The 144,179-nt window shown below is 47.4% G+C and overlaps 3 protein-coding genes, 1 long non-coding RNA gene, 1 other non-coding gene and 1 pseudogene across 5 annotated transcripts; 4 read left to right on the forward strand and 2 right to left on the reverse strand.

Moving 5' to 3' along the window:
• The first annotated feature begins 336 nt into the window (after positions 1 to 336).
• LOC139233654 (pejvakin-like) lies at positions 337 to 37,722 on the forward strand. The gene is made up of 4 exons (XM_070864063.1): positions 337 to 476; positions 24,350 to 24,575; positions 33,579 to 33,768; positions 37,461 to 37,722. The coding sequence occupies exons 2-4, from the start codon at positions 24,362 to 24,364 to the stop codon at positions 37,636 to 37,638; spliced, it is 582 nt and encodes a 193-aa protein (XP_070720164.1). The 5' UTR covers positions 337 to 476; positions 24,350 to 24,361; the 3' UTR covers positions 37,639 to 37,722.
• A 2,224-nt stretch (positions 37,723 to 39,946) lies between these two features.
• On the forward strand, positions 39,947 to 40,181 carry LOC139234199 (U2 spliceosomal RNA; annotated as a pseudogene).
• Positions 40,182 to 40,310: 129 nt separating this feature from the next.
• On the forward strand, positions 40,311 to 40,508 carry LOC139234223 (U2 spliceosomal RNA). Its single transcript, XR_011588297.1, has one exon. It is a non-coding gene; the product is annotated as a U2 spliceosomal RNA (small nuclear RNA).
• A 416-nt stretch (positions 40,509 to 40,924) lies between these two features.
• On the forward strand, positions 40,925 to 61,137 carry LOC139233520 (uncharacterized). The gene is made up of 7 exons (XM_070863922.1): positions 40,925 to 40,978; positions 43,855 to 43,963; positions 45,129 to 45,167; positions 46,856 to 46,992; positions 54,193 to 54,391; positions 55,374 to 55,447; positions 60,524 to 61,137. The coding sequence occupies exons 1-7, from the start codon at positions 40,925 to 40,927 to the stop codon at positions 60,800 to 60,802; spliced, it is 891 nt and encodes a 296-aa protein (XP_070720023.1). The 3' UTR covers positions 60,803 to 61,137.
• Positions 61,138 to 113,574: 52,437 nt separating this feature from the next.
• On the reverse strand, positions 113,575 to 115,164 carry LOC139233655 (uncharacterized). The gene is made up of 2 exons (XM_070864064.1): positions 114,969 to 115,164; positions 113,575 to 114,844 (listed from the first exon to the last, which is right to left on the reverse strand). The coding sequence occupies exons 1-2, from the start codon at positions 115,081 to 115,083 to the stop codon at positions 114,045 to 114,047; spliced, it is 915 nt and encodes a 304-aa protein (XP_070720165.1). The 5' UTR covers positions 115,084 to 115,164; the 3' UTR covers positions 113,575 to 114,044.
• An 11,764-nt stretch (positions 115,165 to 126,928) lies between these two features.
• Positions 126,929 to 143,099, reverse strand: LOC139233657 (uncharacterized). The gene is made up of 4 exons (XR_011588194.1): positions 143,010 to 143,099; positions 132,952 to 133,177; positions 129,487 to 129,702; positions 126,929 to 127,550 (listed from the first exon to the last, which is right to left on the reverse strand). It is a non-coding gene; the product is annotated as an uncharacterized lncRNA (long non-coding RNA).
• Between the last annotated feature and the right edge of the window lie 1,080 nt (positions 143,100 to 144,179).

The raw sequence follows: 144,179 nt of genomic DNA on the forward strand, positions 1-144,179 counted from the left end.
AAAGAGACTAAGGTCACATCAGTTTAAGCTTACACTACTCAGTCTTGTGGAGTAATTCTAAACATAACCAGTAGATTGATTCAGGAATAATGAGCAGAACCCGATAGTGGGTGGAGAGCCAAACATGGAAGTGGTCAGAGAAGCTTTATCTGCGATTGACACATGGGAGTTGCGAGGCCATGAGAGATGGCAAAGTGGATTAAATTCTTGGTGTTATCACTGTTGTAATGTTGAAACATCTGTGAACTCTTGTGGAAGCAAATCATCCTCGCTCGAGGGACCGCCTATGAAGACACAGCAGCCAATTAGCACACAATGATTACATTTCAAGCAGGAACCCAACACACCTCCAACACACCCTGTTCTGCTTTTAACATCGGGGGCAGTCGGGGATGTTGGATAGTCATTGAAACCTATAAAGGAGGCTGTGTGACACTTGGTGGGTGAAAAGAGACCAGAACGGCCGGATCCTTCAGGTAAGCGCCTTTACAGCAGTGCTTCTCAAACGGGGGTCCGCGGAGATGTTCAATGGGTCCTGGAAACATTGTCCAATTATTGGTTGGAAACAATCTCTGAAAAATTGGAGCAGTGAGGATCGGGGAGAAGCGGGAGCAGAGTGTTCACGTTCGGCGTCCTTCCAATCTCGGGTCCCAACCGGCGGGCGATGTGTGAGTGACGGTAAGAAACAGGATGGTTCCCCGGGTTACAGGGGTCGTGCTCTGTTACTGAGTGAACTCCGCTCCATTCAGGGCACGGCTCTGACCGCCCGACAGTGCAGCTCTGATAACACAGGGAGGGACTTTAAAGTGTAACAGTAACGGTGTGTAAGTCAGCAGAGAGCGGGACCGAGCTGTGCAGGGTGGGGATTGGAGCCGCCTGTCCGTTTCATGTTCACTCACCAGCCCGATTTTACCGCCTGTCATCCTGCTCCAGGCTCCACAATCGTTTACCCTCAGTGCCATAGTTTCGGATCAATTTATGGCCTCGAGTTGCCAACTGAGCCGTCAGTGGGAAGCACTTTGGGAGCAGCCAGTGAAAGTGCTGTGGGCTGGCTGCATGTCCCTGTGTTCCCACAGTGTCGCTCACTGCACAACACAAACACACCGCCCAGAGTTTAGCTTTGTGCGATAAAGTGCAGTGGCTGATGGCGAATCGGCAGCCCGCTTTACATCTGTTCCGATTATCAATGAAAATCCCAATATTGTCCCAAAGGAAGCCGAACCGGGCGATCCCACATTCCCAGCAGGGACAGCACTGGAAGAGCGCCTGGGGATGGGAGCACCCTTCACGGGAACTCTCCAAACTTTGAACAGGGCTCCCGGCTGGGACTGTGTGTCACTCAACTTACCCCATCACATTCCCTGCTTGTGATCGGATGGCGCTGAGCTCTTTGAGTGCTTTCTCTGCTGCAATCCCTTTTGAAGAGTTCAGAAGTTAAAACTGAAGACACCGTCACAGGTTTTTCTTGATATATCGGTCTCCAGATCAACTGATCTGACCTCAAATAGTGCATTTTCACCATCAATATATCCACTTAAAAAAATTCAAAAGGTAAAATTTTGATAAATACAAAAGCAGATGCTGGAAATCTGACATAAAAAGGGAACATGCTGGAAATAACTCCGCAGGTCAGGCAGCATCTGCAGACAGAGTGAGCGTTTCAGGTCCATAACCTTTCATCAGAACTTTTGATCAACTTTAACTCACTTGTGTTGTTTTCTGGCTCTGTCATTATGTTTGAAGTGGAGGTAAAAACCACCCATGATCTGCAGATGATACAGAAATTGGCTGTGTGTTTAATAATGAAGAAGAAAGCTGTTGACTGCAGGAAGATATCAATGAACTGGTCAGGTGGGCAGAACAATGGCAAATGGAATTCAATCCAGAGAAGTGTGAGATAATGCAGTTGGGGAGGGCTAACAAGGCAAGGGAATACACACTATGTTATGTTTAGATTAACGCCACAAGACTGTATATCTTAAGCTCAAACTGTTGTGACCTCGGTCTCTTTATTGTAACTCCAGAGTGAGGAGGCAGCATGGTAGACTGCCTTTTCTACCTGCTTGCCCGGGGTGTACAGGTGACATAGAAACATAGAAACATAGAAAATAGGTGCAGGAGTAGGCCATTCGGCCCTTCCAGCCTGCACCGCCATTCAATGAGTTCATGGCTGAACATGCAACTTCAGTACCCCATTCCTGCTTTCTCACCATACCCCTTGATTCCCCTAGTAGTAAGGACCTCATCTAACTCCTTTTTGAATATATTTAGTGAATTGGCCTCAACAACTTTCTGTAGTCGAGAATTCCACAGGTTCACCACTCTCTGGGTGAACAATTCCTCCTCATCTCGGTCCTAAATGGCTTCCCCCTTATCCTTAGACTGTGTCCCCTGGTTCTGGACTTCCCCAACATTGGGAACATTCTTCCTGCATCTAACCTGTCTAACCGCGTCAGAATTTTAAACGTTTCTATGAGGTCCCCTCTCATTCTTCTGAACTCCAGTGAATACAAGCCCAGTTGATCCAGTCTTTCTTGATAGGTCAGTCCCGCCATCCCGGGAATCAGTCTGGTGAACCTTCGCTGCACTCCCTCAATAGCAAGAATGTCCTTCCTCAGGTTAGGAGACCAAAACTGTACACAATACTCCAGGTGTGGCCTCACCAAGGCCCTGTACAATTGTAGCAACACCTCCCTGACCCTTGGGTCTCCCATGGGTGCATCCCCTGCTGGCAAGTCTTACACATTGGTAATGTTTACATACATAACATTATTCCCCCCCCCCACCCAAAGTCTTATGCACAAGTTGTTTACAAGTTGATGTGATCTGGGGCTCTGTGTTCGCAGGTTGATTGCCTGAGTAGAAGTCCTGGCCTGGGTGAGTCGGTTGGATCTTGCTGCGCTGTGATGTGGCTGGTCTGATCGCACTGTCGGGCATGGTGGGTTCATCCTCGTGGTTGACCACGAGGTCGATTGCTGGTTGGGTGTGTGTAGGTGGCTCAATGATGATAATGTCCTCTTCAAACTGTTCCTGATTGTCAGTGAACCACAGTTTGGTCTGATCCAAGTGCTTTCTGCACATTTGTCCATTCAAAAGTTTGACAACAAATACTCTATTCCCCTTCTTGGCTAACACAGTGCCAGCAACCCATTTGGGACCATGACCATAATTAAGAACAAACACAGGGTCATAAACCTCAATGTCACGTGATACAGCCGCGCATTCGTGGTACATGTTATGCCAGTGACACCGGGTTTCTACGTGATCATTGAGATCCGGGTGGACTAAGAAGAGTCTGGTTTTGAGTGCTCTCTTCATTAGCAATTCTGCAGGGGGAACCCCAGTAAGCGAGTGGCGTCACGTGCGGTAGCTGAGCAGAATCCGAGATAACTGTGTCTGCAGGGAACCGTCTGTCACGCATTTCAAGCTCTGCTTGATGGTTTGGACTGCCTGTTCTGCTTGACCATTGGATGCGGGCTTAAACAGAACAGACCTGACATGCTTGATGCCATTGCGGGTCATGAACTCGTTGAATTCCGAGCTGATGAAACATGGTCCATTGTCACTAACAACAACGTCGGCCAAATCATGGGTGGTGAGCATTGCCCGGAGGCTTTCAATGGTGGCAGTGGATGTACATGACGACATTATTATACATTCAATCCATTTACAATAAGCGTCCACTGCTACTAGGAACATCTTTCCTAGAAAGGGACCAGCAAAGTCTACATGGACCCTTGACCACGGTTTGGAGGGCCATGACGACAGACTCAGTGGAGCATTCCTTGGTGCATTGCTCAACCATGAGCAAGTGTTGCATTGATGTATGCATGACTCCAATTCCGAGTCAATGCCGGGCCACCAAACGTGCGACCTGCCGATAACCTTCATCATGACTATGCCTGGGTGGGTACTGTGAAGGTCGTGTATAAATGTTTCCCTGTCTTTATTGAGCAAAATTACATGATTCCCCCATAGGGGGCAGTCCGAATGGATGGACATTTCGTCCTTGCGTTGGTGGAATGGCTTCATTTCATCTTGCATTTCCTCTGGGGCCACCAACCAGCTCCCATTGAGGATGCAGCTTTTTACTAGTGATAGCACTGGATCCTGGCTAGTCCAGGTCCTGATCTGGCAAGTCATGACGGGTGACCCCTTGCTCTCAAAAGCATCCATTACAAGGAGCAAGTCTGCAGGTTGCGCCATTTGCACCCCGGTGGTGGGCAATGGTAGTCGACAGAGGGCATCCTCACAGTTCTCAGTGCCAGTTCTGTGATGGATTATATAATCATACGCAGATAACGTTAGTGCCCATCTTTGCATGCGGGACAAAGCATTGGTGTTAATACCTTTGCTTTCTGAGAACAACGAAATGAGCGGCTTGTGGTTGGTTTCGAGCTCGAACCGGAGTCCAAATAGGTATTGGTGCATTTTCTTAACCTCGTTTACGCATGCTAATGCTTCTTTTTCAACCATACTGTAGGCTCTTTCAGTCTTAGATAAGCTTCTGGATGCATATGCAACCGGTTACAGTTTGCGTGACCCATTAGCTTGCTATAACACACAACCGACCCCATACGAAGATACATCACAGGCTAATACTAAATGTTTACACGATCATACAATACAAGTAACTTGTTAGAACATAGCAGGTTTATGGCCTTGTTAAAGGCTGTCTCTTGAGCTTTACCCCAAACCCAGTCATCACCCTTGCATAGTAATACATGCAATGGTTCCAGCAAAATGCTCAACCCCAGTAAAAAGTTCGCAAAATAGTTGAGGAGTCCCAGGAATGAACGCAGCTCCATCACATTCTGTGGTCTGGGTGCATTCTTGATGGCCTCCGTCTTAGAGTCCGTGGGTCTGATACCATCTGCCGCAATTTTTCTCCCCAAAAATTCGACCTCTGACGCCAGGAAAACACACTTGGAGCGTTTCAGCCTGAGTCGCACTCTGTCTAGTCGCTTTAGAATCTCTTCCAGTTTGTACAAGTGTTCGGTGGTGTCACTGTTGTGTATCTGTAAAGCATGCACTCCCATGTTTGCCACCATGGAGTGCATCCCCTGAAGTCCCAAGGGATCCCAGCATTCCTTGCGAGCACAGTATATAAGCCGGCACCGAAGGCCTGTTACTCACTTTGGAGTGTCTTAATAAAGACTGAAGTCACCGTTACTTTAACCTCCCTGTGTGCAGTCTCATCTGTGTTAGGAACACTGGCGACGAGTATACGAATCCAACGCAAAGATGCAGAAAACTGTGGGCATGCTGGAGAAGTTCTCGGAGGGTGAGGACCGGGAAGCCTATGACGAACGGCTAGACCAGTACTTTGTAGCCAATGAGCTGGATGGAGAAGGAAGCGCTGCAAAAAGGAGAGCGGTTCTCCTCACGGTCTGCGGGGCACCGACCTACTGCCTCATGAAGAATCTTCTGGCTCCGGTGAAACCCACAGATAATTCGTATGAGGAGCTGTGTATACTGGTTCGGGAGCATCTTAACCCGAGGGAGAGCGTGCTGATGGCGAGGTATCGCTTCAAAACGTACCAGCAATCTGAAGGTCAGGAAGTGGCGAGCTACTTTGCCGAGCTAAGGCGACTTGCAGGACAATGTGAGTTTGATAGCTACCTGGACCAAATACTCAGACTTTTTTATACTGGGCATTGGCCACGAGACCATCCTATGGAAACTTTTGACTAGAGAGACACCGACCCTCAGTAAGGCCATTTGCGATAGCACAGGCGTTTATGTCCTCCAGTGATAACACCAAACAAATCTCTCAGCACACAAACTGTGTTTGCGAGCAGAAATGTACAGGGCAGAAACGACGAGTCTGCAACTGCCAGCAGGCCTCAGGTGCCCCAGATGACTCAGAGTCTGCAACAAAGGATGAATGCAAGGCAATTCACACCTTGTTGGCGTTGTGGAGGCTTCCATTCAGTCTATTCATGCCGCTTCAAAGGGTATTGTTGCAAGAGCTGTGGAACAATGGGGCACCTCCAACGAGCTTGCAGATGAGCTGCCATCTCTGCAAACCTGATAACCACCACATGGCAGAGGAAGATCGGTCCATGGTGGATCAAAGCAATCTCGAGCCTCAGTGAGAGGAGGCAGATGCTGAAGTACACGGGGTGCACAAATTGTCGACGAAATGTCCACCTATAATGCTAAATGTAAAATTGAATGGCTTACCCGTAGCCATGGAACTGGACACTGGTGCTAGCCAATCCATTATGAGTAAAAAGATGTTTGAGAGACTGTGGTGCAACAAGGCATTCAGACCAGCCCTGAGCCCCATCCACACGAAACTGAGAATGTACACCAAAGAGCTTATCACTGTCCTGGGCAGCGCCATGGTCAAGGTCACCTACGAGGGCACGATGCACGAACTGCCACTCTGGATTGTCCTGGGCGATGGCCCCACACTGCTTGGAAGGAGCTGGCTTGGCAAAATCCGCTGGAACTGGGATGACATCCGAGCGCTATCACATGTCGATGAGGCCTCATATACCCAGGTTCTTAACAAATTTCCTTCCTTTTTTGAGCCAGGTATTGGAAACTTTTCCGGGGCGAAGGTGCGGATCCACTTGGTCCCAGAGGCACAACCCATTCACCACAAGGCGCGAGCGGTACCTCGCATGATGAGGGAGAGAGTGGAAATTGAGCTGCACAGGCTGCATCGCGAGGGCATCATCTCCCCAATGGAATTCAGCGAGTGGGCCAGCCTGATTGTTCCAGTACTCAAAAATGATGGCACAGTCAGGATTTGTGGCGATTATAAAGTAACTATTAATCGTTTCTCACTACAGGACCAATACCCGCTACCTAAGGCAGATGACCTATTTGCGACGCTGGCAGGAGGCAAGGCGTTACCAAGCTCGACCTGACTTCGGCCTACATGACGCAGGAGCTGGAGGAGTCTTCGAAGGACCTCACCTGCATCAACACGCACAAGGGACTATTCATCCAGAACAGATGCCTGTTTGGAATTCGGTCGGCTGCAGCGATCTTCCAGAGAAACATGGCGAACCAATTCAAGTCGGTACCATGCACAGTGGTTTTTCAGGACAACATATTGGTCACGGGTCGGGACAACATCGAGCACCTACAAAACCTGGAGGAGGTCTTCCAGTGACTGGATCGTGTAGGGCTGCGGCTGAAGTGGTCGAACTTGGCAACAGAAGTGGAGCTTTTGGGGAGAAAGATCGCGGTGGACAGCATTCGGCCCACAGACGCTAAGACAGAGGCTATCAGGAACGTGCCCAGGCCACAGAATGTCACGGAGCTGCGGTCGTTCCTGGGACTCCTCAACTATTTTGGCAACTTCCTACCGGGGTTAAGCACTCTCTTAGAGCTCCTTCATGTGTTATTGCGTAAAGGTAAGAACTGGGAAAAAACCAAGTGCTTTTGAGAAAGCCAGAAACATTTTATGCTCCAACAAGCTGCTTGTATTGTATAACCCGTGTAAAAGACTCATGCTAACATGTGATGCGTCGTCGTATGGAGTCGGGTGTGTATTACAGCAAGCTAAAGTTGCGGGGAAGTTGCAACCTATCGCCTATGCTTCCAGGAGCTTGTCTAAGGCCGAGAGGGCCTACAGCATGATTGAGAAAGAGGCATTAGCATGTGTGTTCGGGGTAAAGAAAATGCATCAGTACCTGTTTGGCCTCAAATTTGAGCTGGAAACCGATCACAAGCCCCTCATATCCCTGTTCGCTGAAAACAAGGGGATAAATACTAATGCCTCAGCCCGCATACAAAGGTGGGCACTCGTGCTATCAGTTTATAACTATAACATCCGTCATAGACCAGGCACTGAGAACTGTGCGGATGCTCTCAGTCGGCTATCATTGCCCACCACGGGGGTGGAAATGGCGCAGCCTGCAAACTTGTTGATGGTGGCGCAGCCCGCAGACTTGTTGATGGTCATGGAAGCATTTGAAAATGATAAATCATCTGTCACGGCCTGCCAGATTAGGACTTGGACCAGTCAAGATCCTCTGCTATCCCGAGTAAAAAACTGTGTACTGCATATGGGAGCTGGGCCAGCATCCCCATTGAAATGCAAGAGCTAGTCAAGCCATTCCAGCGGCGAAATGACGAGCTGTCCATTCAGGCAGACTGCCTGTTGTGGGGTAACCGCGTTGTGCTACCCAAAAAGGGCAGGGAGACGTTCATCTCGGATCTCCACAGCACACACCCGGGTATAGTAATGATGACAGCGATAGACAGATCCCACGTATGGTGGCCTGGTATCGACTCTGACTTAGAGTCCTGTGTGCGGCAATGCAGCGTGTGTTCTCAGTTGAACAACGTGCCCAGAGAGGCATCACTAAGTCTGTGGTCCTGGCCCTCCAGACCATGGTTGAGGATCCATGTCGACTATGCGGGCCCGTTTCTGGTGGTGGTGGATGCTTTTTCAAAATGGATTGAATGTGAAATAATGTCGGGAAGCACCACCACCGCCACCATTGAAAGCCTGAGGGCCATGTTTGCCACCCACGGTCTGCCTGACATACTGGTCAGTGACAATGGGCCATGTTTCACCAGTGTCAAATTTAAACAACATGACTGGCATGAGCTCCTTGGTGTAAGTGCGCAGCTTTGTATGAATCGGGCTTAGTTTTGGCCTTTGTGCCTTGTTGCCCCACAGTTTCTCAAAAGCCTTCTGGCTCATAATTGACTGACTCACCCCCGTGTCCAATTCCATGGAAACTGGAATGCCGCTTAATTTGACTTTCAACATTATCGGAGGGCTTTTGATGGAGGTGTGTACCCCATACACTTCCTCTTCAGCCTCGGGTTGAGTTACCTCTCTTACTCGTTCACCGTGATATACGCCGGATCGGTCATCTTCTGCCGACTCTGCCACGTGGTGAGTCGCAGCACATTTGCACATTCACTGGAGTTCCCCCTTGTTCCGCAGCCTTTGCACATGTAGTGCTTGAATTGACATTGATGGGCTCCATGATTATCCCTGCAGCGCCAACATGGTGTTAATGGATTCGCGTTCACGCCCCACGGCGGACTCTGAGTCATCCTAGGTCTGGCCTCTGCAGGCATGTAGGCCCTGCCATTTACAGTTCTGCCTGCTGAAGGCGTTATTTTATGCACAGTACTTGCCGGTGAGCTTCGATGTTGAGAAGATATCTGTTTAATCTTATCGTTCGTGGACATGAAAGCCTGGGCTATCGTGATGGTCTTGCTCAGATCTAGGGATTTGGCGAAGAATGAGCTCGTGGCCGATTTCAAGCACGATAAAGTCCCGCAACATTTCCCCCCGAAATCCAGCAAATGCACGTGGTCCCACAAGGCGTCTTAGGTTGGCGAGGTAGCTCACCGCGTTCTGGCCCTTGGAGCAGTGGTGCCTATAAAAGCAATACCTGGCCATTAAGATGCTCTCCTTCGGCTTGAGGTGTTCCAGAACCAGCGTACGTAAATCTGCATATGTCTTGTCCATTGGTTTCGTCGGTGCGAGCAGATTTTTGATGAGGCCATATATCGTGCACCCACAAACGGCCCTGCGCTTGACCGCGTTTCTGTCCGTATCCAGCTCGTTGGTGATCAAGCACTGGTCAAGACACTCGATGAAGGCTTCCCAATCATCACCCTCAACAAATCTCTCAAGAATACCAAAGGCAGCCACAACCGCGTGAAAGTTCGTAATATGTTCAGAATAACTCCACAAGACTGTATGCTGTAAGCTCAAACTGATGTGACCTTAGTCTGTTTAATCAAACTCCAGAGTGCCAAAGCAACATGGCATACAACCTTTTATACTTGCTTGCACGAGGTGTGCAGGTGACCTTTGGGTTTCCAGCAGGTGCGCCTCCTAGTGGCAAGTCTTACACTATAATAAAGTTTACATACATAACAGGCGCCCAGCGATTTTTCTGGCGGTGAAGGTCAGTTAAATGTTTCCCCAGTGCTGGGGCGCTGGCACCGACTACCAGCGGCAGAATATTTGGCGCAATACATTCTGGCGCTTGTGTACATTAAAAAGTAGTTTATGCGCCCTTTCTGGCCATAAGGCCACTTTCTCCAATAACATAGAAACATAGAAATATGGAAAATAGGTGCAGGAGTAGGCCATTCGGCCCTTCGAGCCTGCACCGCCATTCAATTAGTTCATGGCTGAACATTCAACTTCAGTACCCCATTCCTGCTTTCTCGCCATACCCCTTGATCCCCCTAATAGTAAGGACTACATCTAACTCCTTTTTGAATATATTTAGTGAATTGGCCTCAACAACTTTCTGTGGTAGAGAATTCCACAGGTTCACCACTCTCTGGGTGAAAAAGTTTCTCCTCATCTCGGTCCTAAATGGCTTACCCCTTATCCTTCGACTGTGACCCCTGGTTCTGGACTTCCCCAACATTGGGAACATTCTTCCTGCATCTAACCAGTCTAAACCCATCAGAATTTTAAACGTTTCTATGAGATCCCCTCTCATTCTTCTGAACTCCAGTGAATACAAGCCCAGTTGATCCAGTCTTTCTTGATATGTCAGTCCTGCCATCCCAGGAATCAGTCTGGTGAACCTTCGCTGCACTCCCTCAATAGCAAGAATGTCCTTCCTCAAGTTAGGAGACCAAAACTGTACACAATACTCCAAGTGTGGCCTCACCAAGGCCCTGTACAACTGTAGCAACACCTCCCTGCCCCTGTACTCAAATCCCCATGCCATTTGCTTTCTTAACCGCCTGCTACCTAATCTGTCACCATTCAGATAATAGTCTGTCTCTCTGTTTTTACCATCAGAGTGGATAACCTCACATTTATCCACATTATACTCCATCTGCCATGCATTTGCCCACTCACCTAACCTATCCAAGTCACTCTGCAGCCTCCTAGCATTCGCCTCGCAGCTCACACTGCCACCCAACTTAGTGTCATCCGCAAATTTGGAGATTCTACATTTAATCCCCTCGTCTAAATCATTAAAAAAATTTTTATTGAAACTGTGCACAGACACATACAACACCGTTGGAAAAAGCCTTACCTACACTTAACGAAATGGGTGCTGGCCCACTCCTATCCCAGCCAAAGGGCCTCCCTGGCTAATTTTTATCAACTGAATGCATTTTGAAAATAATTCCTTATCTGATCTCACTATGTGTTTAGAGTCTTGAACATCAATGGGTTGGAAAATTGGCTTTTGAAAGTGGATTGATCTGTTTCTGGTGGAGCATTCTATGTCCTAACAGTCCTCTGGGTTCTTTAGATGTCAGGTACTAGTTCCGTGACCAGTGGAGACATTTTTATTCCATTTAACTTATCAAAGCCCTTCTAAATTTGACTGTCTCTCCTACATCTCCTCTTAACCTTCCTTGTTCTAGTCAAAAGGCTGATGCCCATCTCTACATAGGATGGTGAGGTTATTTGTGCTCAGGAAAACAGATCAGTAAAATGAACAAGAGAGAGAGAGAATGAGGAAGAAGAGAGCAGATAAAATAAGAGAATTATGAGCTAGCATTTGAGCTTATCCAAAACTCTGCTGCTCATATCCGAACTCGCACCAAGTTCTATTCAGCCATTAGCTGACCTACTTGGATCTCGGTCCAGCAACGCTTCAATTTTAAAATTCTCATCCTTTTTTCAAATCCCTCCATGACCTCACCCCTCCCTATCACTGTAACCTTCTCCAGACATACAACCCTCTGTGATCTCTGTGCTCCAACTCTGGCCTACTGTGAATCCCTTATTTAATAAGAACATAAGAAATAAGAGCAGGAGTAGGCCATACGGCCCCTGCTCCACCATTCAATAAGATCATGGCTGATCTGATCATGGACTCAGCTCCACTTCCCTGCCCGCTCCCCATAACCCTGTATCCCCTTATCATTTAAGAAACTGTCTATTTCTGTCTTAACTTTATTCAATGTCCCAGCTTCCACAGCTCTCTGAGGCAGCGAATTCCATAGATTTACAACCCTCTGAGAGAAGAAATTTCTCCTCATCTCAGTTTTAAATGGGCGGCCCCTTATTCTAAGATCATGCCCTCTAGTTCTTGTCTCCCCCATCAGTGGAAACATCCTCTCTGCATCCACCTTGTCAAGCCCCCTCATAATCTTACACGTTTCGATAAGATCACCTCTCATTCTTCTGAATTCCAATGAGTAGAGGCCCAACCTACTCAACCTTTCATCATAAATCAACCCCCTCATCTCCGGAATCAACCTAATGAACCTTCTCTGAACTGCCTCTAAATTAAGGATATCCTTTAATCTGAAAGAAATTGCAGCTCATCCAGGAATGAATGTTGGACAAACAGCATGCCAGCACAGAGACAGTGGAGAGAGGTGTTGGCGAGATAGAGGTGGGTTTCATCAGTATACATGTGAAAGCTGACCCCGTGTTTGTGGAAGATGTCACCAAGGGGCAGCAGGTAGATGAAGAAGAGGGGGAAGCCATGGATGGATCCTTGGAGTTGAAGATGTAGGTATTGGAAGAAAAGCCGTTGCTGGAGATGTTCTAGCTACGATTGGATAGCTAAGAGCGGAATCAAACGAGGGCAGTCCAACTGAGATGGATATCAGAGGAGAGGCATTGGAGGAAAATGGTGTGGTCTACAAGGTCAAAGGTTGAGAAAGGGTAATACACAGTGACATTCACTGAAAATGTGGTTTGTGACTTTAGCTAGTGTTGTTTCGGTGCTGTGGGGTAAAGACCTAATTGAAATGGTGAGTGGCAGAATTTGTGAGGCAACGGCACATTCATGGACTTTGGAGATGAAAGGGAGGTTGGAGATGAGATGGTCGTTTGCAAGGAGAAGGTTTTGAGGGTGGCATTTATGAGGAGGGGGTGATGATGGCAGTTTTGAAAGGGAAGTGGATCATTAATATGTCAGCATGAAGACCAGGAAGGCTAGTTGGGTGGTTAGGAGTTAAGTGGGAATGGCGTAGAGTGAGCAGGAGGTAGGGCTCATAGAGGAGTGAGCATGGAGAGTGTTGTGTGTGGACACTGTGAGCTCAAAGTAAAGTGTGACCTTAGTCTTTTATTGCAGGCCTCCAGAGTGCCTCTCCAACCTGTGAAGGCTTCTTAAATACCTGTGCTCCCAAGGGATTATGGGATCCCTTGGGACTCTGGGGAATGAGCCCTCTGGTGGCTGTACAGAGTAAATACAAGTCCACATATATAACAACATTCCCCCCCAAAGTCAATAATGTAACTACTTACAATGTGAGTCGATCTGGGGCCCTTCTTGCCCTGGTTGATAATCTCGGTGTGAAAGCTGGTGTTGTTGAATCATTTGTTGGGCCCTCGCTGGGCCGCTGTGCAGCTGGCCTTGCTGGGATGCCTGGTGTGTTGGGCCCTGCAGGGCTGCTGTGGATGATGGGTTCTGCTTCGTGGTCAACGGTGGTGTCGGTTGCCACTGGTGTGTGTGTTGGGGGATCAAAAAAGGTAGGGTCCAAGATGGATTGCTCAGAGTAGTCCGTGAATCTGAGTTTGATTTGGTCCAAGTGTTTCCGGTGAATGAGTCCATTTGAAACACCCTGCTCCCCTCTTTGGCCACGACAGTGCCTGGAAGCCACTTGGGACCTTGTCCATAATTTAAAACAAATACAGGATCATTGACTTCAATCTCGCGTGACACATTTGCGCTATCATGGTATGCACTTTGTTGAAGCCGCCTGCTCTCTACCTGTTCATGTAGATCAGGGTGAACTAACGAGAGCCTTGTCTTAAGTGCTTTTTTCATGAGCAGTTCAGCAGGTGGGATCCCAGTGCGTGAGTGGGGTCTCGTGCGGTAGCTAAGCAGGACTCGGGATAGGCGAGTCTGAAGTGTGCCTTCAGTTACCCTCTTCAAGCCTTGCTTGATGGTTTGCACTGCTCTCTCTGCCTGACCATTGGACGCTGGTTTAAATGGGGCAGATGTGACATGTTTGATCCCGTTGCGGGTCATGAATTCTTTGAACTCAGCACTGGTAAAGCATGGCCCATTGTAGCTCACCAGGACATCGGGTAAACCGTGTGTGGCAAACACGGCCCGCAGGCTTTCAATGGTAGCAGCGGACATGCTAGCCGACATTAAATCACATTCAAACCACTTGGAGTATACGTCGACAACCACAAGGAACATTTTACCCAAGAATGGGCCTGCATAGTCGACGTGTACCCTAGACCACAGTTTGGAGCGCCAAGACCATAAACTTAGCGGCGCCTCCCTGGGTACAGTGATTAACTGCAAGCATTTATTACATCTGTGAACGCAGGACTCTAAGTCCGCATCGATAGCGGCCACCACACGTAGGATCTGGCTATCACTTTCATCATTACGATGCCTGGGTGGGTACTGCGGAGGTCATTGATGAAGGTGTCTCTGCCGTTTTTGGGGAGCACTACTCAATTGCCCCACAGAAGGCAGTCTGCCAGTATAGACATTTCATCTTTGCACCGCTGGAACGGCTTTATTTCTTTCTGCATTTCCACTGGGACACTGGACCAGCTCCCATGAAGCACACAGCTTTTGACTAGAGATAATAAGGGGTCTTGGCTTGTCCAGGTTTTGATCTGCGGGCAGTGACGGGTGATTGCTCACTCTCAGCTGCTTCCATAACCATGGCTAGATCTGCGGGCTGCACCATTTCCACCCCCGTGGTGGGCAATGGCAGCCTGCTGAGAGCATCGGTGCAGCTTTCTGTGCCTGGCCTGTGGCGGATGGCATAGTTGTATGCGGACAACCTGAGCGCCATCTCTGGATGCGGGCTGATGTGTTGGTATTCATCCCTTTACTCTCAGAAAACAGGAGTATAAGTGGCTTGTGGTCAGTTTCCAATTCGAATTTTAGCCCAAACAGGTATTGATGCATTTTCTTTACCCCATAGACACACGCTAACGCTTCCTTTTCAATCATGCTGTAGGCTTTCTCAGCCTTAGACAGACTCCTGGATGTATAAGGAATGGGTTGCAGTTTCCTGAAATCATTAGCTTGTTGCAATATACACCCAACGCCATATGACGACACATCACATGCTAGTACCAAACACTTACATGGATCATACAACACAAGCAATGGGTTTGACCATAACAATTTTCTCACTTTTACAAAGGCATTTTCTTGGCTTTTGCCCCAAACCCATTCGCCCCCTTTTCGTAGTAAGACATGTAATGGTTCTAGCAGGGTGCTGAGTCCCGGTAAGAAGTTACCAAAGTAGTTCAAGTGTCCCAGAAACGATCGCAGTTCTGTCACGTTCAGTGGCCTCGGTGCATTCTCAATTGCCTCAGTCTTCGCGTTGGTGGACCTGATGCCGTCCGCCGCAATCCTCCTTCCCAGGAACTCCACTTCAGGTGCCAGGAAAACGCACTTCGAGCGTTTTACTCTGAGCCCCACGCGATTAAGTCGACCAAGAACCTCCTCCAGGTTCTGCAGGTGCTCGACTGTGTTCCGACCTGTGACCAAGATGTCGTCCTGCAAGACCACGGTGTGCGGGACTGACTTCAGTAAACTTTCCATGTTTGTCTGGAATATCACCACTGCTGATCGGATTCCAAACGGGCATCTGTTATAAACAAAAAGACCTTTGTGCCTGTTGATGCAGGTGAGGGCCTTCGATGATTCCTCCAGTTCCTGCGTCATGTAGGCTGAAGTCAGATCCAGCTTCGTGAATGACATCACCTCCCCCCAAAGTCTATTGGGATCACAGGTTAAGTCTCTCTGGTGGTTTACGCTCCCTTGTAGAGCGCCTGAGTTGGGGCTCCAGTTGTTGGGCGCTGGCCTGAGTGTCTGCTATTTGCAGTGCCTCAGGCCTGTCTGGACTGCCCACAGTGACTGGGCTCTCCTCTACTTGGTTCCGGTGTTCGGCCACCTGTGGAGGAGTGAACTCTACATCGTGTTCTTCCTCTGCTTCTTCTATGGGGTTGCTGAACCTCTTTTTTGTTTGATCCACATGTTTGCGGCAGATTTGTCCATTGGTAAGTTTGACTACCAGAATCCTATTCCCCTCTTTGGCAATCACAGTGCCTGCAAGCCATTTGGGCCCTGCAGCGTAGTTGAGAACAAAGACCGGGTCATTTACATCAATACATCGCGCCTTCACATTACCATCATAGTCGTCAAATTGTGACTGGTGCCTGCTCTCAACCATTTCTTTCATGGTGGGGTGTATTAGGGATAACCTGGTTTTGAGCGTCCTTTTCATCAGCAGCTCTGCGGGTGGGACCCCTGTGAGCGAGTGTGGTCGGGATCTATTGGCCAACAGGAGGCGTGATAAGTGGCTTTGTAGGGAACCCCCTTGGATTCTGAGCATCCCCTGTTTGATTATCTGCACTGCTCGTTCCACCTGGCCGTTTGAGGCCAGCTTCAACGGTGCCGTTCTGACATGGTTGATACCATTTCCTGCCATGAAGTCCTGGAATTCAATGCTTATAAAGCAAGGGCCATTGTCGCTGACCAAGACGTCCGGTAGACCATGAGCGGCAAACATTGCCCGTAGACTTTCTACCATGGCAGAGGATGTGCTGGAATTTAAAATGGCTCACTCAATCCATTTGGAGTAGGTATCTACTACAACCAAAAACATTTTTTCCATGAAAGAACCTGCGCAGTCCACATGGATGCATGCTCATGGCTTGGCGGGTCAGGACCAGGGGCTAAGGGGGGCTTCCCTGGGCGCATTGCCCAACTGGGCACATGTGTTGCACCTGCGAACACAAAGTTCCACATCTGCATCTATCCCTGGCCAACAAACGTGTGACCTGGCAATTGCCTTCATCATGACAATGCCCGGGTGCTCTTTGTGGAGTTCTCTGATGAATATCGCTCTGCCCATCTGGGGCATGACTACTCGGTTTCCCCATAGTAAGCAATCGGCCTGAATCGAGAGTTCATCCTTGCGCCTGTGAAATGGTTTGAATTCCTCAGGGTATGCTCCGTACGTGGCTGCCCAGTCACCATTCAGGACACATTTCTTGACTAAGGACAGTAGCGGGTCTCTATTTGTCCAGACTTTGATCTGACGGGCTGTCACGGGTGAGCCTTCACTTTCGAAAGCTTCAACAGCCATGACCATCTCGGCAACATGCTCGGTTGCCCCCTTGGTGATGGCTAGGGGGAGCCTGCTGAGTGCATCGGCGCAGTTTTCAGTGCCCGGTCTGTGCCGAATTGTATAGTCATAGGCGGCTAACGTGAGTGCCCATCTCTGTATGCAGGCCGATGTATTTGCATTTATGGCCTTGTTGTCGGCCAAAAGGGACGTTAGGGATTTGTGATCTGTCTCCAGCTCAAATTTCCTGTCAAACAGGTACTGGTGCATTTTTATTACAGCATATACACATGCAAGCGCTTCCATTTCTACCATCCCGTAGTCCCGTTCTGCCTGGGACAGACTTCTGGAGTCATAAGCTACCGGCTGTAACTGACCCTTGACATTAATATGCTGCAACACACACCTGACACCATAGGACGAAGCGTCGCACGTTAAAACATGTTTCTTACATGGGTCATATAGCGTTAACAGATTGTTGGAGCATAACAAATTTCGTGCTCTATCAAAAGCCCTTTCCTGGCTGTCCCCCCAGACCCATTCGTGCCCTTTGCGTAGGAGCACGTGTAACACTTCTAACAGTGTGCTCAATTTGGGAAGAAAGTTACCAAAATAGTTCAGGAGCCCCAGGAACGAACGCAGCTCCATTGTGTTACAGGGTCTGGGTGCTCTCTGGATCGCTTCTGTTTTGGACGCGGTAGGTCTGATCCCGTCTGCTGCTACCCTCATCTCCAGGAATTCTACCTCTGGAGCTAGAAAGACACACTTCGCCTTTTTCAGTCGCAGATCTACCCGGTCCAGTCTGCGTAGCACCTCCTCCAGGTTGTGGAGGTGTTCTTCAGTATCACAACCCGTGATGAGTATGTCGTCTTGAAAAACCACCGTCCTTGGAATCGACTTGAGGAGGCTTTCCATATTGCGTTGAAAGATCGCGGCGGCCGAGTGAATCCCAAACGGACATCTGTTGTACTCAAACAACCCCTTGTGTGTCATGATGGTGGTCAGCTTCTTTGACTCACTCACCAGCTCCTGGGTCATGTAAGCTGAGGTGAGATCCAATTTTGAAAAAAGTTTGCCACCGGATAGCGTCGCAAAGAGGTCCTCCGCTCTCGGTAGCAGGTACTGGTCTTGGAGTGACACCCGATTGATGGTGGCCTTGTAATCACCACATATCCTGACCGACCCATCTGCCTTGAGCACCGGCACAATCGGGCTCGCCCAGTCACTGAATTCCACTGGCGAGATGATGCCTTCCCTCAGCAGACAGTCCATTTCGCCTTCTATATTTTCCCGCATCACATACGGCGCCGCGCTGGCCTTGTGGAGTCCAGGTTTATGTGAATCACTACCTTGGTCCCCGTGAAAGTGCCAATGGCGGGCTGAAATAGTGAGTCAAAGTTGTCGAGGACCTGTGAGCATGATATTCGCCCCACAGAAGAAATTGCATTGACATCGCCCCATTTCCAGTTCATGACAGCCAGCCAACTTCTCCCCAGCAGTGCAGGACCATACCCCAGGACAATCCAGAGTGGCAATCTGTTCTCCGAATCTTTGTGGGTCACGACTACCGTGGCGCTGCCTAGCACCGGAATGATCTCCTTTGTGTGTGTCCATAGCTGTGCGTCAGTCGGCAATAATTTTGGCCTCCTGGCCTTGGACACCCACAACTTGTCGAATTGTTTGATACTCATCAGGGACTGGCTGGCCCCTGTGTCTAGCTCCCTTGATACTGGGATGCCATTGAGGATCACTTTTATCATTATCGGTGGCGTCCTGATGTATGAACTGTGTATGTGCTCCACATGAACTCGCTGAACTTCAGCTTCCAGCGAGTGCCCCCAGTGTCCATTTGGCCTCATAGGGCTTACATCGTCCATGTCCTCCTCGTTACATCAACCTGGCCGCAGGCTTCCTGCACATACGCGCCAAGTGACTGCTGACGTTGCAGTTTCTGCAGGTATATTGCTGATACCTGCAAGCTCTGGCTGTGTGTTTGCCTCCACACCTCCAGCATGAACCGTTGTTTGAAACAAAAGGTCCATTACCAGTCGATTGTCTCTGACTGTTTGTATCTGTTCTTAAGCACACCATTAACAGGTATTGATGGCCCCATTACTGGCCGCATTGTCTCTTGCGATGGCGTGAATCGCCGTTCAGTCAGCCATTGTCTCTGTTGAGTTCCCCCTTTGGGTTCGACTACATGCTCGGGCATGTCCGATTGCCCCTGTCTGCCTGGAGAACTGTGTGCCGCGTTAACATTGTTGACTCCCTGCCATTTGCTGCATTTAAACCAAGATTTTTGTCAAACATCATTCTGGTCTCTTCCTCCCCTGAGATAAATGTCTGGGCCATCAAAGCCGCCGTTTCCAGGGTCAATTCTTTGGTCTCAATCAGTTTCCTGAAAACCCCAGCATGCCCGATGCCCTCAATAAAAAAGTCTTGCAGCATCTCTGCTCTGCATGCACCTGGGAACTTGCATAGGCTCGCCAGTCGCCGGAGGTCTGCCACGATGTCTGGAACGCTTTGCCCTTCTCGCCGCCGGTGCGTATAACACCGGTGTCTGGCCATGTGCATGATGCTCGCCGGTTTAAAGTGTTCCCTGATCAACTTACTGAGCTCTTCAAAAGTCTTGTCCACCGGCTTCTCTGGCGCTAGAAGGTCCTTCATCAGGGAGTACATCCTGGATCCACAAACCGTCAGGAGATGAGCCCTGCGTTTGTCGGCCGAATCCTGTCCCAGCCATTCCTTAGTGACGAAGCTTTGCTGTAGTCTCTCAATAAAATCGTCCCAATCATCACCAACACAGTACCTCTCGTCTGTGCTGCTCGTGGCCATGCTCACGTGGTTTAAATCCCAGTTTCTCGTCGCCAATAATATGTCCTTACTATACAGTACAAATGCACACGAGGCCCATACTTGAAAGAAGGTCACTCTGTTACCAGTAACCTTTATTAACCAGCACCGAAGTGAAGAAGGTGGGTGGGGCTTCCCCTTTTATACCTGAAAGATCAGGTTAGGAGTGTCTCCCACAAGTTCACCACCTAGTGGTCAATGTTCTGACAGTGTACAACTTAGGTCAGTTTATACATGGCTTACAATGACAGTTAAATACATGACAGTTACGATTCAAGAACAACCACTTTGTTCACAGTTCTTGTAGCAGCACTTGTGTGCTGAGAGATTTGCTTAGTATTGTCACTGGTGGCAATGAATGCCTGGGCTAACGCTATGGCCTTACTCAAGGTTGGGGTCTCTACAGTCAAAAGCTTGCGAAGTATGGTTTCGTGGGCAATGCCAAGTAAAAAAAGTCTTGAACATGTGCTCCAAATGTCCTTCAAATTCGCAATGCCCTGCAAGGCCTCTAAGCTCGGCGACATAACTCGCCACTTCCTGGCGTTCAGACCTTTTGTCGGGTTCAAATGCTCTCGGTCCAGTGTGCACAAATCGTCGTACGATTTCTCCGTGGGTTTCGCTGGAGTGAGCAGATTCTTCATGAGGCCATACGTTGGTGCCCCACAGACGGTGAGGAGGATCGCTCTACGTTTGGCAGTGCTCTCTTCCCCATCCATCTCGTTAGTCACGAAGTATTGGTCGAGTCGCTCCACAAAAGTTTCCCAATCATCTCCCTCTGAAAATTTCTCCAGGATGCCCACTGTTGTCTGCATCTTTGGGTTTGCTATCTGTATCTCGTCGCCAGTTGTTGTGTATGGAGAAAGGGTCAGACTGAACAATGTGAGTAAAGTGCAACCTTAGTCTTTTATTGCAGGTCTCCAGAATGCCTCTCCAACCTGTGATGGCTTCTTAAATACCTGTGCTCTCAAGGGATTATGGGATCCCTTGGGATTCCAGGGAATGAGCCCTCTGGTGGCTGTACAGAGTAAATACAAGTCAAAATATATAACAGAGAGGGCACAAGGAAAGATATCGGAAACTAGAGAGACACAAAGATGAACATTGAGGGATAAGGTGGAGGTTCTTCGGGGAAGTTTGTGTTGGTGGCCTCAGGGAAGGAGGAAAACAGAGGCGACTGAACAGTTGTTCTCCATCTCAGTGACAAAGAAATCCATTAGTTCCTATTTATTGGAGGTGAAAAAAAAGACTTGAGATTAAGAATAGATTATAGTCATTCAACATTTAAAAAAAAATTAAGTTTAACAAGTTGTTAGAAAATAAATTCTACACAATTTACTTAAAGCTCAAAGGGCCTGAAACATGAGATCAACATTACAGTACAATAAACTTATATTACATTACATCAGGCCAACATTACAGTACAATAAACTTATATTACATTACATCAGGCCAACATTACATGACATGAGAGGACCGCAACACAGACTGCATTTTATTCAACTTACCATCTTGTGTGAGTGTGTCAGCTCCAATGCCGGTGGTGGCACGGTTGCTATCTCCAACCAGGGACAGGGCACAGATCTCGATGTCAGTCAGAGGCTCCTGGGTTGTGGGTCCTCCCCTCCATGCGACACTGATCGGCTGCTATTGCAGATGTCTTCTTCTGCAGAAAGTAAAGTAAATCAAGATAAAAATCTTCAATCCATTTAACATTGCATACACACAGGGTCACACACACACACACACACAAAAAAAACACTACCTTGATCCTCTTGTCATTGCCTGAAAGCACAAATACATCTCCATAACCTTAAGATAAATAACATCATCCATGTGACACGTAACCTACATTTACACGGTACATGGCACATGGGGGATGCATAAATAAAATCATTACTTACTCCTGCTGCCCTCACCAGGTCATACCACCTCTTAGGGCACCTTTCCCCGGTGCGTACCATGGTACTTGTGGAGGACACAGCCTCCCGATCCCGTCCCATATCCTGTTGTACTCCTTTGGAGGGGAGAGGGGGCTTTCCACGATGAACCTTCATTAGCTCGGAGTACCTCTCTGTTATATGCACGAGAAGGGCAGGTAATTCCATCCGTCGTAGGCAGACGCCCTCAACCTCCTTTTCGATGATCCTGCGCTTTGGTTTTTTTTTACTTTTCCATATTTCTATTATGATTTTAGCTTTGTAAAATATGTCTTCTTATTCTTCTATAGAATTATTAGTTGTTAGGAATATTTTTTAACTCTGCAATGTGTTTTTAAAGTAACTGCCTGTCGACTAGCTTGCTGCTCCTTCTCACTCTCTCTCCCTCCTCTTCGAGTCACTGCGCATGTGCGGGTGACCCCTGACCCCCGAAATTGCGGGTAAAACGCTTCTATAAAAAAACGGGGGAAAAAAATAGCACATGCGCAGGTCAGTGTCGCACCGTCCATCGAAGAGAAAGTCGACCTGGATCGATTACTAGGTTACATACCGCCCGCTGCAGTCCACTGGCATACCGCCGACATAATGGCAAACTTTTTTCAACCAATTTTATCCTCTTCGATCTTGGCGGTATGCCGGTGGTTTGAAACGATGCAGCACTGACATACCGCCGAGAAATGGACGGTCCTTATGCATCGACCAATTTCGGTGCCCCTAGCCTTTTCAGGCCTTTATAACAACCTGTCTCTATTAAAAGCAGAAGTGTGTGTGTTTGAGGCATGTTGGTTTCCTGTTTGATATTTCTAGTTCACATGTTCTACTTGGCTGCTGTGTTTTCTTACATTACAACAGTGACTACACTTCAACAGTATTTCATTGGCTGTAAAGCGCTTTAGGACCAATGTTTCCCAGAAGCTGCGCGGCTGTGCAATGCTCCAGGGATCCCACGTAGATCCCTTTTATAACATCGGGCCATCCAGACAATGTTCCCTCTTTTTTTGGGTGACGCACGGCCGCTTTAAGCGGCTGCCGGGTCATTCAAAATATCGCACATGCTCAGCTCTTACGTTGAAGAGCCGGTTACACGGGATCCCGGGAGCACCGAAACATCCTGTACCGACACTCGCCCAATGACCTCCTTCCCACCGACCATTGACTTCCCCTCCTCACCGATCTCCCCCCTTACTGACCCCCCCATCACAGATCTCCCCCCCCTCCCCCCACGACCCCCCCAGTACCGATCTCCCCCGCCGCCGACACCCCATCACAGATCACCCCCCATCATCTATCTTCCCCCCCCCCCCCACTGACCCTACCCTTCGCCGATCTCCCCTCCCCCCACCGACACCCGCATCACCAATCTCCCCCCCACCGACCCCACCTCTCACAAATCTCCCCGCCCCACGAAGGCCCCATCACTGATTTCCCCACCGCATAAACCCCCCATCGCCAATCTCTACCCCCCCATTACCACCCCTCGATGAACCCCAACCCCCCCTCAATCCCGCTCCCCACCCCCATTGAACCAACAGCTCCTTTCCACAGCATTGCCTGCCCGACAGGCAGCCAAGCCGGTAAATCTGACGGGATTTCGGGCGGGGAGCCCGGGGGAAATCGCAGTGCCCGGGAAACAAAACTCAAGAAAAGAAAATATTACGGATGCTGGAGATGTGAAATAAAAACAGAAAATGCTGGAAACACTCGGCAGGTCAGGCAGCGTCTGTGGAGAGAGAAACAGAGTTAACGTTTCATCACTACTCGCGCCCGTTAACTCGTTTCTCTGTCCACAGATGCTGCCTGACAAAACTCAATGGCGTTCCGGGAAACCACACTTCTGGATTTCTGGGCCGAAACCCCGCCCAGTCAATATCGGGGCCATAAAGTTTGGAAAAGTTGTTCCCAATCCTGGTTCCAGCAGCACTGAACGTTGCCACCAGGTGGAATGTGTGCGCCTGTTTACAAAGCCCGCTGGAGATTCCTTTGGCAACAATGGAGAGCTGCGCCCAGTCACAGGGTGTCATTGGAAAACTCTCTCCCAACTCCAAACAATTAGAGTTCACTCACAGAAAACTCCCGCTATATCCAGTCACCGCGGCTCATTAAATCACTGGACAGGGATCTGGCGGGTCTGAAAACTCCCCATTACATTGAGAACACTCCTGCAATGTTAAGCTTTGTTCACCTCAGCTTTACACTCTGAATTGTTTAAACTTTGTACCGGGATTGAGATTCCACGGATACACAAGCTATGAACTTGTTTGTTCTATATGTTTTTTACATTAGAAGGGCATATCGCACACTGTCCAAGGCCAAAATATTAGGCATTGTTCTGGTCTCAGCCTCTCTGGCTGAGAGGAGGTGTGGCGTGGGTTACCTGGGATAACTTTCCCTCGACTCTCTCTATAATAGTGCCCTCTTCTGGTGTAAGATAATGAAAAGCAAATAGATTGGGCACTTAATGTCGTATTAACTGTTGTAGGATTGTTGCTCAATAGTAATGTGTCTCCATGTGTCGCTAACCCAGTCCATAGTCAGCTTCAATAAATAATGCTCAATTAATTTATATTTTATGTTTATAGATTTTCAGAATCATGTTCCGAGAAGCAACACAGAGCATTGTGGAAGAGATTGACTCTGATGGTCGCACACTGATCCCTCTATCAAGCCTCTATCATTCAGATTGCTGCAAACCCCTCCATCTCCTCACGAAAAAGAAGGGATTTTTGTTTTTCAAAAAAGACAAATATACCCCGACACCCTTCAGAGTGACTGACATATTGAAGGATGGCCCAGATTCAGATTTTGGTAATGTTGGCTGTTTATTTAAGTTTCAGTGCCTCAGTCTGAGGAATCTAGGTGCCCCCCCCAGTAATGCCGAGTTGTGGTGCACTGGGCTCCACACCATGATCACGCTGCAACTCGGGCTCTCTGTCTTTCCCACACAGTTTCAGATCAGCCATCGAGCCAATGTTGCATCGTCACTTCTCTGAATTATCACCATCATCATAGGCAGGCCCTCGGAATCGAGGAAGACTTGCTTCCACTCCTGAAGTGAGTTCTCTGGTGACTGTACAGTCCAATACGAGAGCCACAGACTCTGTCACAGGTGGGACAGATAGTCGTTGAGGGAAGGGGTGGGTGGGACTGGTTTGCCACACGCTCTTTCCGCTGCCTGCGCTTGATTTCTGCATGCTCTCGGCGACGAGATTCGAAATGCTCAGCGCCCTCTCGGATGCACATCCTCCACTTCGGGCGGTCTTGAGCCAGGGACTCCCAGGAGTCAGTGGGGATGTTGCACTTTATCAGGGAGGCTTTGAGGGTGTCCTTGTAGCGTTTCTGCTGCCCACCTTTGGCTCGTTTGCCATGAAGGAGCTCCGAGTAGAGCACTTGCTTTGGGAGTCTCGTGTCTGGCATGCGGACTATGTGGCCTGCCCAGCGGAGCTGATCGAGTGTGGTCAGTGCTTCAATGCTGGGTATGCTAGCCTGAGTGAGGACGCTGATGTTAGTGCACCTGTCCTCCCAGGGGATTTGTGGAATCTTGCGGAGACATTGTTGGTGATATTTCTCCAGCAACTTGAGGTGTCCACTGTACATGGTCCATGTCTCTGAGCCATACAGGAGGGCAGGTATTACTACAGCCCTGTAGACCATGAGCTTGGTGGCAGTTTCGAGGACCTGGTCTTCAAACACTCTTTTCCTCAGGCAACCGAAGGTGGTGGAGGTGGTGTTGGATCTCGTCGTGAATGCCTTCCCTTGATGATAGGAGGCTCCCGAGATATGAGAAGTGGTCCACGGTGTCCAGGGCCGCGCCGTGGATCTTGATGGCTGGGGAGCAGTGCTGTGCGGTGAGGACAGGCTGGTGCAGGACCTTTGTCTTACAGATGTTTAGCATAAGGCCCATGCTTTCATACGCCTCAGTAAATAGGTCGACTGTGTCCTGGAGTGCAGCCTCTGTATGTGTGCAGATGCAGATGTCACAATGGTATGGAATAGCCCTTCTGCGAGTCTCCCGACTGGGGAACTGTCCATAATACCGAATGGGCTAATGAGAGAGGAAACTTAAGTCCGCAATATTAAAGGAAGAATATTTTTCCTTTTATGAAGAATTTATATAATTTTGTGGAACCATCAATGTAAATTAATGTGGAGGGTGTGATTCTTCCTTGATTGGTCTATGCAAATGATGTTAAATCAAGTTAAACTCTCAGTTATTTTCTCTGACCTGTTGCTGTATTGTAATATGCCCGGATCTAAATATGAACATGATCTTCTCCATCTCAGCCTCCCTTTCCAGTCCTTGTGCCTGAGCATCCAAGACAATATCAATACACAAGTATTTTGCCCAAATTAAGTTGGAAATGTCATTCAGAGTTTCTGTGACTTACTGAACAAATCGGGAGTCATTTTGACTTTAGACGATAGTGAATATCACACGATATTGGCTCGGCCACCCGTTAAACATTGCTCCCGATTTTTCTTTCTATTGATTTTAATGGAAACAAAAATCACATAATGGGTGGGGGAGCTGAGTTTTACACCACAGCCTAAAGTTAAAATTACCTCCATCACACCTGTTTCCCTCCAATGTTCTCCCTCTATCTCTGCCCTCCTGAAGGTGATGACTCCACGCTGGGGGACAGTTCCACAGTTGCTGGAGCTCCCCAGTACCTCACCCAAGTGGCCATCTCCATGTGTGAGTAGACAGTGAGTGTTGGTAGGTCAGTGGACCATGGAGGCGTTCCCAGATAGGCCCAATCAGGTCATTGCCCAACACCCATATATGCATAATAGCAAGAGAGGGATAATGGCCCTGAAATCCTGGTCCTCTGCGGGCGCTCGTCAAAAATGGCTAAAAGGATCTGCACCTACCTTTTCCTGCTGCGCCCACCAGAGACCCCGGTCCTGAGGCCTCCTCTCCCTGTGCAGCGTTCACGTTGGGTCATCTGTAGGAGTCACGTGGGCCAGGACACCCAATCACGGTAAAGTATTTTTACATTCGTAGTAATAGGAGTTTCATAAGTCTGAAACTCCTATTACTATGAATGAGAAACACCCTCAAACACCCTAACACGACATAAAACATTAAAAAAAAACTTCACATATTTACACTGTAGAAATTAAAGTTGATATAAATGTTTTGAAAAAAAAATATTTGCCGATTAAAAAAAAAAGTTTTAATAATTTAAATTTTGTTTTTATATGTTTTTGTATGATTTAAAACTCTTATGCTGGTAAATGTAGGCTATGTGCCTGCTTTTGTAAGGCACAAGAGTTTTAAGGACATGAGCAGGGCAAGAGATGGGCAGTTCGCCCAATCCCTGCCGTGAGAATGTCCTTCTTCCCGAGGTGCGTGCGATCTGACAAGCCAAGAACTTGATAGGTCGGAAAAGCCGGTTCTCAGCGCCTGTGTATTGTGTGCCAAAAACCGGCTTTTGCAATACTTTCCCAGGTTCGTACACATTCCGTATGGATCCGGGGAGGAAGGCATTTCAAGGCCTATGCTTCGGTGGAATCAGTTTATTTTTCTGGATTGCGAAACTCAGAGTTTAGCGGCTACACCGTGCGTTTTAGCTTCTCCGGCAGGGCAAGTGCCGATGATGTTATCGCCGTGCACAGCACCCTGTTACCGCCTTGGAAGAGAAATTCAGCCGCGCCCCCTCACTTACCACCTGGCGCTGACAGCGACAGTGTCTGCTGTCGAATTGCAGTCGGGAGTCGGCTGGAGGAGCGCTATTTAAAGGCGCCGTCTTTACTAACAATTTTTGTCAGCTATTACTCTGCAGCTTGCTCACATGTAGACAGAGCGGCTGGTGGACAGATTGCAGCGATTTTCACTTCAAGGACTGTTCTGCCTCCTAATTATTCCTTTGTTTCATTGAGGGCAGAATTGAAATTACAATATTTATATTGTTTCATGGGGGATGTGTTAACAGTCGACCTCTAGCTTCGACATCACCATCCGAGGCTGCTTAGCTGGAGACAAAGGAGGAAGAACTGCAGGGACAACTGAGAGAGAAAGGCAGAGAGCAAGCCAAAGTGCAATGCAGGGAGCAGGACAGAGAGCAAGACAGGAAGAAAGGCAGCAAATGTGGCCAGAGGGAGAAGGCAACTATGGCACAACATTTCTACGCCAATAGATCCTTTCAGGGTATGATAGGAAACATCTCCAACATCTCCCAGTTTGCTGTCCATCGCTCCATCCGCGAGGTCACAGATGCTCTGGTCAGAAGGAGAAGGGACGACATTTCCTTCCCCATAACCAGAGAGAAACAGCACAAGCACGCATGTGACTTCATCAGTATAGCAGGCTTCCTGGGTGCAGGGTGCCATTGACTGCACCCTCATCATTTTGCGGGCACCGCATCAGAATCCTGAGGTATTCTGTAACCGCAAAGGCTACCCACTCATTCAATGTGCAGGTGGTTTGCGACCGCACATGCAGAATCTTCACCGTTAATGCCCGCTATCCTGCGGCAGACTGGTGTGCCAGAGATCTTCCAGCCAACAGACCAAGTTCGCGGCTGTCTGCTCGGAGACAAGGGCTATCCACTCTCCACCTGCTCACGACTCTCCTCCGCAACCCCAACACTCCTGTCTAGCTCTTGTACACTGAGAACCATGCCGCCAGCAGGAACATCATTGAGCAGACCAACTTTCTGTGGTAGAGAATTCCATTGGTTCACAATTCTCTGAGTGAAGAAGTTTCTCCTCATCTCGGTCCTAAATGGCTTACCCTTATCCTTAGACTGTGTCGCCTGGTTCTGGACTTCCCCAACATTGGGAACATTCTTCCTGCGTCTTACCTGTCCAATACATCAGAATTTTATGTTTTTATGAGATCCCCTCTCATTCTTCTAAATTCCAGTAAATATAAGCCTAGTCGATCCAGTTTTCTTCATATGTCAGTCGTGCCATCCCAGGAATCAGTCTGGTGAACCTTCGCTGCACTCCCTCAATAGCAAGAATGTCCTTCCTCAGATTAGGAGACCAACTGTACACAATATTCAAGGTGTGGCCTCACCAAGGCCCTGTAAAACTGCAGTAAGACCTCCCTGCTGCTATACTCAAATGCTCTCGCTATGAAGGCCAACATGCCGTTTGCCTTCATCACCGCCTGCTGTACCTGTATGCCAACTTGCAATGACTGATGTACCATGCCACCGAGGTCTCATTGCACCTCCCCTTTTCCTAATCTGTCACCATTCACATAATATCCTGCCTTCCTGTTTTTGCCACCAAAATGGATAACCTCACATTTATCTACAATATACTGCATCTGCCATGCATTTGCCCACTCACCTAACCTGTCCAAGTCACGCTGCAGCCTCTTAACCCAGAAACACAGAAATTTACAGGATAGAAGGAAGCCATTTCGGCCCATCGTGTCTGCGCCGGCCGACAAAGAGCTGCAGAGCAGCCCTAAAGGTTACATACAAACCCGTGAACAGTGACGGAAAGGAAAAGAGCACCCAGCCCAACCAGTCCGCCCCACACCACTGTAACACCCCTTATACTAAAAACATCTACACTTCATCCCAACCGGAGCCATGTGATCTCCTGGGAGAGGCAAAAACCAGACAAAAACCCAGGCCAATTTAGGGAGAATAAACCTGGCAAAATTCCTCTCCGACCCTTCCAGGCGATCAAAACTAGTCTAGGTCACCCTGGCTGCATTCTATTCTCTGCAGTACTTACCATTATATCTGCGCCGACCAACAAAAGGTCATCCAGTCTCATCCCAATTGCCAGCTCTAGGTCCGTAACCCTGCAGGTTACAGCACCTTAAGTGCCCATCCAACCATCCCTTAAAAGTGTTGAGGGGTTCTGCATCCACCACTCTTCCAGGTAGCGAGTTCTGGATCCCCACAAACCTCTGCGTAAAAAAGCCTCCCCTCAAATCCCCTCTAAACCTTCCACCAACCACCTTAAAACTATGCCCCGTCGTAATAGCCCTCTCCACCAATGGAAATAGACCATTACTATCCACTATGTCCAGGCCCCTCAATATTTTGTACACCTCGATGAGGTCTCCTCTCAACCTCCTCTGTTCCAATGAGAACAAACCCAGCCTATCCAATCTGTCCTCATAACTAAGGTTCTCCATTCCAGGCAGAATCCTAGTAAATCTCCTCTGCACCCTCTCTCGTGCAATCATGTGCTTCCTATAATACGGCGACCAGAACTGCACGCAGTACTCCAGCTGTGGCCTAACCAAAGTATTATACAATTTAAGCATAACCTCCCTGCTCTTATATTCTATGCCTTGGCCAATAAAGGCAAGCATTCCGTATGCCTTCTTTACCACCTTATCCACTTGGTCTGCTACTTTCAAGGATCTGTGGAAAAGCACTCCAAGGTCCCTTTGTTCATCTACACTATTCAGTGGCCTACCGCTTAATGTGTATACCCTTTCCTTATTAGCCCTCCTAAAGTGCATTACCTCACACTTCTCTGAAATAAATTCCATTTGCCACTGCTCTGCCCACCTGACCAGTAGATTGATATCCTCCTGCAGCCCATGACTTTCCTCTTCATTATCAGCCACACAGCCAATTTTAGTGAAGTCTGCAAACTTCTTAATCATACTCCCTGTATTCAAATCTAAATCGTTGATATATACCACAAAAAGCAAGGGACCCAGTACTGAGGCCTGGGTCCTTCCAGTCACAAAAACATCCATCAATCATTACCCTTTGCTTTCTACTTCCAAGCCAATTTTGGATCCAACTTGCCACTTTGCCCTGGATCCCATGGACTTTAACCTTTATGACCAGTCTACCATGCGGGACCTTATCAAAAGCCTTGATAAAGTCCATATATAATACATCGTATGCACTACCCTCATCGACCCTCTTGGCTACCTCCTCAAAAAATTCAATCAGGTTAGTCAAACACGATCGTCCCTTAACAAATCCCTAATTAATCCTTGCTTATCCAAATGCAGATTTATCCTGTTTTTCAGGATTTTTTTCCAATAATTTTTCCACCACTGACGTTATGCTGACAGGCCTGTAATTACTCGGCCTATTCCTTTTTCCCTTCTTAAACAAGCGTACTACATTAACAGTTCTCCAGTCCTCCGGCATCATGTCCACATCCAAAGAGGACTGGAAAATGATGGTCAAGGCCTCTGCTATTTCCTCTTTTACTTCGCTCAACAACCTGGGATGCACTTCATCCGGGCCTGGGGACTTATCTACTTTCAAAGCTGCTAAACCCCTTAATACTTCCTCTCTCACTATATTTATTTCATCCAGAATATCACACTCTTCCTCTATAGCAGTACCTGCATTACCTCTTTCCTTTGTGAAGACAGATGCAAAGTATTCGTTAAGAACCCTAACAACATCTTCCGCTTCCTCACAAAGATTACCCTCATGGTCTCTAATAGGGCCTACCCTTTCCTAAGTTACCCTCTTACTCTTAATATATTCATAGAACACCTTAGGGTTTTCCTTAATTTTACTGGCCAAGAATTTCCCGTGCTCCCTCTTAGCATTCCTAATATCCTTTTTAATTTTACCTCTTATCTTTCTATATTCCTCTAAAGATTCTAAAGTATTCAGCAATTGATACGTGATAAACGCGTCCCTTTTTTCCTTAATCCTCTCCTGTAAACTTAGAAACATGGAAACATAAAAAATAGGTGCAGGAGTAGGCCATTCGGCCCTTCGAGTCTGCACCACTATTCAATAAGATCATGGCTGATCATTCCCTCAGTACCCCTTTCCTGCTTTCTCTACATACTCCTTGATCCCCTTAGCCGTAAGGGCCATATCTAACTCCCTCTTGAATATGTCCAATGAACTGGCATCAACAACTCTCTGCGGCAGGGAATTCCATAGGTTAACAACTCTCTGAGTGAAGAAGTTTCTCCTCATCTCAGTCCTAAATGGCCAACCCTTATCCTAAGACTATGTCCCCTGGTTCTGGACTTCACCAACATCGGGAACATTTTTCCCGCATCTAACCTGTCCAGTCCCGTCAGAATCTTATACGTTTCTATGAGACCCCCTCTCATCTTTCTTAACTCTAGTGAATAAAGGCCCAGTTGATCCAATCTCTCCTCATATGACAGTCCAGCCATTCCTGGAATTAATCCACATTATACTGCATCTAGCATGCATTTGCCCACTCACCTAACCTGTCCAAGTCACCCTGCAGCTTCTTAGCGTCCCCCTCACAGTTCACACCACCACCAGTTTAGTGTCATCTGCAAACTTGGAGATATTACACTTAATTCCTTCATCTAAATCATTGATGTATATTATAAATAGCTGGGGTCCCAGCACTGAGCCCTGCGGCACTCCACTAGTCACTGCCTGCCATTCTGAAAAGGACCCGTTTATCCCGACTCTCTGCTTCCTGTCTGACAACCAGTTCTCTATCCACGACAGTACGTTACCCCCAATACCATGCGCTTTGATTTTGCACACCAATCTCTTGTGCGGGACCTTGTCAAAAGCCTTTTGAAAGTCCAAATACACCACATCCACTGGTTCTCCCTTGTCCACTCTGCTAGTTACATCCTCAAAAAATTCCAGAAGATTCATCAAGCATGATTTCCCTTTCATAAATCCATGCTGACTTGGACCGATCCTGTCACTGCTTTCCAAATGCGCTGCTATTTCATCCTTAATGATTGATTCCAACATTTTCCCCACTACTGATGTCAGGCTAACCGATCTATAATTACCCGTTTTTTTCTCTCGCTCCTTTTTTAAAAAGTGGTGTTACATTAGCTACCCTCCAGTCCATAGGAACGGACATCCAGGGGTCTCTAGAATTATTTTTCCCAGCTTTTTTCTTTAAGGGCACATGTTTGGCCTGGGCCATCCGGATCTCCTCCTTGAATGCCTCCCGCTGTTCCGACACTGATTTACCCACAAGTAGCTGTTTCCAGTCCACTATGGCCAAATCACTCCTTAACTTAGCAAAATTAGCTTTTCCCCAATTCAGAACTATTATTCCAGGCCTATTCTTGTCCTTATCCATAACCAACTTGAAGCTGACTGAATTATGGTCACTGGCACCCAAGTGCTCCCACACTATTACCCTTTCAACCTGCCCAGCTTCATTCCCCAAAACTAAATCCAAGACCGCCCCCTCTCGTGTTGGGCTCGCTACATACTGACTAAAAAAGTTCTCTTGAATGCATTTCAAGAATTCCACATCCTCTATACCCTCCACTGGTTCTCCCTTGTCCACTCTATTAGTTACATCCTCAAATAATTCTAGAAGATTTGTCAAGCATGATTTCCCTTTCATAAATCCATGCTGACTAAACCATGGCCCTCTCCTTTGAAGTGTGATTCACAATAGCCATTGCACAAAAGGTGTCTCAGTTGCTGAGCTGCTGTGAAGTTTTACTCAACGCGGAAAATGAGCAGCAGCAGTTTGAAATTACCGGCCCTTTAAGAGCTAGATTGAGCTGGACGCAAGGTTTGAAGGCAGATTGCTGAATGCAAGTCCGCTGAAATTGGGTAACTCTGTCAATAGCGCCCCTGCAGCGCCCAGCTGAGGCCATGAGCGCCTCACTTCCCACCCCCCCACTTCATGTCTGGGATGAAACCGGCCAATTTCCCTCAATTTTGCAAGCCATTTCGGCAGGTGCTAAATTTTCTACAAGTTAAAATTTATCGCCCCAAATGGGACGCTACTGAATTTCGTCCCCTCGCGTTGGTAGGCCAGTGGACCATGGAGGCATTCCCTGATAAGCCCAATCATGTATTTGCCCAACATTCATATATGTATAATAGCAAGAGAGAGATAAATAACATTTATGGTTAAATTATTTTATTTTTCTAGGATGGGAAAGCTCAGACATTAGCTGCTACATCAAGTCTTTCAGCGTCTCAGGCAATGCAACTGTCGATGCCAGTGTCGGTGTTGTTGAAGCAGAAGTAGAGACATTGAAAAATGCATCAAGTTCTGTATCTGTGGACATGAAAAAGCGAACAATCTCTGCAATGAGGCTGTTGGAGGCTTCCAAAACCAGGTATTTATGTCTCAACCCAAAGTAAGGTAACTGTCATATGCAGAAGAGGAGTATTTTGCACTGTGATATGGAGTTAGCCAGAGTATTGTAGCTCTAAGCTCTGCGGGGTATCAGAGAGGGATGTCTAATAGCAGACTCAGATAGTGTCAAATTTATCATCCATCTGCAAGATTATCATCGATTATCATCATCATCAACAGCTTTGCTGATTTCGGAGCGGTAATGGCGGGCCGGTAAAGTTTGCTCATGGGATCAGAATTGGGCATCTGGGCCCTGAGTGTGGGGCGCTGTGCTGCGGGAGGCGTTGTACACCTCTCTTCGGGCGTTAGCATGGGAACATCCCGAGCTAAAGAGTCGGACCGGGAGCGCTACAAGAGATGCCTCGGGAGAAAAATAAAAACCTGAAAAACCCCACAAAAACATTCCCAATACATAAGTCACACCACACAGCATAAATCACAAAAAAATTAAAATAAAAAACAAACACACTTACTTTAGGACTGCATTACATAGTTCTCTGCAGTCGGTATAGATTGGACCACCCGTATTTACAGGCGTTCACTGCGGGGCGCGCCGCGGGGCGGACGGGTCGGGTGGGCGACAAAAAGCACGGCAGTGTCGCAACCAGGGGCGTTGCACACCGGCGCAGCTCTTCCGGGCGGTGCTGCTCCGCGCCACCGCAAAACCCTCCGAAAACCCCGGCAGGGCACATATAGGTTAGACCGGGTAAGCTGTCAGGTTTCCTTCCCTACAGGGCATTAGCGAACCAATTGGGTTTCTACGACAATCCGGTAGTTTCATATCGTCATCTTTTTATTTGAAATTAAATCCCCAGCTGCAGTGGTGGAATGTGAACTCACGTCTCTGGATTTATTAGTCCAGCCCTCTGGATTACTAGTCCAGTAACATAACCACTCTGCTACAGTACCACCATGTGAGTTAATGTACTCAACATTGTCGTGAATATTCCATATATGTGCATGTTGGCCCAGAAATCCTGGTCAGCTGCTTCCCGCGGGCGATCGAGTAAAAAAATTTAAAAGAAATGCGCACTTACCTTATCCTGCTGCACCCACGCGAGTTCTCGGTCCTCAGGCCTCCACTGACTGCGCGTCACAGCGCGTCAGGACGTGAGCAGGCCTGGAGCTGTAGTCACATGTCTCTGGGCAGCCAATCAGCTAAAGTATGTTCTCATTCATAATAATGGGAACTCCGTAAGTTGGAATTCCCATTATTATGAATGAGAAACAGCCCTCAAAATACACAAAACCAATAATAAAAAAATAGAAAAATACACCACATATTTTTAATAATTTAAATTAGTTATTTATGTATTATATTAAAAAATATTTTTCCAATTTTTAAAAAAGTTTTTTAAATTATCATTTAAAATAAACTTATCATAGTGGGGAGGATTTTTAACAATAAAATGTGTTTTTATAGTTTTATTTTAAAATGTTTTTGTCTATTTTAAAACACTTATGCCTGTAAAAGTAGGCTATGCGCCTGCGTTTGTCAAGCGCAAGAGTTTGAGGACATTTGCTGGGCAAGATATGGGTAAATCCCGCAATCTTGCCCTTGCAAATGTCCTCGCTCCCGAGATGCTCCAGCTTGACAGATCAGAAAAGCCGGTTTTCAGCACATGCGCATTGTGCGCTGAAAACTGGCTTTTACACTGCCTTCCCGCGTCCGTACACACTCCGTACAGACCCGGGAGGCCAGAATTTCTGCCCCAATGTCTACTGAAACTGTAGTTACATTGAGCCCAAGTTTCGGCCTCAGTTGCTCCTGATTATTTGGAGCAACTGGTGTAGAACGGAGTATCTTAGAAATTCTAATTCTCGGCATTTAGTTTGCTCCAGTTCTAGTCAGTTAGAACAGTTTCACTTTGGAACAGAATTTTGTTTTCAAAAGGGGGCCTGTCCGGCCACTTACGCCTGTTTTCAAAGTTTCAGCAGTGAAAACTTACTCCAAATTAACTTAGAATGGAGTAAGTGAAGATTTTTGAACGCTCGAAAAAACCTTGTCTACACTTTAGAAAATCAGGCGTAGGTTACAAATCAGGCGTAGGGAATGGTGGGGGGGGGGGGAGTTTAAAAGGAAGTTTACAAACATTAAACACTTCAGTTTTACAAATAAAGAGCCATCATCAATAATAAATGATAAAAACATCAATAAACCAATCAAAAAAAATGAATAAGAAATAATTTTTAAAAAAATCAATAAATAAAACATTTTCTACTTACCGACTGCAGCACCGGGAGCCCTTCAACAGCGTGCTGGAATGCTCCCCCTCACCACCACCGTGTGTCTCTGTCAGTGTCTCTATCTCTCTCTGTCTGTCTGTCTGTCTGTGTCTCTCACTCTCTGTCTGTCAGTGTCTGTGTTTCTGACAGTGAGGGGAGGGGGAGGAGGGGGTAGAGGGAGAGAGGGGGTGGGGGCAGGGGGAGGGGAGGGAGGCAGAGGGGGAGGGATGGGGGAGAAGGGGAAGGGATGGGGGGAGGGGGGAGAAGGGGAAGGGGGAAGAAGGGGAAGGGGGGAGAAGGGGAAGGGGGGAGAAGGGAAGGGGGGAGGGGGAGAAGGGGAAGGGGGGAGAGGGAGAAGGGGAAGGGGGGAGGAGGAGAAGGGGAAAGGGGGGAGGAGGAGAAGGGGGAGGAGGAGAAGGAGGGGAAAGGAGAAGGGGGGGATGGAAGGAGAAGGGGGGGATGGAAGGAGAAGGAGGGGGGAAGAAGGAGAAGGGGGGGAAGAAGGAGAAGAGGGGGGGAGGCTGAACATGGTGAGGGGGGGGAGGCTGAACTTGGGGGGGGGTGGGTGGGAGGCTGAACGGGCCGGGCCTGGTGGCCGGGCCCAAGACTTCGGGCAAGGCCCGTCCCCAGCACCAGATTTACAGGTAGGTGGCGTTGGGTCGGGTGGGGTGCGGGGTTGGGATCGCAGGTCGGGTCGGGGGGAGCGCGGGTCGGATCGGGTTGGGGCCGGTCGGGGGGGAGGGTGTGGAGGAGGGAGGTCAGTTCATGTCAGGGGTGGTGGGAGGGAGGTCGGTTTGGGTCGGGGGGGGGAGCGCGGGTCGGGTCCAGTCCGTTCCGGGGGCGGGAGGGGAAGCGGGAGTCAGGTCGGGGTCAGGGGGGATGGTGGGGGGGAGCGGGAGTCGAGTCGGGTCGGGAGGAAGCAGGAGCTCGGCGTGGGAGGAGCCTTATCCACGCAGCCCCAGTGAGGCCATTCGGCCAGGGCTAGGGGCTACGTGCTTCGGGCCCCGCCCACACAGTTTTGGGCGCCTGGAGCTACTGCACTTGTGCGCCCACTGTAGCGCGCATGTGCAGAGGTCCCGGCACTGTTTTCAGCGCAGGGACCTAGCTCCGCCCCCAACTGCTCGTGCTGCGCTGCGCCGAGGGCCAGAGGACCTGCAGGGAGCCGAAGAATCTGGAAGGTTTTTTTGGCACACTTAGTGGCGCGAAAAATGGGTGTCCAGGTCGGGGCTGCGCCGTTCTAGGCACGGCCCGAAACTTGGGCCCATTAGGTTTAAAGTACACTAGGCTCAGGATTACACAGAGAATGATACCATTAATATCACTGAAGTGATTCACAGTAACTCGATGGGTGGTCTACATGGACAGTTGTCTAAGTTAAAATGGCAGCTCACCATCATCCTTTATGAAACTGACTAAGTCCTCATTTTTTTCTTTTTGTCTTTTCAGGAAGATAGACAGAAGACACAGCCTTGTGAAACAACTGTGTAATGATACTGTTTATATCATATCAGGAGTGGTAGAGGCAGATAAACCATGTTCTCTAAAATATACTTCCCAGGCAACTTCAGGAATAAGAGCACGATTCAAAACACTAAAGGGGAGTATAACTGTACCCTATCACTGAGCTATAACTGAGAGGTTTGCAATATTCATTCATGTGTCGATGGCTTATGGTTACATTTTTTGAATTCATTATCCTTAAACATTGAGATGAAGTGAGAAAGTTACCTGCTATCTTCCAGGCCAAACAAGTGGATCTCAGTAACAGGGAAATTCTCAGTGGGTATTGCTACTCAAGAGAGGCATCAAGACACGTTGCCATTAATAGACAATTAAAAATAATTTGAGAAGAGTTCTAAAAATCAAAAGAGAATAAGGACAACAGTGAAGGTCAATGTATCACTGCTCGTCCTGCTGATATTTTCGGAAGTAAGGAAAGGTACTGAGATGAACAGTTTAAAGTACAGCAAAAGGCAGGGCTGTAAACAGCAGTAGGGGTGAGAGGCCACAAATGAACAGAACCTTAGAACCACCAATGCAGCTGTTGTGTATGGAGAAAGAGTCAGACTGAACACTGACCTCAAAGTAAAGTGTGACCATAGTCTTTTATTGCAGGACTCCAGAGTGCCTCTCCAACCTGTTAAGCCTCCTTAAAAACCTGTGTTCCCAAGGGATTATGAGATCTCTTGGGACTCCAGGGGGTGGCTGTACAGAGTAATTACAAGTCCACATATATAACAACACTCCCCCCTCCCCCCCCAAAGTCAATAGTGTAACTAGTTAAAATGTGAGTCGATCTGGGGCCCTTCTTGCCCTGGTTGATCATCTCGGTGTGAAAGCTGGTGTTGTTGATTCATTTGTTGGGCCCTCGTTGGGCCGCTGTGCAGCTGGCCTTGCTGGGCTGCCTGGTGTGTTGGGCCCTGCAGTGCTGCTGTGGATGATGGGTCCTGCTACATGGTCAACCGTGGCTCCGGTTGCCACTGGTTGGTATGTTGGGGGATCATAAAAGGTGGGGTCCAAGGTGGGTTGCTCAGGATAGTCCGTGAATCTGAGTTTGATTTGGTCCAAGTGTTTCCGGTGAATGAGTTCATTTGAAAGTTTGACCCGAAACACCCTGCCCCCCTCTTTGGCCATGACAGTGCCGGGAAGCTGCTTGGGACCTTGTCCATAATTTGATACAAATACAGGATCATTGATTTCAATCTCGCGTGACATATTTGCGCTATCATGGTATGCACTTTGTTGAAGCCGCCTGCTCTCTACCTGTTCATGTAGATCAGGATGAACTAACGAAAGTCTTGTCTTAAGCGCTCTTTTCATGAGCAGTTCAGCAGGTGGGATCCCAGTGAGTGAGTGGGGTCTCGTGCAGTAGCTAAGCAGGACTCGGGATAGGCGAGTCTGCAATAAGCCTTCAGTTACCCTCTTCAAGCCTTGCTTGATGGTTTGCACTGCTCTCTCTGCCTGACCATTGGATGTTGGTTTAAATGGGGCAGATGTGACATGTTTGATCCCGTTGCAGGTCATGAATTCTTTGAACTCAGCACTGGTAAAATATGGCCCATTGCCGCTCACCAGGACATCGGGTAAGCCATGTGTGGCAAACATGGCCCACAGGCTTTCAGTGGTGGCAGCGGACATGCTAGCCGACATTATCTCACATTCAATCCACTTGGAATACGCGTCAACAACCACAAGGAACATTTTACCCAAGAACGGGCCTGCATAGTCAACGTGCACCCTAGACCACGGTTTGGAGGGCCAAGACTATAAACTTAGCGGCGCCTCCCTGGGTACAGTGATTAACTGCGAGCATTTATTACATCTGTGAACGCAGGACTCTAAGTCCGCATCGATACCGGGCCACCACACGTAGGATCTGGCTATCACTTTCATCATTACGATGCCTGGGTGGGTACTGCGGAGGTCATTGATGAAGGTGTCTCTGCCCTTCTTGGGGACAACTACTCAATTGCCCCACAGAAGGCAGTCTGCCTGTATAGACATTTCATCTTTGCGCTGCTGGAACGGCTTTATCTCTTCCTTCATTTCCAGTGGGACACTGGACCAGCTCCCATGAAGCACACAGCTTTTGACTAGAGATAATAGGGGTCCTGGCTTGTCCAGGTTTTGATCTGCCAGGCAGTGACGGGTGATTGCTCACTCTCAAATGCTTCCATAACCATGGCTAGATCTGCGGGCTGCGCCATTTCCACCCACGTGGTGGGCAATGGCAACCTACTGAGAGCATCAGCACAGATTTCTGTGCCTGGCCTGTGGCGGATGGCATAGTTGTATGTGGACAATGTATTGTATGGGATTGCTGACCGCAGCGAAATGTAATGAAATGCCATCGAATGTACTGTACAGATTCTTTTTATGAATAAAGTATATTTTGAAATAAAAAAAAAAAAAAAACTGTACAGAGGAGGTGGGTCGCTTCTCGGCCTTTTGGCTAAGATCAAGTGTAGTACCGTTTCTGACCAGCCACCATGACCTCATGGTGGTTCCTCCCTGGTCAGGAAGGTATATGCTTGCATTTTTGGAAACAGGAGGTGGGTGGGGAGGGTTGACCCATCCACCTCCACGGAGGTGTGTGGGGGACCTGACCCATCCACCTCCATGGCACGAACCTGGTATTGCAGTACTTCCAGGAACGGTGCAGTGGCTCTAGGCCTTTTGGCTAAGAGCATTGGCGCAGAGTGATCCTTGAATGGGCCCAAGGTGACCTCTGGCGTTTGTGATTTGACAAAGAATTGGAACGATTGGCTACGAATTTCAAAAAAAAAACGTGAGCGCCCATCTTCTCAGCCTTTTGGCTAAGATCATGCATAACTGATCTGACAGGGGAGTAACCATGACCAGAAAGTGGTTCTCCCTGGATCAGGAAGGTGGTTCTCCTATGCTTTTTGGAAATAGGAGGTGGGTGAGGGGCACACACCCACCTCCATGGCATGAACCTGGTATTGCAGTACTTCCAGGAACAGTGCAGTGGCTCTAGGCCTTTTGGCTAAGAGCATTGGCGCAGAGTGATCCTTGATGTGTGCAAGGTGACCTCTGGCGTTTGTAATCTGACAAGATGATCTGACAAAGAATTGGAAAGATTGGCAATAAATAAATAAATAAATAAATTTTTAAAAAAACGTGAGCACCCATCTCTGGATGCGGGCCAATGCGTTGCTATTTATCCCTTTACTCTCGGAAAACAGGGATATAAGTGTCTTATGGTCAGTTTCTAATTCGAATTTTAGCCCAAACAGGTATTGATGCATTCTCTTTACCCCATAGACACACGCTAATGCTTCTTTTTCAATCATGCTGTAGGCTCTCTCAGCCTTAGACAGAATCCTGGATGCATAAGCAACACAGTTTCCCTAAATCATTTGTTTGTTGCAATACACACCCGACGCCATATGACGACGCATCACATGCTAGTACCAACTGCTTACGTGGATTATACAACACAAGCAATTTGTTTGAGCATACAAATTTTCTCGCTTTTACAAAGGCATTTTCTTGGCTTTTGCCCCATACCCATTCGCCCCCTTTTCATAGTAAGACATGTAATGGTTCTAGCAGTGTGCTGAGACCCGATAAAAAGTTACCAAAGTAGGTCAAGAGTCCCAGAAACGACCGCAGCTCAGTCACATTCTGTGGCTTCGGTGCGTTCTCGTTTGCCTCCGTCTTCGCGTTGGTGGGCCTGATGCCGTCCGCCGCAATCCTCCTTCCCAAGAACTCCACTTCAGGCGCCAGGAAAACGCACTTCGAGCGTTTTAACCTGAGCTCCACGCAGTTGAGTCGATTAAGAACCTCCTCGAGGTTCTGCAGGTGCTCGACTGTGTTCTGACCTGTGACCAAGATGTCATCCTGGAAGAGTACGGTGTGCGGGACCGACTTCAGTAAACGTTCCATGTTTCTCTGGAATATCGCCGCTGCTGATCGGATTCCAAACAGGCATGTGTTATAAACAAAAAGACCTTTGTGAGTGTTGATGCAGGTGAGGGCCTTTGATAATTCCTCCAGTTACTGCGTCATGTGGCTGAAGTCAGATCCAGCTCCGTGAACGTCTTTCCTCCCGCCAGCATTGCAAAGAGGTTGCCGGTCTTTGGTAGTGGGTATTGGTCCTGCAGGGAGAAATGATTGATAGTTACTTTGTCATCGCCACAGATTCTGACGGTGCCGTCTCCCTTGAGGACTGGGACAATAGGACTGGCCCACTCGCTGAACTCGATTGGTGAAATGATGCCGTCTCGTTGCAGCCGGTCTAGCTCGATCTCTACCCTTTCTCTCCATGTATGGTACTGCTCTCGCCTTGTGATGGATGGGCCGCGCCCCTGGAATTAGGTGGATTTGCACTTTTGCTCCTTGGAATTTCTCGATGCCTGGTTCGAACAGCGAAGGAAATCTGTTTAAGACCTGGGCACACGAAGTATTGTCAGCGGGCGATAGCGATCGGACGTCGTCCCAGTTCCAGCGTATCTTTCCCAGCCAGATCCTGCTGAGCAGCGTGGGACCATTGTCCTGTACCACCCAGAGTGACAGCTTGTGCACCACTGCATCGTAGGAGACCTTTACGGTAGCACTGCCGATTACAGGAATTGGTTCTTTCGTGTAAGTTCTTAGTTTTGTGCGAACTGGAGTTAAGACTGGCCTTGTTGCACCACAACCTTTTGAAAGTCTTTTTGCCCATGATGGACTAGCTCGTACCTGTGTCCAGCTCCATTGACACTGGGAGTCCATTTAGTTCAACATTCAGCTTTATTGGGGGACAATTCGTTGTGAATGTGTGCACCCCATGTACCTCTGCTTCCTCGGTCTGAGGCTCTGGTTCGTCGCGATCTTCCATGGATCTGTCCTCCTCTGCAACATAGTGGTTTGCAGGTTTAACAGGCTTTGCAGCTTGCCTGCACACTCATTGGAGGTGTCCCATTGTTCCACAGCCCTTGCAAACATACTCTTTGAATCGGCATGAATGGAAATGATGATCACCCCCACAGCGCCAACAGGTGTTAATGGCCTAGCATTCATCACCCTTGATGGTGGACTCTGAGTCAACTGTGGACGTGCAGCTGCAGGTATGTGTGACCTGCCCTGTACGTTATGATTCGAAAACAACATCACTTTGTTCACAGTATTTGTAGCAGCACTTGTGTGCTGAGAGATTTGCTTCATATTATCACTGGTGGCAATGAACGCCTGGGCTATCACTATGGCCTTACTCAAGATTGGGGTCTCTACAGTTAAAAGTTTGCGAAGTATGGTTTCGTGGCCAATGCCAAATACGAAAAAGTCTCTGAGCATGTGCTCCAAATGTCCTTCAAATTCGCAATGTCCTGCAAAGCGCCTTAGCTCGGCGACATAACTCACCACTTCCTGGCCTTCAGACCTTTTATAGGTGTAGAACCGGTACCTCGCCATCAGAATGCTTTCCTTCGGGTTCAAATGCTCTCGGACCAGTGTGCACAAATTGTTGTACGATTTCTCCGTGGGTTTCGTTGGAGAGAGCAGATTCTTCCTGAGGCCATACGTTGGTGCCCCACAGACGGTGAGGAGGATCGCCCTTCGTTTGGCAGCGCTCTCTTCCCCATCTAGCTCATTGGCCACGAAGTATTGGTCGAGTCGCTCCACAAATGTTTCCCAATCATCTCCCTCTGAGAATTTCCCCAGGATGCCCACTATTCTCTGCATCTTTGGGTTTGCTATCTGTATCTCGTCGCCAGTTGTTGAGTATGGAGAAAGAGTCAGCCTGAACACTGTGAACTCAAAATAAAGTGTGACCTTAGTCTTTTATTGCAGGTTTCCAAAGTGCCTCTCCAACCCGTGAAGCCTCCTTAAATACCTGTGCTCCCAAGGGATTATGGGATCCCTTGGGACTCCAGGGGATGAGCCCTCTGGTGGCTGTACAGAGTAAATACAAGTCCACATATATAACAGCAGCGGGACTGATTGGTCCCACTTGACATGAATTGCAGAAACTGTGAGCATCTGTGGAAATCCAGCCTGGAGACAGCTTGGGTTCGAAATGACAAAGACTAATTACTGGATTTTCGGCAAAGTTGCACCTCGTTTAGTGCCCTGGCGGACCGTTAAATGCTATTTCTCGACGTGATGCCGAGTTTAGTATTCCACGCTGTAGCTATGGTTCACTTTGTGTTTAAATACAGGATGCTCAATGGTCAATTACAACAATCCCAGTTTCTCCACATAACTGAAATCCCTCATCCCGAGTTATATTCCAGTAAATCTCCTCTACACTCTCTTCCAGAGTATTGACTTTCCTGAGAATTCGATGTGAAGGATAAACTTTCAGTGTTAAATATTATAGTTTTCTTTGTTGTGCTAGGCTAAACTTGGATTCGGTATAAATGTGGAGAAGGAATTATCCATTCCTGCTGGAACTACCATTGCATACAAGGTCTTAGAACTCAACATTACTGAAGATGACACTCTTGGTATGTAAATGGAGAAAATGCAAAACTAATAAGCGACAGAAGACTTTTCTAATATCAAATTGCCTGATAAGTTGTTAATTAAACATTCTTCAGCCTTTTGTTCTATGCTAGAAATAGATCAAACTTGGGATTTTACAGAGATACTGAAATAAAAACACATAACGTTCTTGTCTAACATTCCTCAACCCCAGCCACCCGCCCACCCCCGCCTGCCGCCCGCCACTGTTCTTTTATTTGGTGTTGTTTGCCATTTAAAATGAGTTTGTTAACATCTCTAGTAAGACAGCAGAGATGAATTTCAGACTACCAGAGGCTGGGTAAAATGCAGCAAATGGCTCACCTCCTGACTCCCCAAAGACTCCCTACCACCTGCAACGCACAAGTCAGGAGTGAGATGGATTACTCTCCATTTGCCTGGATGGGTGCAGCTCCAACACTACTCAAGAAGCTCGACTCTATCCAGGACAAAGCAATCCATTTGATCGGCAGCCCACCATCACCTTAAACATCCACTCCCTCCACCAATGGTGAACCAAAGCTGCAGTGTATACTATCTGCACGATGCATTGTAGCAACTTGCCAAGGCTTCTTCAGTGCATTTCCTAAACCTGCGACCTCCACCAAGGACAAGGGCAGCAGCTGCATGGGAACACCATCATCTCCAAGGTCCCCTCCCAAGTCACGCACCATCCTGACTTGGAAATATACCAGCTGTTCCTTCACTGTCGCCAGGTTCAAGTCCTGGAACTCCCTACCTAACAGTATTGTGGAGGCACCTTCACGACATGGACTGCACTGGTTCAACAAGAAGGCACACCACCACCTACTCAAGGGCAGCTTTAGATGGGCAATAAATGCCAGACTCACCAGTACCACCCACATCCCGAAAATTAATGTCTTACAAGATTGTTAAGTGTTCACTCGCTAGTATCTCAGTGTAATTCAAGGTAATTGTCTCTTTTAGATTTTCCTTCTGGGCTATCCGGTGTAGAATGGCAAGGCAAGGGGGAGAACTAAAGATGGGAGAAAATAAATGACATGAATAATGGGTAAACCAGGAAAGGGTAGTTGATGCTGTGCCTGTTATGCTCGGTGTCAATCCTTCTGTTGATGACCAGTTGCCCACAAGTAACTGTTTTAAAATCTAGAAGTTCTTTTTTTTCAGATTTCGGTGTGAAATTCATTCTTTCACCTGCACATTCATGTAAGTTTGTTTTACGTTTCTTAATGCACCAGTTTTCTGTTATTCTGAACATGTCACTGATCCAAACACTTATTATCATAACCACAAGGCAGTGTGCAAAGTAGGGCATTAAAACGTGATGGTCGGTGAAGGGAATGTAGTATTTACTAATTCTTTCTTTAACTTGCAGCACACGGAGAATCCAGCTCCACTTTTACATTTTCCCAAAATATCAATATTAAGCCAAATTATTGCCAGTATAATATAATTTGGTCCATCATATAATTTTTTTTAACATGAATAATTATCTGTATAATATAATAAAATGGTATGTAAATCCAGCATTTGGGTAGAGTTTTCACTGTCGTTTGTACAGTTTCTCCGGGATTTACACCGATCTTCCATCAAAGTTACGATGGGAGATCGAGAGAATCCCCATGGAAATTCTTGTTTGTCCATCACACTTCAAGTGTTGCACTTCCAAACAATTCTCAGAATGCCGCTCTGAAGTCTCGGTACTCCCACGGGATGTGCGCCCGAGTAGTCCGATTATTAGTGTTCGCACCCACCCGTATTAAGCTGCAAATGACCCCGTTCCCATGATGTGGAATGAAATCAGAGCTTGGTAAGATGGGCGGCCGGAAGTCCCACCCTATTGCATTTCAATTGGTGGAGCGAGGCTAGGCTCATTACATCTAGACCGGAATTTTGTGGAGGAAGGTAGGATGGGGGCGGGGTGGGCTCCGAGGCCGTCGGGAAAACTGGGAGGCTGGCTTTCCCACAGGCATGCCGACTTTATCGTCAGGGCCAGATTTGCATGCGAGGCCTCAGTTTCCTGCTCGCAGATAGTCAGATTGAGAGGGTGGGGGAGAGAGAGGATCAGGGGTGGGGCAGACAATCGAGGGGTGGGGGAGAGAGGATCGGGGGTGGGGTAGACAATCGGGGGGCAGAGAGGGTTGATGGTCGCGCAGATGATCGGAGGTGGGTTAGAGGATTGGGAGATGGGGTGAGAGGATCGGGGCCGGATGATGGGGGCTGGAGAAGGGAAGACTGTGGCTGGTCTGAGCATGATCGCTGGCAGGGTGGGCATGGGGGGTAGGGGTGGCGTGGGAGGCAGGGAGAGACGATTGTGGCCAGCCTCTGCACCATTGGTTGTGGGGGGGGGGGTGTGGGAGAAGGCCTGGGACGGCAATTGGAAGTCTCGTGAGGGGGTCTCCCATCGCAGGGGGTGGGTTATGCTGGGACTCTGGTTATAAAGGAACTTACCTTCTCGATCCAGCAGACCCCATCTTGCCGGGTTTCACGAATTGTGTTTAACCTGTCCACATGCAGTTAGAATCAAAAAAGCGTCTTCCAGCCACATAATCATTAAATTGGGGGTCCGCCCCCTGGGAGTGGGTTGTTCACTCCACCCCCTCACACCCCACCGCCCCATCCCCCGTCCTGCTTCCATTAAAACCGGAAGTGGCCGGGTTGGAGGCGGGACAAGGTCGGGAATCCCACTTTTAACAATTTACCTACCCCACGCTCCAAACCCACCCATTTATAAGGTTAAAATCCCCCCCCTATTCTTTGCTCTTTTAATCCAGTTATTTGTTATCAAAATCCTCAGTCTATTATTTCCAAAACCCTTTGTATCTAATGTCACGTTTTTGCCTTTGGGTATGTGGAGTTCGTCTCTAAATCTCAGTAATTATTTTCTTTATTAGCGCTTGGCCTGAGAGCTACGATTGCTACTTCACTCGTCGAGCTGACTAAGCTGTCTAAAGACGTGAGCCTGCAGTTCCTCAACGCTATCCTTGAGAATCTTATCCGAAGTGATAATCTTCCAGTTCTTGAGACAATGGTTTGTACCTTAATTTTCTTAATTATAAAATTAAAGATAATTCTGGCCAACCATTTTTTGTGCTCTATAAAAACCCCCGTCTGACCCGGGCCTGAATAATATTCCCACACCTGGTGACTGTCTTCTAACTCCACTTTCACTCTTAGACAAGTTAGAAGTAAAAACATATTTTCTGATGATATTTAAGAATGTAAGAACATAAGAAATAGGAACAGGAGTAGGCCACACAGCCCCTCGAGCCTGCTCCGACTTTCAATACGATCATGGCTGACCTTCTACCTCAACTCCCTGAATCCCTCGATTCACTTCAGTACATCAGTATTTTATTTGTTTGTTCATATCGTAAAACTTAGATAATCATACCTTCATTTCCCACTGTGGGTGGTGGGAGTTTGGTCTGGTTGGGAATTCATAACATTTTCATTCGGCCTTTTTGACTAAACTCTTTGCAGAAATATGCTAATTTAACTGTTTGAGAAATTTAAAAGGAGAATTATTACAAGCACATCCTGAGTAGTCGTGAGGGATATGGTCACGTCGTGGTTATGGTATTGGACAGTATAAGTTCATGATCCCACCATTGAAGCCATGAAAGTGAATTCAATAAATCTGGTGATTTATGGCAATCCTCTCTCCGTTATTTCAATGGAGACTTTGACCATTTATTTTCATTTCTTTTAAAGTGACTTTAACAAGTGGCAGTGAGTTATTGGTGATTATTTTCTACTTGTGAGTTCAGAGATGCCAGAACTGGGGAATCTTTCACTTTCAGCACTCAGAGCCAGCATTGAAGTGCACTGCAGTGTAAATTAGATGTATAGTCGAATGAAACGTCCTCCACTCTGTCTCCACTTTTGTGCTTTAGCTCCTGTAATGTATGTACATCAGGTCTGCTCACCAACAGGGGGCACTAATGTCGGAGGTCCTAGGGTCATAGGTACACTCATGCTGGGCCCGGTATATAACCTGAACATCACCTTTTGTATCGTCTCTTCTGGAAGCCATTAAAGACTGACCAGTTTACACCTGGTCACTGGCTCACAGTACAGAGTTCATTGTATCATTTCGTACACCACAATGGGCGACGAGGAAAATTCAAACCCACACAAAAGTATGGGGAGCACAGCACAATCGAGTACTGCTGAAATTCTCGACAGATTTAATGAGGGAGAGGATTGGGGAGATTTCACGGATCGTAATAGCAGCGCATTTGGAAAGCAGTGACAGGATCGGTCCAAGTCAGCATGGATTTATGAAAGGGAAATCATGCTTGACAAATCTTCTAGAATTTTCTGAAGATGTAACGAGTGGAGTGGACAAGGGAGAACCAGTGAATGTGGTGTATTTGGACTTTCAAAAGGCTTTTGATGAGGTCCCACACAAGAGATTAGTGTGCAAAATTAAACCACATGGTGTTGGGGGTAATGTATTGATGTGCATAGAGAACTCGTTGGCAGACAAGAAGCAAAGAGTAGGAATAAACAGGTCCTTTTCAGAATAGCAGGCAGTGACTATGTGGGGTACTGCAAGGTTCAGTGCTGGGCCCCCAGTTATTTCCAATTTACATTAATGATTTGGATGAAGGAATTGAATGTAATATCTCCAAGTTTGCAGATGACACTAAGCTGGGTGGCAGTGTGAACTGTGAGGCGGATGCTAAGAGGCTGCAGGGTGACTTCGACAGGTTAGGTGAGTGGGCAAATGCATGGCAGATGCAATATAATGTAGATAAATGTGAGGTTATCCACTTTGGTGGCAAAAATAGGAAGGCAGAATATTATCTGAATGGTGATAGATTAGGAAAAGGGGAGGTACAACGAGACCTGGTTGTCATGCTACATCAGTCATTGAAAGTTAGCATGCAGGTACAGCAGGTGGTGAAGAAGGCAAATGGCATGTTGGCCTTCATAACGAGTGGATTTGAGTATAGGAGCAGGGAGGTCTTACTACTGTTGTACAGGGCCTTGGTGAGGCCATACCTTGAATATTGTGTACAGTTTCGGTCCCCTAATCTGAGGAAGGACATTATTGCTATTGAGGGAGTGCAGCGAAGGTTCATCAGACTGACTCCCGGGTTGGCAGGACTGACATATGAAGAAAGACTGGATCGACTAGGCTTATATTCACTGGAATTTAGAAGAATGAGAGGGGATCTCATAGAAACATATAAAATTCTGACGGAATTGGACAGGTTAGATGCAGGAAGAATGTTCCCGATGTTGGGGATGTCCAGAACCAGGGGTCACAGTCTAAGATAAGGGGTAAGCCATTTAGGACCGAGATGAGGAGAAACTTCTTCACTCAGAGAATTGTGAACCTGTGGAATTCTCTACCACAGAAAGTTGTTGAGGCCAGTTCGTTAGATATATTCAAAAGGGAGTTAGATGTGGCACTGACGGCTAAAGGGATCAAGGGGTATGGAGAAAAAGCAGGAATGGGGTACTGAAGTTGCATGATCAGCCATGATCATATTGAATGGTGGTGCAGGCTCGAAGAGCCGGATGGTCTGCTCCTACAACTATTTTCTATGTTTCTATGTCTTGACCAGTATTTTGTGGCAAACGACCTAAACAAAAACAAGGATGCAGAAAAGCAGAGGGCAGTTCTTCTCACCATCTGTGACCCCATGACCTTTGTACTGATCAAGAAACTGCTCACACCCACTCTTCCTGCAGAAAAGGATTACAAAGAACTGTGTGCTCTAGTTCGGGAATATCTTAAACCCACGGAAGGAATCCCCATATCCAGATATCGCTTCTATAAGTACGTTCGTCCAGAAGACCAGGACGTAGCGGCATTTGTTGCCGACCTGAGACATATTGCAGGGCCTTGGAAATTTGAGCCTGCGTTGGAAGACATGCTGCGTGACTTTTTCGTGATCAGGGTCAACCACGAGGCAATCTTAAGTAACCTGCTGGCTGCGGAGATGCCGGACCTCAGCAAGGTCATCACCATCGCCCAGGCGTGCATGTCCACGCAGAAAAGCACGGAGCAGATATCGCTACAAAACAGGAACTCCACGGCAAGTACCGTGCACAGAATTGTATCGACAGCCGGCAGAGTTGCACATGGCAGGGCCTACTCGACTGTGTCTGCAAGACCGGGAGTCGCTCAAAGTTTGCCATCGAGGGCTTACTCGACTGCGTATGCGAGAACGGGAGCCGCTCAAAGCCCGCCATTGGCTGCAAATCCAAGCTCAACATGTTGGTTTTGCGGGGGCAATCACCGACCCCATCAGTGCCGCTTCAGGCAGTGTGCATGCAGAGGGTGTGCGAAGACGGGGCACCTTCTGCGGACGTGTCCACAGCAGAGCAAGCTGATGATCAATCCAGCGTGGATGATGATCAATCCAGCGTGGATCTGGCGATGCAGCCTGAGGCATTTGAGAGCTCCGAGGAGGAAGTGTATAGTGTACGTGTGTTCCTAACAAAGAGCCAAACGATAAAGATGGAGGTAAAATTACTAACAAAGAGCCAACCGATAATGATGGGGGTAAAACGGCATGCCGGTATCCATGGAATTCGACACGGGTGCAAGTCAATCGATAATGAGCCATAGGACTTTCGAAAAGCTGTGGGAGCCCAAGGCAGAGAGACCCAAGCTGAGTCCGATAAATGCAAAATTGCGTACCTAAAGCAAAGACTCATATCAGTGATCGGTAGTGCAGCAGTAAGAGTGTCGTACGAGGGAGCGGTTCATGATCTACCGTTATGGATTATCCTGGGCAATGGCCCGTCGTTATTCGGCAGGAGTTGGCTTGAGAAAATAAAATGGAAATGGTACAATATCAAAACTTTGTCATCAGCGGATGATGATTTGTGTGCTCAAGTGCTGAGCAAATTTCCCTCACTGTTTGAACCAGGAATTGGCAGCTTCAGGGGAGCCAAGGTGCAGATTCACCTCGGCCCAGACACAAGGCCTATCCATCGCAAAGCCAGGGCAGTTCCACACATGATGAGAGAAAAGGTTGAGCTCTAATTGGAAATGCTACAATGTGAGGGGATCATCTCACCGGTCGACATTAATGAATGGGCCAGCCCCATTGTTCCGGTGTTAAAGAGCGACGGCACGGTCAGGATTTGTGGAGACTACAAGGTCACGATCAACCGAGTTTCGAAACAAGATCAGTACCCACTACCAAAAGCTGATGACCTGTTTGCAACGCTAGCCAAGGGAAAATCGTTCATCAAATTGGATCTAACGTCGGCCTACATGACACAGGAACTAATTGAATCATCAAAGAAACTTACATGCATCAATACGCACAAAGGACTGTTTATTTACAACAGGTGCCCTTTTGGCATTTGTTCCACGGCAGCCATATTTCAGAGAAACATTGAAATCCGTCCCCAGGACTGTGGTATTCCAAGACGACATCCTAGTCACAGGTCGTGACACCGCCGAGCACCTGCACAATCTGGAAGAGGTTCTGCATCGTCTGGACAAAGTGAGACTCAGGCTGAAACATTCGAAGTGCATTTTCATGGCACCAGAGGTCGAATTCCTTGAACGAAAGATTGCTGCAGACAGAATCAGGCCTACAGACGTGAAAACAGAGGCCATCAAAAATGCACCCAGGCCCCAGATTTTGACAGAACTGCGTTCGTTCCTGGGTCTTCTCAACTACTTCGGTAACTTCTTATCCAAATTGAGCACAGTATTAGAGCCTTTGCCCAAGCTGCTCAGGAAAGGAGACAAATGGGTGTGGGGTGAACTTCAAGACAGAGCGTTTGAGAAGGCTAGAAATCTGTTGTGTTCCCACAAGCTACTGGTACTGTATGACCCATGCAAGCGTCTAGTTTTGACCTGTGATGCATCGTCCTATGGGGTCGGCTGCATACTTCAGCAAGCCAATGAGTCAGGCAAACTACAACCAGTTGCATACGCGTCTCGAAGCCTGACCAAGGCGGAAAGAGCCTACGGCATGGTAGAGAAAGAGGCTTTAGCATGTGTTTATGGGATTAAAAAAATGCACCAGTACCTGTTTGGGCTTTGCTTTGAGCTGGAAACCGATCACAAGCCGCTTATATCGTTGTTCTCGGAACATAAAGCTATCAATACCAATGCGTCGTCCTGCATCCAGAGATGGGCGCTGACATTATCTGCCTATGATTATGTCATTCGCCATAGACCAGGCACTGACAACTGCGCTGATGCATTGAGCTGGTTACCGTTGCCCACACCGGAGGTAGAAATGCCAGAGCTACTCATGGTCATGGATGCCTTTGAGAGTGAAGGGTCGCCTGTCACTGCTCAACAAGTTAAGACCTGGCCCAGCCAGGATCTGACGTTATCGGTTGTAAAACGTTCTGTTCTTAACGGGGACTGGTCGACCATCCGCAAGGAAATGGGTGATGAAACCAAATCGTATAGCCATCGAAAAGCTGAGCTTTCCATCCAGTCCGACTGTTTACTGTGAGGTAATCGTGTTGTAATGCCCAAGAAAGGCAGGGCGAGATTTGTACGTGAGTTACATAGTACGCATCCCAGTATTGTCATGATGAAGGCCATCGCCAGGTCCCATGTTTGGTGGCCTGGCATTGACTTGGACTTAAAGTCACGCGTCCATCAGTGCAGCACTTGCCTGAAGTTAAGCAATGCCCCAAAGGAAGGTCCGCTCAGTCTGTGGTCATGGTCATCCAAACCGTGGTCTAGAATCCACATCGACTTTGCGGGCCCCTTCCTCAGTAAAATGTTTTTTGTGGTGGTGGATCCATACTCCAAATGGATAGAATGTGTGATCATGTCATCCAGCACTCCACTGCCACCATTGAGGACTGGAGAGCCATGCTTGCCACACATGGTCTGCTCGGCATCGTTGTCAGCGACAACAGACCGTGTTTCACGAGCCTGGAGTTTCAAAAGTTCATGAAACGTAACGGCATAAAACACGTGAGGTCAGTCCCGTTCAAACCCGCGTCCAATGGTCAAGCGGAGCAGGCAGTTCAAACCATCAAGCAGGGCCTGAAAGGCGTAACTCATGGTTCCTTACAGACACGCCTGGCGCTCATATTGCTCAGTTACAGGACAAGGCCACACACGCTCACCAGGGTCCCGCCGGCTCAACTATTGATAAAGAGAGGCCTCAAAACCAGGCTCTCTCGAGTCCATCCTGACCTTAACGATCATGTCGAAACCCGACGTCAATGCCAGCAGTGGTATCACGACCACGTGCAGTGTCATGCGACATATCTGTAAATGACCCCAGTGTATGTACTTAACCATGGTCAAGGGCCCAAGTGGCTCCCGGGCAATGTTACAGATAAGGAGTATAACCGGATGTATATGGTTAAGCTCAAGAATGGGCAAATGTGCACGAAACACATTGATCAAATCAAGCTAAAACACACTGACGAACCGAAACAGTTGGAAGAAGACACCGCGAGCTTAGACGACCAGCCAACTCACGTCCAGCCATCAGAAGAACCCACTCTAGTCAATGCCCAGCCCCAAGTTGTGAGAGACTTGGAAAGCACAGGCACTGAAACCGTCAACGAGGAAGAGAAGGACTCCGGAACATCTGAACTTGTAATATGGACTTGTGCCAAGAACTGGGGGGGAATGATGTAATGTATGTATATAAGGTCTGCCCAGCAACAGGGGGCACTAACGTCAGAGGTCCTAGGGTCATAGGTACACGGGTGCTGGGCCCGGTATATAACCTGAACATCACCTTTGTATCTTCACCTTTGTATCTTCTCTAGTAGAAGCCATTAAAGACTGACCAGGTTACACCTGATCACTGGCTCACAGTACGGAGTTCATTGTATTATTTCATACACCACAGCCCCAATTTCAGAAGAATGCTCCTATTGCCCCAATGTGGTTTTATTTTATATCTACCACACCCGATGTTCTCGAGGGTCTTTGAGTGAGATTAATGCCAAATTCTGAGTCGTTTTGTGTGGTGGGTTTTGTGTGTTACCACTGTCAAGGTGTTTGTGTGAAATCGGTTTAACATTAGAGAGAGGAGAATTACTCACCAGGGGCAGCAGCAGTGTGGCTAAAGCACATCATTGAGGCAGAATTGGGAAGCTTTATTCTGCCTCAGTCCATATAATATCTTATATGAGAATGCTAGATACTGGCATTGAACAAGTGAATTGGAAAGCATTCTATTCCCCAGCACAATGTCCTTGTCCCGATGTACATAATAGTTAATCTATGTTTAACTTTTCCCACCTCCCCACATGTTCTCAGCTTGACCAGATGTGTGAAGGTCCCCAACCCGATCTCCAAGTGCTGGATCTGATGGAAGACGAGAACAAAGCGTGTGTGGAGAAGATGCTGGGTCTGTTGGGAATTCAGAAGGCTGATCTACCGGGACAGGCCCTCAACTTGACTCCCCATCAGGATGGAGTCATAAAGGCTACAAATATTCTCATCGAGTCACTCAGTGGTATGATATAAAGTGTGTTTCGGTAATGCTAACAGTACAAATTAAGGAATCACCCTCTTCCTTCAGCTGCCGAGGCCCTAAGGTCTTGAATTCCCTCCTTAAACCTCTCCGTCCATCAAGCTCTCTCTCCTCTTTTCATCATCATAGGCAGTCCCTCAGATGACTTGCTTCCAATCTAAAAGTGAGTTCTCAGGTGACTGAGGAGTTCAATGCGGGACCTACAGTCTCTGTCACAGGTGGGGCAGACGGTGGTGAAGGAAAGAGAGGGTGGGGAGCCTGAGTTGATGCACGCTCCTTCTGCCGTCTACGCTCCGTTTCTGCTTGTTCTCGGCGATAGGACAAAAGGTGCTCAGCGCCCTCCCGATGCTCTTCCTCCACTTTGTCCAGTCGTGGGCCAGGGATTCCCAGGAGTAGGTGGGGATGTTGCACTTTATCAAGGAGGCTTTGAGGGTGTCCTTGAAGTATTTCCTCTGCCCACCTGGGGTTCGCTTGCCATGTTGAACCTCCGCGTAGAGCGTTTGCTTTGGGAGTCTCGTCTCGGGCATGCGAATGACGTGGCCTGCCCAACGGAGCTGATCGAGCGTGGTCAATACTTCGATGTTGGGGATGTTGGCCTGAGTGAGAACATTGATGTTGGTGCATCTATCCTGCCAATGTGTTTGCAGGATCTCACGGCGGCAGTGCTAGTGGTACTTCTTCACATTTTGAGGTGTCTGCTCTATACAGTCCACGTCTCCTCCTTTAAGGCGTTCTTTCATACCTTCCTCTTTGATCAAGCTTTTGATCAGCTATCCTAATATCTCCTTTTGTGGTCTGATGACAAATTCTGTTTGATAACGCTCCTGTGATGAGCCTTGAGACATTGTTTAATACATTGAAGGCGCCATATAAATGCGAGTTGTTGTTGTTGTGATGCCATCAAAGTGCAACTCAACGGGGCCTTCACTGCAGGATGGTCTGAATTATTCTGCTTCCTTTTCAGAACTGAATCCTGACACTCTAATCCTGTTGGCTACCAGTGTTGAGATGAAGATTATATCCACACAGCTAAAGCTGGTAAGAAACAGACTTTGTTATTAATTCAGGCGAGGAGAGGACAGAGAGACACGTACTAACTTGATTTCTGGATGATGACCAGGGTCTGAAACACATCAGGGATCCAGAAGGCAGAGGTCCTTGAATAGAGTTAATTAAAATGTCAGCAATATTTAAAATACATGGGCTAGAAATTACTGTCACTGATGATAGGGTATAAATGTTTAAAGTGCTTGTAACAAATGTGTCTGTTTGATATTTTAACAGATTTTTAACCCAAAATTTGATGTGAGTGGGTTAAACATTCATACAATAGCATTGGCGAGTGATTTCTACCGTTACGTTCTTTTGACAATTATCTGCATTTATTTGATGTGTGAGCATCAAAGGGATTCACTTGATGGCCGTTCTGGACACTGTGCTAACTGCTCTGAGTCTGAGACCATTATTCTGCCCAGATTAGGTGTTCCCAGGGACTTGATTGACTGTTTTTTGTATATTCTTAATTTAAGCCCACGTGATTTCTTGACTCTGACAATTGGTTATAAAAGAGAACAAATATCCATCTTTAAACAGAGATTCTGAATGGAAGTTAGTTAAAATATGTGCCCATTCTCTGTGTTTATCTGTTGTACTCACTGCAGAACATGAATCAGTACTGAAACTGATTCACTGCAGAAAATGAATCAATACAAACTCTGATTCACTACAGAAAATGAATCACTAAAAATAATGATTCACTGCAAAAACAGATTCATTTCACTGTAGACTTCAGAAACCAAATGGCACACATTCCCAAATTCTTGTTTTAAGGACACTGTCTAAGGTCTCTCCAATCTATCAACATTATTGTGATCATTGGTCCTCTGAAATTTGCTCCTTCTATATAAGCTCCAAACACATTACCTTACAAGCACCTTGCTCCCTGTTTTCCAAATGTGATTTGAAACCAAGATTCATCGCAGCATCTGTTGCTGTCTCTCTTTCCTTCCCTGGATCTCAGAACTGTTGCACTCCTTAACTCGCTAAGACTTCCTTTCTCCTTCAATCTACAGGCTATTGAAACTCAGCCTTGGCATCATCAACTACGTCTTGATTAGCCTTGTCTTTTCACCAACTCTGGTGAGGTCCATCTTTCGGGGGCTTTGCTTTGCACAAGCGTTTGATCAGGATCACAAAATGTGTACAGATGTTGAATTGGAATCAGGATTATGGTTCTGTACTTCATTAAAATAAGGGCCCAGAATTTCTGATCAGCGGCGCATGACGGCAATCGCCGCTGAACTCAAAGACATTTGCCCACAAAGATCTTGCGATAACTGTGGCAAAAGCTTTAGCTTTCTCGATGTTAAATTGCTTGTTGCGCTGTCAAAATGGAATCCCTAGCCTGGAGCAGCAGTGATGTCACCTTGCTGTCTAAGCAACCAATCACAGTTGATAATTCTCAGAAACAGAAAACAGGAAATAAAAAGCACTGATTATTAATTCACTTAAAAAAAATTGTACAGATAATGACATAAAGATTAGGACATACACATAGGGTTAAGTTGGAAGCTGCAATATCAGAAAATATTTTGTTCTATTTTAAAATTCTAGTAATTGTCTATCATAATGGAGAAATTTGACATTCCACAAATATAAAACGTGTTTTTCAGGGCCAGAATACTGTTCAGCAGTCACAACTCTGTTAAAACCCCATTTACACTTATTGTATACAAGGAGTAACTTTTTATCGGGTGTTTAACAGTGATATTATATGCTTGCCTCGCCTTCCCTTGAAATACATTTATACTATTCGCTTCAACTACTCCCTGTGGTAGCAAGTTCCACATTCTCACTAATCTGGGTAAAGAATTTTCTTCTCAATTCTCTGTTGGATTTCTTGGTGACTATCTTATAATGATGGCCTCTAGTTATACTCTTCCCCACAAGTGGAAACATTCTCTCTGTATCCACCCTATCAAAACCTTTCATAATTTTATTAGGTCACCCCTCAGTCTTTTTTTTCAAGCGAAAAGAGGACAGCCTGTTCATCGTTTCCTGATATATATACCCTCGCATTTCTGGTATCATCCTTGTAAATCATCTTTGCACCACCTCCAGTGGCTTCAAATCTTTTTCATAATATGACAACCAGAACTATACGCAGTAGAGTTTGGTCTAACCAATGTTCGATACAATCATAATTTTTCTATTTTTCAATTGTATCCCTCTAGAAATAAACCCTAGTGCTTGGTTTGCTTTTATTATGGCCTTGCTGTGTCACTGCCTTTAATGATTTGTGTATTTGTACTCCGAGATCCCTTTGCTCCTCTACGCCACCTAGACTCACACCTTCCTAGTAATAAGTGAACTTCTTCTTATTCCTATCAAAATGTAATACCTCACATTGAACTCCATTTGCCAATTATATGCCCATTCGGCAAGTCTATTCATGAGCTCCCTGTAACTTGTTGCAGTCTTCCTTAGTCTTGACTATCGCCCCCAATTCGGTGTCCTCCGTACATATAGAAATTGTGTTTTTGCTTCCAAAGTCTAAATCGTTAATATAAATTGTGAACATCAGTGTTCCCAGCACTGATCCTTGTGGAACACCAATACACACCTTCTGCCACTGTGAAAAGCTACATTTTACCCCTGCTCTCTGCTTTCTGTCTTGATGCTAGCTAGCTATCCATTCTGCTACTTGTCCCCTCACTCTGCATTCTCTGACCTTGTTCATCAGTCTATTATGAAGTACCTTATCAAAGGCCTTTTGAAAATCTAGATAAATTACATCTACTGCATTACCATTGTATACTCTCTCCATTACCTCTTCAAAAATTTCAATGAGATTGGTCATGCAAATTTCCCTTTTGAAATCCATGCTGACTATTCATTGTTATATTTTTGGTTCCGAGTTATTCTTCTATTTTGTCCTTTAGTCGGAATTCCATGAATATTCCAATACTGATATTAAAATGACTGGTCTATAATTTCCTGGGTATATTCTATCCCCCGGCTGAAATATAGGCGTTACGTTACCCATCCTCCAGTCCTCTGACACTACGGGGCCGAAATTCACCGTTCCTGAAGGGACGGCCACCGCAGGGTTTGGGCGGCTGATCGAGGAAAATCGATCGTCTGCCACGGTCGGGTGTTGTTCCCTCCCCGAGCAATATTCAGCTCGGGGGGTATTTGACTGCTGCGCACTTCTGCTGGAATTGGCGGGGTAAAGCAGCGCTAAAGGAGGTAGTGGCACGGTGAGGTCATCAGCGGGCGGGCCACTGGAAAACGGCCACGCCCACGATTTTCAGCTACAAAAACAGGGTCAAGGATGTCACCAAGCAGCTGAAAAACATTCTGGGGGGAGAGGGGGAACAGCCAGAGGTTGTGGTCCATATCAGTACCAATGACATAGGTAGAAAGATGGATTAGGTCCTGCAGGCAGAGTTTCGGGAGCTAGGAGAGAGATTAAAAAGCAGGACCTCAAAGGTAGTAATCTCCGGATTACTTCTGGTGCCACGTGCTAGTCAGTACAGAAATAGAGGATAGAGAAGATGAATACGTGGCTGGACAGATGGTGCAGGTGGGAGGGCTTTAGATTCCTGAGGCATTAGGGACTATTTCTGGGGGAGGTGTACAAGCCGGACGGGTTGTACCTCAACAGAGTCGGGCCCAGTATTCTCACGGGAGGTTTTGCTAGTGCTGTTGGGAAGGGTTTAAACTAGCTTGGCAGGGGATGGGCACCGGAGAATAGATTGAGTGGGGACAGGAGCAGAGCTGGAATTGGGCAGCAGAGAAGTAGAAGTAGAAAGTGAATTTGGAAGACAGAGGAAACAAGAGCTGGAAAATAGACAACAGGGGAGTTTGGCAATACTTAATTGTATATACTTCAATGCAAGGAGTATAGGAAATAAGGCAGATGAGCTGAGAGCACAGTTTGACACTTGGGAGTAATCACATCAGAGGTAGGAGACGTCGTCCCTATTGCAACCCTGGAAGGGAGGTGCAGCTGAGTATCATAGCTGCTCACTTCAGATAATCCCATCCATACATGACCCTTCAGATCCCACTTTCAATGACCATCGCAATGCGTGCCTTGATGCAGAATTGCCCATTCCCAAATGAAACTCCTGGCCAGATATATGCGCCAGAAATAAAGATTTATCCAATTATCCAAATCACTGCAAAAACAGAACAAAAAGAACAATATAATAATACTGTAATCATTTTTTACCCCTGTGCATCTCACTATACCACCTGTTAAACGTGACTACCCTAATACCACGCCTAAGTGTTATCCCTGTAGCTGCATCATGGGTCTGGGAAGGCGGCTGTGGTTGTTGTCTGGGACCTAAAGCTGTCCTGCTAGGATGCCCTGGAACACCTCGGGTGCAGACTGGCCAGTATCCTCTTGGGAGAGTGCGTCCTCACATATATGGAGGTGCCTGACACCTCGACTGCAATCTCCCTCCATGCATTATGTACTGGTGGTCTGCCAAGTCTACCCACGTCAGGAAACAGTATTCTTCTTCTGTCCTCCACACCGTCCATCAGTGTCTCCAGCTCCATATCAGTGAACCTGTTGGCTCTCCTTGCACTGCCATCCTGCCAAGCTCCTTCCAAACTCCTTTCCCCTCAGGACCTTGCTGCAAACCCTGACCTAAGCAGCTGGCTCATTAGAAACCCTTACCTGCATGCTGAATTTCTCAGTGTTGATAATGCTCAAATTAAGACCAGATGGAATTCTGTACGGATTTGTGATCATGTACAAATGAACTACCAGATGGAATTCTGACCGATTTCTTAATGGCAGATAGGTCCTAGGAACAAGAGGGAATCTAATCCTAGGCCAGCTGAATGATGAGGGCTGCTTCCATCATCTTAAATACAAGGAAAATATCTTTCCTTGGGCTCACAAGAATATAGATTGTAATTATTTCTCTCTTTTTAACTTAGATCTGCTTTAACACTGTCGAGTTGATCTGATCAGTTTAAATTACTGACCTCTATCAACATTTCTTTCATGGAACTGTTGCAAGATGAAATAGTTTTACTTTACCCCGCAGAGACAAAATTCCCTCTGAAATCTTTTTATTCTATTTGGTTTTCCAGGTGGAGAGGATTGAGGAAAGAATGTTCCCGTCCGATCGAACGCAAGAGAACCAACTTACAGATGAGCAGGAAACTGGGGAGAAACAGGAAACTGAAGAGACCCTGGTCCTTCAGCTCACAGATGAGGAGTTTGAAATAACGCAGCACCTTTTTGAAGAATTTGGATTTCACCTTCAGAGAGAAAACGCTTCAAACTCACACATTGTGGATAAAAGAAAACAAAAAAAGTTGTTGCATGTCTTTGCTGCTCTGTATGTTCTCAGTGCTTTAAATAACTGAGCAACCATGAATGATTCACACCAGTCATACATGGTCCTTGAAGATGCAACCCTTCCCTTTCCAGTCATCCCTTTGCTGACTACAGGCTGCATCCTGTTCCTATCTGTCTACTGGAGACGTTGCCCTCACTGTGACATTGATGGCCACATTCTCACCTGGTCTCTCTTTGGCTACTTGAGGTACCATCTTTGAATGCAGAGGGCATCTTTTGAATTATGTGTTTGCTTGTAACATTGAAGAACTGCAAAGTGCATATATTGGTTAACTCTCTGTGCTGCTGTAGGCTGGGTAGTGTCACTGTATTCTGTTGTATTACCTGTCACTTTGCTTCAATAAAGTCCTTTACTCTCACAATAGAGAGAGAAACAAAAATGTTTTGCATTTATATAGCACCTTTCACCATCTCAGGATATTACAAAGCACTTTACAACTTTACAGCCAACAAAATACTTTTGAAGTGTGGTCAATGTAATGTAAAAATGAGGGATAAATATTGGCCAGAACATTCGTATTTGCCTTATTCTTTCATCAGAGGATACATACAGCAACAAAAACTTGCATTGTCCAGCACCTTTAACATAGTAAAACATCCCAGGCATTTCAGAGAAGCATAATCCAACAAAAATAGACACCAAGCCAAAGAAGGAGATATTAGGATAGGCAATCAATAGCTTGGTCAAGGAGGTAGGTTTTAAGGGGGGCCTTAAATAAGGAGAGGAAGGTGTGGCCATTTAGGGAGGGAATGCCAGAGATTGGGGCCTAGACAGCTAAACGTGTGGCTGCCAATAGTGGGGTGAAGTAAGTGGGGATGAACAAGAGACCAGAGCTGGAGCAACGCAGAGTTCGGGAAGGGTTGGAGGGTTGGAGGAGGTTACAGAGATAGAGGAGCATGAGGCCATGGAGTGATTTCAACAGAAGGATCAGAATTTTTAAATGATCACTTTTTCTAACATCCTGTCCACCTTGTTAGTCTCCCTGGTAAATACTGTTTATCTTGTGCATCCCATAGTGATTCTATGGTCACAATTTCCCCCTAAATAAACGGGTGGGTCTGGAGCATGGGGCAGTTCAATTGTTAAAAAAGATATTCCAGAACTGATCCCGACTGCAACCCGCCTACTTCTGGTTTTGACGGAAGGGGGAGGGGGCGTGATGAGAGTTGGCTGCCAATCCTCTCCCAGGAGGTGGTATGACAATTTAAATATTGTAATGAGGATGAAAACCTCTCTTTTCCCCTCCATTTTGAATTTAACTGCCCCTCAATTCGTGAAACCCAGTAGTTAAATATTGGCCAGGATACCAGGAGTCTCAACCCAGGAAACCTAAAGGGAGGAGGGAGCTGCTGGATCCGGCAGGTAAGTGCTTTTCCAGTACTGCTGGTGGGCCGGGGGGGGCAGGTGTGCTTAACCCCACCCTGACCCCTCAAACTAACCCGCCGTCATGTGCCTCCCTTCCCATTATCGCTCAACGCGCCCATCACCACAGCGAACTTTCCCTTCGCAATCTCTCCTATCCACGATCCAATCTCTCATCCCTCCATCACGTTCCAATGTCTTCCCCCCAGCGATCTCTCCCCCACGATCTGCCTAGACCCTGCCTTCCAATGTCTCCCCCCCCCCCCATGCAGTGATTTCTCCCCCTGCTAACTTTCCCTGAGTGATCTGATCTCTCTTTCCCAACCACCCCTCCACCGTGATCTGATCTCTCCCGCCCGCAATCAGCCAAGGCCCCGCTTTGCCTTGTCTCCCGAGCCCCCTTCCCAGCATGATCTCTCCCTCCCTCCTCCGAACCCCAGCTGCGGCCTTGTACAGCTGGCCTTCCCAAGCAGCCTATTAATCTGGCTGGCTGCTGGGCAGGAACAGAGAAAATGCATTCCAAGTGAGATCCTGCCTCAGCTTTTTCACAGTTTCAAAAGAAAAAATTCCCCAGAAAACTGGTGACACACAGAGAGGAATTGCGTTACAGGAGTTACGAGCCTCCTCCCACCCTTCTTCATCTAATCCCATCAACATAACCTTCTATACCTTTCTCCTCCTGTACGTTAACAGTTTCCCCCTCGTGGTAGCCAGTTCCACATTCCAATTGCATTTGTTTGGGGGATTTCATTGAATTGAGCCCAAATTCTCAGGCCACTGTGGTCACATGAGTTCAGCATTAATCAGCTGACCTGCAGTGAATTGAAGCCCCAGGATTGCTCTCTTGATGCAGAATTATCCATTCGTTAAATAGCAATAGAGGGATGGCTTATTTCCTGGCCATCCGACTGATCTGGGGAGGCAATCATGCATTGCGAGGAACCGGACATAGTCGGGATTACTGAGACATGGCTACAGAAAAATCAGAACTGGGAATTGAACATTTAGAAAAGATAGGGGAAAACGGAAGGTGGAGTAGCTGTACTTATTAGGGATAACATAATGGCAGTAGAAAAAAGTGACTCAGCTATCAGCAATACAGAAATAGAATCCATGTGTATAGAGATAAAAGACAATAAAGGATCAAACACACTAATATGGCTAGTCCACAGACCATCCAATAGTGGAAGGGAGGTGGAGAAACAAATATTGCAAACATATTAGGGAAATGAGTAAAAAACATAGAATAATAATCATGGGGTATTAGATATTAATTGGACAGAAGAGGTAGTTAAAGGGGATAAGGAAATGGAGTTTCTACATTCCTACAATGTGTATAAGACTCCTTTCTAACACAATATTTAAAAAGTCCAACAAGGGAGAATTCAGTATTGAATCTAGTCAGGGGGATTGAACCAGAGATGGTAGCAGATGGACAGAGTAATACCACAGGCAGCGATAGAGAGATGGCAGAAATATTAAATAATTACTTTGCTCCAGTATTTACCAGTGAGATAGAAAAGGTGGACATGACATTGGATGATGAGATTAGTAATGAGATAACTGCATTTAAATAAAAAGGGGAGATATGTTAAATAAATTAATCAAACTCAAAGAGGATCAAACCCCTGGTCCGGACGGATTACATACACGCATTTTAAAAGAACCTAGGGAGGAAATAGCAGAGACATTACTACTTAAAATTAATAATTCTTTAGAACAAGGTGTACAGCCAGAGGACTGTCAGATAGTTAATGTAATACCTTTATTTAAGAAGGGATATGGGATACGTCCAGGGAAATTTCGACCCGTCAGCTTAACATCGGTGGTATGAGAAATAATGGAATCGCTGCTAAAGGAGAAAATAGAAGAACAGCTAGAAAACAAAAATATAATAATGAATAGTCAGCATGGATTTCAAAAGGAAAAATCCTGCTTGAACAACCTCATTGTATTTTTTGAAGAAGTAACAGAGTAGACAACGGTAATGCAGTAGATGTAATTTATCTAGCTTTTCAAAAGGCCTTCGATAAGATATCACATAATACACTAATGAATAAGGTCAGAGAATACAGAGTCAGGTGACAAGTAGCAGAATGGATAGTTAGCTGGCTTCAAGTCACAAAGCAGAGAGTATGGGTAAAGGATAAGTGTTGTGTACGTAAATAAAAACACTAACTGAAATATGAGTAGTGTAACTAAGTGTCCTTTATAGCAACTCCCAAAATGGTGTTCCAAAACCAGCATGAACCAGAATGTTTACAGCAGTATGTGAATAGCTCCTGCAGGGTCCTAATGCCTGTCTAGTGTCTTGTAACAAACAAAGAGAGTATGAACACTACATTGCAGCGGGAGCAGGAGGATCCAACCTGAGAGTCGGAGGATCCAGCTGATGCAGGGACAAAAAATTTTTTTTTTAAAATCAAAATCGAAGTGTGATGTCACAGCCAAGTGGGTAAGTGAATGACTGGTGGATTGGTGAATATTTTTATTTTTCTTTTCAGTAGGAAACCTTTGGCATTGTTGTAAGTAGGATCTGCCAGTAAATATATGTGATCTTTGTTATGTAAGGAGAGCCAGTTCATTAAATCAGCAGTTTGCTGAGTAGTGGCTGGGTGTGTTGTGCTAAGGTGTAGAGTTTAGTTCTACTTGATAGTTGCGAGTGTAACTAGAGGAATGGCAGGGCAGCTCAGTCTCGTGGATTGTACATCCTGTGGCATGTGGGACGTCCCGGGTGCTTTGCGCAGCTGGGGCGACCATGTTTTCAGGAGGTGTCTCCAGCTGCATCAACTCGAGCTCCGTGTTTTGGAGCTTGAGAGGCAACTGGGGTCACTGCGGTGCATCCACGAGACTGAGAGCAACGTGGATAGTACGTTTCTAGAGGTGGTAACCCCACAGCTTAAGAGTGTGCAGGCAGAGAGAGAATGGGTGACCACCAGACAGAAGAGGAGGACTAGTCAGGTAGTGCAGGAGTCCACTGAGTCCATCTTGCTCTCCAACCGGTACTCTGCTGGTGGAGGCGATGGTGGCTCCAGGGAGTGCAGCCAGAGCCAAGTCCATGGCACCACGGGTGGCTCAGCTGCACAGTGGGGGAGGAAGAAGAATGGAAGAGCTATAATGGTATGGGATTCAATAGTCAGGGGAGCAGACAGGCGTTTCTGCAGCCGCAGACCGTGACTCCAGGATGGTATGTTGCCTCCCTGGTGCCAGGGTCAAGGATGTCACTGAGCAGCTGCAGAGCATTCTGGAGGAGAGGGTGAACAGCCAGAGGTCGTGGTCAACATCGGTACCAATGACATAGGTAGAAAGAGGGATGAGGTCCTGCAGGCAGAGTTTAGGGAGCTAGAAGAGAGACTAAAATGCAGGACCTCAAAGGTAGTAATCTTCGGATTACTCCCAGTGCCATGAGCTAGTGAGTACAGAAATAGGAGGATAGAGCAGATGAATACGTGGCTGGAGAGATGGTGCAGGCGGGAGGGCTTTAGTTTCCTGAAGCATTGGGACCATTTCTGGGGGAGTTGGGACCTGTACAAGACGGCTTACATCTCAACATATCCTCTTGGAGGGGTTTGCTAGTGCTGTTGGGGAGGGTTTAAAGGAGCTTGGCAGGGGGATGGGAACCTGAAAATAGATTCAGTAGGGGAGGGGAGTAAAGCTGGAATTAGAAAGCAAAAATAAAGAAAGTGAGTTTGAAGGAGAGAGGAAACAAGCAGGAAAAAAGGGTAAAAAAACAAACTTAAAGGCACTTTGTCTAAATGCACGAAGCATTTGTAACAAAATAGATGAGTTGACGGCACAAATTGAGATAAATGGGTATGATCTGATAGCCAATACAAAGACGTGGTTGCAAGGTGACCAGGACTGGGAATTAAATATTCAGAGGTATTTGACAATCCGGAAGGACAGACAGAAAGGAAAAGGAGGTGGGGTAGCTCTACTGATAAAGGATGAAATCACTGCAATAGTAAGAAACGATATTGGCTCAAATGGTAAGGGTGTTGAAACAGTTTGGGTGGAGATAAGGAACAATAAGGGAAAAAGTCACTGGTGGGCGTAGTCTATAGGCCACCTAACAGTAGCAACTCTGTTGGTCGGAGCATAAACCAGGAAATAGTGGGGGCTTGTAAAAAGGGAACAGCAATAATCATGGGTGATTTTAACCTCCATATTGATTGGACAATCAAATTGGTCTGGGTAGCCTTGAGGAGGAGTTCACAGAGTGTGTAAGGGATGGGTTCCTTGAGCAGTATGTAACGGAACCAACCAGGGGGCAGGCTATCTTAGATCTGGTCCTGTGTAATGAGACAGGATTAATAAACAATCTCCTAGTAAAGTATCCCCTCGGAATGATTGAATTTCAAATTCAGATGGAGGATGAGAAAGTTGGATCTCTAACCAGCGTACTAAGCTTAAATAAAGGAGACTATGAAGGTATGAGGACAGAGTTGGGTAAAGTGGACTGGGAAAATAGAATAAATTGTAGGACGGCTGATGAACAGTGGTGTACATTTAAGGAGATATTTCACAACTCTCAAGAAAAATATATTCCAGTAAGGAAGAAAGGGTGTAAGAGAAAAGATAGCCATCCGTGGCTAACTAAAGAAACATATTAAAAACAAGGGCATACAAAGTGGCCAAAACTAGTGGGAGGACAGAAGACATGGAAGCTTTTAAAAGCCAGCAAAGAACGACTAAAAAAATGATTAAGAAAGGTAAGATAGACGATGAAAGTAAACTAGCATGAAATGTAAAAAGAGATAGCAAGAGTTTCTATAGGTATATAAAAAGGAAAAGAGTGGCTAGAGAAAATGTTGGTCCTTTAGAGGACAAGACCGGGGAATTAGTAATGGGGAACATGGAGATGGCAGAAACTCTGAACAAATATTTTGTACCTGTCTTTACGGTAGAGGACACTAACAATATTCCGACAGTGGATAGTCTAGGGGCTATAGGGGGTGAGGAACTTAACACAATCACAATCACTAATGAGGTGGCACTTAGTAAGATAATGGGACTAAAGGCAGATAAATCCCTGGACCTGATGGCTTGCATCCTAGGGTCTTAAGAGAAGTAATGGCAGGGATTGTGGATGCATTGGTTGTAATTTACCAAAATTCCCTCGATTCTGGGGAGGTCCCAGCAGATTGGAAAACTGCAAATGTAATGCCCCTATTTAAAAAACGAGGCAGACAAAAAGCAGGAAACTATAGACCAGTTCGCCTCACATCTGTGGTTGGGAAAATGTTGGAGTCCATTATTAAAGAAGCAGTAGCAGGACATTTGGAAAAGCAAAATTTGGTCAGGCAGAGTTAGCATGGATATATGAATGAGAAGTCATGTTTGGCAAATTTGGTGGAGTTCTTTGAATATGTAACGAACAGGGTGGATAAAGGGGAACCAGTGGATGTGGTGTATTTGGACTTCCAGAAGGCATTTGACAAGGTGCCACATAAAAGGTTACAAGATAAAAGTTCACGGGGTTGGGGGTAAAATATTAGCATGGATAGAGGATTGGCTAATTAACAGAAAACAGAAAGTCGGGATAAATGGTTCATTCTCTGGTTGGGAACCAGTAGCTAGTGGGGTGCATCAGTGCTGGGACCCCAACTATTTACAATCTATATTAATGACTTGGAAGAAGGGACTGAGTGTAATGTAGCCAAGTTTGCTGATGATACAAAGATGGGAGGAAAAGCAATGTGTGAGGAGGTCACAAAAAATCTGCAAAAGGACATAGACAAGCTAAGAGAGTAGGTAAAAATTTGGCAGATGGAGTATAATGTTGGAAAGTGTGAGGTCATGCACTTTGGCAGAAAAAAATCAAAGAGCAAGTTATTATTTAAATGGAGAAAGATCGCAAAGTGCCGCAGTACAGTGGGACCTGGGGGTACTTGTACATGAAACACAAAAGGTTAGTATGCAGGTACAGCAAGTGATCAGGAAGGACAATGGTATCTTTTATTGCAAAGGGGATGGAGTATAAAAGCAAGGCAGTCTTGCTACAGCTATATAAGGTATTGGTGAGGCCACACCTGGAACACTGCATGCAGTTTTGGTTTCCATATTTACGAAAGGATATACTTGCTTTGGAGGCAGTTCAGAGAAGGTTCATAAGGTTGATTCCGGAGATTAGGGGTTTGACTTATGAGGAAAGGTTGAGTAGGTTGGGCCTCTACTCATTGGAATTCAAAAAAATGAGAGGTGATATTATCAAAACGTATAAGATTATGAGGGGGCTTGACAAGGTGGATGCAGAGAGGATGTTTCCACTGATGGGGGAAAATAGAATTAGAGGGCATGATTTTCGAAAAAGGGGCCGCCCATTTAATACAGAGATGAGGAGAAATTTCTTCTCTCAGAGGGTTGGTAATCTGTGGAATTCGTTGCCTGAGAGAGCTGTGGAAGCTGGGACATTGAATAAATTTAAGACAGAAATAGAAAGTTTCTGAAACGATAGGGGGATAAGGGGTTATGAGGAGAGTGCGGGGATGTGGAGCTGAGTCCATGATCATTGTTGTGTTTCGAGAAAGAGTCAGACTGAACACTGTGAGCTCAAAGTAACGTGTGACCTTAGTCTTTTATTGCAGGTCTCCAGAGTGCCTCTCCAACCTGTGAAGCCTCCTTAAATACCTGTGCTCCCAAGGGATTATGAGATCCCTTGGGACTCCCAGGGATGAGCCCTCTGGTGGCTGTACAGAGTAAATATAAATTTACATATATAACAACACTCCCGCCCCAAAGTCAATAGTGTAACTATTTACAATGTAAGTCGATCTGGGGTCCTTCTTGCCTTGGTTGATCGTCTCAGTCGTGAAAGCTGGTGTTGTTGAATCATTTGTTGGGCCCTCGCTGGGCTGTTGTGCAGCTGGCCTTGCTGGGCTGCCTGGTGTGTTGGGCCCTGCTGGGCTGCTGTGGATGATGGGTTCTGTTTCGTGGTCAACCGTGGTGCCGGTTGCCACTGGTGTGTATGTTGGGGGATCAAAAAAGGTAGGGTCCAAGGTGGGTTGCTCAGGATAGTCCGTGAATCTGAGTTTGATTTGGTCCAAGTGTTTCCGGTGAATGAGTCCATTTGAAAGTTTGACGCGAAACACCCTGTTCCCTTCTTTGGCCACGACAGTGCCGGAAAGCCACTTGGGACCTTGTCCATAATTTAATACAAATACAGGATCATTGATTTCAATCTCGCGTGACACATTTGCGCTATCATGGTATGCACTTTGTTGAAGCCGCCTGCTCTCTACCTGTTCATGTAGATCAGGGTGAACTAACGAGAGCCTTGTCTTAAGTGCTCTTTTCATGAGCAGTTCAGCAGGTGGGATCCCAGTGAGTGAGTGGGGTCTCGTGTGGTAGCTAAGCAACACCCGGGATAAGCAAGTCTGCAGTGAGCCTTCAATTACCCTCCTCAAGCCTTGCTTGATGGTTTGCACTGCCTGACCATTGGACGCATGTTTAAACGTGGCAGATGTGACATGTTTGATCCCGTTACAGGTCATGAATTCTTTGAACTCCGCATTGATAAAACATGGCCCGTTGTTGCTCACCAGGACATCGGGTAGGCCGTGTGTGGCAAACATGGCCCGCAGGCTTTCAGTAGTGGCAGTGGATCTGCTAGCCGACATTATCTCACATTCAATCCACTTGGAGTACGCGTCTACAACCACAAAGGAACATTTTACCCAAGAACGGGCTTGCTAATCGACGTGTACCCTAGACCACGGTTTGGAGGGCCAAGACCCTAAACTTAGCGGTGCCTCCCTGGGTGCATTGCTGAACTGCGAGCATGTATTACATCTGTGAGATCTGGCTATCACTTTCATCATTACGATGCCTGGGTGGGTACTGTGGAGGTCATTGATGAAGGTGTCTCTGCCCTTCTTGGGAACCATTACTCGATTGCCCCACAGAAGGCAGTCTGTCTGTATAGACATTTCATCTTTGCGCTGCTGGAACGGCTTTATCTCTTCCTGCATTTCCACTGGGACACTCGACCAGCTCCCGTGAAGCACACAGCTTTTGACTTGAGATAATAAGGGATCCTGGCTTGTCCAGGTTTTGATCTGCCGGGCAGTGACAGGTGATTGCTCACTCTCAAATGCTTCCATAACCATGGCTAGATCTGTGGCTGTGCCATTTCCACCCCCGTGGTAGGCAATGGCAGCCTACTGAGAGCATCGGCGCAGTTTTCTGTGCCTGGCCTGTGGCGGATGGCATAGTTGTATGCGGACAACGTGAGCGCCCATCTCTGGAAGCGGGCCGATGTGTTGGTATTTATCCCTTTACTCTCAGAGAACAGGGATATAATTGGCTTATGGTCAGTTTCCAATTCGAATTTTAGCCCAAACAGTTGTGTCTATGGGGCATTTTCTTTACCCCAAAGACATACGCTAATGCTTCTTTCTCAATCATGCTGTAGGCTCTCTCAGCTTTAGACAGACTCCTGGATGCATAAGCAACCGGTTGCAGTTTCCCGAAATCATTGGCTTGTTGCAATACATACCCGATGCCATATGACGACGCATCACATGCTAGTACCATACGCTTACATGGATCATACAACACCAGCAATTTGTTTGAGCATAACAATTTTGTCGCTTTTACAAAGGCATTTTCTTGGCTTTTGCCCCAAACCCATTTGTCCCCTTTTCGTAGTAAGACATGTAGTGGTTCTAACAGTGAGCTGAGACCCGGTAAGAAGTTACCAAAGTAGTTGAGGAGTCCCAGAAATGACCGCCGCTCCGTCACGTTCTGTGCCCTCGGTGCGTTGTCGATTGCCTCCGTCTTTGCGTTGGTGGGCCTGATGCCGTCCGCCACAATTCTCCTTCCCAGGAACTCAACTTCAGGCGCCAGGAAAATGTACTCCGAGCATTTTAACCTGGGCCCCACGCGGTTTAGTCGACTAAGAACCTCCTCCAGGTTCTGCAGATGCTCGACTGTGTTCCGACGTATGACCAAGATGTTATCCTGGAAGACCACAGTGTGTGGGACCGACTTCAGTAAGCTTTCCATGTTTCTCTGGAATATCGCCACCTGTACCGATCGAATTCCAAACGGGCATCTGTTATAAACAAAAAGACCTTTGTGCGTGTTGATGCAGGTGAGGGCCTTCAATGATCCCTCCAGTTCCTGCGTCATATAGGCTGAAGTCAGATCCAGCTTCATAGAAACATAGAAACATAGAAAATAGGTGCAGGAGCAGGCCATTCAGCCCTTCTAGCCTGCACCGCCATTCAATGAGTTCATGGCTGAACATGAAACTTCAGTACCCACTTCCTGCTTTCTCGCCATAACCCTTGATCCCCCGAGTAGTAAGGACTTCATCTAACTGCCTTTTGAATATATTTAGTGAATTGGCCTCAACTACTTTCTGTGGTAGAGAATTCCACAGGTTCACCACTCTCTGGGTGAAGAAGTTTCTCCTCATCTCGGTCCTAAATGCCTTACCCCTTATCCTCAGACTGTGACCCCTGGTTCTGGACTTCCCCAACATTGGGAACATTCTTCCTGCATCTAACATGTCTAAACCCGTCAGAATTTTAAACGTTTCCATGAGGTCCCCTCTCATTCTTCTGAACTCCAGTGAATACAAGCCCAGTAGATCCAGTCTTTCTTGATAGATCAGTCCCGCCATCCCGGGAATCAGTCTGGTGAATCTTCGCTGCACTCCCTCAATAGCAAGAATGTCTTTCCTCAAGTTGGGAGACCAAAACTGTACACAATACTCCAGGTGTGGCCTCACCAAGGCCCTGTACAACTGTAGCAACACCTCCCTGCCCCTGTATTCAAATCCCCTCACTATGAAGGCCAACATGCCATTTGCTTTCTTAACCGCCTGCTGTACCTGCATGCTAACCTTCAATGACTGGTGTACCATGACACCCAGGTCTCGTTGCACCTTCCCTTTTCCTAATCTGTCACCATTCAGATAATAGTCTGTCTCTCTGTTTTTACCACCAAAGTGGATAACCTCACATTTATCCACATTATACTTTATCTGCCATGCATTTGCCCACTCACCTAACCTATCCAAGTCACTCTGCAGCCTAATAGCATCCTCCTCGCAGCTCACACTGCCACCCAACTTAGTGTCATCCGCAAATTTGGAGATACTGCATTTAATCCCCTCGACTAAATCATTAATGTACAATGTAAACAGCTGGGGCCCCAGCACAGAACCTTGCGGCACCCCACTAGTCACTGCCTGCCTTTCTGAAAAGTACCCGTTTACTCCTACTCTTTGCTTCCTGTCTGACAACCAGTTCTCAATCCACGTCAGCACACTACCCCCAATCCCATTTGCACATTAATCTCTTGTGTGGGACCTTGTCGAAAGCCTTCTGAAAGTCCAAATATACCACATCAACTGGTTCTCCTTTGTCCACTTTACTGGAAACATCCTCAAAAAATTCCAGAAGATTTGTCAAGCATGATTTCCCTTTCACAAATCCATGCTGACTTGGACCTATCATGTCACCATTTTCCAGATGCACTGCTATGACATCCTTAATAATTGATTCCATCATTTTACCCACTACTGTCTCTCCCTCCTTTTTTAAAAAGTGGGGTTACATTGGCTACCCTCCACTCCATAGGAACTGATCCAGAGTCAATGGAATGTTGGAAAATGACTGTCAATGCATCCGCTATTTCCAAGGCCACCTCCTTAAGTACTCTGGGATGCAGTCCATCAGGCCCTGGGGATTTATCGGCCTTCAATCCCATCAATTTCCCCAACACAATTTCCCGACTAATAGAGATTTCCCTCAGTTCCTCCTCCTTACTAGACCCTCTGACCTCTTTTATATCCGGAAGGTTGTTTGTATCCTCCTTAGTGAATACCGAACCAAAGTACTTGTTCAATTGGTCTGCCATTTCTTTGTTCCCCGTTATGACTTCCCCTGATTCTGACTGCAGGGGACCTACGTTTGTCTTTACTAACCTTTTTCTCTTTACATACCTATAGAAACTTTTGCAATCCGCCTTAATGTTCCCTGCAAGCTTCTTCTCGTACTCCATTTTCCCTGCCCTAATCAAACCCTTTGTCCTCCTCTGCTGAGTTCTAAATTTCTCCCAGTCCCCAGGTTCGCTGCTATTTCTGGCCAATTTGTATGCCACTTCCTTGGCTTTAATACTATCCCTGATTTCCCTTGATAGCCACGGTTGAGCCACCTTCCCTTTTTTATTTTTATGCCAGACAGGAATGTACAATTGTTGTAATTCATCCATGCGGTCTCTAAATGTCTGCCATTGCCCATCCACAGTCAACCCCCTAAGTATCATTCGCCAATCTATCCTAGCCAATTCATGCCTCATACCTTCAAAGTTACCCTTCTTTAAGTTCTGGACCATGGTCTCTGAATTTACTGTTTCATTCTCCATCCTAATGCAGAATTCCACCATATTATGGTCACTCTTCCACAAGGGGCCTCGCACAATGAGATTGCTAATTAATTCTCTCTCATTACACAACACCCAGTCTAAGATGGCCTCCCCCCTAGTTGGTTCCTCGACATATTGGTCTAAAAAAACATCCCTTATGCACTCCAGGAAATCCTCCTCCACCGTATTGCTTCCAGTTTGGCTCGCCCAATCTATGTGCATATTAAAGTCACCCATTATAACTGCTACACCTTTATTTCATGCACCCCTAATTTCCTGTTTGATGCCCTCCCCAACATCCCTATTACTGTTTGGAGGTCTGTACACAACTCCTACTAACGTTTTTTGCCCTTTGGTGTTCTGCAGCTCTACCCATATAGATTCCACATCATCCAAGCTAATGTCTTTCCTAACTATTGCATTAATCTTCTCTTTAACCAGCAATGCTACCCCACCTCCTTTTCCTTTTATTCTATCCTTCCTGAATGTTGAATACCCCTGAATGTTGAGTTCCCAGCCCTGATCATCCTGGAGCCACGTCTCCGTAATCCCAATCACATCATATTTGTTAACATCTCTTTGCACAATTAATTCATCCACCTTATTGCGGATATTCCTTGCATTAAGACACAAAGCCTTCAGGCTTGTTTTTTTAATACCCTTTGTCCTTTTAGAATTCTGCTGTACAGTGGCCCTTTTTGTTCTTTGCCTTGGGTTTCTCTGCCCTCCACTTTTCCTCATCTCCTTTCTGTCTTTTGCTTTTGCCTCCTTTTTGTTTCCCTCTGTCTCCCTGCATTGGTTCCCATCCCCCTGCCATATTCGTTTAAATCCTCCCCAACAGCACTAGCAAACACTCCCCCTAGGACATTGGTTCCGGTCCTGCCCAGGTGCAGACCGTTCGGTTTGTACTGGTCCCACCTCCCCCAGAACCGGTCCCAATGCCCCAGGAATTTGAATCCCTCCCTGCTGCACCACTGCTCAAGCCACGTATTCATCTGCGCTATCCTGCGATTCCTACTCTGACTAGCACGTGGCACTGGTAGCAATCCCGAGATTACTACTTTTGAGGTCCTACTTTTTAATTTAGCTCCTAGCTTCTTAAATTCATTTCGTAGGACCTCATCCCTTTTTTTACCTATGTCGTTGGTACCAATGTGCACCACGACAACTGGCTGTTCTCCCTCCCATTTCAGAATGTCCTGCACCCGCTCCGAGACATCCTTGACCCTTGCACCAGGGAGGCAACATACCATCCTGGAGTCTCGGTCGCGGCCACAGAAACGCCTATCTATTCCCCTCACCATTGAATCCCCTATCACTATTGCTGTCCCACTCTTTTTCTTGCCCTCCTGTGCAGCAGAGCCAGCCACAGTGCCATGAATTTGGCTGCTGCTGCCCTCCACTGATGAGTCATTCCCCTCAACAGTACTCAAAACAGTGTATCTGTTTTGCAGGGGGATGACCGCAGGGGACCCCTGCACTACCTTCCTTGCACTACTCTTCCTGCTGGTCTTCCATTCCCTATCTGGCTGTGGACCCTTTCCCTGCGGTAAGACCAACTCACTACACGTGATACTCACGTCATTCTCAGTATCGTGGATGCTCCAGAGTGAATCCACCCTCAGCTCCAATTCCGTAACGCGGACCGTCAGGAGCCTGAGGTGGACACACTTCCCGCACACGTAGTCGTCAGGGACACCGGAAGTGTCCCTGAGTTCCCACATGGTATTCATGAACGTCTTTCCTTCCGCCAGCGTTGGAAGGAGGTCGTCGGCCTTTGGTAGTGAGTATTGGTCCTGCAGGGAGAAACGATTGATAGTTATTTGTAATTGGCACAGATTCTGACAATGCCGTCTCCCTTGAAAACTGGAACAATAGGACTGGCCCACTCGTTGAACTCGATCGGGGAAATGATGCCCTCTCTTTGCAGTCGGTCTAGCTCGATCTCTATCCTTTCTCTCATCATGTACAGTACTGCTCTCGCCTTGTGATGGATGGGTCGTGCCCCCGGAATTAGATGGATCTGCACTTTTGCTCCTTAGAATTTACCGATGCCTGATTCGAACAGCGAAGGAAATTTGTTTAAGACCTGTGCACACGAAGTGTCGTTGACGGAAAAGAGGGCTCGGACGTCCTCCCAGTTCCAGCGTCTCTTTCTCAGCCAGCTCCTGCCGAACAGCGTGGGACCATCGCCCGGTACCACCCAGTGTGGTAGCTTATGCACCGCTCCATCGTAGGAGACCTTTACGGTAGCACTGCCGATTACAGGAATCAGTTCTTTCGTGTAAGTTCTTAGTTTCGTGCGAACTGGAGTTAAGACTGGCCTTGAGGCCTTGTTGCACCACAACTATTCAAAAGTCTTTTTGCCCATGATGAACTGGGTTCGCACCCATTGACACCGGGAGTCCATTTAGTTCAACATTTAGTATTATCGGGAGACTATTCGTGGTGAATGTGTGCACCCCATGTACCTCTGCCTCCTCTATCTGAGGCTCTGGTTGGTTGTGCTCCTCCGTGGATCTGTCCTCCTCTGCAACATGGTGGTTTGCAGGTTTAACAGACTTTGCAGCTCTCCTGCACACTTGCTGGAGGTGTCCCATTGTTCCACAGCCCTTGCAAACATATCCTTTGAATCAGCATGAATGGAAATGGTGATCACTCCCGCAGCACCAACAAGGTGTTAATGGCCTTGCATTCATCACACTTGATGGTGGACTCTGAGACATCTGCAGATGTGCAGCTGCAGGCATGTGTGACCTGCCCTGTATGTTATGATTCAAAAACAACATCACTTTGTTCACAGTACTTGTAGCAGCACTTGTGTGCTGAGAGATTTGCTTCGTATTGTCACTGGTGGCAATGAACGCCTGAGCTATTGCTATGGCCTTACTCAAGGTTGGGGTCCCTACAGTCAAAAGTTTGCTAAGTATGGTTTCGTGGCCAATGCCAACTACAAAAAAGTCTCTGAGCATGTGCTCCAAATGTCCTTCAAATTCGCAATATCCTGAAAGGCGTCTTAGCTCGGCGACACAACTCGCCACCTCCTGGCTATCAGACCTTTTATAGGTGTAGAACCGGTACCTCACTATCAGATCCCCTTCCTTCGGGTTCAAATGCTCTCGGACCAGTGTGCACAAATCATCGTATGATTTCTCCGTGGATTTCGCTGGAGTGAACAGATTCTTCATGAGGCCATACGTTGGTGCCCCACAGACGGTGAGCAGGATTGCCCTTTGTTTGGCAGCACTCTCTTTCGCATCATTGGCCACGAAGTATTGGTCGAGTCGCTCCACAAAAGTTTCCCAATCATCTCCCTCTGAAAATTTCTCCAGGGTGCCCACTGTTCTCTGCATCTTTGGGTTCGCTATCTATATCTCGTCACCAGTTGTTGTGTATGGAGAACGAGTCAGACTGAACACTGTGAGCTCAAACTAAAATGTGACCTTAGTCTTTTATTGCAGATCTCCAGAGTGCCTCTACAACCTGTGAAGCCTCCTTAAATACCTGTGCTCCCAAGAGGATTATGGGATCCCTTGGGTCTCCAGGAGATGAGCCCTCTTGTGGCTGTTCAGAGCAAATACAAGTTTACAGATATAACAATCAGATCAGCCATGATCTTATTACATGGCGGAGCAAACTCAAGGGGCCGTAAGGCCTACTGCTACTCTTATTTCTCATGTTCTTATATTTCCCCCTTTCTGGAAAACACAGTCTATGAACAGACTATGGGGCAGAACCTCCACTTTTTTTGATATTTATGGCCCAGTCAGCTTAACATCGGTGGTAGGAGAAGTAATTGAATCCCTACTAAAGGAGAAAATAGAAGAACAGCTAGAAACCAAAAATATAATAATAGTCAGCATGGATTTCAAAAGGGAAAGTCTTGCTTGAACAACCTCATTCTATTTTTTGAAGAAGTAACAGAGAGAATAGACAATGGTAATGCAATAGATGTAATATAGTGCAGTATGTGAATAGCTCCCACAGAGTCCTATGCCTGTCTAGTGTCTTGTAACAAACAAACAGAGTATGAACACTACATATTTCCCCCCTTCTGAAAACACAGTCTATGAACAGACTATGGGCAAGAACCTCCACTTTTTTTGCATCCACTTAACGCCCATTTTACTGCTGAAATGACGTATAACGCCTATATTTTGCCCATTTTGGCACAAAATGGAAACTGACGCCTATTTTTAGGAAACTTATCGCCGAGAATTACATTCCCAAGTGCTTAATGCCGGGAAAAAATATTACTGCCCGTCCACTTTTTTGGGGCGGAATCATCAGAATGGGCGAAATCAACGCCCATAATATCACCCAGCATTAATTTCCACACGGAATTAACGTCGAGATTCAATATTAACGCCCGCCCACTTTTATTTTGTCGTAAAGAGCATATTTACCGAAATTAGCAGCCATGAGATCGACCAGCATCAATTTCACCATCTCGCACACATATTGATCACAATATCGCTCACCCAAAAAACCGCCCACAAAAACTGGAACTGTTGTGAACGAATGCCAGCCGTGTGGCTGGCCTTTTTGAAATCCCATTCTTACGTGAGGAGCTGATATTGGAATGATTTGCCTAAAAGAGCGCTGATGTGAGTGGCACTGCTGACGCTGTGTGTGTGCAGCTCAGACATCAATGGTGCCCTTCACCTTGGTGCCAGTTAAAGTTTACGTTGATTGATGTTAAGTTGTATTTAACCCTTTCATGTTAAGGAATCACCAGTGTGTAACGGTCCAGCTATCTGAAACAATGTGCTACAAGGTTCTGTTCAATAACAAAAATTTTATCCCAACATTGGTCTGAAATCATAAGTATCACAGCCAATAACACCCAGCCCCCGCCCACACCCCACTTTTTCCTCCAACATGTCCAGCAACACAGGATACAAAGGCAAAGAAGGAGCGTAGTCCCCAGCCCCCATACATTGCAACAAATTGCATACACCCAGATGGAGATATAACCTGCGGACATGCACCTCAATTTTCTTCTCCCCTCCCCTTCTTCTCCCCATGCCTACCCCTTCCCCTCCTCGCTCCATGGTGCCTGGCCAAAGAGCTCCTCAGGCGGTGCCTCATTGGGGGGGGATGAAGGCAGATGCGGTCATTGGATGGGAACGAGAGCGGGGGGTTCCGAGGGGGCAACATTCTCTGATGCAAAAGCAGGATTTGGTCCTTGCTTTAATCTGTCATTTGCAGTGGTGGTGCGGAACCTAGGGCTGGAGTGCCGCACTCGGGGACCACTGGGGGCGTCTGTGGCAGCAGTGGCCCTGGCTGTCGCATCCAGTGACACCGCCATCCGCGGAATGTACTCGGTCATGGTGCCGGAGATGGTGGCCAGCTGTCGGAATATGCCCCCCAATGTTTCGATGAGCTGGTCACCAATGTCTACAATCCTCGTGGACCATCTCTCCGCTGTCATGTGGCGCTTGTAGAACAGATGTGCCACGTACACGATGCCTCCACAGGGTTGAAACATAGAAACATAGAAATATAGAAAATAGGTGCAGGAGTAGGCCATTTGGCCCTTCGAGCCTGAACCGCCATTCAATAAGATAATGGCTGATCATTCCTTCAGTACCCCTTTCCTGCTTTCTCTCCATACCCCTTGATCCCCTTAACCGTAAGGGCAATATCTAACTCCTTCTTGAATATATCCAATGAACTGGCATCAACAACTCTCTGCGGCAGGGAATTCCATAGGGGAACAACTCTCTGAGTGAAGAAGTTTCTCCTCATCTCAGTCCTAAACGGCCTGCCCCTCATCCTAAGACTGTGTCCCCTGGTTCTGGACATCCCCAGCATTGGGAACATTCTTCCCGCATCTAGCCTGTCTAGTCCAATCAGAATTTTATATGTTTCTATGAGATCCCCTCTCCTCCTTCTAAACTCCAGTGAATAAAGGCCCAGTTGATCCAGTCTCTTCTCATATGTCATTCCAGCCATCCCTGGAGTCAGTGTGGTAAACCTTCGCTGCACTCCCTCAATAGCCAGAACATCCTTCCTCAGATTAGGAGAACAAAACTGTACACAATATTCCAGGTGGGGCCTCACGAAGGCCCTGTACAACTGCAGTAAGACCTCCCTGTTCCTTTACTCAAATCCCCTAGCTATGAAGGCCAACATACCATTTGCCTTCTTCACCGCCTGCTGTACCTGCATGCCAACTTTCAATGACTGATGAACCATGACACCCAGGTCTCGCTGCACCTCCCCTTTTCCTAATCTTCCGCCATTCAGATAATATTCTGTCTTCGTGTTTTTGCCCCCAAAGTGGATAACCTCACATCTATCCACATTATACTGCATCTGCCATGTATTTGCCCACTCACCTAACCTGTCCAAGTCACCCTGCAGCCTCTTAGTGTCCTCCTCACAGCTCACACCGCCACCCAGTTTAGTGTAATCTACAAACTTGGAGATATTACACTCAATTCCTTCATCTAAATCATTAATGTATATTGTAAAGAGCTGGGGTCCCAGCACTGAGCCCTGCGGCACCCCACTAGTCACTGCCTGCCATTCTGAAAAGGACCCGTTTATCCCGACTCTCTGCTTCCTGTCTGCCAACCAGTTCTCTATCCACGTCAGTACATTACCCCCAATACCATGTGCTTTGATTTTGCATACCAATCTCTTGTGTGGGACATTGTCAAAAGCCTTTTGAAAGTCCAAATATACCACATCCACTGGTTCTCCCTTCTCCACCCTACTAGTTACATCCTCAAAAAATTCCAGAAGATTTGTCAAGCATGATTTCCCTTTCATAAATCCATGCTGACTTGGACCAATCTTATCACTGCTCTCCAAATGCACTGGTATCATCCTTAATGATCGATTCCAACATTTTCCCCACCACCGATGTCAGGCTAACTGGTCTATAATTACCCGTTTTCTCTCTCTCTCCTTTTTTAAAAAGTGGTGTTACATTAGCTACCCTCCAGTCCATAGGAACTGATCCAGAGTCGACAGACTGTTGGAAAATGATCACCAATGCATCCGCTATTTCTAGGGCCACTTCCTTCAATACTCTGGGATGTAGACTATCAGGCCCTAGGTATTTATCGGCCTTCAACCCCGTCAATTTCCCTAACACAATTTCCCGCCTAATAAGGATATCCTTCAGTTCCTCCTTCTCACTAGTCCTTCGGACCCCTAGTACACCGGGAAGTTTATTTGTGTCTTCCTTTGTGAAGACAAAACCAAAGTACTTGTTCAATTGGTCTGCATTTCTTTGTTCCCCATTATAAATTCACCTGAATCCGACTGCAAGGGACCATCCAAGTTGGCGCCATCCTGGGGACAAATGGGGTGCCCTGTGGCGAGGTGCTTGGGGTCAGTACCTCCAGAGTGGAGGCGGGAATGACCGGAGGAGCACTAGATGGCCTTGGGCTGAAATGGCTTTTGGAGCGTGGCAATGCAGGTTCCTTGAAGTCCGTGCTCTCATCCGTCGAGAACAGACCCAGTGGATTGACGGGCGAGAATCAGAGCTCCTCAGCACCAGACATAGCAGGGTCATCCGCCGATTCCTGCCACGCGCCCCCACCTTCTGGCCTCTGTGGTCTTGCCTAGGGACGTGCTGCTGGCTGAGCTGCAAAACACAAATGAGGTTATTAGAGGAGAAGAGGGTGCTAGGGTGATAAGGTGAGTCCAGCGCTACACACAGTATATGCACGACAAAAGCACCACCGCTATCAAAACCATCACATACATCACATTTCATGACCATCAACACATTTGCATTGCAATGATTTTCATTAGCCCATCGTTCTTTCTGTGACAATTTTAGAAATCATCTATCTTATGTGATTGTTCGGATATGCGTGGGTGTGGCATCTATTGACTTTACATCACACAATGGTATAAGCTTTACTCATGTGGCATCACTTCAGAGTCTGCAGATGCTTCCATGGCTGTCCGGGTGTGCTTCCCCACGAGTGCGAGCAACCGCTCCTCCATGTCAGTGATGTCACTGGGGACTGGTGGCCCCCCAACTGTTCGCCTCTGCACGGACCTCATCGTCGATAGTTTCTTCTGTAAAAGGTGACAGGATGACATGACATGAAATCATTGCGTGATATCATTGCTAGGTACTGTCACAGACACTAATACAACACATAACCGACAGATGTAATCATGATTATTATGATAATTATCATTCTTTACCTAAAGACATACAACGTGACTGCAGACTTTGAGTAAAACATTCCCAGTAAAAGTGCAAGACCTCACATCTGCTGATAGTCACTCATGACTGTTACAAATCAAATGATATAAATACATAACTACATGTAAATCGATGTAATACTTACTCTTGCGGATCCCACAAGGTTGTTCCATCGTTTGCAGCATTGGTTGCCGTCACGCACCTCGTTGGTCGCCGACGAGACCACCTCTGCTATCTGTGTCCATATCTTCTGGTATGCCTTTGGGGTGGGCTTTCCACGCCCTCTCTGTGTCAAATCACCCCAGCGTAACTCGACCTCCTGCAGGAGGGAGGCATTTGCCTCGTCTGAGAACCTCCTGGCTCTTTTGTGCCCTCCAAGGTGCTCCTCTACCAGCTCACTGCTCTCTCCAGGGTCAGTCTCCACAGCGTGCTTTGATGCCTCCTCCTTTCTCTCCATTATCGGCCAAATTCTACCAAATATGTGGCTGGTAACAGTTACTTTTTGTTTGTCTACTTGCTGTGAAGCTCTAAAGTCTCTCTCCTTCCTCACAAAGCAGCCACACCACACCCAGACATGCCTTTTGCCCCTCGGAACTCCCTCTCTCTGTGACTCTTCTTCTGCGCATGTCATGATGACCCTTGACCTCCTGAATCACGGTAATCGAGTGTTGCCATGCTGTTGCTAAGGACGGCCACACTTTATGGCAGAAGATCCAAAAAATTTAACGCTACTGCCCATTTTATATCGCTCGTGGTAACGCCTATTTTCAAAAATGGAAACTAGGTGATTTGGGAATGGGCGAGAAGCCGGCGATCTGAAAACCTTTTAATAACACCCACGTTGAAAATAACGCCCATTTTTGGGTGATAAGCACAAAAGTGGAGGTTCTAGCCCAAAGACCTTGAGATAGCCAGGCCGTCTTCAGATACGCTGAGGCCGGCTTGGAGCTTGCGGTGTTTGATCGATGTTTTTGGTTGGGAAACAGAATGGTGCCTCTGTTCCATCCTGCTGGTCTGTTGGCCTTTGAGTTGGGATCAGTCTACGAGCTTTCCATCGAGTTCCATCATTGAGTTCGTAGGTGTGAGGGCTGAACTTTCGCTCGATCTGTTTTGGAGGCGAAAGTGAAGATGCGAACTTATGACTATGGTTTGGGCGCTTAACCCTGACCCAATCTCCATTCTGCAGTTGGGGCTTCTGAGCGCGTCTTTTTGTGTCAGTGTACGATTTTGCTTTTCATTGGGTGCAAGTGTGTTTATCTTCGCACTAGGTTTTGCTGGGAGTTTGAGAATGTCCAGTAGCCAACGAAAATTCCGCCCAATCATGAGCTCAGCGGGTGTCTTCCCCGTTAGCGAGGGCTTTGTCGAACGGTATGTGAGGAAAATGATTTGAACCACTTATCGAATGTTTGGCCTGCTGTGAGGTTGGCTTTCAAAATCTCTTTGATGGCACAGTTAAAATGCTCAACACCTCCATTGCTTTGAGGATTGTACAGAGCAGTAAGGCAATGCTCAATAGCATGACGATTAAGAATATCAGCAAACTGGTTGGACACAAACTGTGGTCCATTTTCAGTGATTATGACCTCTGGGAGTCCTCGCTTCATGAACATATGCTGCAGAATAGTGACGATCATTGATGAGGTCACTGAAGTTGTAGCAATTTCTGGCCATTTGGAATGCAGGTCGTGTACTACAACAAGGAAACGCTGGTGCTGTGGAGCTACTTCAACTGGACCGAAGATATCCAACTGAAGTTATTGCCATGGTCTTTGTGGCCATGGAATGGGCTTCATTGGTGCTGGTCAGATATTTGTGGCCTTTTCACTCAGACTGCATACTTTGCAGTGTGAGACAAACTCCTCGATGCGAGTGTCAATCCTAGGCCACCATACTGAATCGCGACTTATTTGCTTCATATGGACAATGCCAGGGTGTCCATCGTGTGCAATGAGAGAACGCACTGTTGAAGCGACTTGGGAATTACTGCTCGATCACCACGAGCTATGCAGCCATCATTCCAAAAGGAAAATTATTCGCAAAGTCTGTGGAAGGTTTTCAGCTCTTCCAGAATTTCCTTAGGCCACAAAGTCTGGAGGAAGTGGCACAAAAGCTTGGAGCGTAGCATCACGCTGTGATTCGGTTTTGAGTTCGTCGCAGGAGATAAGGTTTCTGATGGACTGAGTGATGATCGACGTGATATGTGTGTCATCATCTGTGAACAAGTCAGCACCAGAGTCCGATGCAGATATTGAGCAGCTGAGCATGTCAGCTACATGGTTGTAACTGCCAACGATGTACTGTACATCAAAGTTATACTGATGAAAGCGTCGTGGTCTGTGCCCAGATCCAGTTGTAGCGAGTAGCGTAGTTAGCGCTTGGTGATCCGTACGGAGGGTAAGTTTCCTGCCATAGAGGTAGATGTGCCAGCTGTTATGTATGTAACCCTGTAAATACCAAGTCTAACCACCAGAGGGCTTATCCCCTGGAGTCCCAAGGGTTCCCACAATCCTTTGGGAGCACTTGTATATAAGGAGGCCTCATAGGCTGCGGAAGCACTCTGAGATCTGTAATAAAGGAACACGGTCACACCTTACTTTGAGCTTGCAGTATCTAGTCTGACTCTTTATTCAAGACATAACAACTGGCGACGAGATACAAATGACAAACCCCACCGCAACAATGCAGAGAACCGTGAGCATCCTGGAGAAATCTTCGGAGGGAGATGATTGGGAAACCTTCGTGAGTGATGCAACTAATACTTCGTGGCCAATGAGCTGGAAGGAGAAGCAAACGCTGCCAAATGAAGGGCACTCCTCCTCACCGTTTGCTGGGCACCACCGTATGGCCTCATGAAAAATCTGCTCGCTCCAGCGAAACCCACAGACAAGTCATACAATGAGTTGTGCACACTGGTCCGTGAGCATCTAAACCTAAAAGAAAGCATTCTGATGGCGAGGTATTGGTTCTACACGTACAAGAGGTCCAAAGGCCAAGAATTGGCGAGCTACGTTGCCAAACTAAGGCGCCTTGCAGGACATTACGAATTTGAAGGACACTTGGAGCATATGCTCAGGGACTTCTTTGTACTTGGCATTGGCCATGAAGTAATACTTCCAAACTTTTGACTGTAGAGACCCCAACCTTGAGTAAAGCCATAGCGATAGCCCAGGCATTTATCACCCCCCTGTGACAATACCAAACAAATTTCTCAGCACACGAAGGCTGCTGCAAGTACTGTGAACAAAGTAACGTTGTTTTCGAATCAAAATGTACAGGGCCTACGATGGAGCGGCACACGCCTGCAGCTGCATGTCCGCAGATGACTCATAGTCCACCATCAAGGGTGGTGAATACACGGCAATTAACACCTTGTTGGCGCTGGGGGGGTGATCATCGATTCCATTCATGCCGCTTCAAAGGATACGTTTGCAAGGGCTGTGGAACAATGGGACATCTCCAGGTGAGCTGCAAACGCTGCTAATCCTGAAAACCACCATATTGCAGAGGAGGACAGATCCACAGTGGATCACGATGAACCAGAGCCTCAGATCAAGGAGGCAGACGTATATGGGGTGCACACATTTACCACAATGTGTCCTCCGATAATGCTGAAGATTGAATTAAATGGACTCCCCGTGTCCATGGAGTTGGACATGGGTGCAAGCCAGTCCATAATAAGCAAAAGACTTTCGATAAATTATGGTGCAGCAAGGCCTCAAGGCCAGTCCTGACTCCCATTGATATTAAACTGAGAATGTACATAAAGGAACTGATTCCCGTAATTGGTAGTGCTACTGTAAAGGTCCTATGATGGAGCGGTGCACAAGTTACCACTCTGGGTAGTAACGGGCAATGGCCCCACGCTGTTCAGCAGGAGTTGGCTGGGAAAGATACGCTGGAACTGGGATGACACCTCATGTGCCCAGGTCCGAAACAAGTTCCCCTCGCTGTTCGAACCAGGCATCAGAAAGTTCCAAGGAGCAAAAGTGCAGATCCTTTTGATTCCGGGAGCGCGACCCATCCATCACAAGGCGAGAGCGGTACCTTACATGATGAGAGGGTGGAGATCGTGCTGGACAAGTTGCAACGAGAGGGCATCATTTCGCCGATCGAATTCAATGAGTGGGCCAGTCCAATTATTCCAATCCTCAAGGGAGACGGCACCATCAGAATCTGTGGTGATTACAAAGTAACTATCAATCGTTTCTCACTGCAGGATCAATACCCGCTACCAAAGGAAGACGACCTATTTGCGACGCTGGCAGGAGAGAAAACATTCACAAAGCTGGACTTGACCTCGGCCTACATGACGCAGGAGCAACATGCACAAAGGTCTCTTCATTTACAACAGATACCCATTTGGGATTCGATCGGCTGCGGCAATATTCCAGAGGAACACGGAAAGCTTGCTGAAATCGGTCCCACGCACTGTGGTCTTACAGGACGACATCTTGGTTACAGGTCGGGACACTGTCGAGTACCTGCAGAACCTGGAGGAGGTTCTTAGTCGGCTTAATCGTGTGGGGCTCAGGCTAAAACGCTCGAAGTGTATTTTCCTGGCACCTGAAGTGGAGTTCCTGGGGAGGAGAATCAGGCCACCGATTCGAAGACGGAGGCAATCAAGAACACACCGAGACCACAGAACGTGACGGAGCTGCGGTCGCTTCTAGGACTCCTGAACTACTTTGGTAACTTCTTACTGGGTCTTAGCACACTGTTAGAAACCCTGCACTCTTTACTGTGTAAAGGAGATGAATAGGTATGGGGTAAAAGCCAAGAAAATGCCTTTGAGAAAACTAGGAAGCTGTTATGTTCAAACAAATTGCTTGTATTGTACGATCCATGTAAGCATTTGGTACTAGCATGTGATGTGTCGTCGTACTGGGTCAGGTGTGTATTGCAACAAGCTAATGAATTTGGGAAATTGTAACCGGTTGCTTATGCATCCAGAAGTCTGTCTAAGGCTGAGAGGGCCTACAGTATGATTGAAAAAGAAGTGCTAGCGTGTGTTTACGGAGCAAAGAAAATGCATCAATATCTGTTCGGGCTCAAATTTGAATTGGAAACCGACCATAAGCCGCTTATATCTTTTCTGAAAGCAAGGGGATAAATACGAATGCATCGGCCCGCGTCCAGAGATGGGCGCTCGCGTTGTACGCATACAACTATACCATCCGCCACAGGCCAGGCACAGAAAACTGTACCGATGCTCTCAGTAGGCTGCCATTGCCCACCACCGGGGTGGAGATGGCACAGCCTTCAGATTTAGTTATGGTAATGGAAGCATTCGAGAGTGAGCAATCATCTGTTACCGACCGACAGATTAGAACCTGGACGAGCCAGGACCCCTTACTGCCCTTAGTAAAAAAACTGTGTGCTCCACGGGAGTTGGTCTAGTGTCCCGTTAGAGATGCAGGAAGAAATAAAGTCATACCAGTGGCGCAAAGCTGAAATGTCCATACAGGCAGACTGCCTCCTATGGGATAATCGGGTAGTTGTGCCAAAAAAGGGCAGGGACACTTTCATTAGTGATCTCCACAGTACCCACCCAGGCATTGTAATGATGAAAGCGATAGCCAGATCCCACGTGTGGTGGCTCGGTGTCGATGCAGACTTAGAGTCCTGCGTACACAAATGTAATACATGTTCACAGTTAAGCAATGCACCCAAGGAGGCGCCACTAAGTTCATGGTCCTGGCCTTCCAAACCATGGTCCAGGGTCCATGTTGACTACGCCGGCCCATTCTTGGGAAAAATGTTCCTAGTGGTTGTAGATGAGCACTCCAAATGGATTGAATGTGTGATAATGTGGGCAAGCACGTCCGCTGCCACCTTTGAAATCGTACAGGCCATGTTTGCCACACACGGCCTGCCTGATGTCCTTGTAAGTGACAATGGGCTGTGCTTTTCCAGTGCCGAGTTCAAGGAGTTCATGACCCGCAATGGGACCAAACATGTCACATCTGCCCCATTTAAACCAACGTTCAACGGTCAGGCAGAACAAGCAGTTCAAACAATCAAGCAGAGCTTGAAAAGGGTAACTGAAGGCTCACTGCAGACTCGCTTATTCCGAGTCCTGCTTAGTTACCGCACAAGACCCCACTCGCTCACTGGGGTCCCTCCCGCTGAACTGCTCATGGAAAGGGCACTTAAGACAAGGCTGTCGTTAGTACACCCTGATCTACACGAACAGGTAGAGAGGAGGCGGCTTCAACAGAATACATATCATGATCGCGCAAATGTGTAACGTGAAATTGAGATAAATAATCTTGTATTTGTGTTGAACTATAGACAAGGTCCCAAGCGGCTTCCTGGCTCTGTCTTGGCCAAAGAGGGGAGTAGGGTGTTTGTGGTCAAACTCTCAAATGGACTCACCTGCAGGAAACACTTGGACCAAACCAAACTCAGATTTACGAACTATCCAGAACAACCCACAATAGATTCCACCTTTTTCAACCCTCCAACACACACACAAGTGGAAACCGACCCAGTGGTTGACCACGAAGCAGAACCCATCACCCACAACAGCACAGCAGGACTCACCACTCCCAGCAGCCCAGCAAGGCCAGTTGCGCAGCAGCCCAGCGAGGGCCCAACAAACAACTCACCAAAACCAGTATTTGCACCAAGACGATCAACCAGGGAAAGGAAGGCCCCAGATCGACTCACATTGTAAATAGTTACACTATTGACTTTGGGGGTGGGGGGGGGAGTGTTGTTATGTATGTAAACCTGTAAATACCATGTCTAACCCACAGAGGGCTTATCACCTGGAGTCCCAAGGGATCCCACAATCCCTTGGGAGCACCTGTGTATAAGGAGGCCTCACAAGCTGGAGAGGCACTCTGAGATCTGTACTAAAGGACTATGGTCACACCTTACTTTGAACTTGCAGTATCTAGTCTGACTCTTTATTCAAGACATAACACCAGCGTTCACATGCGTAGATGCAAGCGAGTGCTTTATGTTCCCCTATAGAGTATTTACATTCTGCAGATGAAAGCATGCGAGAGGCGAAGGCGACTGAGCGTTCCAGGCCGTGAATCCATTGCGAGAGCACAGCCCCCATGGTGGTGCCTGATGCATCCGTGGTGACGTACGTAGTGGCATTCCGATCAAAATGCGCGAGGATCGGAGGGAATGTGATTTTCTCCTTCAGCGTGGTGAATGTCTCAGCCTGGGAGTCTGTCCATTCCCAAGGGACATCCTTGAGCAGCAACTTGTGAAGTAGTTCGGCAATGTGCGCGTAGTTCGGGACAAAATTCAGACAGAAATTGCAAGTGCCAAGGAATAATGAAAATTCTTTGACGTTGGTAGCCTCGTGCATTCACTGGATTGGGTCAATGTTGTGAAGCATCGGCTTAACACCTTGTGCTGTGACTCTGTGACAGAGGGCTCCCTCTGTCATGTATGTCATGTATCTCACATTACTGTACATAACTGTATCTTACCATGCTATGCATGACTGTAACTAATCATGACCTGTAACCACTAGCATACCTTACCACCAGGGGTGCACTTGCAGGAGACACTGCATCCTGTTCCACACAGGTATATAAAGACAGGTCTCAGGCAAGTGATTCATTCGAAAGCTGTGAAATAAAGGTGCAGGTCCTGAGTGACCTTGACTTCAGCATGTGCCTCGTGTGAGTCTGTACTGCAGGGACAGGACTTTACATCCTCTGTGCCTGCGAGCATAGTAGTGACAACGGGGCCCAAGTTTGCCCAGGAGTTGCTCCTCTTGTTTTGGAGGAACTTGATTTTTTTGGAGTATTATTTTAGTTGCAATGCTGGCCATTTAATTTGCGGCAGTGTAAGTGAGTTAGTTAGGTTTTGTTTTAGTTCCGTTTTCTTTTCAAACGGGGGCGTTCCCAGCCACTTACCCCTGTTTTGGGCATTTGGCCAGCAAATAGTTGCTCCAAACTAACTTAGGCCAGCATATATTGCCACTTCTGTCCGCACAGAAAAACCTTACCTAGAGTTAAGGAATTGGCGCAAGTAACTACATTTAAGGCATTACCAAGCACCAAACAAAGCACAAAAAGTAATAAGCAATTAATTAACAAATAAAAAATAGAAGGAACCCTGCATCTAAAGCACCAAAATCAATCAATAAATAACAAATAAAAAATAGAAGTCCTACCTTAGGGAACGCAGCGGGCCACCGATGAGGGAGCCCATTCGGCCAGGGCTAGGGACGGCGAGCTTCGGGCTCTCCCACACAGCCTGCAGCGCACGTTTGCAGAAACGGCCTGCCAGGAGCGACTGCACATGCGCGCAGACTCTAGTGCGCATGTGCAGAGGTCCCGGCACTGTTTTCAGCACTAGGACCTGGCTCCGCCCCCAATCCACTGGGCCACACTGCGCCACGACCGAGGAGAGGCTGGGGAGCAGCCAGAATACCGATGTCTTTTTTCGGTAAGCTTGGAGGTGGACAAACGCGGTGCACCTTGGTTGAGGGCGCCAGAAAAACAGGTTAGGGAAACTCTAGCCCAATGTTCTGAAATGCACTTGGTGTAGAAGATAGTCCGTAGGGCATGCGTCGATACTGATACAGCGCATCATGCATCATGAATGCCGTGAGTGGTTTGCTGTCCTCCACTAGGGGTATTTGCAGGTAACTGCGCCCCATGTCGAGTTTCATAATAAACTAGTGAGCCGTGGAATTCTGAAGACTGGTCGTCGATGGTAGAAAAAGGGTACTTGTCGGGGATGATGGCCTTGTTGACCTCTTTCAGGTCGATACATAGGCGGATCTCCCCATTTTTACACCAAGCAATGACTAAATTCGAGATCCAGAGTGAGGAGTCGATGCTCTCAATGATTCCCTGAGATTCGAGTCACGTTAATTCTGCGGATACTTGATCGCGAACCACGAATGGGAGACGGTGAAGTTGCTGCGTAACTGGTTTGACGGAAGGGTCAACGTGGGGATGATGGCAGAATTTTGTTGTCACGCCAAACCCTGTGAAGATTGAGAGATACTGCTTGTCAAAGTCCACCGTATACACAGGTTGGGTTGTAAATTTTGAAACCAAGCTTGTCAAAAAGGTGAACATCCATGAGGCTTCGTCCCTTCGCAACATGAAAGGAAAAGCTCTCCAATGTTACTTCCTTGTTGTATATCGGGACAGATATGACCCCAAGTACCTCAATTTTGGAGCCAGAGTACACATGTAGAGTGTGCAAGTTGCGGGCTGCAGTTGGCAGTGCATGAAGTGGGTTTTGTACACAGCCTCGCTCAATATGGAGACTTTGGCTCCAAGGTCAATGAGGAGGCAGATGGGTGTGCTGTCAATGTTTACATCACAGTCCTTGAATTTGCCCGAACTGATATGCGAAATGTCACTAACGGTGTAAACCATACGGGGTTCATCACTAATGGGGTTGTCCACGTGTCAAATATGCTGCAATGAACGACAGACACTAGAAAAATGGTTCATTTTACCACATGCAGGGCAGTTACGACTCTTTGCCGAATATGATTTGTCCCCACAGTTAAAGCAATGAAAGTTAGGCCCGCGATCCGTAGTCGGTGGCTTATTACTAGTCCTGGGTCTCTGCTGTGATTTCTGCTTTGGACGAATACCTTGCACATGGGCTGTAGCTGAAGTCTGCTGCACAGGGGGAGCAGGGGATCTGATCGCTTTTGAATTGGAAAGCGCTGATTCGATTTGCATGGCCAAATTAGTTGCTTTGTCCAAAGTCAATTTGTCATCCTCCATTAGCAAGGGTTCCCGAACACGGGGGATCGTTGTTTTCTCAATAATTTGAACCCTGATCATTTCCACTGTGAGTGCTCCAAAATTACAGGTAGCGACCAGTTCAGTTAATGAAATGATGTACCGTTTGATTGGTTCATCGTTCCTTTGACCCCTTTGACAAAATTTGTATCTCTCCATCATGATACTTTTCTTTGGCCCAAAATATTTATCTAGGGCGCTTACCGCTTTGTCATAGGCATAGATGCATTGGCCTTCGGTGCCGAGGCAGTGGATAAATATTGCACGGCAGCGAGCTGGTATTACGTTGTCACCATCTAATCCCCTCGCCGTGATGTACAGCGAAAAACTTTTTAGCCATCTTAGCCATGGAATTTGAGGGTCCCCAGGTGTGGAGAGGAAAGGCGGTGGGGGGGGGGAGGAGGTAGGGAGGTTAATTTGATTCATCCTCATCACCAAATTATGTTGTAAACATAAATAAACAGACTAACTGAAACAGGAGTTATGGGCCCAAGTTTCGGGCCGCGCCTAGAACGGCGCAGCCCCAACCTGGACGCCCGTTTTTCGCGCCACAGAGTGCTCCTAAAAAAAACTTCCAGATTCTCCGGCTCCCTGCTGGTCCTCTTGAGCCGGGCGCAGCGCAGCACGAGCTGCAGGGGGCGGAGCCAGGTCCCTGCGCTGAAAACAGTGCCGGGACCTCTGCACATGCGCGCTACAGTGGGCGCGCGTGTGCAGTAGCTCCAGGCGCCCAAAACTGTGTGGGAGGGGCCCGAAGCACGCAGCCCCTAGCCCTGGCCGAATGGCCTCATTGGGGCTGCGTGCATAAGGCTCCTCCCACGCCCACCTCCTGCTTCGTCCCGACCCGACTGTACTCCCGCTTCCCCCACCCCCACCCCCGCCCCCAGACCGGACTGGACCCGACCCCCCGGACTGGACCCGACCCGCGCTCCCCCTCCCCGACCTGACCTCCCTCTCCCTCCCTCCCGACCCGACCCGAACCGAACCGACCTCCCTCCCACCAACCCCCCGACCCGACCAGCGTTCCCGACCCCCACACCCCCGGACCCGACCCGACCCAACCCGACCTCCATCCTCCCCCCCCACCGACCCGACCCGTGCTCCCGACCTCCCCCCCCGCCCGGACCGGACCCGTCCTCGACCCTGACCCGCGCTCCCTCCGACCCGACCCGCGCTCCCGACCCCGGACCCTGGACTCTGGACCCGACCCAACCCAACGCCACCTACCTGTAAATCTGGTGCTGGGGATGGGCCCTGCCCGAAGTCTTGGGCCCGGCCGGGCCCGGCCCGTTCAGCCTCCCCTCCCCATTCTCCTTTCCCCCCCCTTCTCCTTCCCCCCTTCTCCTTTCCTCCTCCTTCTGCTTCCCCTCCTTCTCCTTCCCCCTTCTCCTTTCCCCTTCTCCTCTTCCCCCCTTTCCCATTCTCCTCTCCCCCCTTTCCCCTTCTCCTCTCCCCCCTCTCTCTTTCCCCTCTCCCCTTCCTTTCCCCTCTCCTTCCCCTCTCCCCCCTTCTCCTCTCCCCCCCTCCTCTCCCCCCTTCTCTCCCCCCCTCCCCCTTCTCCCCCATCCCTCCCCCTTCCTTCCCTCCCCCTCTGCCTCCCTCCCCTTGCCCCCCCTCTCTCCCTCTACCCCGCTCCTCCCCCTCCCCTCGCTGTCAGAAACACAGATACTGACAGACAAGAGTGAGAGACACACACAAAGACAGACAGACAGAGAGATAGAGACACTGACAGAGACACACTGTGGGGGGGGGGGGGGGAGGGGGGGCGGGGGTGGCATCCTAGCACGCTGTTGGAGGGCTCCTGGTGCTGCAGTCGGTAAGTAGAAAATGTTTTATTTATTGATTTTTTTTGAAATTATTCATTAATTTTTTTGATTGATTTATTGGTTGATTTATTGATGTTTTTAATCATTTATTATTGATGATGGCTCTTTATTTGTAAAATTGGAGTGTTTAATGTTTGTAAACTTCGTTTTAGACCCCCCCCCCCCCATCATCCCTACGCCTGATTTGTAACCTACGCCTGATTTTCTAAAGTGTAGACAAGGTTTTTTCGAGCGTTCAAAAATCTTCACTTACTCCATTCTAAGTTAGTTTGGAGTAAGTTTTCACTGCCGAAACTTTGAAAACAGGCGTAAGTGGCCGGACACGCCCACTTTTGAAAAAAAAATTCTGTTCCAAAGTGAAACTGTTCTAACTGACTAGAACTGGAGCAAATTAAATGCCGAGAATTTGAATTTCTAAGATACTCCGTTCTACACCAGTTGCTCCAAAAAATCAGGAGCAACTGAGGCCGAAACTTGGGCCCAATGTAACTAACTGTGTTCTTTATAGCAACTCCCAAAATGGTGCCCCAAAACCAGCAAGAACCAAAATGTTTACAGCAATGTGTGAATAGCTCCCACAAGGTCCTAATGCCTGCCTAGTGACCTGTAACAAACAAATAGAGTACGAACACTACAGTAGGTATACACAGTGGCAGAAGGTGGGTAGTGGTGTTCCACAAGGATCAGTGCTAGGACTACTGTTAAGACTTTGGAATCAAAAACAAAATTTGCGGATGACACGAAATTGGGGGCGATAGTCAATACTACGGAGGACTCCAACAAATTACAGGAAGACATTAACAAACTTGCAGAATGGGCATATAATTAGCAAATTAATTTCAACAAAAATAAATGTGAGGTATTACATTTTGGTAGGAAGAATAAGGAGGGCACTTATTATTTGGAGGGTGCGAGTCTGGGTGGGGTAGAGGTGCAAAGGGATCGCAGAGTATGAATACACGCATATAATGGCAGCGATACAGCAAGGCCATAAAAAAATCAAACCAAGCACACGGAGTTATTTCTAAAGGGATAGAATTAAAAACTAGTGAAATTATGCTAAACTTGTATCGAACATGGTTAGAGCACTCTTGAGCTACTGCATAAAATGCTGGTCGCCATATTATAAAAAGGATATGAAGGCACTGGAGCGAGTGCAGAGAAGATTTACAAGGATAAGAACATAAGAACATAAGAAATAGGAGCAGGAATAGGCCATACGGCCCCTCGAGCCTGCTCCGCCATTCAATACGATCATGGCTGATCTGATCATGGACTCAGGTCCACCTCCCTGCCCACTCCCCATAACGCCTTATTCTCTTATGTTTAAAAAACTGTCTATTTGTCTTAAATTTATTTAATGTTCCAGCTTCCACAGGTCTCTGAGGCAGTGAATTCCACAGATTTACAACCCTCTGAGAGAAGAAATTTCCCCTCATCTCAGTTTTAAATGGGCGGACCCTTATTCTAAGATTATGCCCTCTGGTTCTAGTCTCCCCCATCAGTGGAAACATCCTCTCTGCATCCACCTTGTCAAGCCCTCTCATAAGTCAACCCCCTCATCTCTGGAATCAAGCTAGTGAACCTTCTCTGAAATGCCTCCAAAGCAAGTATATCCTTACATAAATATGGAAACCAAAACTGCACACAGTACTCCAAGTGTGGCCTCACCAATAGCCTCTACATCTGTAGCAAGACTTCCCTGCTTTTATACTCCATCCCCTTTGCGATAAAGGCCAAGATTCCATTGGCATTCCTGATCATTTGCTGTACCTACATACTAATCTTTTGTGTTTCTTGCACAAGTACCCACAGGTCCTGCTGTACTGCAGCACTTCGCAATCTCTCTCCATTTAAATAATAACCTGCTCTTTGATTTTTTTCCACCAAAGTGTATGACCTCACACTTTTCAACATTATATTCTATCTGTCAAAATTTTGCCCACTCACTTAGCCTGTCAATATCCTTTTGCAGATTTTTTGTGTCCTCCTCACACATTGCTTTTCCTCCCATCTTTTTATTGTCAGCAAACTTGGCTATGTTGCACTCGGTCCCGTCCTCCAAGTCGTTAATATAGATTGTAACTAGTTGGGGTCCCAGCACTGATCCCTGCGGCACCCCACTAGTTACTGATTGCCAACCCGAGAATGAACCATTTATCCCGACTCTCTGTTCTCTGTTAATTAGCCAATCCTCTATCCATGCTAGTATATTACCCCCAACCCCGTGAACTTTTATCTTGTGCAGTAACCTTTTATGTGGCACCTTGTCAAACGCCTTCTGGAAGTCCACCACATACACCACATCCACTGGTTCCCCTTTATCCACCCTGTTCGTTTCACCTTCAAAGAATTCCAGCAAATTTGTCAAACATGACTCCCCCTTCATAAATCCCTGCTGACTCTGCCTGACCGAATTTTGCTTTTCTAAATGCCCTGCTACTGCTTCTTTAATAATGGACTCCAACATTTTCCCAACCACAGATGTTAGGCTAACTGGTTCCTGCTTTTTGTCCCCGATGATGATACCTGATAATACCAGAAATACGAGGGCATATATATCAGGAAGGGATGAACAGGTTGGACTGTTTTATATTGAAAAGAGAACGCTGAGGAGGGAACTAATAGAGGCTTTTAAATTATGAAAGGATTTGACAGAGTAGATGCAGAGAGAATGGGCCCAAATTTCGGATATCCTCCCAGAACGGCGCACTCCAAGAGGCCCGCCTGTTTTTTAGAATTAAAAAAGCAATTCTCCGAGTTCAGCAGGCCTGTTTCACAGTCAACGCAGCACAGCACAAGCAGCTGAGGATGGAGCTACAGCCCTGCGCCACAAAGAGTGCCGGCAGCTGCGTGCATGCGCAGTGGAGTCTGCGCGCGTGCGCAGCAATTCCTGGCCCTCCCAGCGTGTCCTGTCTCCAGGCGACCCTATCCCTGGCCGAGGGGACGTTACGCTGTTCGCCGTCCCTATTCCGGGCCGAGAGGCCTTCCTGCCTCACCGCCCCTCGCCTCACCTTGACGCCACTGCTGTTACCTCGGCAGCGGGGCCCACCCGAACTCCTCCTCGGTGGCGGGGCCCGCCCGAACTGCAGCTCTTCGACAGCGGACCTCGCCCGACCAGCAGCTATTCGGTGGCGGGCCACGTCCGAACTTCTCCCCTGTGGCGGACCATGCCAGAACACCTCCTCGGTGGTGGGGCTCACCCCACCAGCTCTTCAGCAGGCTGTTGGAGGGCTCCCGGTGCTGCAGTAGGTGAGTAGAAACTTTAAATTGTTTATTTATTGATTGATGTTTTTATTTTTATTTTTTTTTATTTTTTATTTAAAAATTTTTTTTGGATTGATTGATTTATTGTTTATTGGTGATTTATTGATTTATTTGTCATTTAGTATTGACGATGGCTCTTTATTGGTAAAAGTGAAGTGTTTAATGCTTTTTAAAATCCCCTAACTTCCCTCTAACTTCCCTTCCCCCCCTCCCATCTCTCGCTACCCGCGCCTCATTTCTAATGTGGAGGCAAGGTTTTTCAGTGCGTACAAAAATCGACACTTGCTTGTTCTAAGTTAGTTTGGAGTAACTTTTCACCGCCTAAACTTGCAAAACAGGCATAAGTGGCTGGTAACACCCCTTTTTGAAAAAAAACCTGTGCTAAAATGAAACTATAGGAGCAACTTGAGCCGAAACCTGGGGCCCACTAAGTGTTTCTACTTGTGGGCAAGTGTGTAATGTAAATGGTGGCATCATGGCTAAGTTACGGGAACGAGTAATCCAGAGACCTGGTCTAATAATCTGGAGATGTGAGTTCAAATGCCACCACAGTAAATTAAATAATTCTGGAATAAAAAGCTTGTGTCTGTAATACTGGATTGTCATAAAATCTGCTGTCCCTACCTGCTCTGGCCTATATGTGTCCCACAGCAATCTGATTGTCTCTTAACTGTCCTCTGAAATGACCTAGCAAGCCACTGAGTTGTGAAACAAAAATGCTACAAGAAACAATAATCAGAATAAACTAGACAGACCGCCCAGCATTAACCTCGGCACTGGCTTTGGACATGACAACGGCACACCCAGCCCAGTCGACCCTACAAAGTCCTCTGGGGACTTGCACCAAAATTGGTCCCACAGACTAGTCAAACAACAGACTGACATAGTCGTGCTCACATAGTTATACCTTCCAGCCAATGTCCCAGACTCCTCCATCACTATCCCTGGGTGTGTCCTGTCCCACAGAAAGGACAGACTCACCAGAGGTGGAGGCACAGTGGTGTACAGTCAGGAGGGAGTGACCCTCGAAGTCCTCAACATGAACTCTGGACCCCATGAAGTCTCACGGCATCAGGTCAAACATGGGCAAGGACAAGTCCTGCTGATTACCACCTATCACCCTCCCTTAGCTAATGAATCAGTGCCCCTCCATGTTGAGCACCATTTGGAAGAAGCACTGAGGATAGCAAGGGCACAGAATGTACTCTGGGTGGGGGACTTCAATCACCAAGAGTGGCTCGTTAGCACCACAGCTGACCCAGTCCTGAAGGACATAGTTACCAGACTGGGCCTGCAGCAGTTGGTGAGAGAACCAACACGAGGGAAAAACCTACTTGACCTCATCCTCACCAATATACCTGTCACAGATGCATTTTTCCATGAAAGCATTGATAGCAGTGATCACCGCAAAATACCTTTGCAGAAGATGTCCCATCTTCACGTTGAAGACACCCTCTATCATTGTGTGGCACTACCACTGTGCTAAATGGGATAAATTCAGAACACATTGGGCATCCATGGAGGGAAGTGAGTTGGATCGTGGATGGGAGAGATTGTTAAGGGAGAGTTCGCTGTGGGGATGGGGGCGTTGACCGATAGTGGGAAGGGAGGCACATGAATGTAGTGTCTCTGCACTTTGTTACAAACTCACACGAGGCATGTATATTTCAGACACGGTCAATCTGTGACCTTCACTTTATTCCCAGGTCCAAAGAGTGCTGACCCTGGGTGGGACCTCCCCTTTTATACCTGGAAACCCAGGTGAGAAGTGTCTCCCGCAAGCTCACCCCCTGTGGTCAGGGTGTGCATTTCAAGGGTACAGGTAAAGTGTGCATGAGTTACAGTTACATAACAATTATAATTTCAAGATGGTGAAATACATGACATCACCTCCCCCCTTGAGTCTTTTAGTTTCAGAGGTTAAGTCTATCGGGCGGTCGACGCTCTCTCCTGGAGCGCCGCAGTTGTGGCTCTGGTGGCTGAGCCTCAGCACGCGTCTCTGTCACTTGACGTGATTCCGGCCTGTCCGGGCTGGCCGCAGGGACTGTGCATGCTGAGAGCTGTCTTTGTTGCTCGTACGCTGGCAGTCGGTGTGGGTTCTATCTCATCATGCTCTTCTTCCGGTTCCTCCATGTCTATGCTGAACCTTGTCTTTACTTGGTCCAAGTGTTTGCGGCATATCTGCCCATTGTTTAGTCTGACCACCATGACCCTGTTTCCTTCTTTGCCAATTACGGTGCCCTCAAGCCATTTGGGTCCCAAAGCATGGTTAAGAACAAATACCAGGTCGTCTATTTCTATACACCTCCCCCTTGAGCCTCGATCATGGAGCTCGGTTTGGGACTGGCGCTTGTCCTCAACAATGTCTGCCAGGTGTGGGTGAATGAGGGACAGCCGCATCTTGAGCGTGCGTTTCATGAGGAGTTCCGCTGGAGGGACTGCCGTGAGCGAGTGCGGCCGGGAACTGTAGGCCAGCAGGAGGCGCGATAGGTGGTACTGAAGGGAGAGTACTTGGATGCGGAGCATGCGCTGCTTTATGACTTGGACTGCCCGTTCCGCCTGGCCATTGGAGGCCGGCTTGAACAGCACTGTCTGGACGTGCTTGATCCCATTGCCCGACATAAACTCCTGGAATTCATGGCTGGTGAAACACGGGCCATTGTCGCTGACCAGGATGTCCGGCAAGCCGTGGGTCGCGAAAACCTTACGCAGACTCTCCACTGTGATGGATGTTGTGCACGAGTTCAATATGATGCACTCGATCCACTTCGAGTATGCATTGACTACGATCAGGAACATTTTCCCCATGAACGGGCCCGCATAGTCTACGTGAATACGTGACCATGGCCTGGTGGGCCAGGGCCACGGGCTGAGTGGAGCCTCCCTGGGGGCATTGCCCAGCTGGGCACACGTTGTGCACCTGCGAACACAGTGTTCCAGGTCTGAATCAATCCCCGGCCACCATACATGTGACCGGGCAATGGCCTTCATTAACACGATGCCAGGGTGCTTGCTGTGGAATTCCCTGATGAATGCTTCCCTTCCTTTCTGGGGCATGACTACCAGCTGTCTCATAGCAGGCAGTCGGCTTGGATGGAGAGCTCATCCATCCGTCTCTGAAACGGCCTGACTTCCTCGGGGCACGCCCTGTGTGCAGGCGCCCAATCAGGACACATTTCTTTATCATGTATAGGAGGGGGTCCCTGTTGGTCCAGAGTTTGATCTGGCGGGCTGTGATGGGGGAGCCCGCAATGTCAAAGACCTCAACGGCCATGACCATCTTGGCACTCTGCTCCGACGCCCCCTTGGTGGTGGCCAGTGGGAGCCTGCTGAGTGCGTCAGCGCAATTTTCGGTGCCTGGCCGGTGCTGTATGGTGTAGTCATACACAGCCAGCGTGAGGGCCCATCACTGTATGCGAACTGATGCGTTAGCGTTGACAGCCTCGCTGTCGGACGACAGGGATGTTAACGGCTTGTGGTCCGTCTCTAGCTCGAACTGTCGACCGAAAAGGTACTGGTGCATCTTTTTCACACCATACACACACGCGAGTGCCTCCTTCTCGACCATGCCATATCCACACTCTGCCTGGGAGAGCGACCTGGAGGTGTAAGCCACCGATTGGAGTCGGCCGTCATCGTTACCCTGCTGCAATACACACCCAACCGCGTAGGATGATGCATCGCATGTTATTAAAACCAGTTTTTTACAGGGGTCATACAAAGTCAACAGTTTGTTGGAACACAAACTTATTGTGTTATTGAAAGCCCGTTCTTGACAATCCCCCCAAGACCATTCACAACCTTTACGGAGGAGCATGTGTAACGGCTCCAACAATGTTCTTAAGTGCGGCAGAAAGTTCCCAAAATAGTTCAAAAGTCCCAGGAATGATCGCATCTCCGACGTGTTGCCGGGACTGGGCACCCAGCGAATCGCCTCAGTTTTTGATTCAGTGGGCCGGATCCCGTCTGCGGCAACCCTCCTGCCCAGGAACTCGACCTCTGGGGCCAAAAACACGCACTTGGCCTTTTTCAGCCACAAGCCTACCCAATCCAATCGGCGTAGCACCTCCTCGAGGTTGCGGAGGTGTTCCTCCGTGTCTCGACCCGTTATAAGGATGTCGTCTTGGAACACGATCGTTCCAGGGATGGACTTGAGCAAGCTTTCCATGTTTCGCTGAAAGATAGCCACTGCCGAACGAATACCAAACGGGCACCTGTTGTAGACAAATAATCCTTTGTGCGTCTTGATGGTAGTCAGAAGCTTGGAATCTTCCCCAGTTCCTGAGTCATGTCGGCTGAAGTGAGGTCCAGCTTTGTGAACAGCTTTCCACCTGCCAGCGTGGCAAAGAGGTTTTCTGCTCTCGGAAGCGGCTATTGGTCTTGCAGTGATACTTGGTTGATGGTGGCTTTGTAGTCGCCACAAATCCTAACCGAGCCATCTGCTTTGAGGACGGGAACGATGGGACTTGCCCAGTCGCTGAATTCAACGGCCGAAATTATGCCCTTTCTTAGCAGCCAGTCCAGTTCACTTTAAATTTTCTCACGCATCACGTACGGCACCGCTCTGGCTTTATGGTGCACTGGTCTGCGTCCGGAGTGATGCGTATCACTACTTTAGTGCCTTGAACGTTCCGACACCAGGTTGAAAGAGTGACTCAAATTTTTGCAATATCTGCGAGCATGAACTTCGCTCCATGGTTGAAATGGCGTGCACATCCCCCCTTTTCCAATTCATCTCAGCTAGCCAACTCCTCCCCAAAAGCGCGGGGCCATTTCCCGGAACAATCCAGAGTGGTAGCCGGTTCTGTAATCCATTATGCGTTACCACCAAGTTTGCACTGCCCAGCACTGGGATGATCTCTTTGGTGTACGTACGTAGCTGCATCTCAATGCGTTCCAGTTTGGGCCATAGTCTCTCAAATTGTTGGGCGCTCATGAGTGACTAGCTAGCTCCCGTATCCAGCTCCATGTGCACGTTCAGTAAAGCTGTCATCATCACAGGTGGCGTTTTAGTGTATGAGCTGTGGACATCAGCCACATGAACTCACTGAACTTCAGCATCCATGGTTGTTCCCCAGGCCTCATCTTGCATTACAGACCCCTCGTCTGGTTCCTCTGTCTCGCAGACTAGCTTCGCTAATGCCTTTTTGCACATCCTGGCCAAATGTCCACTGACATTACAAATCCTACAGGTATGAAGCTGGAACCTGCAGCTTTTGGCAGAGTGTCTATCCCCACACCTCGAGCATGAGCTGAGAGTGCTGTTAACAAAAGGACTATTCCCAGACATTCCTCTCTGATGGCCCATTTGGCTGTTTCTAAGCACTCTGATGGAGGGTGTTAATGGTCCCATCACAGGATGCATTGTTCCTCGTGATGGCGTGAATTGCCAATCCCCTTTCCATTCTTCCTGTTGCGGGCCCACCCTGGAGCTTGTTGCTGCCTGGGCGGTGTTGAATTGCCCTTGCCTGCCTGGGCGGTGTCGAATTGCCCTTGCTGCCTGCGGGGCTCTGTATCACTTTTACAACATTAACTCCCTGGTTCATCGCAACGTTAAAACCAGGGCTGCATGCGTAAATTAGCTTGGTCTCCTCTTCCCCTGCCATAAAGGTCTGAGCTATCAATGCCGCCCCTTCTAAAGATCCTTGGTCTTTATGAGCTTCCTGAAAATGCCGGCATGATTAATGCGCTCAATGAACTAGTCCCTTAACATCTCCCCCCTGCAGGCACAGAGAACTTAGAGAGACTGGCCAAACGCCGCAGTTCCGCCACGAAGTCCGAGGCGTTTTGACCCTCCCGATGCCGGTGAGAGTAGAACCGGTGCCGGGCCATGTGTACGCTACTTGCCAGCTTGAGATGCTCACTGATCAGCTGGCTGAGCCCTTCGAAGGACTTGTCCGCTGGCTTTTGGGGTGTGAGCAGGTCTTTCATCAGCGCATACGTCTGTGGACCACAGCTGGTCAGTGGATGTGCCCTCCGCTTGTCAGCCGCTGTTCCTTCCAGCCAGTCCTTTGTGACAAAGCTCTGCTGGAGTCTTTCCACAAAGTTGTCCCAGTCCTCACCCACACAGTAGCATTCCTCTGTGCCACCGATGGCCATTCTCGTGGTTCGGTGATTCCCGTTTCTCGTCGCCAAATGTGGTGTCTCTGCACCTTGTTACAAACTCACACAAGGCATGTATATATCAGACATGGTCACTCTGTGACCTTCACTTTATTCCCAGGACCAAGGAGCGCTGACCCTGGGTGGGACCTCCCCTTTTATACCTGGAAACCCAGGTGAGGAGTGTCTCCCGCAAGCTCACCCACTGTGGTCAGGGTGTGGATTTCAAGGGTACAGGTACAGTGTGCATGAGTTGCAGTTACATAACTATTGTCATTGCAAGATGGTGAAATACATGACAATGACGGCGGGTTAGTTTGAGGTGTCAGGGTGGGGTTAAACACACCTGCCCTCCCACTGGCCCACCAGCAGTACTGGAAAAGCACTTACCTGCCGGATCCGGCAGCTCCCGCCTCCCTTTAGGTTTCCTGGATTGAGACTCCTGATATTTAACTACCGGGTTTCACGAATTGAGGGGCAGTTACATTCAAAATGGAGGGGAATAGAGAGGTTTTCAGCCTCATTACAATATTTAAATTGACATACCGCCTCCCCTAGGAGCAGGTTGGCTGCCCTCTCTTGTCTCGCCCCCTCCGGCTCCCATCAAAACCAGAAGTGGGTGGGTTGCAGGCGGGTTCAGGTCAGGAATATCTTTAACAATTGAACTGCCCCATGCTCCAGACCCACCTGTTTATTTAGGGGGAAATTGTGGCCATAGAATCACTATGGGATGCACAAGATAAACAGTATTTACCAGGGAGACTAACAAGGTGGACAGGACAGTAGAAAAAGTGATCATTTAAAAATTCTGATCCTTCTGTTGAAATCACTCCATGGCCTCATGCTCCTCTATCTCTGTAACCTCCTCCAACCCTCCAACCCTTCCCGAACTCTGCGTTGCTCCAGCTCTGGTCTCTTGTTCATCCCCACTTACTTCACCCCACTATTGGCAGCCACACGTTTAGCTGTCTAGGCCCCAATCTCTGGCATTCCCTCCCTAAATGGCCACACCTTCCTCTCCTTATTTAAGGCCCCCCTTAAAACCTACCTCCTTGACCAAGCTATTGATTGCCTATCCTAATATCTCCTTCTTTGGCTCGGTGTATATTTTTGTTGGATTATGCTTCTCTGAAATGCCTGGGATGTTTTACTATGTTAAAGGTGCTGGACAATGCAAGTTTTTGTTGCTGTATGTATTCTCTGATGAAAGAATAAGGCAAATACAAATGTTCTGTCCAATATTTATCCCTCATTTTTACATTTCATTGACCACACTTCAAAAGTATTTTTTTGGCTGGAAAGTTGTAAAGTGCTTTGGAACATCCTGAGGTGGTGAAAGGTGCTATATAAATGCACAAAATTTTTTCTTTCTCTCTCTATTGTGAGAGTAAAGGACTTTATTGATGCAAAGTGACAGGTAATACAACAGAATACAGTGACACTACCCAGTCTACAGCAGCACAGAGAGTTAACCAATATATGCACTTTGCAGTTCTACAATGTTACAAGCAAACACATAATTCAAAAGATGCCCTCTGCATCCAAAGATGGTACCTCAAGTGGCCAAAGAGAGACCAGGTGAGGATGTGGCCATCAATGTCACAATGAGGGCAACGTCTCCAGTAGACAGATAGGAACAGGATGCAGCCTGTAGTCAGCAAAGGGATGACTGGAAAGGGAAGGGTTGCATCTTCAAGGACCATGTACGACTGGCGTGAATCATTCATGGTTGCTCAGTTATTTAAAGCATTGAGAACATACAGAGCAGCAAAGACATGCAACAACTTTTGTTTTTTTCCATAATCCACAATGTGTGAGTTTGAAGCGTTTTCTCTCTGAAGGTGAAATCCAAATTCTTCAAATAACTGCTGCGTTATTTCAAACTCCTCATCTGTGAGCTGAAGGACCAGGGTCTCTTCAGTTTCCTGCATTTCCCCAGTTTCCTGCTCATTTCTAGGTTAGAACATAAGAACATAAGAATTAGGAACAGGAGTAGGCCATCTAGCCCCTCGAGCCTGCTCCGCCATTCAATAAGATCATGGCTGATCTGGTCGTGGACTCAGCTCCACTTACCCGCCCTCTCCCCGTAACCCTTAATTCCCTTATTGCTTAAAAATCTATCTATCTTTGACTTGAAAACATTCAATGAGCCAGCCTCAACTGCTTCCTTGGGCAGAGAATTCCACAGATTCACAACCCTCTGGGAGAAGAAATTCTTTTTCAACTCGGTTTTAAATTGGCTCCTCCGTATTTTGAGGCTGTGCCCCCTAGTTCTAGTCTCCCCCACCAATGGAAACAACCTCTCTGCCTCTATCTTGTCTATCCCTTTCATTATTTTAAATGTTTCTATAAGATCACTCCTCATCCTTCTGAACTCCAAACGAGTAAAGACCCAGTCTACTCAATCTATCATCATAAGTTAACCCCCTCATTTCTCGAATCAGCCTAGTGAATCGTCTCTGTACCCCTTCCAAAGCTAGTATATCCTTCCTTAAGTGAATCCACCCTCAGCTCCAATTCCGCAACGCGGTCCATCAGGAGATGGAGGCGGATACACTTCTTACACATGTAGTCGTAAGGGACACCGGAAGCGTCCCTGAGTTCCCACATGGCACAGGAGGAGCATATCACGTGACCGATCTCTCCTGCCATGCCTTAACCCTTAGATATCCTTAAATTGGTAATAACAATGTTACAGTTTACTTACTGATATAAAAATAAAAAGAAAAGCTATTCACCAATCACCAGCCAATCACTTACCTCATTGGCTGTGACGTCACCTTTTGCTTTCTCTCCCGCTGTAGCTGCACAAGTACGCCTTTATAGGCCGCTCCGACACTGCTCCCACCTCTCACCAACTGCCGCTGGCTCTCGAGCTCCCGCTGGGCCTTTTATAGGCCGCTCCGACACTGCTCCCGCCTCTCGCCAACTGCCGCTGACTCTCGAGCTCCCGCTGGGCCTTTATAGGCCGCTCCGACACTGCTCCCACCTCTCACCAACTGCCGCTGACTCTCGAGCTCCCACTGGGCCTTTATAGGCCGCTCCGACACTGCTCCCACCTCTCGCCAAGGTTGGTCCGCTAGTAATTGCAATGGTGGGAAAATTCTTTCCTCAATCCTCTCCACCTGGAAAACCAATTAGAATAAAAAGATTTCAGAGGGAATTTTGTCTCTGCGGGGTAAAGTAAAACTATTTCATCTTGCAACAGTTCCATGAAAGAAATGTTCATAGAGATCAGTAATTTAAACTGAACGGATCAAATCGACAGAGTTAAAGCAGATCTAAGTTAAAAAGAGAGAAACGATTACAATCTATATTCTTGTGTGCCCCAGGAAAGATGTTTTCCTTGTATTTAAGATGATGGAAGCAGCCCTCATCATTAAGCTGGCCTAGGATTAGCTTCCCTCTTGTTCCTGGCACATATCTGCCATTAAGAAATCGGTCAGAATTCCATCTGGTACTGAGCTCTTCCATTGTGTTTTGTCCCAGTCACAGGAAGGATCTCAATCCTTGTCCACCTCAAAGGGATACTCCAGAGAAAATCTGAGGAATTATTCAACTTTCTTCCTTATTTTACTCCAGTTTCTAAGGGTCACTTGAGCACATACATTCATGAGAGAAAAGGAATTAAAATAAAGACAAGAAACAGGTAACGCAGCCATAACAGTGCCTCTGCTCAGCAACATAAAGGGTTAACTCATAATTTTCATTCAAAATGTTTATCCCCTTGAATTTACTCCTCTCCTTCAGGTGCTGACTGTTGCTAGGGGGACAATTCCTAAGCTGTCAACAGCTTTCCAGTATCTCACTCAAGTGTCATTCTTCACGTAGGCTAGCTCCCTAATGACAAAATCCAGAGTAATAGATTGGAGAACAGTTGATTTTGAGGGGCTGAGAATAGAACTTGACAAAATAAAATGGGCAACAATATTGGCAAAAAATAATGTGGAACAGCAATGGGAAACATTTAATATTGCGTTCATCAGAGTGCGCCAACAATATATTGCACTAAAACGAAAGAACAAACTAAACACTAATGAGACTCCATGGATGAATAAAGCCATAAGGGAACAATTGGGGGTAAGGTAAGAGGGATTGCATGATAAGGGAGAATAGGAAAAGATTGGGAGAGAAATCAAAAAAACAATTTAGGAAGGCAACAGGAATTTGGGATTTTCCGGTCTTCTGCGCTATGGATTCCGCCCCGGATTGGCAGCAATGGCGGCGGTGAAGTGTTCTGGCTGTGCATTCAGCATCCAGCGCCCCGCAGTGATCCTCCGGTCAGGTTTAGCAGCGGCACTGAGCAGCACCGCCGGGAAGAGCTGCGCCGGTGTGAAACGACACTGGTGCGAGTTTGAGCTCCTGCCCGACCCGTCCACCTTCATTCACGTCCCGCAATGACCACCTGGGAAATCAGGGCGGTCCAACCATCCCATCGGTGAACAGGTGAGTAATGGACTCCTGAGGTAAGTGTGATTGTTTTTTCTTTGAATTTTTTTAGCGAATTGTGTTGTGGTGGCGTGGGCAATGCTTTGGGAATGTTTGTGTGTTTTCTTCAGGTTTCCCCCCCACTCCCAAATGTCTCTCGGAGCGCTCCCGTTCAGGCCTTTAGCTCAGGTGTCTCCGATCCTTGCTCCAGGAGAGGTGTACGACGCCTCCCCTAGCGCTGAACCCCCGACACAGGGCCCAGATGCCTAAACTTAACTAGTAAAGCAGAAACTATTCCTGGCCGCTAACTTTCCCGCCCCGCGGCATTATCGCCCCAAAAACATCAAAGCCTGAAATCCAGCCCGATGAAATTAAATTGTCAAGGAACATAAAACAAAATAGTAAAATATTTTTCAGTTAGATCAATAAAAAAAGGAAGGTTGAGATGGGACTGTGCCATTAAAGGCTAAACAGGACAATACCACAGGTAACGATAGAGAGAGATGGCAGAAATATTAAATCATTATTTTGTTTCGGTATTTACCAGTGAGTTAGAACAGGTGGACGTGACATTGGATGATGAGATTAGTAATGAGAAAAACACATTTAAAATAACAAAGGGGATATATTAAATAAACAAATCAACCTCAAAGAGGATAAAACCTCTGGTGCGGATGGACTGTATCCATGCATTTTTAGAATAATCTAAAGAGATAGCTGAGGCATTACTACACATATTTAATAATTCGTTAGAAAAATGTGTAGTGTCCGAAATTCAGTACTGCTGGAAAGCTGATGACCCCACCACCTTTTTGGGGCCATTAGCACCAAAAATGTTTTGTGGCTGGGCCACACCATATTCAGCTCCAAAAGTGAAAAAATGGGATCCAGCACAAATGAACCCTTCCAAAGTGGATTTTTCAGCGGTGTGACGGTCTTAATTTGAATGTTATCACCAGAGTAATTCAGCATGCAGGTAAGGGTTTCTAATGAGCCAGCTGCTTAGGCCAGGGTTTGCAGCAAGGTCCTGACGGGAAAGGAGGTTGGAAGGAGGTTGGAAGGATGGCTGGTGTAAGAGGTGCTAGGAGAGCCAACAGGTTAATTGATTATGGAGCTAGAGACACTGATGGACAATGTGGAGGACAGAAGAAAACTGTATCCTGATGCGGGGAGACCTGGCAGACCACCAGTACATAATGCTGGGAGGGAGATTGCAGGGGAGGTGTCAGGCACCTCCATATATGCTAACTATTCATTGTTATTGCTTGGCCAATCTCAATGAATTTTTTGAAGAGGTAATAGAGAGAGTATAATTTATCTAGATTTTCAAAAGGCCTTTGATAAGGTACCCCATAATAGACTGGTGAACAAGGTCAGAGAATGCAGAGTCAGGGGACAAGTAGCAGAATGGATAGCTAGCTAGCATCAAGACAGAAAGCAGAGAGCAGGGGTAAAATGTAGAGTTTCACAGTGGCAGAAGGTGGGTAGTGGTGTTCCACAAGGATCAGTGCTGGAACACTGATATTCACAATTTATATTAACAATTTAGACTTTTGAAGCAAAAACACAATTTCTAAATTTATGAAGGACACCAAACTAGGGGCAATAGTCAAGACTGAGGAGGATGCAACAAGTTACGGGAGGTCATTAATAAACTTGCAGAATGGGCATTTAATTGGCAAATGGAGTTCAACACAGAGAAATGTGAGATATTACATTTTGGTAGGAATAATAGGAAGTTCACTTATTACTAGGAAGGTGTGAGTCTAGGTGGCGTAGAGGAGCAAAGGGATCTCGGAGTACAAATACACAAATCATTAAAGGCAGGGACATAGAAAGGCCATAATAAAAGCAAACCAAGCACTAGGGTTTATTTCTAGAGGGATACAATTGAAAAGTAGGGAAGTTATGCTAAAATTATATCGAATATTGGTTAGACCAAACTCTACTGCGTATAGTTCTGGTCGCCAGATTATAAAAAGGATTTTGAGGCACTGGAGGCTGTGCAGAGAAGATTTATAAGGATGATACCAGAAATGCGAGGGTATATATATCAGGAAAGATTGAACAGGCTGGGCCTCCTCTCTCTTGAAAAAAAAAGACTGAGGGGTGACCTAATAAAATTATGAAAGGTTTTGATAGGGTGGATACAGAGAGAATGTTTCCACTTGTGGGGAAGAGTATAACTAGAGGCCATCATTATAAGATAGTCGCCAAGAAATCCAACAAGGAATTCAGAAGAAAATTCTTTACCCATAGTGGTGAGAATGTGGAACTTGCTACCACAGGGAGTAGTTGAAGCGAATAGTATAAATGTATTTAAAGGGGAGGCGAGGCAAGCATATAATATCACTGTTAAACACCCTATAAAAAGTTACGCCTTGTATGCCATAGGTGTAACTGGGGTTTTATCGGAGTTGTGACTGCTGAACAGCATTCTGGCCCTGAAAAACACGTTTTATATTTGTGGAATGTCAAATTTTTCCATTATGATAGACAATTACTAGAATTTTAAAATAGAACAAAATATTTTATGATATTGCAGCTTCCAACTTAACCCTATGTGTATGTCCTAATCTTTATGTCATTATCTGTACAATTTCTTTTTGAATTAATGATCAGTGATTTTTATTTCCTGTTTTCTGTTTCTGAGAATTATCAACTGTGATTGGTTGCTTAGACAGCAAGGTGACATCACTGCTGCTCCAGGCTAGGGATTCCATTTTGACAGCGCAACAAGCAATTTAACATCGAGAAAGCTAAAGCTTTTGCCACAGTTATCGTAAGATCTTTGTGGGCAAATGTCTTTGAGTTCAGCGGCGATTGCCGTCATGCGCCGCTGATCAGAAATTCTGGGCCCTTATTTTAATGAAGTACAGAACCATAATCCTGATTCCAATTCAACATCTGTACACATTTTGTGATCCTGATCAAACGCTTGTGCAAAGCAAAGCCCCCGAAAGATGGACCTCACCAGAGTTGGTGAAAAGACGAGGCTAATCAAGACGTAGTTGATGATGCCAAGGCTGAGTTTCAATAGCCTGTAGAGATTGAAGGAGGAAGGAAGCCTTAGCGAGTTAAGGAGTGCAACAGTTCTGAGATCCAGGGAAGGAAAGAGAGACAGCAACAGATGCTGCGATGAATCTTAGTTTTAAATCACATTTGGAAAACAGGGAGCAAGGTGCTTGTAAGGTAATGTGTTTGGAGCTTATATAGAAGGAGCAAATTTCAGAGGACCAATGATCACAATAATGTTGATAGATTGGAGAGACCTTAGACAGTGTCCCTAAAACAAGAATTTGGGAATGTGTGCCATTTGGTTTCTGAAGTCTACAGTGAAATAAATCTGTTTTTGCAGTGAATCATTATTTTTAGTGATTCATTTTCTGTAGTGAATCAGAGTTTGTATTGATTCATTTTCTGCAGTGAATCAGTTTCAGTACTGATTCATGTTCTGCAGTGAGTACAACAGATAAACACAGAGAATGGGCACATATTTTAACGAACTTCCGTTCAGAATCTCTGTTTAAAGATGGATATTTGTTCTCTTTTATAACCAATTGTCAGAGTCTAGAAATCACGTGGGCTTGAATTAAGAATATATAAAAAAACAGTCAATCAAGTCCCTGGGAACACCTAATCTGGGCAGAATAATGGTCTCAGACTCAGAGCAGTTAGCACAGTGTCCAGAACGGCCATCAAGTGAATCCCTTTGATGCTCACACATCAAATAAATGCAGATAATTGTCAAAAGAACGTAACGGTAGAAATCACTCGCCAATGCTATTGTACGAATGTTTAACCCACTCACATCAAATTTTGGGTTAATAAATCTGTTAAAATATCAAACAGACACATTTGTTACGAGCACTTTTAACATTTATACCCTATCATCAGTGACAGTAATTTTTCGCCCTTGTATTTAAAACATTGCTGACATTTTAATTAACTCTATTCAAGGACCTCTGCCTTCTGGATCACTGATGTATTTCAAACCCTGGTCATTGTCCAGAAATCAAGTTAGTATGGGCCCCAAGTTTCCACATGATTTCCTCCTGATTTTTAGGAGCAACTGGTGGAGAACGGAGTATCTTAGAAATCGGAATTCTCCACATTTAGTTTGCTCCAGTTCGAGTCAGGTAGAACAGTTTCACTTTGGAACAGAATTTGTTTTTCAAAAGGGGGCGTGTCCGGCCACTTACTCCTGATTTCAAAGTTTCGTGAGTGAAAACTTACTCCAAACTAACTTAGAATGGAGTAAGTGAAGATTTTTGTACGCTCGAAAAAACCTTGTCTACACTTTAGAAAATCAGGCGTAGGTTACAAATTAGGCGTAGGGAACGAGGTGGGGGGGGGGGAGGGGGGGGAAGGGAAGTCATTAAATTCTACAATCAATCCTTAGTTATACTTATACAAATATTATACAAATAAATCCAACCTGAATAAAAATTTATAAGCAAAGAAAAGATTAAATAAACCATGTTCCTACCTGTGTGAAAGTACTTCAGGCAGGCCTTTCATGTTGGAGACAGGCAGCGGTGTGGCGTCAGTGTCTCGACGGCAGCGGCAGCAAGCTTCGAGCTGAGCTGCAGTGCTTGAGGCAGGCCTTCATTCCCTTCGTGGCTGGCCGCGAGAAAGCAGCACCGGACGGACCCGAGGCCATTCGGCCATGAGATATCAGCGGCGTCAGTGGCTGGCCGGCAGCCGAAGAATCAGCGGACCGATGTGAGGCCATTCGGCCATGAGATAGCAGCGGCGTCAGTGGCTGGCCGGCAGCCGAAGAATCAATGCAGGACACACGCAGCTCTTTATGGTGCTTGAGGCCATTCGGCCACGCTTTAGGGGCGGCGTCAGTGGCTGGCCGGCAGCCAAAGATACAGCAACAGCCTTCGAGCTGTGAGGGGGACTGAGGCCATTTGGACAGGGAGAGGCAGCCACATCGACAGTTTTATATTTAAATTTGCAGAATGGGTGCTGCATTGTCAACACCACGTATTATGCAATGGTTTGCCATCAATTCACTGCATAGGATAGAATTGATTAGAACTCACCGCACCAGGAACGTCGTAGCCCGTAGGTTGATGGGCAGGAGACCTTATCCACGTCGACAATATCGAACCAGGCGCTCGTACCTGGACATGAGTGAGGCTGATTGTGTGAAAAGGCTGCGTTTTCGCAGAGAAGTTGTCACTGAGATCAGTGATATGGTGAGAGCAGATTTGCAGCCCAGAAGCAGAAGGACAACTGCCTTGTCTGTTGAAGTGAAGGTAACAGCTGCACTTTCTTTCTATGCCTCGGGATCGTTTCAGGCTACAACTGGAGATGTGTGTGTCATCTCTCAACGTGCAATACATGCCTGCATTTACCAGGTCACGGCTGCACTTTATGCGCGAAGGAATGACTTCATCAATTTCCCAATGACCGCACAAGCGATCCATGAGAGGGCTGTGGGCTTCTTCAGGATTGCCGGCTTCCCATAGGTACAGGGCTGCATTGATTGTACTCACATAGCCTTGCGAGCACCTGTGGAAGAATCTGAGCAGTACCGAAATAGGAAAGGTTTCCACTCTATCAATGTGCAACTCATGTGTGACGACAAGCAGCGCATCATGTCAGTCGATGCGAGATACCCTGGCAGCACCCACGATGCCTACGCGACAGCGTTATATCTGACATGTTTGAGCAGCAGCCAGAAGGGCAGAGCTGGCTACTGGGAGACAAAGGGTACGGCCTGGCCACCTGGCTCATGACGCCCATACGCGTGACACGGACAGAAGCTGACCGTCAATACAACATGGCGCACATTGCAACGCGCAGCATCATTGAGAGGACCATTGGCATATTGAAACAGCGATTCCGATGCCTGGACCATTCCGGAGGACAGTTGCAATACTCTCCTCAGATTGTCGGTCACTTCACTGTTGTGTGCTGCATGCTTCATAACTTAGCCATCATGAGGCAGCAGGAGCTGATAGTGGAACCCGAATACCAACGTGAGGGTCCAGTGCATGATGATAGTATTATGGAAGACCAGGATGTGGATGATAACGACGATCAGGAAAGCATGCAAGTGCCTGATGCCGGAGCACGAGGTCGGAGGAGGGCCGTCCATCGTGCACCTTTAACGATTGCTCGAGACTTGCGCCAGCAGCTCATCTGTGAACGCTTCAACTACTGATGCCTGAGGGCTCTGCGACCACTTTTGCGCATGGACATGTTTATTCTTTGCAGTTGTTCCTATGTTGTGTTGTGTTAATGGAACATGAAACAGTTTTAATGAAAAAATATTTTATTGAAAAGTTAACGTCGCTCTAATAAAATATTTGTTGTATCAAACTATACTTTTTAATATGACTCTTGAAGATCACTTATAAACTTGTAAAATTACAAAATTTACAAAACAGTTTCATTGTGAAAAATCTTACACTCTGAAGAACACTTAAACTTCAGGATCACTTTTTAGGTGCAAAATTAAATAAGATACAAAAAAATGTGAGAGCATTTACATTATAAGATCACTTAAAAACCATAAGATCCCTTATAAGTTGTAAAGTTACAAAACTTACAAAACAATTTCAATTTGAAAAACGCTACTACAGCTACATCAAGAACAAGAACAAAAGCAGCAAAGAAAGGCTGCAACCATGTCTCATCCACATCTCAGTGAATGTTCACTTCCTCATGGGGTGTCATTTGATTGGCTGGGCTGTGTGCCCTTATTGCAGCAGCTACCTCAACCAGGCCCTCCCTGACGGCCTGTGCCGTCGATTGCACTCCCTCGGACATTCCCTCCCTAAGTTCCCGTGTCATTACTGCTATTTCTCCCGTCAGGACCGTCAATTCTTCACCCACTGCACTGACCCCACCGATGAGTGATCAGGTAAGCTCATTGGTCTCCATACCCAATGCCACAACCTGAGCCGCATCTGTTGCATGCTGCATCTCAGGAGAGTGTGTCTCCAATCTCCTTCACCTCTGCCTGGGTCTGCCTCGTGGCACCACTACACTGGGAGGCGCGGGCTGGGACTGTGGGACGCTCTGTGTTGCAGACAGCTGAACTGGAGGGAGAGGCTCGGGCTGGAATGGTGGGACGCTCTGTGTTGCAGACGGCAGAACTAGAGGGAGAGGCTCGAGCTGGAATGGTAGGACACTCTGTGTTGCAGACGGCAGTACTAGAGGGAGAAGCTTGGGCTGGGATGGTGGGATGCTCTGTGTTGCAGACGGCAGTACTAGAGGGAGAGGCTTGGGCTGGGATGGTGGGGCGCTCGGTGTTCCAGATGATAGCACTCGAGTGCGAGCCGTGTGCTGGGATGTTGGATGAATGGGTGTAAACTGCTCCATGATATCAGCAGCAACACTGGGACCCGAAGCGTCGGAATCAAAACCATAGCAGGTGGAACCAGAACCTATGCGAGAGGTAGGCGCAGGCTCGGACGGTAGTGCATTGACTGTAGAAAGCTGCATTATACCAGCAGCACCACTGGGACCCGCAACATCGGAAGCGAAACCATGGAACGTGGAACCAAGACCTATGCGAGGGGTTGAAACTCTGATGCCCCTTGATGGGGGCTCATAAACATTAAATTGGAAGCTCTCCCCTGCAGATATTTCAGTCATCGCTGCCATCATCCAGTCTGGATCGTCCGCAGCTGGTTGTACTGGTTCTTGTTCTGTATCCTCAGGATCCTCAGGGTTGGCAGCAGCAGCATCGTCATCATCATCATCGTCATCATCATCATCATCATCATCATCATCATCGTCATCATGTTCTGCAAAATACATCAGAACAGTCAAATGCTTAACAGCAAGGGATGGATGGCATGAGTACTCTCACACATAGCAGGCCAGGCAGCAGGTTGATTTAAAGGGCCACGATGCATTTTCAGGACTTACCCTCTTCCTCGCGTGCGGGCCCAGCTTGTGCTGTACCGATTGCTTTTCTCCATGTACGACTCATCATAGCAGCTACCCTTTGTTCCAAGGGTGTCAGTGGATGCAGATTGGGCATGCCTCCTCCTGTCCGAGTTGCCTCCCTTTTGTTGTGGGCCAATTTCTTCTGCAAAGAGTAAAATATAACTTTTTACAGTGTGTCAGTCTGCAAGGTGGGACATACAGATAGCCAGGTTACAATTACGATTAAGTTAAAAATGGGAAATATTACTTACACTAACTACTTGACCAAGGTCGTACACTGACTTCCAGATCTCCTGGTATACACCACTGCGTAGTAATCTTCTGCAACTTGGTTCCAGCGTTTCTTCATTTCTTTAGGTGGCACTTTTATGCGACCTCTGTTGCTGGTATCTAGCTCCTGCCTTCTCTGCTCAATTACGTTGACTAATATCTCCACTTCCTCATGCAAGAAATTCTTTGTTCTTGGTGGACGTTGATCCATTGCAAAGTTGAATTGGCACTCTTATTTCTCCAAACACACAGTCCTTAATTTGCATGCACCAATGCAGCACCGGTTCTGCAAGGTTAGCAGTGAAAAGCTGAACTCACTGATTTCAGCAGGTGATTTATTCAGCAGTGCTGCTAAAAGCACTCCCTCACACACAGAAATATTTAAAAAAATTAAATTACAAGCCTTTGCAGGGGTCCAAGAAACAAATCTTCACTTTTTCTGCAGTATTTTAAAAAATGGCCGAGTGCCGATGTTTGTGTGAGACTGCGCGCACGCTCCAACGCGCACGCGCAGGGTTGCCGGCACCACGAAGGCTAATTTAAATTGTACCCGCCCCCTGCTGCTTAGAAAATCGGCGCGAGTGTTAGGCTCCGCCCCCTGCTGCGAAGAGCGCGCCGCGCCAAGCAGACATCGAGCTCGAGAATATCGGATTTTTTTTTAGGCTCGCAGGTGCGCCGTTTTCGCCGCGGCACGAAACTTGGGGCCCCAGTGTCTCTCTACCCACTCCTCTCCCACTCACCTGAATCAATTTAAAAAATCCGTTTCTTACCAGCTTTAGCTGTGTGGATGTAATCTTCATCTCATCACTGGCAGCCAACAGGAATAGAGTGTCAGGATTCAGCTCTGAAAATGAAGCAGAATAATTCAGACCATCCTGCAGTGAAGGCCCCGTTGAGTTGCACTTTGATGCCTTAAAACAATAACAGCAACATTTTGCATTTATATGGTGCCTTCAATGTATTAAACAATTTCTCCAGGCTCAGCACAGGAGCGTTATCAAAGAGAATTTGTCACCGGACCACGTAAGGAGATATTAGGACAGTTGACCAAAAGCTTGATCACAGAGGTAGGTATGAAGGAACGCTTTAAAGCAGGAGACATGGACTATATAGAGCAGACACCTCAAAACGCTGAAGAAGTATCACCAGTGCTGCCTCCGCAAGATCCTGAAAATCCATTGGCAGGATAGATGCACCAACCTCAGTGTTCTCACTCAGGCCAACATCCCCAACATCAAAGCATTGACCATGCTGTGTTGGGCGGGCCACATCGACCGCATGCCCGACACGAGACTCCCAAAGCAAGCGCATGTCGCGGAGCTTAAACATGGCAAGCGAACCCCAGGTGGGCAGAGGAAACACTTCAAGGACACCCTCAAAGCCTCCTTGATAAAGTGCAACATCCCCACCTACTCCTGGGAATCCCTGGCCCACGACCGCACAAAGTGGAGGAAGAGCATCCGGGAGGGCGTTGAGCACCTCGAGTCCCATCGCCGAGAACAACCAGAAAACGAGCGTAGACAGCGGAAGGAACGTGCATCAACACAGGCTCCCCACCCTCTCTTTCCTTCACCGCTGTCTGCCTGTGACAGAGACTGTAGGTCCCACATTGAACTCATCAGTCACCTGAGAACTCACTTTTAGATTGGAAGCAAGTCACCTGAGAGACTGCCTATGATGATGAAAGGAGGAGAGAGAGCTAGAGCGATGGAGAGGTTAAAGAAGGAATTCCAGACCTTAGGGCCTCGGCAACTGAAGGAAGAGGGTAATTCCTTAATTCGTACTGTTAGCATTATCGAAACACACTTTATGTCATACCACTGAGTGACTCGATGAGAATATTTGTAGCCTTTATGACCCCATTCTGATGGGGAGTCAAGGTGAGGGCCTGTCCCGGTGGATCAGCCTTCTGAATTCCCAACAGACCCAGCATCTTCTCCACACACGCTCTGTTCTCGTCTTCCATCAGATCCAGCACTTGGAGATCGGGTTGGAGACCTTCACACACCTGGTCAAGCTGAGAACATGTGGGGAGGTGGGAAAAGTTATAAATGATTAACTATTATGTACATCGGGACAAGGACATTGTGCTGGGGAATAGAATGCTTTCCAATTCAGATGTTCAATGTCGGTATCTAGCATTCTCATATAAGATATTATATGGCCTGAGGCAGAATAAAGCTTCCCAATTCTGCCTCAATGATGTGCTTTAGCCACACTGCTGCTGCCCCTGGTGAATAATTCTCCTTTCTCTAATGTTAAACCGATTTCACACAAACACCTTGACAGTGGTAACACACAAAACCCACCACACAAAACGACTCAGAATTTGGCATTAATCCCACTCAAAGAGCCTCGAGAACGTCGGGTGTGGTAGATGTAAAATAAAATCACATTGGGGCAATAGGAGCATTCTTCTAAAATTGGAGCTAAAGCAAAAAGTGGGGACAGAGTAGAGGACGTATTACTCGATTATATATCTAATTTACACTGCAGTGCACCTGAGCTCACTCAATGCTGGCTCTGAGTGCTGAAAGTGAAAGATTCCCCAGTACTGGCATCTCTGAACTCACAAACAGAAAACAATCACCAATAATTCACTGCCACTTGTTAAAGTCACTTTAAAAGGAACAAAAATAAAGGTGCCAAAGTCTCCATTGAAATAGCAGAGAGAGGATTGTCATAAAGGCTCAATGGTATTTGTCCGCTAAAATCACCGAAGGACATTAGTGAACCAGTTGGGTTTTACAACAATCCAGAGCTTTCATAGTCCCACTAATCACCAGATTTATTGAATTCACTTTCATGGCTTCAATGGTGGGATCATGTACTTATACTGTCCAATACCATAACCACGACATGACCATATCCCTCCCGACTACTCAGGATGTGCTTGTAATAATTCTCCTTTTACATTTCTCCAGCAGTTAAATTAGCATATTACTGCAAAGAGTTTAGTCAAAAAGGCCGAATGAAAATGTCATGAATTCCCAACAAGACTAAGCTCCCACCACCCACAGTGGGAAATGAAGGTATGATTATTTATGTTTTACAATATGAACGAACAAATAAAATACTGATGTACTGAAGTGAATCGAGGGATTCAGGGAGTTGAGGTAGAAGGTCAGCCATGATCGTATTGAAAGTCGGAGCAGGCTCGAGGGGCTGTGTGGCCTACTCCTGTTCCTATTTCTTATATTCTTACATTCTTAAGAATCATCGGAAAATATGTTTTTACTTCTAACTTGTCCAAGAGTGAAAGTGGAGTTAGAAGACAGTCACCAGGTGTGGGAATATTATTCAGGCTACGGTCAGACGGGGGTATTTATAGAGCACAAAAAATGGTTGGCCAGAATTATCTTTAATTTTATAACTGAGAAAATTAAGGTACAAACCATTGTCTCAAGAACTGGAAGATTATCACTTCGGATAAGATTCTCAAGGATAGCGTTGAGGAACTGCAGGCTCACGTCTTTAGACAGCTTAGTCAGCTCGACGAGTGAAGTAGCAATCGTAGCTCTCAGGCCAGGCGCTAATAAAGAAAATAATTACTGAGATTTAGAGAGACGAACTCCACATCCCCAAAGGCAAAAACATGACATTAGATACAAAGGGTTTTGGAAATAATAGACTGAGGATTTTGATAACAAATAACTGGATTAAAAGAGCAAAGAATAGGGGGGGGATTTTAACGTTAAAAACGAGTGGGTTTGGAGCGTGGGGTCGGTAAATTGTTAAAAATGGGGTTCCCGACCTTGTCCCGCCTACAATCCGGCCACTTCCGGTTTTAATGGAAGCAGGACGGGGGATGGAGCGGCGGGGTGTGAGGCGGGGGGTGAATAACCCACTCCCAGGGGGCGGACCGCCAATTTAATTATTATGTGGCTGGAAGCCGCTTTTTTGATTCTAACTGCATGTGGATGGGTTAAACACAATTCGTGAAACCTGGCAGTTACAGCAAGGTGGGGTCTGCTGGATCGAGAAGGTAAGTTCCTTTATCTCCAGAGTCCCTGCATAACCCACCCCCTGCGATGGGAGACCCCCCTCACGAGACTTCCAATTGCCGTCCCAGGCCTTCTCCCCCACACCCACAACCGATGGTGCAGAGGCTGGCCACAACCTTCTCTCCCTGCCTCCCACGCCACCTCCCCCCCCCACATCCCCCACGCCCACCCCTGCCCTGCCAGCGACTATGCTCAGACCAGCCATGGTCTTCCCTTCTCCAGCCCCCATCATCCGGCCCCGATCCTCTCACCCCATCTCCTGATCCTCTAACCCACCTCCGATCATCTGAGCAACCATCGACCCTCTCTGCCCCCCGATTGTCTGCCGCACCCCCGATCCTCTCTCCCCCATCGCATCTTCTGCCCAACCCCCGATTCTCTCTCCCCCACCGCATCGTCTGCCCATCTGCAACAGTCCCAATTCTCTCCCCCACCCCTCGATCGTCTGCCCCACCCCCGATCCTCTCTCCCCCTCCCTCTCAATCTGGTTATCTGCGAGCAGGAAACTGAGGCCTCGCATGCAAATCAGACCTGGACGATAAAGTCGGCATGCCTGTGGGAAAGCCAGCCTCCCAGTTTTCCCGACAGCGTCGGAGCCCACCCAGCCCCCATCCCGCCTTCCTCCACAAAATTCCGTCCGAGATGTAATGAGCCTAGCCTCGCTCCACCAATTGAAATGCAATAGGGTGGAACTTCCGCCCATCCACCTTACCAGGCTCTGATTTCATTCCACATCATGGGAACGGGGTCATTTGCAGTTTAATATGGGTGGGTGCTTTATTGTATAGGGTGAATCACATAGGGTTAATTATGATATTTAGTCACTTACAGTGTGTTTCTGCTTCATGCCTCGTGGAATGTTGTTGATGCAGAGAGAGAAAGACCGACCTTGAGGCTCACACCAGCTTGTTTATGGAACGGTCGGCGCCTCGAGGTCTCATGCTTTGTGGAAGAGCAGCTGGGGCCTTACAGATTAGGAGTTGGCCATAAGCCACATGCACCCATGTTTGTTCAATAGTATGTTTGTTCAATAGTATAAAGGAACGGACTGTTCAGTAGCTCTTTGAATTTCACCTTGGACCGTGATTCGCGAGTGGTGGCGGGACCCCCAAGGCTCCTGACCAGCCGTCATTGCGGAGTTCCCGACGGGCCGAAGGCCGTGAGCTTTGTTGCATCTTATCAGACTTCTCTTTTCTTCGTAAACTGTATTATTATGTTTCTTTTCTCTCAGTAAATGGCATTTTATCTTTACTTCATTTGTCTTGTCTCTTATTTAACATTCATCCAGATCCCGAACCTGGGTCTATTATTATCGATCTAAAACAGGTGCGAACACTAATAATCGGACTACTAGGGCGCACATCCCGTGGGAGTACCGAGACTTCAGAGTGGCATTCTGAGAATTGTTTGGAAGCGCAACACTTGAAGTGTGATGGACAAACAAGAATTTCCATGGGGATTCTCTCGATCTCCCATCGTAACTTTGATGGAAGATCGGTGTAAATTCCGGAGAAACTGTACAAACGACAGTGAAAACTCTACCCAAATGCTGGATTTACATACCATTTTATTGTAATATACAGATAATTATTCATGTTAAAAAAATTATATGATGGACCAAATTATATTATACTGGCAATAATTTGGATTAATGTTGATATTTTGGAGAAAATGTAAAAGTGGAGCTGGATTCTCCGTGTGCTGCAAGTTAAAGAAAGAATTAGTAAATACTACATTCCCTTCACCGACCATCACGTTTTAATGCCCTACTTTGCACACTGCCTTGTGGTTATGATAATGAGTGTTTGGATCAGTGACATGTTCAGAATAACAGAAAACTGGTGCATTAAGAAATGTAAAACAAACTTACATGAAAGTTTATTGTGACTTCTGCTGCTCACACGGAAAACTGAAAAACAGAAAAAAAAAGAACTTCTAGATTTTAAGACAGTTACTTGTGGACAACTGGTCATCAACAGTAGGATTGACAACGAGCATAACAGGCACAGCATCAACTACCCTTTCCTGGTTTACCCATTATTCATGTCATTTATTTTCTCCCATCTTTAGTTCTCCCCCTTGCCTTGCCATCCTACACTGGATAGCCCAGAAGGAAAATCTAAAAGAGACAATTACCTTGAATTACACTGAGATACTAGCGAGTGAACACTTAACAATCTTGTCAGACATTAATTTTCGGGATGTGGGTGGTACTGGTGAGTCTGGCATTTATTGCCCATCTAAAGCTGCCCTTGAGAAGGTGGTGGTGTGCCTTGTTGTTGAACCAGTGCAGTCCATGTAGTGAAGGTGCCTCCACAATACTGTTAGGTAGGGAGTTCCAGGACTTGGACCTGGCGACAGTGAAGGAACAGCCGGTATATTTCCAAGTCAGGATGGTGCGTGACTTGGAGGGGACCTTGGAGATGATGGTGTTCCCATGCAGCTGCTACCCTTGTCCTCGTTGGAGGTCGCAGGTTTAGGAAATGCACTGAAGAAGTCTTGGCAAGTTGCTACAATGCATCATGTAGATAGTATACACTGCAGCTATGGTGCACCATTGGTGGAGGGAGTGGATGTTTAAGGTGATGGTGGGCTGCCGATCAAATGGATTGCTTTGTCCTGGATAGAGCTGAGCTTCTTGAGTAGTGTTGGAGCTGCACCCATCCAGGCAAATGGAGAGTATTCCATCTCAATCCTGACTTGTGCCTTGCAAGTGGTAGGGAGTCTTTGGGGAGTCAGGAGGTGAGCCATTTGCTGCAGTTTACCCAGCCTCGGAACTGCTCTGGTAGCCTGAATTTGTCCGAAATTCATCTCTCAGTTGCCTTAGTCGAGGTGTTAACAAACTTATTTTAAATGATTAACAACACCAAATAAAAGAGCAGTGGCGGGTAGGGAGGGGGTGGGGCGGAGAGGGGGGGAGGGGTTGCGGGCAGGCGGAGGGGGTGGGGAAGAATGTTAGACAAGCACGTTATGCATTTATATTTTAGTATATCTGTAAAATCCCATTGTTAACCTATTTCTAGCATCTTAAATACATGAGGATAGGACAGAAGGCTGAAGAATGTTTAATTAACAATTTATCAGGCAATTTGATATTAGGAAAGCCTTCTGTCACTTATTAGTTTTGCATTTTCTCCATTTACATACCAAAAGTGTCATCTGTAGTAATGCGGAGTTCTAAGACGTTGTATGCAATAGTAGCTCCAGCAGGAATGGATAATTCCTCCTTCACACTTATACCGAATCCAAGTTTAGCCTAGCACAACAAAGAAAACTGTAATATTTAACACAAAGTTAATCCTTCACATCTGAATTCTCAGGAAAATGAATACTCTAGGAGAGAGTGTAGAGGAGATTTACTGGAATATAACCAGGGATGAGGGACTTCAGTTATGTGGAGAGACTGGAGAAACTGGGATTGTTGTAATTGACCATTGAGCATCCTGTATTTAAACACAAAGTGAACCACAACTACAGTGTGGAATACAAAACTACACCATAACCCATACCATCGCTCAATAGACATTGAAACAGGCTCTACAACAGCCAGTTACAGATTACAGTGATATGTGTGTGCACTAGGTCCGTGCAGCAGAGCTGGTCTCCCCTCATCCTGGTTAATCCTTACCACTGGATCAAGACCTAGCTCTGTCAAGCCCGTGTGGTGGCTGAGTGCAACGGCCTCCACATGTTAAAACAAACATGCTCACAGGCATCTTCCACCCTTCAAGATGTAGTTCGGGACCTGGAATATTAGGTGCTTCATTGAAACACCTGTGAACTCATCCCTTTTCGGTGTGGAAGCAAGTCATCCTCGTTTCGAGGGACTGCCGATGATGATGATGACACAGAAGAATAAAAAGTTGGAAAAGTTCACAGAAAATGGAAATCTCAGTGTTGCACTACTCTCCACAAATAACAATAATCTCTGAGATGAGCTGTAAAATAATAGAAAAAAGGGGAGTTGCTAAAATAGTTAAAGGTGTAATAGATTGCAAATTAACAAATTCTTTAAACCAGTGCCCAGAGAAAGCCAATAACAGATGGTCAGAATTGAACAAGTTAATGGAAACCCTTCAGTCTAGACCCAGCTAACTCCAATTACAGCCTGCTAGACATGGCTGATTCATGGGGCTGGATTTTGGGCTGTTTGATTTTCGGGGCATTCATCGCGGCAGGGCATTTAAGTTAGCGCCTGAAAATAGTTTGTGCCTTCGACTGCAAGTTTCAGTGAAAAAGTAAGTTGGAGGAGCATTGGCATTAAGTCAGGCGTTGGACAACGGGTTTTGGGCATCCGAGCCGAAACTTGTGTCGTTAAAGGAGGCGGCCATTTTGCGCAGACGCAGATGCTGAACCCCCTTCAGGTCGTGAGGAGAAATAAATGGATAGAGCGACTGAAGAGTCTGCATTGAGACATATAATGAAGTGGCAGCAGGCCTTCAAATGCCACCTTCCTCATCTCACCTTGCCCCTCCCCTACTGCTAACCATACTTCTGTTGTTTTCTGCTTGCAGATCATCAGCCACAAGCACAACATCCTCCAAGGGAGCCCTCTACATCTGGCCATGGGGGAGACGGTGAGGGAGGGGAAGAGAGTGTTCTGCCGGAACATGAGAGCCCATCAATTGCCCCGTCTGGCCTCTCTACATCTGGGGGCGAGGCAGATTTCCCGGGGTTTGAGGAGTCGGAGGCTCCTGGCCCCAGTCGTGTACAGCAATGCAATGTGAGAGGGTAATCTCACAGGCCAGCTCTCCGCAGGCTGAGTCAGCAAAGTCGGTCTGCTCAACGACAGGCAGACACAGAACTGGACTTGGTGAAAATGTCCAGGGAAACCCCAGGAATGCACCCTGAGCTTCTAGATGCATTGGCATGGATCCCAGAGAGCACTGACAAACTTACTGCGACTGTTGAGGAGGCAGAGTCACAGATTGTCAATGTGACTCGGGAGGCCGGCAAGGCAATCATTGCCCACACACCGAGGCTGGTGGCCTCGAGCAGCGACAGTGGTGTTCGAGTGTGTAGCACGTGCCCTTGATCACGTCACAGACTCGGGCACATCGCAGGCACCAGCTACGGTTCAGCTTGGTCAAGTGATGCAGTCGATGTCTACTACCTTACTCTCTGCATTCCCCACTGTCCAACGGGGAAGGGATGGTGCTGAAGCAGACCGGCAAGTTGTGGAGACACATCGTGCTCCAGATGCTGAGGCCCAGCCCCTGTCGGAGAGCCAGTGACTCCCAGGAAATGGAAGGTGCTGTCCTTCCGCAGGATTAAGGCATTCCAGCTCCCACCACTGACTCTCCAACCATGCGCCATACACGGTTGACACCCCAGCCACCAGTAACTGCTCCCACCGATAATGAGGCGCAGCAGTCCACAGCCAGGCCTTCCAGACCAGAAGCTGGTCCAGGACATCCTCAGATTCCATCTGCATTGTCTGGCCCCTCCAACACAGCAACCCTCTGGCAGCCTTGCTGTAGGCACTGGGGCCTCATTTGAGGAGGAGCAGCAGGCATGGGAGAGGTTCAAGGGAAGGGCGGTGGGGGAGGGGGGAAATGTGGAAAAGAGCCATTAAGGCCTGGCACAAGTAGATGCTCATGGATGTATGTAGCATTGAAAACATTTTACATAGTTGACTCATCTTGAATTGTCTTGCTGCAGGAAGCAGTTTACTGTTTATTTACATTTTGTTCACTGCAGGAAGCAGTTTTGTGACTATTTCCTTTACTTTAACCATTGTATAGTTTTTTTTGTTTGGGGGGGGAACATTGTTAATTCTTATATCTCAATGCAGAATTAAGTGTAGATTAGCCGGCACGGTGGCATAGAGCAGTGAGTCAATGCTGCAACCTCACCTTTCCATTCAAGCAAACCGGTCAATGGTGAGCTTTCGACGTAAGGGTCTTGCTGCGAGCACATCGCCACGCTGTCTTCCCTATGCTTGTGGTCTCACTGCAATGGATTCCTCGCCAGGCCCCTCTTCCTCGACCTCCTCCTGAGGTGGTCCTGCAATCCCCATTGGCAATGCCTGGCCCCTAAGTTGTGCAGCATGCAGCATACAACAATGAATTTGGAGACCTGTTGAGGGGAGTATTGAAGGCTACCTCCACAGCGGTCCAGAAATCGAAAGCGCTGCTTGAGCACGACAATTGTCTGTTCGATAATGTTGCGGTGGCTGCACGGCTCCCCTTATATCGCTGCTCGGCTTCTGTGGCAGGGTTCCGAGGGGGTCATGAGCCAGGTGGCCAGGCCGTATTCTTTGTCCCCGATCTGCCAGCCCTGGCCTTGTCTTTGTCGCTGAAATATTCATGAGACATTGCTCTCACGCACGATGAAAGCAACATGTGCGCTCTCTGGATAGCGTGCATTCACTGTGAGGATGCGCTGCGTGTGGTGACACACCAGCTGTACACTTCGGGAGTGGTATCCCTTTCAGTTTCTGAAGGCCTCTACGTTATGTAATGGTGCTCGCAATGCGTCGTGTGTGCCATCAATGGCACCTCGAATCTTGTGGAAGCCAGCAAATCGTCCAAACCCTAGAGCCCTCTCATTCTGGCTGTCCCTGCTCATTGGGAATTTTATGAAGTCCATTCTGCATGCGTCCCTTGTAACCTGCGTATGCAGCAATGTGCAGCATGCTGAGAGATGCTGTATATGTCCCTGCTGCTGCCTGGAAGGAGCTGGAGGCATAGAAGGCCATCGCCACAGTCTCCTTCACCTCGATGGGCAACGCAGTCCTGTTGGTGATGGTAGGCTGTAGGTCTGCCTATAGGAGCTGGCATATCTCTGTCAGCACTTCTTTTCGGGAGCGCAGCCTTCTAATGAACTGCACCTCAGAGATGTGGCGGTATGAGCGATGTTCCCTGTAAACCTGTGGGGGGTAAGGCCTCCTCCCCATATATCTGCGACCTCTTCAGGTCCGTGGCCAAGAACCCTTCTTCCAGTTTGAAGCTGCCTGCCAATAGCAACCAACATGATACGCTGACAAATTGGTATTGCCCCCATTGAAATCTCTCACTGACCTTGTAAGCAAAGGCTCATGGTACAGAAAAGTACTTCCAAGGCATCTTCAGTTATAGCTCAGTGATAGGGTACAGTTATACTGTCCTTTAGTGCTTTGAATCATGCTTTTATTCCTGTAGATGCCTTGGAAGTACTTTTTAGAGAACATGGTTTATCTGCCTCTACCACTTCTGATATGATATAAACAGTATTATACGGTGAGTATTGTACTGCGTGCAACCGTATCAGTCACTGACAACTGCGATATAAGATCCTCCAGCCCCCCTTTTAATATGTCGCCAGTAGTCCCTGCTGCACCCTGGAACTGCCTGGTTTCTTCCGGCGTTTCCTGGGGCGGTCGTTAATTGAGACGTTAAGGCCGAACGTTTCAACCTGGGCGCTAGCGCAACTTTGTACGATGACTGATCCCATAATCACGCTGAAAATGAAGGGTGGGGCGATAAGATTTTGCACCGGCACAAACCAAAAGCCGAATCTTCCCGCTGGGCGCTAAATCCTGGATGCTCGGCATCGCGTCGAGAAACCGCATTTAACGCCCCGCCAGGGCACTAAACGAGGTGCAACTTTGCCGAAAATCCAGTACCTAGCCTTTGTCATTTGGAACCCAAGCTGTACCAGGCTGGATTTCCACAGATGCTCACAGTTTCTGCAATTCATGTCAAGTGGGACCAATCAGTCCCGCTGCATTGGTGGCTTTAAGGTTCTGTTCATTTGTGGCCTCTCACCCCTACTGCTGTTTACAGCCCTGCCTTTTGCTGTTCATCTCAGTACCTTTCCTTACTTCCAAAAATATCAGCAGGACGAGCAGTGATACATTGACCTTCACTGTTGTCCTTATTCTCTTTAGATTTTTAGAACTCTTCTAAAATTATTTTTAATTGTCTATTAATGGCAACGTGTCTTGATGCCTCTCTTGAGCAGTAATACCCACTGAGAATTTCCCCGTTACTGAGATCCACTTGTTTGGCCTGGAAGACAGCAGGTAACTTTCTCACTTCATCTCAATGTTTAAGGATAATGAATTCAAAAAATGTAACCATAAGCCATCGACACATGAATGAATATTGCAAACCTCTCAGTTATAGCTCAGTGATAGGGTACAGTTATACTCCCCTTTAGTGCTTTGAATCCTGCTTTTATTCCTGAAGATGCATTGGAAGTACTTTTTAGAGAACATGGTTTATCTGCCTCTACCACTTCTGATATGATATAAACATGATTATTACGCAGTTGATTCACAAGGCTGTGTCCTCTGTCTACCTTCCTGAAAACACAAAAAGAAAAAAATTAGGACTTACCAGTTTCATAAAGGATGATGGTGAGCTGCCATTTTAACTTAGACAACTGTTCATGTAGTCCACCCATCGGGTTACTGTGAATCACTTCAGTGATATTAATGGTATCATTCTCTGTGTAATCCTGAACCTAGTGTACTTTAAACCTAATGTAACTACAGTTTCCGTAGACATTGGGGCAGAAATTCTGGCCTCCCGGGTCTGTACGGAGTGTGTACGGACGCGGGAAGGCAGTGTAAAAGCCGGTTTTCAGCGCACAATGACCATGTGCTGAAAACCGGCTTTTCCGATCTGTCAAGCTGGAGCATCTCGGGAGCGGGGACATTTGCAAGAGCAAGATTGTGGGATTTACCCAAATCTTGCACAGCAAATGTCCTCAAACTCTTGCACCTGATAAGCGCAGGTGCAGAGCCTACTGTTACAGGCGTAAGAGTTTTAAAATAGACACAAACATTTTAAAATAAAATAATAAAAGCACATTTTATTGTTAAAAACCCTCCCCACTATGGTAAGTTTATTTTAAATCATAATTTTAAAAACTTTTTTAAAAATCTGAAAAATGTTTTTTTAATATAATACATAAATAACTTTAATTTAAATTAATAAAAATATGTGGTGCATTTCTTCTTTTTTTTTAATTGGTGTTGTGTGTTTTGGGGGCTCTTTCTCATTCATCATAATGTGAAGTCCAACTTACGGAGTTCCCATTATTATGAATGCGAACTTACTTTAGCTGATTGGCTGCCCAGAGCCATGTGACTACAGCTCCTGTCCTGCTCACGTCCTGACGCGCTGTGAGGCGCAGCTAGTAGAGGCCTCAGGACCGGGAACTCGCGTGGGTGCAGCAGGATAAGGTAAGTGCACATTTCTTTTAAGTTTTTTACTCGATCGCTTGCGGTAAGCAGCTGACCAGGATTTCTGGGTCAACATCCACATATATGGAATATTCACGACAATGTTGAGTACATTAACTCACATGGTGGTACTGTAGCAGAGTGGTTATGTTACTGGACTAGTAATCCAGAGGGCTGGACTAATAAATCCAGAGACGTGAGTTCACATTCCACCACCGCAGCTGGGGATTTAAATTCAGTTAATTGAATAAAAAGGTGACTATATGAAACGACTGGATTGTCATAAAAACTCAATTGGTTCGCTAATGCCCTGTAGGGAAGGAAACCTGACAGCTTACCCGGTCTAGCCTATATGTGCCCTGCCGGGGTTTTCAGAGGGTTTTGCGGCGGAGCGGAGCAGCACCGCCCGGAAGAGCTGCGCCGGTGTGCAACGCTCCTGGTTACGACACTGCCGTGCTTTTTGTCGCCCGCCCGACCCGTCCGCCCCGCGGCGCGCCCCGCAGTGAACGCCTGTAAATACGGTCAGTCCAACCTATACCGACTGCAGAGAGCTATGTAATGCAGTCCTAAAGTAAGTGTGTTTGTTTTTTATTTTAATTTTTTTGTTATTTATGTTGTGGTGTATTGGGAATGTTTTCGTGGGTTTTTCAGGTTTTTATTTTTCTCCCCGGGTGTCTCTCGTAGCGCTCCCGGTCCGACTCTTTAGCTCGGGATATTCCCATGCTAACACCCTAAGAGAGGTGTACAACGCCTCCCACAGCGCAGCGCCCCACACTCAGGGCCCAGCTGCCCAATTTTGATGATTGAGGTGCAAACTATTCCCGGGTGTAAACTTTACCGGCCCACCATTACCGCCCCGAAATCAGCAAAGTCGTTGATTATGATATCGATGATAATCTTGTAGATGGATGATAAATTTGATACTATCTGAATCTGATTGGAGCTGCTATTAGACATCCCTCTCTGATACCCCGCACAGCTTAGAGCTCCAACACACTGGCTAACTCCATGTCACAGTGCAAAATACTCCTCTTCTGCATATGACAGGTACCTTACTTTGGGTTGAGACATAAATATCTGGTTTTCAAAGTCTCCAACAGCCTTATTGCAGAGATTGTTCGCTTTTTCATGTCCACAGATACAGAACTTGATGCATTTCCCAATGCGTCTACCCCTGCTTCAACAACACCGACACTGGCACCAACACTTGCATTGCCTGAGGCGCTGAAAGACTTGATGTAGCAGCTAATGTCTGAGCTTTCCCATCCTAGAAAAATAAAATAATTCCACCATAAATGTTACTTATCTCTCTCTTGCTATTATACATATATGAATGTTGGGCAAATACATGATTGGGCTTATCAGGGAATGCCTCCATGGTCCACTGGCCTACCAATGCGAGGAGTGTCCCATTTGGGGCGATAAATTTTAACTTTTAGAAAATTTAGCACCCGCCGAAATGGCTTGCAAAATTGAGGGAAATTGGGAGTTTTCTTCCCAGGCATGAAGGTGGGGGGGTGGGGGGGGTGGGAAATGAGGAACTCATGACCTCAGCTGGGCGCTATTGACAGAGTTACCCAATTTCAGCGGACTTGCATTCAGCAATCCGCCTTCAATCCTTGCGTCCAATTCAATCTAGCTCTTAAAGGGCCGGTAATTTCAAACTGCTGCTGCTCATTTTCCGCGTTGAGTCAGACATCTCAGCATTCCTGCAACTGAGATACCTTTTGTGCAATGGCTGTTGTGAATCTCACTTCAAGGAAGAGGTCCATGGTTTAATGATGTGGCACTGGGGACATTGGTGGGGCAGTGGAGAGAAGGAGGGAGTCGCTGTTCCCTCCATCTGGAAGGAGGCCACCTCCACAGGTTTTCAGGGCCATGTGTCGAGAGGTGACCAAGGAGGTGCCAGCCAGAACAGTGGCGGACAGAACCCTCACACAGTGCGGAAAGAAATTCAATGATCTCAGTCGGGTGACGAAGGTGAGTAAATGCTTCCACACCTCCTACATACCAGCCTCTGAAACTCTGTCTGTGCACACTGAACAAAGCAGCACTTCCCCACCAAGCATCTGCAGCTACTCACACTCACATCCTCGTCTCACGCCTTGCCTACATTCATAGCAATTCAACCACAGCAGGCATGTCTTTCACACACATAGCTGGATTCTTACTCACACAACTTCCTTTCTTTTGCAGGCCAAGATGGCACATAACGGGAGAGAGCAGCGGCAGACTGGAGGAGGGGAACCTGAACTGCGCGAGCTGAATGACCTTGAGTGAGTGCTGCAGCTCACTGGCCCGCAGGTGGTGGGTGCTGCGGCCGATGGAGACGTCGACCTCGCTGGGGAACAACGTAACTTTATCCTCTCTCCTTCCCTCATCCGACTTCCCTCCCACACAAGATGGTTTTATCACTTTCCAATCCCCTCTCCTTTTCTCATTCCACTTCCCCCTTACACCAGAAGGCTTAATCACTTAAATATATTATGATACCGTTTACTGTTGTTATATAAATTATGATTAGAATGTTTCATCTTTGCTGTTGTCTCTCATTTCAGTTTGGGGGCTTTGGTATGGAAGGGCAAATTGATGTGGTGATGGAGACGTCCAGAGGAATCGGGAAGTGGGCTGGAATTCACTGGAACCGAGATCTGATGAGACAGTCACGGACCGCCCTTGCAGAATCGCAATTGACGGCTGCCTCCTCCGTTGCTGCTGTTGCTGCTACTGCTCCTCCTTGCCATCCACCTGCTCCTCCTCCTCATCCTCCTCCTCCACCACCTCCTCCTCGGGTGGTGCGGCTATGCCTGGTGGCAATGGCTGTGACATCATGATGGCCAGGTTGTGCAGCATGCAGCAGACGATGACGAATAGGGACACCCGCTCAGGCGAGTACTGGAGGACTCCTCCCGAGTGGTCAAGGCAGTGGAACCGTTGCTTCAGCACTCCGATGGTCTGTTCAATGATGTTCCTGCTGGTGGCATGGCTCTTACAAGAGCTGGACAGGTGTGTTGGGGTTCCAGAGGAGAGTCATGAGCCAGGTGGAGAGCGGATAGCCCTTATTTCCGAGCAGACAGCCGCGAACTTGGTCTGGTGGCTGCAAGATCTCTGGCACACCGGACTGCCGCAGGATAGCAGGCATTAATGGTGAAGACTCTGCATGTGCGGTCGCAAACCACCTGCACATTCAATGAGTGGGTAGCCTTTGCAGTTACGGAATACCTCAGGATTCTGATGTGGTGCCTGCAAAACGATGAGGGTGCAGTCAATTACACCCTGCAGCAAGGAGAAGCCCGTTATTCTTGACAGAGCCATGTGCATGCGCGTGCTGGTTCTGTCTGGTGATGGGGAAGGAAATGTAGTCCCTTCTCCTTCTCACCAGAGCATCTGTGACCTCGTGGATGGAGCGATGGACGGCAAAGTGGGAGATGTTGGAGATGTCTCCTATCACACCCTGGAAGGATCTATTGGCGTAGAAATGTTGTGCCATAGGTAAGGTCCCCTGTCAGCCCTGTTTGGCCTTCTCCCTCTGGCCACATTTTGCTGTCTTTCTCCCTGTCCTGTTCCCTGGCCTGCTCCCTGTCCTGCTCCCTGGCTTGCTCTCTCAGTTGTCCCTACAATTGTCCCTCCTTTGTCTCCAACTAAGCAGCCTCCAATGGTGATGTCGGAGCTGGAGGTTGACTGTCTCATGGACAGCCTCCATGAAACAATATAAATATTGTAATTTCAATTATGCCCTCAATGAAACAAAGGAATAATTAGGAGGCAGAACAGTCCTTGAAGTGAAAATTGCTGCAATCTGTCCACCAGCCGCTCTGTCTACATGTGAGCAAGCTGCAGAGTAATAGCTGACAAAAATTGTTAGTAAAGACAGCGCCTTTAAATAGCGCTCCTCCAGCCGACACCCGACTGCAATTCGACAGCTGACACTGTCGCTGTCAGCGCCAGGCGGTAAGTGAGGGGGTGCGGCCGAATTTCTCTTCCAAGGCGGTAACGGGGCGCTGCACACGGCGATAACATCATCGGCACTTGCCCTGCCGGAGAAGCTAAAACGCACGGTGTAGCAGCTAAACTCTGAGTTTCGCAATCCAGAAAAATAAACTAATTCCACCATAAACATAGGCCTTGAAATACAGGCCTCCCCGGGTCCATACGGAAAGTGTACGGACCCGGGAAAGTAATGCAAAAGCCGGTTTTTGGCACACAATACACAGGCGCAGAGAACCGGCTTTTCCGATCTGTCAGTTTCTGGCTTGTCAGATCGCACGCACCTCGGGGAGAAGGACATTCTCACGGCAGGGATTGGGCTAACTGCCCATCTCTCGCCCTGCGCATGTCCTTAAAACTCTTGCACCTGGCAAAAGCAGGTGCATAGCCTACTTTTACCAGCATAAGAGTTTTAAATCATACAAAAACATATAAAAACAAAATTTAAAAAGCACATTTTAATGTTAAAAACCTTGCCCACTAAGGTAAAGATTGAGGCAATGAAACTTAAATCAACAGCGAAAGTTACCAAAATCTGAATCTGGGCCATCCTTCAATATATCAGTCACTTTGTAGCGTGTCGCGATGTATTTGTCTTTTGTGAAAAACAAAAATCCCTCCTTTTTCGTGAGGAGATGGAGGGGTTTGCAGCAATCTGACTGATAGAGGCTTGATAGAGGGATCAGTGTGTAACCATCAGAGTCAATCTCTTCCACAATGCTCTGTGTTGCTTCTCGGAATATGATTCTAAAAATCTATAAACATAAAATATAAATTAATTGAGCATTATTTATTGAAGCTGACTATGGACTGGGTTAGCGACACATGGAGACACATTACTATTGAGCAACAATCCTATAACAGTTAATACTACATTAAGTGCCCAATCTATTTGCTTTTCCTTATTTTACACCAGAAGAGGGCACTATTATAGAGAGAGTCGAGGGAAAGTTATCCCAGGTAACCCACGCCACACCTCCTCTCAGCCAGAGAGGCCGAGACCAGGACAATGCCTAACATTTTGGCCTTGGACAGTATGCGATATGCCCTTCTAATGTAAAAAACATATAGAACAAACAAGTTCAGAGCTTGTGTATCCATGGAATCTCAATCCCGGTGCAAAGTTTAAACAATTAAGAGTGTAAAGCTGAGGTGAACAAAGCTTAACATTGCAGGAGTGTTCTCAATGTAATGGGGAGTTTTCAGACCCGCCAGATCCCTGTCCAGTGATTTAATGAGCCGCGGTGACTGGATATAGCGGGAGTTTTCTGTGAGTGAACTCTAATTGTTTGGAGTTGGGAGAGAGTTTTCCAGTGACACCCTGTGACTGGGCGCAGCTCTCCATTGTTGCCAAAGGAATCTCCAGCGGGCTTTGTAAACAGGCGCACACATTCCACCTGGTGGCAACGTTCAGTGCTGCTGGAACCAGGATTGGGAACAACTTTTCCAAACTTTATGGCCCCGATATAGACTGGGCGGGGTTTTGTAGAGGGGGCGAGGTTTGAAGCTGTTGAGTTAACGGGCGCGAGTCATAACGAAACGTTAACTCTGTTTCTCTCTCCACAGACGCTGCCTGACCTGCTGAGTGTTTCCAGCATTTTCCGTTTTTATTTCAGATCTCCAGCATCCGTAGTATTTTGCTTTTCTTGAGTTTTGTCTCCCGGACACTGCGATTTCCCCGCCCGAAAGCCCGTCAGATTTACCGGCTTGGCTGCCTGTCGGACAGGCAATGCTGTGGAAAAGGCCGCAGCCCAGAACCTGCTGGTTCAATGGGGGTGGGGAGCGGGGTTGGGGTACATCGAGGGGGTCGTAATGGCGAGGGCGGGGGGGTGGTGTGGAGATCAGTGATGGAGGATTGTTCTTGGGGTGAAATCAGTGATGGGCATTCGTGGTGGGTGTGGGGGGGGGGGGAGATCGGTGAGGGGTGGGGTCAACGCGGGGGGGGGAGATCAGGTGTCGGTGGGGGGGGGAGATCGGTGAGGGGTGAGGTCGTCAGGTGGAGATCGGTGATGTGGGGGAGATCGGTGCTGGGGGGGTCGATGGGGGGAGATCGGTGATGGGGGGGAGATCAGGGGTCGGTGGGGGTGATCGGTGATGGGGGAGGAGATCAGGGGTCGGTGGGGGAAGATCGGTGATGGGGGGTGGGTGGCAGGGGAGATTGGTGAAGCTGCCGTTTGAGGGGGGGGGGGAGATCGGTGATGGGGGGGTCGGTCCAGGGGGTGATCGGTGATGGGGGTCAGTACAGGGGGAGATCGGTGATGGGGGCTGGGTGGCGGCGGAGATCGGTGAAGCTGCAGTTGAGGGGGGGGGAGATCAGTGATGGGGGGTCATGGCGGGGGGGATGGGGGGAGATCGGTGAGGCTGCGTTTGAGGGTGGGTGATCGGTGATGGGACGTCGGTGAGGGGGGAGATTGGTGATGAAGTGTCGGTACAGGGGGAGATCGGTGACGGGGAGTCGGTGAGGGGGGAGATCGGTGACGGGGGTTCGGTGAGGGGCAGGATGGGTGATGAGGGTCAGTGAGGGGAGGGATGGGGGGGTTGGTCAGTGGGAGGGAGGTCACTGGGGGAGTGTCGGTACAGGAAGTTTAGTTGCTCCCGGGATCCCGTGTAACCGGCTCTTCAATGTAAAAGGTGAGCATTTGCGATATTTTGAATGACCCAGCAGCCACTTAAAGGGGCTGTGCGACACCAAAAAAAAGAGAGGGAACATTGTCTGGATGCCCCGATGTTCTGAAAGGGATCAACGTGGGATCCCTGGAGCATTGCATAGCTGCCCAGCTTCTGGGAAACATTGGCTGTAAAGAGCTTCAGGACCAATGGAACTCTGTTGTAATGTAAGAAAACACAGCAGCCAAGTAGAACACGTGTACTAGAAATATCAAACAGGAAACCGACATGCCACAAACACACACACTTTTGCTTTTAACAGAGATAGGCTGTATAAAGGCCTGAAAAGGCGAGGGGCCCGAAATTGGTCGATGCATAAGGACCACCCATTTCTCGGCGGTATGCCGGTGCTGCATCGTTTCAAACCGCCGGCATACTGCCAAGACCGAAGAGGATAAAATTGGTTAAAAAAGTTTGCCATTATGTTGGCGGTATGCCAGTGGACTGCAGCGGGCGGTATGTAACCTAGTAATCGATCCAGGTCGACTTTCTCTTCGATGGACGGTGCGACACTGACCTGCACATGTGCTATTTTTTCCCCCGTTTTTTTACAGAAGCGTTTTACCCGCAATTTCGGGGGTCAGGGGTCACCTGCACATGCGCAGTGACTCGAAGAGGAGGGAGAGAGAGTGAGAAGGAGCAGCAAGCAAGTCGACAGGCAGTTACTTTAAAAACACATTGCAGAGTTAAAAAATATTCCTAACAACTAATAATTCTACAGTTTGAAGAATAAGAAGACATATTTTACAAAGCAAAAATCATAATAGAAATATGGAAATGTTAAAAAAAAACAAAGCGCAGGAACATCGAAAAGGAGGTTGAGGGCGTCTGCCTACGACGGATGGAATTACCTGCCCTTGTCGTGCATATAACAGAGAGGTCCTCCGAGCTAATGAAGGGTCATCGTGGAAAGGTCCCTCCCCTTTCCCAACCCCCACCCCAAAGGAGTACAACAGGATATGGGAGGAAATCGGAGAGGCTGTGACCTCCACAAGTACCATGGTACGCACCGGGGAAAGGTGCCCTAAGAGGTGGTATGACCTGGTGAGGGCAGCAGGAGTAAGTAATGATTTTATTTATGCACCCCCCATGTGCCATGTACCGTGTAAATGTAGGTTACGTGTCACATGGATGATGTTATTTATCTTAAGGTTATGGCGATGTATTTGTGCTTTCAGGCAATGACAAGAGAATAAACGTAGTGTTTTTTTTGTGTGTGTGTGTGACCCTGTGTGTATGCAATGTTAAATGGATTGAAGATTTTTATCTTGATTTACTTTACTTTCTGCAGAAGAAGACATCTGCAATAGCAGCCAATCAGCATCACACGGGGGGAGGACCCACAACCCAGGAGCCTCTGACTGACATCGAGATCCATGCCCTGTCCCTGGTTGGAGATAGCAACCGTGCCACCACCGGCATTGGAGCTGACACACTCACACAAGATGGTAAGTTGAATAAAATGCAGTCTGTGTTGCGGTCCTCTCATGTCATGTAATGTTGGCCTGATGTAATGTACTGCAATGTTGGGGGCATAAACGCAATACATGTATTGCCTGTCTGTCTGCGATATATAATGTAGTAGTCCAGCAGTGGTGGATTTTTAAGTAAGATTGTGATAAGCCACTGTACTATGTACTCATGTAACCCTGACCCCTCCCCTGGTGCCAAGCTTTTTTAAATGTTGTTTTGTACTTCCAAACTCGGATGATTCAGACCACAGCGACACAGACAACAGACCCACTGCTTCCACCTCTGGCAACACCCAGCCCTCTCCCGACTTCACTACTTGCAGAGATGAGGAAGACGAAGAGGAACAGGAAGAGGAAGAGCCGCTGATCTTGCAGCCAGTGGAGGTCAGGGTGGAGATGGAGGAGGATACACCAGCTCTATGTGGGACAGCTGTAACATCCTTCACCACGGAGTCTGTATTCAGGGGATTCCCACATGGCTCCTCTGATTCTGTGGGACCAAGCCATGCGCAGCAAGGCAACCCCAGTGTTGCAGCGCCTTTGCCGCAGCGACGAAGGTTGGTGCAGGAAAGGTCGGTAGCTGTAGGCATGTACCAGGACATGGTGCAGACCAGCATCGACATTGGTCAAGAGCTGCTCAAGGCTATGACTACGATAGCTGCAAAGATCACGGCTCTATCAGAGCAGCAGTCGGAGGATATGTCGCGTATGATCATCGCGATGGAGCAGACTGCCGACGCTGTCGAAGCCATGGCGGCAATCGACGGGATCGGAACATGGTGTGGAATCCCCCCATTCCATAGTAGTCAGGTCGGCAGCACCTGAGGGGGGGGAGCTGATGTCATCTTCCAGCCCTGAAGCCGCGCCTTCCACATCACGAGGAGGGGCGTAAGGGAGGGAGAGGGAGGGGAGGGAGGGGAGAGGAGGAGGGGGAGAGGAGGATATGGGGGGGGAGAGGGGAGGGAAGGGTGGGAGAGGAGGGGGAGGAGAGCAGAGGAGGGGGGAAGAGGGGGAAGGGCTGATCAGGAGGGGGAGGCTGAACGGGAGAGGAGGGGAGGCGGAATGGGCCCCGCCGAAGACAAAGAAGAAGCCGGGCCGTTGCCGCCCACACTTTGGGTGGGGCCCGCCCCCAGCGGGATGCCAGTAGGGCAGGCCTCACCGACGATGTCGGGGGGTAGTGAAGGGAAGAGGAGGGGGGAGAGAGGCTGAACACGAGGGTGGGGGGGGGGGGGAGGCTGAACGGGAGGGTGGGGAGGCTGAAAGGGCCGGGCAGCCGACGATGATAACAGGAAGGGCGGCGGAAGCTGAACGGGACGGGGTGGGTTGTCGGGGAGAGGTTGAACGGGAGTGGGGGGGAGCTGAACGGGAGGAGGGAGGCCCGAGTCCCAATCTTCGCCTGGGGAGCCCATTCGGCCAGGGCTAGGGCCGGCGTGCTTCGGGTCCCTCCCACGCAGCCTCGGGAGTGAGGAGCTACTGCACATGCGTGCACACTCCAGTGCGCATGTGCAAAGGTCCCGGCACTGTTTTCAGCGCCGGGACCTGGCTCCGCCCCCGACCCCTTGTGCTGCACCATGCCAAGCACGAAGACGTCCTGAGGAGACTGGAGAATCACAAGGTAAGTTTCCGACGCCCTTTTTATTCTAGAAAATCGGCACACCTTATGGAGGTGCGCTGTTTTTACAGAGGGAAGAAACTTGGGTCCCATAACTCTGCTCAATAAACCTTCTCACATCTGGTTCCTTCTTCAGGCAAGTTGTCAGCAATACAGGCTGAGATAGTACAGACCCCATTCTTTTTAAATCTCCACAATATTTTTTGATAAAAATACAACTACAATAAGTTACTCAGTAACAATAAAAATACCTTTTCCACTCTAGGTTGCACAGTAAAGTCATTGTTCACCTCAGAAATACAGAGGTGCTGCTTTAGCTCACAGTTCCCGATTTCCAAAATGGCGGCTCCGTGCACGCCACCCATTCCCGCCCACTTAACATCGCGTAATGATGAATATTCTGCCGAGCGATATGTCGATGTTTTTTGACCAAAATCGCATTTTTGGGCAATAGGGGGCGGTTTGTCGACCAATTTTGGTCCTTTGAGCTTTAAGTAAATTGTGTAGAATTTATTTTCTAACAACTTTTTAGACTTAATTTTTTTTTAAATGTTGAATGACTATAATCTCTGAATCGCAAGTCTTTTTTTCACCTCGAACAAATATAAGGAACTACTGGATTTCTTTGTCACTGAGATAGAGACCAACTGTTCAGTCGCCTCTGTTTTCCTCCTTCCCCGAGGCCACCAACACAAACTTCCCCGAAGACCCCTCTCCCCCCCCCTTATCCCTCAATGTTCATCTTTGTGTCTCTCTAGTTTCCTATATCTTTCCTCATGTCCCCTCCATGCTCACTCCTCTATGAGGCCCACCTCCCGCTCACTCTTAACTCCCACTTAACTCCTAACCACCCAACTAGCCTTCCTGGTCTTCATGCTAACTGACATATTTAATGATCCACTTCCCTTTCAAAACTGTCATCATCACCCCCTCCTCATAAATGCCACCCTGAAAACCTTCTCCTTGCAAACAACCATCTCATCTCCAACCTCCCTTTCATCTCCAAAGTCCATGAATGTGCCGTTGCCTCCCAAATTCTGCCACTCACCATTTCAATTAGGTCTTTACCCAACAGCACCGAAACAACACGAACTAAAGTCACAAACCACATTTTCGGTGAATGTCACTGTGTATTACCCTTTCTCAACCTTTGACCTTGACGACCACATGGTTTTCCTCCAATGCCTCTCCTCTGATATCCATCTCAGTTTGACTGCCCTCGCTTAACTCCGCTCTTACCTTATCTAATCGTAGCTAGAGCATCTTCAACAACGGCTTCTCTTCCAATACCTACATCTTCAACTCCAAGGATCCATCCATGGCTTCCCCCTCTTCTTCATCTACCTGCTGCCCCTTGGTGACATCTTCCACAAACACAGGGTCAGCTTTCACATGTATACTGATGAAACCCACCTCTACCTCTCCAACACCTCTCTCCACTGTCTCTGTGCTGGCAGGCTGTTTGTCCAACATCCAATCCTGGATGAGCTGCAATTTCTTTCAGATTAAACGATATACTTGCTTTGGAGGCAGTTCAGAGAAGGTTCACTAGCTTGATTCCGGACATGAGGGGGGTTGACATGAGGAAAAGTTGAGTAGGTTGGGCCTCTACTCATTGGAATTCAGAAGAATGAGAGGTGAACTTATCGAAATGCATAAGATTATGAGGGGACTTGACAAGGTGGATGGAGAGAGGATGTTTCCAATGATGGGGGAGACTAGAACTAGGAAGGGCATGATCTTAGAATAAGGGGCCGCCCATTTAAAACTGAGATGAGGAGAAATTTCTTCTCTCAAAGGGTTGTAAATCTGTGGGATTTGCTGCCTTAGAGAGCTGTGGAAGCTGGGACATTGAATAAATTTAAGACAGAAATAGACAGTTTCTTAAATGATAAGGGGTTATGGGAGCAGGCAGGGAAGTGGAGCTGAATCCATGATCGGATCAGCCATGATCTTATTGAATGGCGGAGCAGGCTCGAGGGGCCGTATGGCCTACTCCTGCTCCTATTTCTTATGTTCTTATTAAATAAGGGATTCGCAATAGGCCAGAATTGGAGCACAGCGATCACAGAGGGTTGTAGGTCTGGAGAAGGTTACAGTGATAGGGAGGGGTGAAGTCATGGAGGGATTTGAAAAAAGGATGAGAATTTTAAAATTGAAGCGTTGCTGGACCGAGATCCAAGTAGGTCAGTGAGCACAGGATTAATGGCTGAATAGAACTTGGTGCGAGTTCGGATATGGGCAGCAGAGTTTTGGATAAGCTCAAATGCTAGCTCATAATTCTCTGATTTTATCTGCTCTCTTCTCCCTCATTCTCTCTCTCTTGTTTATATTTATCTTTACTTTTTCTTTCCAATGCGTTTTTTTTGTAACTTTTTTACACATTTTTTTGAAGTTTAAATATTTTACTGATCTATTTTCCTGAGCACAGATAACCTCACCATCCTATGTGCAGATGGGCATCAGCCTTTTGACTAGAACAAGGAAGGTTAAGAGGAGATGTAGGAGACACAGTCAAAATTACCAGGGCTTTGATAAGTTAAATGGAAAAAATATGTCTCCACTGGTCACAGAACTAGTATCTGACATCTAAAGAACCCAGAGGACTGTTAGGACATGGAATGCCTGACCAGAAACAGGTCAATCCACTTTCAAAAGCCAATTTTCCAACCCATTGATGTTCAAGACTAAACACAAAGTGTGACCAGATAAGGAATTATTTTCAAAGTGCATTAAGTTGACAGGAAATAGCCAGGATAGGAGCGGGCATGCACTGATTTTGTTAAGTGTAGGTAAGGCTTTTTCCAACGGTGTTGCATGTGTTTGTGCGCAGTTTCAATAAAAAACATTTTTGGGGAAAGTGGCTTTATGGCCAGAAAGGGCCCGTAAACTGCTTTTTAATGTACACCAGCGCCAGAATGTATGGCGCCAAATATTCTGCCGCTGGTAGTCGGTGCCGGCGCCCCAACAGTGGGGAAACTTTTAACTGACCTTCAACGCCAGAAAAATCGCTGGGCGCCGAAAAATCGGTGGCAGGTGCAAAATAGGGGCCAAGCTTCTTCCACATTTTTGAAGAACCAAATTCAGAAACCTACCACTTGACACTTGCATTGTTAGAGATAGGATTAAGAACATAAGAATTAGGAGCAGGAGTAGGCCATGCAGCCCCTCGAGTCTGCTCCACCATCCAATAAGAATCATAGAAATTTACAGCACGGAAGGAGGCCATTTCAGTCCATGGTGTCGACACTGGCCGATAAAGAGCTATCCAGCCTAATCCCACTATCCAGCTCTTGGTCCATAGCCCTGTAGGCTACGGCACTTCAAGTGCACATCCAAGTAGTTTTTAAAAGTGGTGAGGGTTTCAGCCTCTACCACCCTTTCAGGCAGTGAGTTCCAGATCCCCAGCACCCTCTGGGTGCAAAAATTCCCCTCAAATTCATTCGAAACCTCCTACCAATTATTTTAAATTAATGCCCCTGGGTTTTTGACCCCTTTGCTAAGGGGAATAGATCCTTCCTATCGACTCTACCTAGGCCCCTCATAATTTTATACATCTCAATAAGGTCCCCACCCACCTCAGCCAGAAAACAACACGTGAGTTAAAGTTGATCAAAAGTTCTGATGAAAGGTTATGGACCTGAAACGCTCACTCTGTTTGCAGATGCTGCCTGACCTGCGGAGTTATTTCCAGCATGTTCCCTTTTTATGTCAATTTTCCAGCATCTGCTTTTGTATTTATCAAAACTTTACCATTTGAATTTTTTTAAGTGGATATATTGATGGTGAAAATGCACTATTTGAGGACAGATCAGTTGATCTGGAGACCGATATATCAAGAAAAACCTGTGACGGTGTCTTGAGTTTTAACTTCTGAACTCTTCAAAAGGGATTGCAGCAGAGAAAGCACTCAAAGAGCTCAGCGCCATCCGATCACAAGCAGGGAATGTGATGGGGTAAGTTGAGTGACACACAGTCCCAGCCGGGAGCCCTGTTCAAAAGTTGGAGTTCCCGTGACGGGTGCTCCCATCCCCAGGCGCTCTTCCAGTGCCGTCCCTGCTGGGAATGTGGGATCACCCAGTTCGGCTTCCTTTGGGACAATATTGGGATTTTCATTGATAATCGGAACAGATGTAAAGCGGGCTGCCGATTCGCCATCAGCCACTGCACTTTATCGCACAAAGCTAAACTCTGGGCGGTGTGTTTGTGTTGTGCAGTGAGCGACATTGTGGGAACACAGGGACATGCAGCCAGCCCACAGCACTTTCACTGGCTGCTCCCAAAGTGCTTCCCACTGACGGCTCAGTTGGCAACTCGAGGCCATAAATTGATCCGAAACTATGGCACTGAGGGTAAACGATTGTGGAGCCTGGAGCAGGATGACAGGCGGTAAAATCGGGCTGGTGAGTGAACATGAAACGGACAGGCGGCTCCAATCCCCACCCTGCACAGCTCGGTCCCGCTCTCTGCTGACTTACACACCGTTACTGTTACACTTTAAAGTCCCTCCCTGTGTTGTATCAAATATCAGAGCTGCACTGTCGGGCGGTCAGAGCCGTGCCCTGAATGGAGCGGAGTTCACTCAGTAACAGAGCACGACCCCTGTAACCCGGGGAACCATCCTGTTTCTTACCGTCACTCACACATCACCCGCCGGTTGGGAACCCGAGATTGGAAGGACGCTGAACGTGAACACTCTGCTCCCGCTTCTCCCCGATCCTCACTGCTCCAATTTTTCAGAGATTGTTTCCAACCAATAATTGGACAATGTTTCCAGGACCCATTGAACATCTCCGCGGACCCCCGTTTGAGAAGCACTGCTGTAAAGCCGCTTACCTGAAGGATCCGGCCGTTCTGGTCTCTTTTCACCCACCAAGTGTCACACAGCCTCCTTTATAGGTTTCAATGGCTATCCAACATCCCCGTCCCCGATTAAAGGCAGATGTTGGAGGTGTGTTGGGTTCCTGCTTGAAATGTAATCATTGTGTGCTAATTGGCTGCTGTGTCTTCATAGGCGGTCCCTCGAGCGAGGATGATTTGCTTCCACAAGAGTTCACAGATGTTTCAACATTACAACAGTGATAACACCAAGAATTTAATCCACCTTGCCATGTCTCATGGCCTCGCAACTCCCATGTGTCAATCGCAGATAAAGCTTCTCTGACCACTTCTGTTATATATGCATGCTTGTTTATTGTGTGATGTCTGTAACACTGTTTTGCAACTGTACACATCTTACCTGTACACTCGAGGGTGCTGCTTCTGGTAACCCAGTATAAAAAGGAGCTCACAGCTTGGTGTCCTCACTGGAGGAGCTGCAAATAAAGGACTACAGGTCCGCACAGTTTTAATATTATTCCCTTTTAACCAATAAGGGAATTAAGGGTTATGGGGAGCGGGCAGGTAAGTGGAGCTGAGTCCACGGCCAGATCAGCCATGATCTTGTTGAATGGCGGAGCAGGCTCGAGGGGCTAGATGGCCTACTCCTGTTCCTAATTCTAATGTTCTTATGTACCCTATCTCGTGGAGTCATTGCTAAAGATGCCTACATGCACTACAACTGGCGACGAGGATATGAGGTTATGAACTACACGCTCAGCATGTCTAATCTCAGCAACTTTCAGCAATTTACAGAGAAGGAAGATTGGGACGCTTTCATAGAAAGATTGGAACATTTCTTTGTAGCCAACGACCTGGATGGGAATACACCGGCTGCACGACTGAACAAGCACAGGGCCATCCTACTTAGCAGTTGTGGGCCCCCCATCCATTGTCTCGTCAAGGCCCTGCTAGCCCCAGCGAAGACAACCACCAAAAGCTGTGAGGAACTTGTAACACTCATACAGGAACAACTAAAACTGAAAGAAAGCATCCTCACAGCCAGGCACCGGTTCTACACTTACCGGTGACCTGAGGGCCAAGAAATTGCTAAGTATGCTGCACAGCTAAGAAGACTAGCTGCACTGTGTGATTTTGTAGTCCACCTTAATGAAGCACTAAGAGACA

This window comes from Pristiophorus japonicus, chromosome 21, assembly GCF_044704955.1.
Source record: "Pristiophorus japonicus isolate sPriJap1 chromosome 21, sPriJap1.hap1, whole genome shotgun sequence".
Taxonomy (NCBI): domain Eukaryota; kingdom Metazoa; phylum Chordata; class Chondrichthyes; family Pristiophoridae; genus Pristiophorus; species Pristiophorus japonicus.

What these genes read in the sequence shown, in the direction of transcription:
- LOC139233655 (XM_070864064.1), bottom strand. Translation starts at nt 115,083, where the DNA reads ATGCCCAATCTGCATCCACTGACACCCTTGGAACAAAGGGTAGCTGCT. An exon ending in GCCCGCACGCGAGGAAGAGG is followed by an intron (nt 114,845 to 114,968) that starts GTAAGTCCTGAA and finishes TGTATTTTGCAG; the next exon opens with AACATGATGACGATGATGAT.
- LOC139233654 (XM_070864063.1), top strand. Translation starts at nt 24,362, where the DNA reads ATGTTCCGAGAAGCAACACAGAGCATTGTGGAAGAGATTGACTCTGAT. An exon ending in TGGCCCAGATTCAGATTTTG is followed by an intron (nt 24,576 to 33,578) that starts GTAATGTTGGCT and finishes TTATTTTTCTAG; the next exon opens with GATGGGAAAGCTCAGACATT. An exon ending in TTGGAGGCTTCCAAAACCAG is followed by an intron (nt 33,769 to 37,460) that starts GTATTTATGTCT and finishes TTGTCTTTTCAG; the next exon opens with GAAGATAGACAGAAGACACA.
- LOC139233520 (XM_070863922.1), top strand. Translation starts at nt 40,925, where the DNA reads ATGACGACGCATCACATGCTAGTACCAACTGCTTACGTGGATTATACA. An exon ending in TCTTTCACCTGCACATTCAT is followed by an intron (nt 45,168 to 46,855) that starts GTAAGTTTGTTT and finishes TTTCTTTATTAG; the next exon opens with CGCTTGGCCTGAGAGCTACG. An exon ending in TATCCACACAGCTAAAGCTG is followed by an intron (nt 55,448 to 60,523) that starts GTAAGAAACAGA and finishes TTGGTTTTCCAG; the next exon opens with GTGGAGAGGATTGAGGAAAG.